The 106,625-nt window shown below is 39.6% G+C and overlaps 5 protein-coding genes and 1 long non-coding RNA gene across 7 annotated transcripts; 1 reads left to right on the forward strand and 5 right to left on the reverse strand.

Moving 5' to 3' along the window:
• Window positions 1-1,928: 1,928 nt before the first annotated feature.
• LOC120721319 (AN1-type zinc finger protein 3-like) lies at window positions 1,929-19,451 on the reverse strand. 2 transcript variants are annotated; one of them, XM_040011568.1, is made up of 6 exons: window positions 19,080-19,448; window positions 14,339-14,379; window positions 14,072-14,245; window positions 9,562-9,627; window positions 7,300-7,500; window positions 1,929-4,762 (listed from the first exon to the last, which is right to left on the reverse strand). In XM_040011568.1, exons 1-6 carry the CDS (start codon window positions 19,160-19,162, stop codon window positions 4,608-4,610), a joined length of 720 nt encoding a protein of 239 aa, XP_039867502.1. In that variant the 5' UTR covers window positions 19,163-19,448; the 3' UTR covers window positions 1,929-4,607. The 2 variants fall into 2 exon arrangements, with proteins under 2 accessions (XP_039867502.1, XP_039867503.1); XM_040011569.1 differs by lacking the exon at window positions 9,562-9,627 and having other exon boundaries at window positions 19,080-19,451.
• Window positions 19,452-35,718: 16,267 nt separating this feature from the next.
• On the reverse strand, window positions 35,719-53,847 carry LOC120721602 (b(0,+)-type amino acid transporter 1-like). The gene is made up of 9 exons (XM_040012042.1): window positions 52,867-53,847; window positions 46,671-46,818; window positions 45,386-45,637; window positions 41,000-41,125; window positions 40,787-40,886; window positions 37,300-37,344; window positions 37,079-37,202; window positions 36,388-36,491; window positions 35,719-36,135 (listed from the first exon to the last, which is right to left on the reverse strand). Exons 1-9 carry the CDS (start codon window positions 52,969-52,971, stop codon window positions 35,871-35,873), a joined length of 1,269 nt encoding a protein of 422 aa, XP_039867976.1. The 5' UTR covers window positions 52,972-53,847; the 3' UTR covers window positions 35,719-35,870.
• Window positions 53,848-56,395: 2,548 nt separating this feature from the next.
• LOC120721458 (b(0,+)-type amino acid transporter 1-like) lies at window positions 56,396-83,854 on the reverse strand. Its single transcript, XM_040011811.1, has 13 exons — window positions 82,983-83,854; window positions 81,852-81,970; window positions 76,924-77,071; window positions 75,665-75,907; window positions 72,155-72,280; window positions 71,942-72,041; window positions 59,710-59,754; window positions 59,490-59,613; window positions 58,649-58,752; window positions 58,301-58,397; window positions 57,902-58,051; window positions 57,294-57,468; window positions 56,396-57,152 (listed from the first exon to the last, which is right to left on the reverse strand). Exons 2-13 carry the CDS (start codon window positions 81,954-81,956, stop codon window positions 57,091-57,093), a joined length of 1,479 nt encoding a protein of 492 aa, XP_039867745.1. The 5' UTR covers window positions 81,957-81,970; window positions 82,983-83,854; the 3' UTR covers window positions 56,396-57,090.
• Window positions 83,855-86,804: 2,950 nt separating this feature from the next.
• Window positions 86,805-90,120, reverse strand: LOC120721459. Its single transcript, XR_005693169.1, has 3 exons — window positions 89,868-90,120; window positions 89,064-89,066; window positions 86,805-86,817 (listed from the first exon to the last, which is right to left on the reverse strand). It is a non-coding gene; the product is annotated as an uncharacterized LOC120721459 (long non-coding RNA).
• Window positions 90,121-94,913: 4,793 nt separating this feature from the next.
• Window positions 94,914-98,741, forward strand: nudt19 (nudix (nucleoside diphosphate linked moiety X)-type motif 19). Its single transcript, XM_040011883.1, has 3 exons — window positions 94,914-95,795; window positions 97,521-97,728; window positions 97,826-98,741. The coding sequence occupies exons 1-3, from the start codon at window positions 95,040-95,042 to the stop codon at window positions 98,041-98,043; spliced, it is 1,182 nt and encodes a 393-aa protein (XP_039867817.1). The 5' UTR covers window positions 94,914-95,039; the 3' UTR covers window positions 98,044-98,741.
• Window positions 98,742-101,620: 2,879 nt separating this feature from the next.
• LOC120721512 (regulator of G-protein signaling 9-binding protein) lies at window positions 101,621-105,214 on the reverse strand. The gene has a single exon (XM_040011884.1). The coding sequence runs from the start codon at window positions 104,555-104,557 to the stop codon at window positions 103,817-103,819; it is 741 nt and encodes a 246-aa protein (XP_039867818.1). The 5' UTR covers window positions 104,558-105,214; the 3' UTR covers window positions 101,621-103,816.
• Window positions 105,215-106,625: the final 1,411 nt, after the last annotated feature.

Consider the following 106,625-nt stretch of genomic DNA (forward strand, 5'->3'; position numbering starts at 1 on the left):
TATCGCCTTTGGGCTTTTGGAGCCTTGACCTGACTTTTAAAAAATAATTGGGGAAAAAAGCACTATGCTGCTAAAAAGAAATCGATATTTGCAAAATTTTGCCTAAATATATATTTTACCTGGTTAATGTGTGTGGCGGGGCGTGGTCTGCAGCGCCGCTGCAGGGGAGGCGGACGCACCTGAGCGGCACCCGCAATCACGCCTCGCCGCCTTAAAGTCTGTGCTCTCTCTGCTGTTGTGTTGTCGGTCTGTGAGCTGAAAAGCTACAGCCAGCTGTATGCGTACAGCAACCGTGTGTGAAAAGTGGTCTGAAATGACCCGCTGCTGCCGTGGTATGTTTACAATGGGACTTCTGCTCCTGAACCTCTGCACACAGCGTCTGCAAATCGGGGCTGTACAAAGTCACTTTCATCTTTACGCAGGACTGTAAGCTGTCGTCTGTGAGGCGTGAGCGGTGTTTGTTTTTAACATAGTTCACGGTGGAGAACAGCTGCTGACATAATGTGGATCCGAAGATCCATAATTGGCCTACCTGGGGTTGAAAGTCTCATAAATGCACGGCATTTAGGCTTCTGTCAGTGTGACACGTATTTTGAGCGATGAAAAAATTATAAAATATAATTTTATTGTTATATTTCAATATTACAATAATCTTCCAATTTAGAAGTACAAGTTAAAAAAGAACTAACATAAATAAAATACACTTCAGCTAATTACTTCTAATTGATTTCCCCAAACCACGCAGAGCCGCAGTACAAGGACTGAAGAGCCGCATGCGGCTCCGGAGCCGGAGGTTGCCGACCCCTGGGCTAGACCAATGACTGTAGAAAGTCATGAAAAGCGGCCAGTATCCAAAGAAAACCATCAAAAAGCCTTCAGAAAGCCTGCGCAACTATTGCATAGGAGCACTTTAGAAATTAAATTAAATTATTATTAAATTAAAATATCTTGGACATATGGATTTTTTTTTAAAAACTTGTTTTAAAAAGTATATGAAGTATATAATTTCCCTCCTCAAAGATCTGACACGAGGTGTCCGCTTGTATCATTTATTTGAATTATAAATAAGGAATCCTCTGTCTTTAAGTGGCTGTAATGCATCAGATGTAATTACAGACATGCTTTCACACCAATGAGTGCTCATCAAATGTAATCAGACTAATAAGTGACTTTACAATTATATTGAATAACCAGCTCTGCCTGGAAAACAGCTTCATCGGACATTAAATTCATTATCCTTTATTGCATTTACTGTATATCTGAGATTATTCTTTCAGTAAACTCTTGTTCAAACTGGTGCCTGCTCTTTAAAGCAGGAAGAAACACGTCAGCGCTTTCCTAACTTGTGAGTGCTTCTGAGACACAGGGAGAAAGTGATATCAGTCGAAACATGAAGACACAGGGAGAGGCGTGGAGAGCAAGCATTTAACAAGGCAATAGTCAATACAAGGATGGTGTATATAACAGTTGGAAGCCAATGGAGGTGGAAAGAACTGCAGGCTTCCTTGTTTGGTGAGCTGTAAGGAGATTACTTACCACCGGCCACAACATCTTATCCTCTAAATCCCTCTCTAACACCAGGCAGCCTGCAGCGAATACAGATCTTATGCTCCTTGTTGCCACCCAATCCAGGAACTTTTTCTATCTAGGGTGCAGGATATAATCAGCACAATATAAAACAAGAAGAAAAGTATAGACCCTGCCAAACTTTAATAAAAAATAAAAATACATAAATATATAACAAGGCTTTGGGGGGCTTAAAAGATTACAAATCAAAACAATGTACTTGAGCCAAATCCAAAATAATGACAAGTAGCAAAATAACTATTAACTTAAGGCTCTTGCAATACAGAACTGAATGTAAAATTAACATGTTGCAATGCTAAAGATGAGGTAAACTGCAAGTGATTTATAAAGTTTTTAAGCAGTTTTTTTTTTTTTTAAAGTTTCACTTACAGAGAAGAAACTCCTCACACCTACTTCACATTAGGTGCCATCTCACATAGTTTTGACTCCCTTTGAGTGAGAGCAGGATAAGAGATTACACTAAGGCTGGCAGATGACCAACTTGAACATCTGAAGATTTGTTTTGATCATAGCGGCATGTTTTCTTTTTCTTAAACTACATTAATTAGTTCAGCCAACCCACAAGACTCACCGCTGCCGTCAGAGGCCTCTTTAGCTAAAATTCTCCATTAGCCACACACAAACGAATGTGTGTAAATCTATAGCAGCTCTCTGTCAGCAGTAAACAGATATTTATAGTATAAAAACTAGCAGCAGTATATTTTCTTGGGACACATTGGCCTCCTTAATACCAACAGAGCATTGTCTAAATGCCACAGCGGTGCTGCTGACCATGTCCGTTCCTTGTTTTCCTCTGCTGGTTGTTTCCAGCAGGATAAAAACACCAAAGCTCAAATAATTTCAAACTGGTTTCTTTAACATGACAGTTCATTGTATTCGAATGGCCTCAACAGTCATCAGATCTCAATCCAATAGAGCACTGTAGGGATGCGGTGTAACCAGAGATTTGCATCTTGTATGCAGAGTGAACAAATCTGCAGCAACAGCGTGATGCCATCATGTCAAAATGGAACAAAGTCTCTGAGGAATGTTTCCAGCATCTTGTTGAATTTATGGCACAAAGCATTAAGGTAGTTCTGAAGGCAAAAAGGCAAGACGTACCTGATATATAACACTCCTAAGCCAGTAAAGACACCAAAGATTGATTTATTTTTGTCTAATCCAGTTTATTCTTCAATAAAACAAAAAAAGGGTGAAGAGGAGAAGCAAACGGTAAAGCAAAAGAAAAATTATAGAATTTTACACAAGTGACCTTCTCACTTGATATCTTAACAACCAAAAGAAAATTCAGCTCTAAACTTCAGTGTAAGTTTGAAATGCAAAATGTTAACAAGGTTAAATAAGTTTTTATTTAGGATACCAAATATTCATTCATTACGCATTCTGTTTCCATTTTTTCTACACTCCATCTGGAAAACCTTTGGAAGGTAATTATTTACTGATTTTAACTTTCAGCACACTGACTCCAGCCCTATGCCCTCCATCTACAGCGCAACAAGAAAGAGGGATAACGAATTAAACGAGAGAAAATAGAGCAATCAATACAGGGAAAGATGAGAAAACCAAAGAGAAGCACAGGAAGAGGAGAATGCATGTGATCTCATCATGCTAGCTAGAAATCGCAACTTATAGTAAGGGATATTAAAGTACTGGTAAAAAGGAATCAAATACGCCCATACAAAATCTTGCTTCAAAGCTGGGAACAAAGATAACTAAAAAACATGATGAGACCCAGACTGCCATCAGGAACTGCTACTGCAGCTTCAGATCAAATTATGTATACAGCAACGTTAGATTTTACCTGTTTGTGCTCAATGTGACCAACAGCTGAGCGCATAAAATATCACCAGAGTCAAACTGTGTATGATAGCAAAAGTACAGTAATGTGTAACAATGCAGACATTCCAGGTCCAAGTCCAAATCATAAGAACGCTTTATCCCTCACATCCTGTAAATTTTGTCGTGCTGAAGTTTGTACACATCCTGAAAAAGATTATGGATGTGAAGAGGAAATGTCTTTATGTGGAAGGTTTGCACATAATAAAGAGATAAGAGAGACAAAAAGAGGAAGACAAAATCTTCAAGTCTTCCTCAGTCACATCCTGACACTGAAGACAGGTCTCAGTTATTCAAGGACAAACGGTTTACAGTTCCCACCACCACTGTGTGCGTGTCTGAGTCCAAGACAGCCTGCAAGTTCTGAATATATGGACTTAGACTTCCAACAGTTTTATCATCCACAGTGGCAGAAACAGCCTCACAGAATCCTAAATGAATGGAAAAAAATTGTGTTGTGTAGAATAGGAGAGAAGGATGGAAGTTGATGGGAGGAGGGAAGACTGAGCTTCAGTATCCTGAGGTGGATGATTTTAACAGGTGTTTGTGTTTCTAGAGGTTAAGGGTTATGGGTGATCGATGGCCAGGGGGGGTAAGACACTGAATTAAACTGAGGCTCGCTTGCTCGTTTGTTTCACAAAGTCCGTGCTTGGCGCAGAGTACAAAGCAGCTCTGGTCTGATTTTGAGGTAAAGAGCACAGTCTATAAACAGCGCCAAAGCCAAGGAGTACATGAAAGATAACCTTTTCTTTCTCCTCCTCCTCCTCCTCAGTTTCTTCCTTTCCTTTTCTGAGGTAAAGAGTAAAGTCTGGCTTCCAAGAAATACACTTGTATAAAGCATTGCATTTCTTGTCTTATTCATGTCATCTTACTTCATTCATTTTTATGAAGTCGAGAGTTTGCAACAAAAGGGAACAAACTGTATATTTCCTTTGCTCTTTATTGTTTTGTCTTTCCTTGGTTTGTTTTTTTCCAAAAGGCAGCAGGGATATAATCAAGCCAACAAAAGCAGAAAACAACCAAGATAGGCGATAGTGGAATTCAAAAAGAGCAAGCATAGTTTTAAGAGAAAAAAGGTGGAGGTTTGTATCTCCACTCTCACAAAAAAAAGCAAAAATCTCGAGGAAAAAAAAAAGACAAGAAAATAATATCCCTGTTAAAGATTCTTCTGAGGGAACGACTATTCAAGAGCACTCTTCCCCGATGCGCTGGCATGAGCGGCCCACCTTGCGGTCTAGCTTAACCATTTTGAGGACGGCGTCCTGACGTCCACGGCCCATGTGGTCAAACAGACACTCGTGCTGCTCTGGAAGCCGATGGAGCATACAGAAGACATAACCTAAAGGACGGGTTTGGGGTTGTGGATAAAAGAGACAAGGAGGGATTAATTTGTTGCCTTAAGTAAATGCACAAATATTGCAGTTGTAACTGTACACACTGCAGTTAATACATGCACTAAAGAAAAAAGATATGGCTACATAAAGCACACCTAAAACAATTTAACTAGAAATAAAATCAAAAGAGTAGCATTACTTTTAGATGCCAGTAAAGGTCGATAATCATTTAGTCTTTAGATATACTTTTTAAATGGTCAAGGGCAGATAACATGTACTACTTGCCACAGTGCCCGTGTGTCAAAGAAGACATTCTACTTGATCGCTTCCTCTTTCAATGCTATTCCGTTTTTCAGTAGATAGCGTTTCCTCCCTCTAACTACTGTAGCACTTTCAACAAAAAGCCCTGCCAATGGTGGAGGCTCGTTAAGCTCAGGGAAGCTCGTTAGCTTTCATCATCTTAAATTCATTCATTAATACACATAATAACGCTACTGGCATTTAATAAGTAGTGATTAAAGGCCCAGTTTAACATCTGGTTTCTAGGCAATTAAAACCTATACAATTACAGCACACGCGAGTGGATTAGAAGGGAGGAAAGTTGTGTCACGTTGGACAGAATATTCCCCCTATTAGAAACTTAGAAACCACAAATCAAAAATTTTGTCCTCTGCTCACTGCTGGTATTTTCTAACAAAATGGTGAACTGAGTTCTTCTGTAAAATTAATGAACTGGGAAGAGACGTTGTGACTTGAGAATGTATTTTGTGATGCAAAAAACAATCTGTGAGTATACTGTAAGTTTCAAAGATTTTACAGCTAAAATCCAACATGTCTAAAATATTTATTTTACGTAGAGGCAAAAATGAATAAAGGATGAGGAAGAGCTGATGTGTGCACACACGCTGTAAAGGAAACCCTTAAACATATCCAGTTATATGCCTGGAAAATGTCAGACTGCAAGTATAATAACAGCTTGTGTGTCTGGACCTGTCAATCCCTACTTCTGTACACCAAAAACAGACCTGGCTGCACTGCCTCTTTACCAAGGCCCAAACTGTCTCTTGCACCTGCAGCATACCACCCTTGGTTAGAAACATAGCAGATGAAGACCTTCACCTCTGGGGTTCTTCTCTGGATAACATCTATGCCTTGGTCTTGGGTGCTTCCTCCTAATCTAACCTCTAAATCTAATTGCCAGTGAGTGAGTCACCAGTTATTGTATGGCAGACATTAATTAATAGGCTAATTATTTACAAAGTGTTTTTTCATTGTCCCTGTTGCTTTACAACATGTAGCAGGCTAGCAAGGTCAAACAAACTGCAGCCACTGTGTGATTAAACCGTGCTGTATGCCCAGATTAATAATTACTTAAACCAAAGCTTACTGTCATGTTTTGAAGTAAGGTCAGAAGGCCAACAAGAAATCAAGTTTTAAGGTTGTAGTACTCCCTGTTCTCATCGTCTGTTGATCGTCTTTCTGACTTTAGAAGAATTTTACATTTTAGCCACACATAAATAATTGAGAGAGATTTTCCATTTTCCCCATTATGGGAAAAATCACAGAAGTCATGTTTAGAAATTAGCAGGACCACTGTTATTAGGTTAAAAGGAAATGCTTTGGTTCCTTCATCTGTTAGGTCTCCACATTAAAAGATATGATATAATTAGCTGTTCAATTCCAGTGCCTTCACTCTGTGTTATATTAATACCTAGTACGATAAATAGCAACTGTGTAAAAGCAGAAAACTACTGAGACTAACAGCATCGGATCAGATTCACTACTTGAGCTATTTTTTCACCCCCAATACAATCTGAAAAGCATTCATCCTTTCAGCTCATTATCAGACCTTCTTGGCTTACACTGTGGAACATTCTGCAGAACCATTAGCAAAGTAATCTGCAATTACTGCAACAGTCAGAAATCACTATAATTGCCACCATTTTCCCCTTTCAGTCTGTAAAAAGCATGTTTTCATAGTAAGCACTGGACTATTAAGGATGGATAGCCCGTGTATTAAGCAGCACCTGGTGGAAAAAAAGGGCAAGTCAATTTTCAATTTAGAAATTATTGCATTGGTTTAAGCAGATTGGTCTTTAAGTAGTGAAGAGCTCTGACTTTTCAAGTACTTTAATTTGTATGCAAACAAGTTGATTAGCAAGCCAAGTATTGGTTTGAACTACATTAGTGTTTGTGGTAATTGGCTTATGTTTTATGTGCAATGTGAAACATTGAGGCTTTCCTGTAATGGTCCCTCAAGGCTTGCAAAAGCAGTGATATATATATATTTTTTTTCAACACACAAAGAAATGTCCAGGTAACGGTGCTGTGCTGGACACATAATTCACAAAACTATTACAAAGCTAACCGAAGTGTACTTATGTATGTATCTGCATATTAACATAAGGTAATAACATGGTCTAAGGTGATATCTTTATGAAGTTAACAGTATTATGCATGTACTTAATGATAATGCCCCTTTGCGTAAGTGTTCATGTGATGCGTATGTTAATACTGTACATATGAAATTGTGTCATCATACCACAGCGACAGGAACCCAGCTCTTGCTGTACCAGCTCCAGTTTGGTTTGGCAGCGATGGCAACGCTTACGGCTCCGCTGTTTAGAGCCACTGCGAGACGAGGATGAAGACGATGATGATGATGATGAAGACTCCTCACCCTCTGGGATCCCACCTACTCTCGCTCGTTTCTCAGGTGAAACATCACTTTCTGAATCTGAGGCTTAGAAGAGAGAGAAAAATAAGTTAAAAAAAACAAAACATTTGGCTACAACTGTTTTGCTTAATTGTTGATTTTGTTGTTGTTTTTAGATCAGGCATTGCCAGTTAGAGCCCTGCAACAAAGGAACTGAACTTAAACTCAGCTTTTCATTTTTCTTTCAAACCCACTTTTACATTTTCATTCTTAATTTATTTGTTTATTTTACTTGTCATGTTACTAAGACTGTTGTTGTTGCTTTAGTGTGTATTTTGTAGCCATGTTTTAAATGGTGCTAAACAAATAAAATTTATACATCTAAGAAAAATAGTTCCTAGAGATTCTCTTAACGCAATGAAACACTGAAAGTCTGGAGCTACATTAAGCTGACTTTCAGCAAAATGAATAGCAATATTGTAATAGCTTAAGAGTATTTTGCATCTTTATTCTGCTTCTATTGAGTTAAATCAGACTAGACTGTGATTACATTACATGTAAAAATTCATTCAATGAAAATTTGTACTGCAGACACAAAAATGCAAAGTGTAACAAATTTAAAATGGTTTGAAATAATAAATCTAAAGCAACTGAAGCCAAAATCCTTCTTTACTTTTTATTACCATGGAATAAATAATACAAAACCTGAGGAACCTAAGAAAAACTCCAATACACCATTGTCAGAATTGGTCTATTCTGTAACTGGGATTGCACAGACGATGGCAAACTGGAACTAAACTCTTCTTTGTGTTAAATTAAAAAAAAAAAAAAAAAAAAAAAGGAAGAGCGAGATTGATAGTTCTCCTGCATTAAATTATGTGCAGCCCAGCACCTGAGACAGCAAGAGAATGTAGCAAGGTTTCACTGGTTGGCTAGAATTTCAACTCAGCTTTTCTCATCAATCCTGCAGACTTTTTCACTGGCCTGGCCGAAATGCAGATCAGCGCTCAATAAATCTCTGAGAACTAGGCCAAGCTGAACAGTTAGATCCCCTCCTAGTCTGCTCCATCGATCCCTTTGTGTGTATGTGTGTCTGCACATGTGCAATTGCATGTTGTGGAAAAAAAATTCATTCTTGCCTGCTTTTTGTTATCCTAGAAGATCTCGGCACCCAATTTAGCAAGCTGTAACATCAAATTTAAATGTAAGTGAACAACTATAAGTTAAAGGAGGAAAATATGTGAAGGCAGGGCATTTGCACTGTAAACTGATGAGCGGTTGGTTGACTTAATGTGGTTTTAATTCAAGATTAAATATTGTACAAAAAGGTAAAGTCAAAGTGTATCCAGTGTCTAAAATGAAATACAGATGGCCCCCAATTTAGAGAGATTGTAAAAAGTGAAATGTCAACTCAACCAACAGTAAAAGGTTTAAATGACGCTGTGTGAGTATGTGTATTACTAGACATGATCCCGCTTTTTTAGACAAGGGATCAGCATGTTCACACACCTTTACTGAGCCTATCCTACTCTGTACTAGACATTGTCGTGTGTGAGTGTGCCCGCATGAGTTTAGCAAGTTGTGCCACCTAAGGGTGAAAGAACAATAAAAGCAATCTGCAATAGGAAATAGTCTGGCTGTTTTATAGACCTCATTCAGTAGTTTCCCATTAGTGCTAATGATAATGCTGTCCTTCACAGATGCACATGTGGTGTGCCACTGTGACCCATTTCCTCTTCATTAATCAAAATCTATGTTTTTAATCTATAGAATCAAATGAAGATGCTGCTAACCATGAAGCTACAATTCTCTTTCTATGTGACTTTTGCCATTTAAATCTCCATACTGCATGTCGATGTTATCATTCCGCGCAACAACTACATGTGGATATACTGCATATTCATGGTGTTCATTCACTCTAGTACAGCATGATTGGCTTTACATTTGCCTTGGCACATTCTGCTGCATCAGTAATATCCTGCTGTCCGCTACTTGTCCTGGAAGAACCATTAACCCAGCCATGTTGGATCAGTTATATGCTATTGACGCTAATGGGTCCTCCAATTTGAACTTTCTAAGTGCACATGACTAAAACATACAAACAAAATGCAACAGTGTATATTGTAGTAGTATAGAACTGAGGTATACCTGACTCAAATGTACGTTTTGTCGGAGTGGAGAATGAACCCAAGACTGTGTCGTTGCTGGATGCTCCTGAGGCAGAAAATAGTTTAAAAAAAAAAAAGAAAAGAAAAAAAAGAAGGGAAAGAGATTAAAATGAGTAAAAGAACCAAAGAAGAAGGAAAAGAAGATTAGTTTCTTACTTTAATGTGATTTTTCAACTGAAAAAATTATTTAGCAATTTAAAAAAAAAAAAAATGTAAAAAGAAAAAATCTGCAATTGAAGATCAAAATTACTAATTGTATAAATATCTCAAGCCCTTTAGACATGTAAATGAATGTTTAAACTGTATTAGATTGACAGACTAGGTGATGTGTTACAGGAACACTGTTAGGCCCAGAGTTTAAAACCCTAAGAGGCTGAGGACAAAAGCTGTCGAGGAATCTGCTGGTGGTTGCCCAGATACTCGGGTACCATCTTCAATATGGAAGCAGGATGAAAAGACTGTGACTGAGGCGTGCGAAATCCTTTATTATGCAATGAGGGTTTTTTTTCCTCCTTGCAGCAACTATGATAGATATCTGTGAAGGAAAGGCCGCAGTGTGCATGTGTACAGGCTGGAGCCAGCCAAGAGGCAGTGTGGCTGTGGGTGGTAAAAAGATAAAGAGTTGCACCAAATATGTGTTATATGATCCACCTGTTCCTTATATAGTTTTAAAGGAGTTTGTAAAAAGTGTGTAACACTAGGAATGCAACCGAGTCAAATATCTTGACTTTTTCAAGAATGGTGACATTAAACACTTTCCTAGCTAGTAATGTGGTATTATTTACTCAGTCTAAGCAATATGATTCTATGATTACATCCAAATGATTTTCTGCTGTGGAGCCAAATATTTGAGCATCAGTTTCAGGCATTAAATTGAAATACATTCAGTCACTATATATATATATATATATATATATATATACACACACACACACACACACACACTAAAAGAATAACAAACACCCAGCTCGCCCCTGCGGGCGGTTTATCCTTCAAGCTCGGGTCCTCTACCAGAGGCCTGGGAGCTTCAGGGTCCTGCACAGTATCTTAGCTGTTCCCAGGACTGCGCTCTTCTGGACAGAGATCTCCAATATTGTTCCCGGGATCTGCTGGAGCCACTCGCCTAGCTTGAGAGTCACCGCACCTAGTGCTCCGATTACCACGGGGACCACAGTCACCTTCACCCTCCACATCCTCTCGAGCTCTTCTCTAAGCCCTTGGTATTTCTCCAGCTTCTCGTATTCCTTCTTTCTGATATTGCTGTCATTCGGAACCGCTACATCGATCACTACGGCAGTCTTCTTCTGTTTGTCTACCACCACTATGTCCGGTTGGTTAGCCACCACCATTTTGTCCGTCTGTATCTGGAAGTCCCACAGGATCTTAGCTCTGTCATTCTCCACCACCCTTTGGGGCGTCTCCCATTTTGACCTCGGAACTTCCAGGCCATATTCGGCACAGATGTTTCTGTATACTATGCCGGCCACTTGGTTATGGCGTTCCATATATGCCCTGCCTGCTAGCATCTTGCACCCTGCTGTTATGTGCTGGATTGTCTCAGGGGCATCTTTACACAGCCTGCACCTGGGGTTTTGCCTGGTGTGATAGACCCCAGCCTCTATGGATCTTGTACTCAGAGCTTGTTCTTGTGCTGCCATAATTAGTGTCTCTGTGCTGTCCTTCCATGATGGTTCCTCGTCTACCTCCTCTTTCTTGGGTTTCTGCTGCCTGAGGTATTCACTGAGCACTCTGTCAGTTGGGGCCATCTTCCCAATGTATTCTTGGATGTTCGTTGTCTCATCCTGGACTGTGGTGCTGACACTCACCAGTCCTTCCGCTTAGCGTACAGCCTCAGGGTGCTGGACTTGGGGTGAAACCCTCCATGTATGGTAAGGAGCTTTCTTGTCTTTATGTCAGTGGCTTCTATCTCCTCCTTTGGCCAACGTATTATACCAGCTGGGTACCTGATCACGGGCAGGGCGTAGGTGTTGATAGCCTGGATCTTGTTCTTACCGTTCAGCTGACTCCTTAGGACTTGCCTGACCCTCTGCAGGTACTTTGTGGTTGCAGCTTTCCTAGCTGCCTCTTCATGGTTCCCATTCGCCTGCGGGATCCCCGGGTACTTGTAACTGTCCTCTATGTCTGCAATGTTGCCTTCTGGTAGTTCAATCCCCTCAGTTCTGACTACCTTCCCTCTCTTTGTTATCATCTGACTACACTTCTCCAGCCCGAATGACATCCCGATGTCACTGCTGTATATCCTGATAGTGTGGATCAGTGAGTCGATGTCTCGTTCACTCTTGGCATACAGCTTGATGTCATCCATGTACAGGAGGTGGCTGACAACTGCTCCGTTCCGTAGTCTGTATCCTTCTTGTAATCAATCCAGGCAGTGCACAGGTTGGTCAGCCTGGTCTTGCAGGCTCGGCTGACTGTTCTGTCTACCAGTAGCTGGTGTTTTGCGCCGCTGGTATTCTTGCCAATCCCTTTCTGTGCCCCGCTCATGTATTGACCCATGTGCCTGTTCATCTTAGCCGATATGATGCCTGACAGGAGCTTCCATGTAATACTGAGGCAGGTTATTGGTCGGTAGTTGGATGGGACCGGTCCCTTCTTGGGGTCCTTGGGGATCAGGACTGTCCGACCTTCGGTTAGCCATTCCAGATGTCTCTCGTCAACTAGCAGCTGGTTCATTTGTGCTGCCAGACCCTCGTGGAGTGCAGTCAGCTTTTTCAGCCAGTAGGCGTGAACCATGTCAGGGCCTGGTGCTGTCCAACTCTTCATACTAGAAACCCTTGCTTGGATTTCTGCCACCGTGATGGTTACTGGACCCTGTTCAGGGAGGTCACTGTGGTCTGCCCTCAGATCTACTAGCCACTGAGCATTGCTGTTATGGGTTGTGTCCGTCTCCCATATGCTCTTCCAGTATTGCTCCGTCTCCAGCCTTGGTGGTGCTGTTCTCTTATTGTTCCCTTGCCACTGAGAGTACACCTTTGCTGGTTCAGTGGAGAACAGCTGGTTTATTCTCCTGCCTTCTATCTCTCTGGTGTACCTCCTCAAGCGGCTGGCCAAGGCTGTGAGTCTTTGCTTGGCAGTTTCCAAGGCCTCAGGTATGGACAGCTTGCTGTATTTTTTATGCACCTTCTTTGTCGCATCTTTCTGCAACTCCGTTAGTTGGCTAACCTCCCTCCGTGCTACTTTGATCTTGCCCTCTAGCCTCCTTCTCCATGGAGGGTACTGCCCCTTGTGGCTGTTCAACTTGTAGCCAAGCATCTCAATGATCACTGCTGCCGTATTGTAGATCAGCTTGTTAGTCTCGGTAAGCGTGGCTGTAGGTATCATCCGTAGTGCTGCATTAACATCATCGAGCAGACCTTCTGGTACTTCCCGTAATCTTGGTAACCGGCTACGGGGGATCCAGGTTTCAAGCTTGGCCATGATCCTATCTTTCAGGTCAGTTCCTCTCGCACTCAACGATCCTTCTCCTGTCGCACTTGGGGCTTTGTACCCAATCTCGGGTGGGGGTGATGATATCTCCCCCCTGACCTGGCGTCCTGCCTCCCCCTTGCTGTAGCATTTATGTTGTACCTCATCAATCTCTAGCTGTGAGAGCAGTCCCTTCTTTTGAATGTTGGAACACTGAGCTACTAGTTGTTTCGCCTTCACTGTGGATGTTGGGTATTGAAGAATCCATAGGTCCCTCATCCTATTCATGTAACCCCTTCCGCCAGGGTTACTTGCGTAATAGCATTCCAACAACGCCCTGTTTTCGTCTCTTGCCCACCGATGCTTTCTTGTTCAAGTAGCCCACTTCTCGTCAGGGTGCCCTGGTTCCTCAACACCTGACGTGGACATTGTTGATCCGGGCGACGTCCGAGCCGGCATGCCTTCATATTTATCTGTCTCGCTCATGTCTGCGGTAGGCTCACTTAGCATAGGGGGTCTAGCCTTACAGTTTTCGTCTTTTATTATTTTAATAACATAAAGAAAGACCAGCTTAGTGTGGCATTTTTTATACCATTTCTGCACATCGTTTTGTAGCCACTTTATTTTTCTGTTATGAATTGGCCTCCACAAATAACCTTGTCACTGTATAGCAATGACTGATGCCCTGGCAATTGTAGGTGTCCTCTTAAAACCTTCACTTCTGAATAGATGCCCTTTCCTATCATTCTATCTGTGCCATGAGGACAAATATAGCCAGGACAGGGATACTGCAGCTGCTGCTTGAGCTGGCAGAATCTACTAACAGTGTTCCACAGAAAAATGCTCTCATCTAAAAGCTCTGGTTTTGACAACTCAATTTTATAAAGGCACACATTAACTCACTTCTAAATTTGAAATCTACGAATCATACATTGTTTCCATGTGTAGGGCGCACATTACAAATTACACACATTATATTACAAAGCCTTGAAGTTCATAATATTTTAAAGTGTAAATGTTCTCTACCCACAGATCCAAAGGAAAAAACTTGCTGATTGTCTTACCGTCCTGAACAGGTAGAGATGTCACTCCTATCTCTCCGGGCAAAGGGTCGTCTGATATGAGGGACTGACTAATGCTGTTGTTTGTTTCATTACAGAACATGTCTGCTTGACTGGTGTTAGAGTTTGAAGAAGCCTTTGGAGCACAGTCGTCGTTTGGCTGTTTCTTTTGAGTGTCTATGGAAACATGGACATGAGGACATTTTCTTTGTTTGGAGGTTTTAAGACAGAAAAATCAGTCAACAAACTCCCACTAAAACAATAACTTACCTGCAAAACATTTTGAGCAGAGATTCATGGTTTTGCTTGACCTGAGGAAAAGGAATGCGACGCAATTGTGTTAATAGAGCAGTCTGAGTGTTAAAAACAGTTTTGCAGTAAAAGGTATAAGATAAAACAGACAAGAGGCTAAGATAAAAGTGAGAGTGAGCGGTGAAATGTATCTTTTTGGCTATATTTTTGCTCATGTACACTTACAAAAACTTACAAAGACTATTTTTATTTATTTTTTTCTTGATTAAATCAATTTTAAACACATTTCATACAACTATCCAGTTTTCAAAACTCAAGAAAACAAACCTGTCACACATAGTGTCTGTACAATGTAAAATAAACTGATTTGTTGCAGTACAAACTAAAGTATGGATTATTGCTACAAATACAGGGCGTATCAAAAAGAATCTTCTGACTTCAAAGTACTTTAATTCTGCAGACATTCACCAGTAACGATCGAAACACGTACTGTTAGAGAGAGGGGCTTTCTGAGTTTCATCTGGTTCCCAGTATATATCATAACAGAATTATCTTTGAGTTTGATCAGTTTGATTGTACAGACATAAGTGCGTCGGGGGGGGGGGGGGGGGGGGGGGGGGGGGACGACGACGACATATTGAGCAGCTGTGAATACAAAACATAGGTTTTGTATGTAAAACTTTATAGTCAGCCATGTATTTTAAAATGTACCACAAACTTTTATGTTCATTACCTAAAGAAATTGGATAATTCTTTTTGACACACACTGGACATGCCAGTCCTCCCATGTATTTACCAGAACAATCTGAACAGTCAATATAAGTACAGATTTACATTATGTTTCTGTGTTTTGGATTTAGATTCTTTCTGTCTCACTTTGATCACAAGGTTCTTAAAACTACTTTAAGATGAGCTGAACAAAAGTCAACTAGTTCCCTCTGATTGTTATGAAATTCCCCATAGTATGTTAATGGGGATACAGACTCAAAGCTAGTGGTTAGCAGTAAGGGTTAAAGTATCAGTGTGGTAGTTAGAGTTCTCTCAACATACTTTTCCTTCCTGAAGGCAGATAAAGACTTTTGATATAAGTTATTTATTGTCATGGAGCCTTGCTGATTTCAGTGGCACAGCTCTTTCACAACAGATGGCTCTGGGTTTAGTCTGAGAAAGGCTCCTCTCATTTCCTCTCCAGCCTTCGTCCTTACTGTCTGTGCACTGAGCGTGACGGTCGCTGCTATCAGTCACATTCTATTTATTTTGGGCGCTCCATTGCACACCTTTGTCCTCATTTCTAAATGTGGGGTCAGCTGCAGTCAACCTGAGGGCTTTCTGTCAGTCTCCTGGTGTGTAGTCTCAGGTATAAAAGGGAAAGGATGAAGCAAGAAGTTAGGAAAGAGGAGAAACCTCATCATTACATGCAGGCAGGGAGGAAGCCAATGCTGGGTAAACATCAAGTCATATCCTCTTATCAACCTTACAATCAGAGGTAATCAAACTACAGATTCATTAAGGAAATTAAAAGGGTGAGGAAGGGTGAGAAAAACTATGCAGGAGAAAAAACAGCTCCATGGCTGTTAAGCTGACTGAAGCCTGAACAGAGTGCACACAACATGTCTATTTCATAGTTGGCCTACTGCTGTTACTAATGAGAATATCTGATTGGAACAGACAGGAAGACAGGCTCCACTACCTCTGTGATTCAGCCTGAGTGACACAAAGGAGTGAGATATTGGAAGGGTGATAAATGTTTTGAAGAAATTAGTTTTTAACAATTTTTCTTGACATGAGCAGGTAAATGAAAGACAACATAAATACAGCTAGAACTCAGGTGACAGAAAGCAATCAAAGCATAGTATCACCAGTGCATGTGGCTCAATTACTTTTAAGATGATGGTATACATTTACTGGGGGTAAAAAGTAACGGCAAAGGACTGAACTGTTTTAGTTTTATGTTACTGGGGAAGCAGACATACCATGCAGTTCTTCATGTGTGCTAGAAATACCTATTTTATTTTATTTTTGGCGATGTGTTTCTCAAAAGAAACTGTAAGGGTGGCACATTATCAAACAAACACCCAATTTTGAATTCAAACGGTAATCTTTAATACACTAAAATTGAAGGTCATACTTTGGAAAGAATAGCTCTTAGATTGCCTAAAGGATTTTTAATGTTTTGCTCAATGCTAATTTCCATAATTATGCTTTTTTTTCCCCCCCTCCCCATCCTCTTACACACACAGAAAAATGCCTGGAGAGAACACTGACCTGAACAGTTTTAAGAAAACTAGCTTATTGACATTTCATAAAAGACAACTTAGCATTACCCTTACAACTTACACAGCTGAGCAGTCAACTGGAACATAGACGGATAAGCAGATCAGGTGGCTGCTTGCGAGTAGATCTCACAAATAGAAGAAAGTTAAATAGGAAGGGACATTTGATGCTAAACTATAGAGTTTGGATGCATCATTGCTGACTTTTGTAACATCCTATTATAGTACCGAACAGCTTGTTCTCTGCTTTGGCTTTCTTTCTGAAAATGACACAATCTACAAACTACTGCGAGGCACACAATCAGTGCTTGTATTGATCCAAAATGTTTTGGTGTGGATAGCAATACAGAACAAGTTATTAAACTAAGTGACTGGGTAATTACTTGACTAATCCAGTCATTTTGCATAGCCTTGTCAACAGCGATCGCCATTTTCAGCATTATACATCTTTTCTGCTAGTATGAAATCTTTTAAATGGGCTGGTGCTATCATGATTTTGCCATTCAGTACAAATAAAATGTTTTATATCCATGTGGGTACATGATGATATAAAATATGGATTCAATAAGTGAATTATTGTTTATGTCCAAGGCAACTTAAAAACTGCTTTCCCAAAACTGTTAAAATAAATGTGGCCAAGAAATGGTTGAAGTTCACTCTGTCATAGCAGCCACATTAAAATATGTTTTCTCACAGCCTAACTGCAAAATTTAGAAAATCATTCATTAGTAAAATAATCAGAAGACACAAAATAAATGTGCCCTTTTTTGCACCTACTCACATACGGACTACAAGTGGAGGTCACGGAAATGGGTGAAGTGCTGACGACAACATGCTATGTTACCATAAATGTACTAAAAGCTTAAGTTAGTGTTGACTTATTCCTTGTCAGTTTAATTAAATACCTCGTACCTGACCTTCTAAAATTTGTCTGAGAAAAAAAATATATATATAAAAACTGAACTTTTTAGAAAGAGCAAGTGTCTGATACTAATTGTGACAGTATTCACTTTCATTTTCCCAATATGAACTTTTGGAATACTCATATTTATGTATAACAGCCAAATATTTTCAGAAGCAGTGCAAGACGTTTTCAATCAATTTATGCATCCTTACAGCCCAGCAAACAGTTATTTCTGGCCAAGATATGTGCCTGTGTCCTTGGTACCATTACAACGGATACCACCACTGGTAGCAGATAAGTTGTTGGAGGATGGCATAAAAAATGAGTCTAAATAAATAATACTCGCTATCCAAGTAACAGAACTTATGCAGTCCACACTCATAATTGTTGATACTTATTAACTTGTTTTTAAAGCAAATCTGTGGTCTACTTAAAACATTTAAAAAAAAATTACAGACATTTGATGTACTAAAAAAATAAAAATATTGAGCCATCATGCTTAGTTTGGTACTGTAACAAACCCATTTAAACGCTTCTCCCAAGGCCAAGGCGGTATGGATATGATTATTTGCGTGCCAACTCCACAGATATTTAAATGCTTCATAAACTCTAGTCAGGTAGAAAAAACTGATGCCTTTGGTCATGGAAAACACATTCTCTGATGAGAGCTGGTGACTGACATTGCAGTGTCAAGTCAAGTCAAGATTTGTATTGTACGTCATTTCCATACTAATCCAAAGGTTAATGAATAAAGTGGCATTTTTGTAAAATATACACAAACGGAATGAGATACTTGTGAGTTCCAATAGTCTCATTTCACTTTGTGAGAACTAATTTTGGGGTCCTCTCTTGTCTGGCTAAGTGCTACATTTCTCTGATTTTTTACCACTGAGCTGAAAACTTAAGACTACAAGTGTTTATAAATGCCTATCATAAATACGTCCACCAAAGTACAATATTTTGCATCCATTTTTTCCTAAAATACAACAATGTGGGCTACTTTTGTGGGCTAAAATTCGACATTTGAAGAACTAGCCAAAGAGTGATAACACTAATACATTTTTCAACCGGTCCATATTACAAAACCTAATTTGGGCTCATATGTGTTGCAGAGTTAACATATGCCTCAACACACATGAATCAAATTGTACACAGCAGGATTATTGCACAGTGCCAGTTTGTCTGTGCCACCCCGGCACATTCAGTTTAAAGTACCAGTTGCCCGTTTCTTTCTGCTAGAGTCTGGTTCATGGAGACACTTTGATGTCTCTAACTAACTGCTTCATGCATGAACTTAACACGTTAACTATCCAGTTGATTAACACTTTCACACATGTCGCGTAACCTGGAAGGCTTACCCCAGATTCCCTACCCTGCTTCCTTCCTTTACAGGAGAAGGTTACCGAGGCCAACTGGTGTTAGCTAGTAGCTAATGCTACAAAACAATGGGGAGGGGGTAATAAGGAGAAAAGCAGCTCATCCCTGTTTGAGCTGCTAATGCTAGTGGCTATCGACTCTGCTAGCTACTGGCAGAGAAAGAAAGCGTTAGAAAGCGAGACGTTTGACAGGTTATTCTGCTTACCCCCAGAACCCACAGGGGCAGCGAGGGGGTATAACGTTAACGTTACTCGGAGGCTTGCTGCCCTCGCTCCCCGTGTCGCCCATGTCTGTCTCCCGTGTCAAGCTGTCGGTATAGCAGGTGAATCCGTGGATGGAGTGAGGGCCTCGTATTTGCGTTTAGATCCCCTTGGCTTTGATAAGCATACAACCGTCACTCTGCCCAGATAATTCTTCCGAGTTTCAGTGTAGGGTGGACAATTTGACGACACAAGCGGCCACCTAGTCCGTCAAATTAAAGTAGTTGAAGTCGACGTTAAGACGCTGGGGCCGTCAAAGCCAGCAACGGACGGAACCACCGGGGATCCTGGGCCGATCAGCTGGAGTGAGGAACGAACCACTGGCAGAGAGGGGGAGGTGTGTGAGGAACACGAAGAACAAAAGTTAGATTGACGTGTTTGTACAAACTGTTAAGGGACACGGAATAACGACATAATAATTGTTAGCATTGTGTATACAGAAATGACATTTGAACTAGGTAAATGACTCATTTAAAATAATTCATTTTTTCAGATTCATTTTAGAAGCGTTATCATGGTATGATCCAGACAAAACCACAGTTAAAAAGCCCAGAGCTCTGAAAGTGTCTCTGAGAGTGTTTTGTTCACTTAAAAACAAAGTTATCCTCCCAGGATGTATCTTAGAAATGTAAAATGATGTGATAGGCTGTGACAGACCCTTTTCACTGGACATATTTTGACGCGTCTCGGTAGCAGTTAAAAAAACAAAACGAAACAAAACAAAGCCCCCAAAAAACATGTAAAAACAAAATTAAAACTGTAGTATGCATAGTTATTATAAAGGAATATTTAAAACGCAAACAAAAACATCTGAATTTAAAAATCTAGATAGATAAAAAGATAGATAAGGCTTTATTTTTAAGATGTTAAAAATAGCACAAAATGTAAGGAAAACGATAATAATAATAAATAACTTAACTTCCCATAAGAGGTAAAAAGAAGCATGCGGTTATTTAATCCCACCCTTCGCCACTTTTTAGTAAATAATAATCTCTATTATTAATTAATCTTCCTTATTTAGTAAATAATAATTATCTCTTTAACTTCCGGTTTGTGTCCTGTCCTATCATCAATCCTTATTTACATTTTGCTACATATATTTGGTTTTGTAACCCTGTAACACATCAAGGGATATAGTTATATTAACAGATTTACATATATACAGGGAGTGCAGAATTATTAGGCAAATGAGTATTTTGTCCACATCATCCTCTTCATGCATGTTGTCTTACCCCAAGCTGTATAGGCTCGAAAGCCTACTACCAATTAAGCATATTAGGTGATGTGCATCCCTGTAATGAGAAGGGGTGTGGTCTAATGACATCAACACCCTATATCAGGTGTGCATAATTATTAGGCAACTTCCTTTCCTTTGGCAAAATGGGTCAAAAGAAGGACTTGACAGGCTCAGAAAAGTCCAAAATAGTGAGATATCTTGCAGAGGGATGCAGCAGTCTCAAAATTGCAAAGCTTCTGAAGCGTGGTCATCGAACAATCAAGCATTTCATTCAAAATAGTCAACAGGATCGCAAGAAGCGTGTGGAAAAACCAAGGCGCAAATAACTGCCCATGAACTGAGAAAAGTCAAGCGTGCAGCTGCCAAGATGCCACTTGCCACCAGTTTGGCCATATTTCAGAGCTGCAACATCACTGGAGTGCCCAAAAGCACAAGGTGTGCAATACTCAGAGACATGGCCACGGTAAGAAAGGCTGAAAGACGACCACCACTGAACAAGACACACAAGCTGAAACGTCAAGACTGGGCCAAGAAATATCTCAAGACTGATTTTTCTAAGGTTTTATGGACTGATGAAATGAGAGTGAGTCTTGATGGGCCAGATGGATGGGCCCGTGGCTGGATTGGTAAAGGGCAGAGAGCTCCAGTTCGACTCAGACGCCAGCAAGGTGGAGTACTGGTTTGGGCTGGTATCATCAAAGATGAGCTTGTGGGGCCTTTTCGGGTTGAGGATGGAGTCAAGCTCAACTCCCAGTCCTACTGCCAGTTTCTGGAAGACACCTTCTTCAAGCAGTGGTACAGGAAGAAGTCTGCATCCTTCAAGAAAAACATGATTTCCATGCAGGACAATGCTCCATCACACACGTCCAAGTACTCCACAGCGTGGCTGGCAAGAAAGGGTATAAAAGAAGAAAAACTAATGACATGGCCACCTTGTTCACCTGATCTGAACCCCATTGAGAACCTGTGGTCCATCATCAAATGTGAGATTTACAAGGAGCGAAAACAGTACACCTCTCTGAACAGTGTCTGGGAGGCTGTGGTTGCTGCTGCACGCAATGTTGATGGTGAACAGATCAAAACACTGACAGAATCGGTTGATCTGATATCCTCGTGTTGGTGTTGTTCCCAGATCATCATACTAAATGTTGTTCCAGGATCAACATTGCAAGTGACCAATCAGAATGTTGTGACGTCATACCTTTGCGACTTCGGGAAAAACCGGCGTAAAACAAAAAACTGTACTTAAGCTGCGTGAAACCGCCTCTGTCCGCCGATCAACGGACCCTAACCCTAACCATAACCGTAACCCTTTAATAAACAGTAAGCAGAATTGATATTGTCCTTGCAACATTGGAATTTCATAAATGCACGAATGGCTTGGCGCGCAAAGGAATAAGGTCACAACAATGTGATTGGTCACTTGCAATGTTGAACCTGGAACAACATTTTCATGATGGTCTGGGAACAACACCAACACGAGGATATCAGATCATCCGACAGAATCCATGGATGGCAGGCTTTTGAGTGTCCTTGCAAAGAAAGGTGGCTATATTGGTCGCTGATTTGTTTTTGAATGTCAGAAATGTATATTTGTGAATGTGGAGATGTTATATTGGTTTCACTGGTAAAAATAAATAATTGAAATGGGTATATATTTGTTTTTTGTTAAGTTGCCTAATAATTATGCACAGTAATAGTCACCTGCACACACAGATATCCCCCTAAAATAGCTAAAACTAAAAACTACTTCCAAAAACATTCAGCTTTGATATTAATGAGTTTTTTGGGTTCATTGAGAACATGGTTGTTGTTCAATAATAAAATTATTCCTCAAAAATACAACTTGCCTAATAATTCTGCACTCCCTGTATGTACACATTGCTTCCACAGCTTCACTCCATACACAAAAGTACAAAAAGTTCATCAGATTAGTAAACTTTAATCTTTTTCATTTCAAGAATAGTTGATTTGCGTGATTTCTGTCAGAAGTATTATCACTTCATATAGGCTAAAAGTAAGTCAGTGCTTCATGTGTACTTTAAACATGTGAGAAAAAAAGTCAGTTCCCGATCAAAAATGTTGAGTCATTGGTTCCATTTTGTAAAGCATGAAAATAGAAGATGATGCTGAATTCCTTAAAGGTTGGTTTTTAGGGCCATGGTAATGTACATGCTGGCTTAAAGTCATTCTTATACTCATATTGAGTACAAGGCAGGAACTGTTAGTATTAATAGTAACCACTGTTACTATTACAACAAGTTTTGGGACATATTGCTCGAAAAATGCAATAAATGGCTACTACACCTAATTATTGTCATTTAACATGATATGTTTTCATCATAAATCAAAAGTATGCAGTGAGTCAAATTCAAGGTTTATAATTTCAAATGGTGGACAAAAATGCATGTCTCCCTGCAGGATTAATATTACAAATTATGTATTTAATGTTTTTCATTCTTTGTAGCATTACCTGAACATTAAGCTTACTTCTTAGCCAACTTTTGTTAAATCAATCTTGCAATTCAGTGGCTTAATACAAATAAATGGTGGTGATTAGTTTGACCATCCTCATGAACAGACTTCCTTGTATAACACATTTCAGAACCACATTCATCAAAAAATATTTTCCCTGGCTGAAACCTTTTTTTTTTATTAATCACACCTGTGTTTTATCTCTTTTTGGCAAGACACGGCACCTGTTGTTGTTTTTTATGCTGATGTTAGCTCATTAGCATGTGCACTTTATTTTTTCCCTTCAAGTTAATCTTAACTAAGCTTTCTTTCTTTCTTTTTTTTCCTTTTCTTTTTTTTTTGCTGACTTGAAGTATTATTACAGACTTTGCTGGGAATTGAGTTGTTTTATGTACTTGTGACTTGATGGTGCCAAGAAGTAGCATTACTGAATTCTGTTTCTCACCTTAAAGTGACTTTCAGAAAAACACAACACTTTACGTTAGAGCCGGGAGGCTTGAATTCCCCTCAGCAAGACCTGCCAAGAAGTAGCTACTCTCTGCAGGGAAGGACAAGTGGGCCTTGGGTGGAATGAAGATAGATAGATGATAGTTCATTAGCTTGGTAGGCACAGGGAGGTTGATGCCGCAGAGAATTGCAGAATCTCGTTTTTCAGTGTTGCTTAGAGCATTTATTCCAGTAGAGAATCTAACAATAGCTAGCACAGATTAGTTGTTTTTTGTAGTTTTGTCTCACCCAAAGCTAAATAGTTTTGACTGGCATTTTACTATCTTAAGATACTGTATTTCTGATGGGATGCTTTATTTCAAATAAACAGGTAATAGTTCAGTGCTGCAAACATGGCCATGACAAGCCCCAGTTTTGGCCTCACAGTGAAAAAGCAGTTGTTGCTTCTCTCCAAAGCCTCAGTCCAGCCTCAGGCTTGGCTGTCCTCTAGAGATTTGGTGTACACCACTTCAAAGAACGATCCCCTCTCCTCACATGCCATATATCCTCTCTCCCCTCCCCTGCAATAAACACAAGAACTTAAGGAATTAATTAGACACTAAATCAAGCATGGGTTAGAAAATTCAGCTCACTTAAAATATCCATAACAGTGATGTCACATGCAAACCCTTGTACCCCTTGTTATGGATTATCTTTGATATGCATGTAGATCCAGTAAGATAACATGCATTTGCAGTCTCTTGACCCCTCTTTAATTCACTGAGGGATATGGATTGTGTATTTTGCAGGCTTTGCTCCTCACATAACATGATTGCCCTGTAAAAATGCAATGAGGAACGTCCTTGATACAGCTTGGCTCCTTGAAGGGCTGTTCGTTAAAGAAAGTTCTAGTCACAAAGTAAGTTTTAAAATGTATTTTCACTTCAAAGAAGCAGAAGTCAGGATAATCTGTGAATCTTCACAGAGTTCGATCAGAGGTGAAGGTTCATTAATTTTGCAGTACATCTAATTTTTGGAATGTGAGTGTGAATGATTGTCTGTCACTCTCTGTGTTAGCCCTGTGACAGACGGGCAACCTGTCCAGGATATACCCTGCATCTCACCAATGACAGCTGGGACAGGCTCCAGCACCCTCATGACCCTGAACTGGATAAGTAGTTAAGAAAACAGATGTGTTGGGGGTAAACCAGTATAATCTAATATCTCAAATTTCATACCCCTTGTGTAACCAATGTAATATCTTTGTTTATAGGTATAGTAACAAATCACTGCCTTAACAATATGCTGATTAACCAGCTGGACTTGCATTAGCCCATGTGTCGATAAAGGGAGTTGATTCATGACTTCTATTATGAGAGACAGGCCCTCTACAAGATGGATTGTATGGGAAATCTATGTGAATACATTTGTACATAAATGAGTCTTTGTTATCTTTTAATGACATCCCCAGATAGGCAGGCTGGCTGTTACTGACTGGAGACAAGCAGCCTGTTAAGCTTGTAGTGTGAGGGGTGTATCAAAAAACACAATTACAGTTTAGTCAACAGCATTATTGATTTGCGTAAGCACTGTGCACCATCTTGAGTTTGAACACTGGTTCTTTTATGGGATGTCTGTCTGTGATATTTACAGTTGCAAAGTTTTGGGGAAGTTTTATAATTGTGCAATGACATAAACACTACTAACTAAAGATCTGTAGTGAAAAAGAGCTGGCGCACTCTTCCTATTATTTCAATGTGAGTCTGTCACATCATTCCTTGCGGTGAACTTTCTGCAAAACACTTGGTAATGCAGTGTAATATATTGCACTTGCTGTGTGCTGACTGAAGTCGGTCAAATGACACTGAGTGCAAATGCCTTTTTAGCAATGTGCAGTTTTCAGCTGCACAAACGCTCATTGACAGATGAGGAAAAACACCTTTGACAACAAGCTGAGAGATCAGAACTTGGCTGTGAAGCAGCAGTGACTGTAGGCAGTGTTTAGAAGTATACACAGCGAGGATAAACATCAGAGAGGACCCTGCCAGGCAGCCAGTAAAAACAATGCGCACTACCTATCAGAGTCCCCCACCCCACAATTGTTTTTCTTATTATGTGTCTTTTCCCCTCTTTCACTTACTGTCTTTCTTTAGTTAAATATCTCTTCCTCTTTCCTTTTCTGTCTCTGACACACATTTATTATGCCTGCACACACTCGCATACACACACACACACACACACACACACACACACACACACACACACACACACACACACATACACACACACACACACTAAAAGTCCAGCCTCCCACTGTGTGCAGAATGTGTAGTGAAGCCACCCGTGTATCAGGCGGGGAATCCAGCATAGGCAGCCTTCCTACTATCTCATCTGTTGATCAAAGAGCTGCTAAACAGACAGAAACTACAGTGGGTGCAAAAGGAGAGCATGCACAGCAATACAATTAGCAAGCAGCTTTCCACTTTTTTTTTTTCTTTTTACATGTTGAATTCCACTCCCTACCCCAGACACTTTCAGAAGCAAACACAGCTATGTGCATACAAATGTGGAAAATATAAACATGCAAATATGTCTGTTTATTCCAAATATTTTTTAACGCATACATATTCAAAGTATAATCAACTGTGGTTTCACCTTTGAGTGACTGCTCATGATAGCATCAGCCACTGATCTTTAAGTTGCTCAATTAAAGTGAGTGAAGAGCCTCAGCAGAGCAACGACTGGAGAGGAAGAGGAAGATCAAAGGAAATATAATAAAAAAATCATTGCTAAAAAAACGGGGAGAGAAAAGGGACGTGTGAGAAAGTGCACAGAGAGAGATCATGATAGGAATAGGAGCTAAGAAATCTCAGAAGAGGAGAGCACAGTGGAAAAAACAGTTAGGCTATCCATCTTACCCATCTTATCCACTGTCGTCTTCTTATATTGATGGAAGAACAATAGCTTGCATGCAAAAACAGATAAGACATAGCAGTATGAAAAAAATAAGTTGAGAGGCAATTGTCTCTCTGCTGGCACCACATTTCTATCCCCAAACTCACAATCGTTTCTCCACTAAGTGATTTTTTTTTATTTTTTTTTTTTATCGTTTGACCCTGTTGAGCTGTCAGAGAAAGCAGAGGTCAGTTTATGTCATTAACAGCTGATTAACAGCAGCACTCCCATCTACAGCAGAAACCGTATGAAGCACGAAGCAAATAAAAAATATGCATTTATGAGATAAGAATGATGAACATGTGAAAGGCAACTCAAAATGCCAAGTGGTGCAGAGTGAAAACAATGCTGAGTGCCAGAGAGTTTAAATAATTACAAAACAGATATTTCAATTTAAATTTAGTTCTGACTTTTTTTTAGGACTACTTACATACAGTTGGACTAAAAAATTAGTCAAACCACACCCTGTTGTGCTTTCAGGGGTATTTTGCTGCTTACGTTTGGGTCTGCTTGCTCCTTACAGAAAGGGTCACTTAAAATCAATATAAAGTTGCTGATCACCTTTATCATGGGGTTAAAGATTTATAGCCTGATGGGAATGCAAGGTTCCCATCTATAGGTCAGAAGAGGTATGAAAATTAATCATATGCTAAGCACTTATGGGAGATTTTGGACTGACAGCACTGTCTAACAGCATCATTACAGGGAGTGCAGAATTATTAGGCAAATGAGTATTTTGTCCACATCATCCTCTTCATGCATGTTGTCTTACTCCAAGCTGTATAGGCTCGAAAGCCTACTACCAATTAAGCATATTAGGTGATCTGCATCCCTGTAATGAGAAGGGGTGTGGTCTAATGACATCAACACCCTATATCAGGTGTGCATAATTATTAGGCAACTTCCTTTCCTTTGGCAAAATGGGTCAAAAGAAGGACTTGACAGGCTCAGAAAAGTCCAAAACAGTGAGATATCTTGCAGAGGGATGCAGCAGTCTCAAAATTGCAAAGCTTCTGAAGCGTGATCATCGAACAATCAAGCGTTTCATTCAAAATAGTCAACAGGGTCGCAAGAAGCGTGTGGAAAAACCAAGGCGCCAAATAACTGCCCATGAACTGAGAAAAGTCAAGCGTGCAGCTGCCAAGATGCCACTTGCCACCAGTTTGGCCATATTTCAGAGCTGCAACATCACTGGAGTGCCCAAAAGCACAAGGTGTGCAATACTCAGAGACATGGCCAAGGTAAGAAAGGCTGAAAGACGACCACCACTGAACAAGACACACAAGCTGAAACATCAAGACTGGGCCAAGAAATATCTCAAGACTGGTTTTTCTAAGGTTTTATGGACTGATGAAATGAGAGTGAGTCTTGATGGGCCAGATGGATGGGCCCGTGGCTGGATTGGTAAAGGGCAGAGAGCTCCAGTTCGACTCAGACGCCAGCAAGGGAGGTGGAGTACTGGTTTGGGCTGGTATCATCAAAGATGAGCTTGTGGGGCCTTTTCGGGTTGAGGATGGAGTCAAGCTCAACTCCCAGTCCTACTGCCAGTTTCTGGAAGACACCTTCTTCAAGCAGTGGTACAGGAAGAAGTCTGCATCCTTCAAGAAAAACATGATTTTCATGCAGGACAATGCTCCATCACACGCGTCCAAGTACTCCACAGCGTGGCTGGCAAGAAAGGGTATAAAAGAAGAAAAACTAATGACATGGCCTCCTTGTTCACCTGATCTGAACCCCATTGAGAACCTGTGGTCCATCATCAAATGTGAGATTTACAAGGAGGGAAAACAGTACACCTCTCTGAACAGTGTCTGGGAGGCTGTGGTTGCTGCTGCACGCAATGTTGATGGTGAACAGATCAAAACACTGACAGAATCCATGGATGGCAGGCTTTTGAGTGTCCTTGCAAAGAAAGGTGGCTATATTGGTCGCTGATTTGTTTTTGTTTTGTTTTTGAATGTCAGAAATGTATATTTGTGAATGTGGAGATGTTATATTGGTTTCACTGGTAAAAAATAAATGATTGAAATGGGTATATATTTGTTTTTTGTTAAGTTGCTTAATAATTATGCACAGTAATAGTCACCTGCACACACAGATATCCCCCTAAAATAGCTAAAACTAAAAACAAACTAAAAACTACTTCCAAAAACATTCAGCTTTGATATTAATGAGTTTTTTGGGTTCATTGAGAACATGGTTGTTGTTCAATAATAAAATTATTCCTCAAAAATACAACTTGCCTAATAATTCTGCACTCCCTGTAAAACAACAAATGTGGGAAAACCCTACAGAAGATCTGTGCTCCTGACAATCATGCCAAGATATATTAAAGCTGTTCTGGGGGCATCTTTTTTTAAGGCTCATTAGCAATGTGAAATATATTTTACTTTTGGACCCTTGTTACAGTACCTGACATTCAAACTACAGCCTCAATGTAAAAGATATAAAACAAACACTTGATCATTTCAGTAGACTGTAAGAGTCTCACGTGATTGGTAACATAATGTATGGCTGCTAAAATTATCAAACTTAATTACTGATATTACTGTATCTGACATGACTGAGTTGATTCACTGGATGTAATAATCTTAGGTACTTGTGCTGTTAAACTGCAAAATTAAGAAATGACACTTGTAAGAAATCGGCAGCAGGATGGGAAAAAAAAAAGAAAGACATCCATGATGACAAGTGAAAGGCTATTAAGCAAAGCTATTAAAAGGACATTTGTAAGAGAATAATCATTTGAAACCTAATAATTAAAATGAATATCTTGTTCTTAAAACTATGTTCTTAACATTAAAACACAGTCCCAGAAAATTTCTGGGAGCAGTGCCAGGTGGGGATAAGTCACAAATCTACAGGGATGTGTTCAAATGTAAATAGAAATATGTAAAAAGGTCGACATGTGCATGTTGTGGTTTGGGTTCCCTTCACTGCTTCTGTTTATTCAAGTGTGCCCTCCAATGGAGGAAAACAGGTCATGTTGACATAATAGACTCCTATGCTTGCAGTTTAAGTGATACTTGGTTCTATTTCAGTGCTTCTCTGGCTTCTGTGTTTGGACTCTTCAGCAAAGTTAAATTTCACCATGACTTTTCTCTGCCCTTAGGTGCCCAAATAAGTGAGCTGAGTGCATTTTCTAGAGGCGCTTCAGAGTTAAACTTGGACATTACCTCGGATCTAACCATTAAGCCACATTCAACATCACAAAATACTCTGTGAACATAGTGAATAAGTCAAGCCAGATATTATGAATGTCAGATAAACGGTGGGCTAGCTCAGAAAATTTAAACTCAAAACTTTTTAATATTAAAATAAGCAACCAAATACTTTTCTCCCCAAATTCATAAAGTATTATTTCTGATAATCCAAAAGCCTTCAGAACAAGCACAGACTTCATTTGTAGCATATGTTCATTAGCAACACATTATAATGTATTTTTTCGAAAGGTCGCTGGATGATTGCGAGGTTCTAATCCAAATGCTAATTCAGTAACTGATTGGAAAAGCACAGTAATGTGATGATAATGATATGCAGATGAGTTCTCATCAGAGCTGTCTATCCATTAATGAGATGATATTTGAGTGCAATGTGTGTGTGTGTGTGCTGGCAGTTGAATGTCTATGCACCAGACTTGTGTATATAAGGGTGCACATTCAATTTCATCAGACTTTTTGGCATATTAATGTTCAATCAATCTATCACAGGACTAATGCAAAGTTTGATTAAGACATGCCATAGTCGGCAATTAACAGACTGAAGAAACTGCACTTGAATATATCACTACAAGTTTGCAGGACCAGAGAAACCCTTTTTTTTTTATCTGCACAGAGTTTGAGCTATCCCATTTTTTCCATGAGTACAAGAAAAAATATGTCGCTCAATGTGATTGTTCAAAAGGTACAAAGAGTTGTACAGTGATCAGGTGCCCTACTTTAGGTGGAACTACAGCTTTTTTTTATCCCCACAATGGAACCAAAACACCACATTCCAGTGTGCTGAAGTTTTAATTTGTTTGCCTGCTATATGTACATCTAAAGTAGTGGGTGAAAAGTAAAAATTTAAAAAATGTTGTACCTGTTTTGTGTCTTATAACCCTTCTACTCCCCAACATTTTAATGCAGGATTATTTTTTTACTTAATTAAAAAAAAAAAAAAAAATCTAAAAGTCAATACACCGATAGAATTTAAGGTTTTCAGCTATTTTACTTATCTCCCCTTATGAATACAATCTTGGGTCTCTCTACTATGTTTTAAATGTCTAATATATTGGCACTTCCTTCAAAGAGACTAAAATTGTTTTTTGATAAATATCAACCGGTCAAAAGGTTTATAACACTCCAATTTGTTACAGGTTTTTACTGACGGTTATGCAGTTTAATGTCTCATTGCACTCTGAAATGAAAGCATACTACAAATAAGCAATTGGAGTTAAAAAAGAAAACATGAAATCAATTTATAGACCAAAATGTATTCGAAATTTTGGACTCATCAAAATAGCTAGCTTTCACTCTTCTGTCCGGTTCATCCCAAACCAGCTCGATGGGGTTTATGTCTGGAGACTGTTTTTGGCCACTCCATGTTTTCAAGTTTACTATCTTGTTCTTATTTCCTGATATAGTTCTGGCATAGCTGCGACTTATGTTTTGGGTCGTTATCTTACTGCAGGATGAACCCCTGACCAACTAGGTGCATATCAGAGAGTACTCCATGGCGCTGCAGAATGCTGTAGTAGCCGTTTGGTTCAGGGTGCCTCTCACTCTGGATCCAGCAAAACAGCCACAAACCATCACACTTCCTTCTCTGTGTTTGACAGTTGACCACACACTATGTAACCATCTTTTCGCCTACTCGACAGCATATAAAGATCCTGAGTGATGAACCAAAGATTTCAAGTTTTGACTCATCAGTCCATAATACCTTCTTCCAGTCTTCAGTAGTCCGATGGCAGCGTTTCATGACCGAGGCAAGCCTCTTTGTCTTATTCTGTCGTCTTAGCAATGGCTTTCTTGCTGCAATTTGTCCTGTCAAACCTGTAGCTTGAAGTCTTCTCTTCACAGTTGAAACTAAGATTTGCTTACTATGACCACTATTAAGCTGTATTTGAAGCTGTTGTCCTGTGAGCCACCTATCACGTAAGCTGTTAACTCTCAGAAACTTGTCCTTTGATTCAGTTATTTCTTTGGGTCTGTCGGACGTCTTCCTGTCAGAGTGTACCCCAGATTCTGATTTTGCCTTTTGATGGTGAAGGAAACTGTACTCACTGACACTTTGACTTTCTTTGCAATGTGTCTGAAGGAAAGATGTTCATTTTTACATGTTATGGAAGAGAGACAATTAACAATGTCTCTTTCCATTGTTAATTGCCCTTTTCTTGCCATTTTTGTAGCTACTCACTACCTGCACTGCAGTACAATACTGTTCAACTGATGCTCACGAGGGTATGGTACCACAGTGTGTTCACTGCTTTTATGCAGACAGAGGGGGTTGTAGGTAATCTAGAAAAGTTGGAACATCTGTAGGAATTAGTAGCACCAGCTTTCAAGGCTTGATCAACCTCCACTGCTGGAGAACAGCTTTAAATTGTTAACCCATTTTGTGTTCCCTGAAAAAGGCCTTTTTGTATAATTCTGAAATGTACATTATTATTCAGTTTTGGGTAGCCTTAACCTTTTTTTTAGAATTACAATAAATAACTGAAAAAATTGGGGAGTTCTAAAACTTTTAACCAGCAGTGTATATCTTTGTAGTCCTTTTATAATAGAAGAAAAGGGTACATTTTGCTTTTTTGTTTCTGTTGGGGTTTTTTCTCCCCTACAATCCCAACTCTGAAAAAAGTTAGATTTCAAGACAAAAATGGCTAATTTTGAATTTCCTGGCAACACATCTCAAAAAAGCTGGGAGAGATATACCATTGCATGGTAGCCCTTCATCTTTTAAAAACAGTCTGTAAATGAGGAGAACTGGACTTTGGGAGAGGACTGTTGTCCCATTCTCATCTGTATCTTGTCTTTTAGCTGATCAACAGTCTTGGGTCTTCTTTGTCATATTTTTCCATTTCATGACGTGCCAATTATTCTAAAAATACAAAATGTCAATTAATTGTGCTTTTGTCTGCTGGACATACGACAATGTCAAAGCAGTAAACCACAATTTGTATGCATTTGATCTCTTTAGAAGGCTTGTATTCATGACTTTACACTGAGAAGTAAACTGCTTAATGTGTCTAGCCACCTTGCCATCATGATAAATGATGCTTTGTTTTGTCAGTTGCACATATACAACAGAACCACAAATCAAATCTTTGTGTTATTTGAGGGAGTGTAGTATGGATGTCTCTTGATGTCACTTGACCCATTCTTTAATGGCGTCGAATCCCTAAACACCGCTCAAACATTAGCACCATTTCAAGCTCACTAACACTACATAAAGGCAGAACTTATTCTGAATTCAGATTGGTCAGCTTTACTTTCTCTGCCCATTACCCAAATGAAAAATGTTGTTTCTTTCACTCTGGGACCCCATGCCCATTAAAGAGTGATGAAACACAACGTAACTGCTCGTCTCTGCTTAGTTCAAATTTTCATCCCCTGAATTGAGGAAGAAAATATATGATGGAATAAGCCTGTTAAGTTCTATTTAATGGCGATGTGCACTGAATCATAATCTTATCTATTTCCAGTAGAGCCATGTGTTTTGTCAACATTTATTTCTCTTTATGTGGAACCTGTTGAGTTGATTCTGCAGGATAACATCCTGCTGTAACATGTGCATTTAAACAGAGCCAAATACAGCGGGCTACACAACCAGCATGCTGATCCTACAGTCAGTTCCAACCCGTTTTGGCAGAAGTTAGTTATCAGCTTCCCTGCAAATGTCTACCGTCCAGAGCCAATTCAGATTTACTGGCCCTTCTGGGAGGAAAAAAAACTAAAATTTTACACCAAAAAACAGGACAATGTTGGCCAGTAGAGGGCAACAAAGACCAAACTAAGTTTCTGCATGCGGCTGTTCTTTCAAGTAATTCATACCTCATTAGTAAGAAACGCCTTTAACTTAGATGTCCACATCCTTTTATCTCTAATCACTACTTTTTTTTTTATCAATTATTAAAATATCATTAACAAGGACATGTACCATTCCTCACTCTTTTCACTATTAATCCAACTGTGCAGCTGATTATACTCCCAATATTTCAAACACACAAAATTAGTGGAATTATTCAGTATACATAATGCATATGATGGGTATTAGTGTGATGACACAGACCCTCTCTATAGTTTTCGTTATATAAACATATTGGTGCTGTACTGACATCTGGTGGACAATTAAGTGGAGACAGGCCAGTCACTCTGCAGTCTGCTAATGATTGACAATGAATGTTAGGATACTTGATTTTGTAATTCATTGGCATAAAGTGATAGTTCTTAGTGTTGTTACTGGCATTCTCATCCATGTAATAATTCACAAGGTGCTTGTTTGACTGCTTTCCCTTGAAATAGCCATAACCTTTCATCTATCAATTCCTGGAATCAAAGTTTTGTTATTTTTGGCTTTCCTCAACATTATTTTCACGTCCTGGAAAACAATTCCTTATCAGTTGGCTCTGCATAGATACTGATCTATGTACTGATCAGTGTCTGCGTACACAAAATAAAATACCTCTTTTGAGAGACATTTGGACTTTGGAGGAGGGAATCATTTGGTTTAGCCATCAAATCTGCAACAACTGTCTGATGTGATCATGTCAATATGGACTGGAATGTTTACAGCACCTTGTTGAATCTATTCCATGAAGAGGTCTTAATGCCAAAGTGGGCCCAACCCAGTACAAGCATGTTTTACCTAGCATATTTTTCCTATCAAAATACATTTATTAATTTATGCACATGGACCTGAAAGAAAGAAACACTTTTTCATGACCATCTGATGTGTCAAAAGTGGAAATCTTCGCTTCAACGCTCAGGATCGTTGTACGCCGTCAAGTAGGCGTAAACACATCCAAGTAAAAGTACTTCTATTAATTAAAGGCGACTATATCTTAGAATCACTGTTTGCTATCCATCAACTGCAATTATGAAAAAGACCATATCAGAGCATATTTAAGCAGTTAGTTAAAGTAGCAAACAGATGAAAAAGACCAGAACGGTTATTTGCTGTAATCACAAACATTTTATTTTTATGTGTATTTCATGACCAATAAGATTAATAATTTCATAAACCATCATGTAAACACAATAGCCTCATTACAGTATAACTCAGGGGAGAAGCATTGTTAAAAATTAATGTACAAACGTTTACAAATCTTTGATGTTTGGGAACAACAAGAAAAGTTACACATATGCAAGGTCTTCATGTGCTTCTGTCTGTTACAACACAGTTAAAATGTTTACAATTCCCTTTGCTCAGGTGCTGATTCAAACCGATTCACTGAGAATCCCAATAGAATCCCAACATGAAGTGACCTTTGACCAAATAAAAAACATTTTGCAGTGTGGCTAAATAAAACAGTTGCTTGTACAGTGATTGTTCATCTCAGCATTGAGCAATCACTCTGAGCAATAGATAGATACTCGTATCGATATTGAACCGTTCAATACAGTGCTTTCGGTTCGGTACGCATATGTATCGAACAATACAAATATTTTTAATTTATTTTATCAACTTTTCTTCTGACGATGCTGTCTGTGTTGAGCGCTCAGTGGATCTGCGTTCGACTACTCCGCCTAGGCTGCACTGTCGAGCGCAGATCCACTGAGCGCAGAAAAAGCTAGCAAGACAGAAGCTAAGCTCGTTGCAACATGGTTTATTGAACCTCCCCACCCTCATTCAGATCTGGCCTTTGAAACTATTTTGGTCTTCATGTGAAGTATGACCCTGAAGGTAAGCGCGTCATGGACAAAAGTAAAACAGTATGTCGGATGTGCCACGCAATGCTCAATTACATGGGTGGGAACTACTGCGTTAGCGCAGTTTCCTCGTTAACGTGTTGACGCCGTCCAGCCCCACGCACGGGGCGATCCACGGTAGCTTGTTAACGGAGATTTGCCGTGTTGTGGCGTTAACGTCATTTCAGATTAAAACTGACAGCACTAGTGGGAACACAATGAATATGACTGCACATTTACGCCGACATCATCCTAGTGCAAAGACAAGTGGAAGCAGACAAAAACAACAAGCACGCATGCTACAAACTTTACCCGAGTCATTTAGACAGCCGTTAGCACATGATTCTCCTTATGGGGACCTGATATGTTTAATATGCTGCTGAGAATATAGCCCAGAAGAAGCGTATAGTATAGCTTTTATTTTGGAAAGAGCCATTTCTCTGTAATAAACTCTCTTTTCCAAAGATGAGTGATTCCTCAATCAGATAGATTAATTTTTTTATTACTTTGTTGTTTCAGCAACATTAAATTTAAAAACTGTACCTTTGAGTTAAAATATATATTTATAATTTTAATAAATGACAAATTAAAAAAGCATGAACATTTTTTTGTATCGAAAAAATATCAGACCGTGACACCAAAGTATCGAACCGAACCGTGTGAGAGTCATTCCATATAAACACAATTTCTGAGCCCTGAACCAACAAATTTAAATTATTTCATTTTATCCTGCTTTTGCAGAGAAGTGAGCTCTAAAATGTGGCTCTAACCCTTTGAGCACACTTCCTGTTTCCAAAACTAGACAGAGCATTTTTCATTACCCTGTAGACACCATATAACGTTTTAAACAATAGATGGCTGATCATCTGAGGCCAAATTAGAATGCATACAAAATGAGTCATTAAATGCGTAAGACTCACATTGAATATAAGAGCAGGAGCAGGAGTGTAGCGTTTCACATTAATGTAGGATAAGATTTTCACCATGTGTCCTTCTCTGCCAGATACATAGACCAATCTGTAGAGCAAAAAACATTAGGTTTACATTATTAATTTTTTTCTTTTTGCTATAAATTTGTTGCATTTTTTTATTTGCTTTTATTTGCGTTCCATCCCCTTCAGGATTCTAACTTTCATTTTCAGATGTTGTTTCATTTTTACACATACATAAATATGCACTTCAAACCGCTCTAAAGCTACTGACAGAAATAATCTAGATTATGCCAAACTATCAGCATGACATGCAATATGTAATAGATGTCTCTTTTACCTGCCAGCAGTGAAGCAGCTTCCATTGGCAGAACCAAATGTTGAGAAGACAACAAAGAGAGGAACAATCCAAGATGCTGGGTAAAGGACTCTGTCTCCGAAAGTCTAAAAAAATACAAACTAATGTTTCAGAAAATACAAGGTGTGAAAACAAGGGGCTATTATGCTCATTTACAACTGTCATAAATAAATAAAATTTAGGCATACTACATGTGGATTAATAACTAGGTCTTTTGGGGATGTTCTCATTTATGTCTGTTAAAATTTGATATCAGTAATAAGTTATTACAGACTGAATTTAAATGTAAAAATTAACGTCTCTCAGCTATTTTAACTTTCAATGATTGACAAAAGATATTTGTATTTGCTACTTGTTTTTACAGTAATTCAAGATATGAAGCTTGATTTTGACACTTTAATATCAATATTATTTATCACTATGTCTAATTTTCTATCTCCCACCAAAAAAGTAATACAATCTCTTCCTTTTATTACAGACAGTGTTGTAATAAAGTTCCTTGGTTGTTTGCATCCATCCAACTGTCAAATACTTGAAACATCATACCTAAAAACTAATATTACTAGCTAGATAAAAATGATTATCAGATTTGCAGTCACTAAGTAAACATTTGTTAAAGTATAGGTGAGTGAATCCCAGTAGCAAGATGCTTATTGACCAGTGTTATCCTTACCACAGCAACCGCTGGAGACAAAAGCAGTTCAGTTGTGGTCATAACAGTGAAGTAAGCAACATTGACCAAAACATAGCACACAGTAACCAAAGGAATCCCAATAACAATCGCCAGTGGCAAGTCCCTGAAATTAATCAACAAAAGAAAAATTTATTTTAAAAAAATTCAACGCCTTGTGAGTTATTGCTTAACACTAGAGTTTCTTTAAGGCATGTTTTTACCTAACTGGGTTTTTTAGCTCTTCTGTGATGAAATTTAGTTGGCTCCTGTAAAAGTAATGAAATGGAAAATATATGATACATATTTCTCAGTAGAGCACTGGACTCAAATGTATATGCACATACTCAGTAACCCAGTTAAGTCCAGTTTTCCTGGCCTAATAAACAGGAAAAGAGTTAGCCTCTTCAGCATCTTCGGTAGCAGTAACTTATTCTTTTATGTCTTTTATGTTTTATTTGCCCTTTAAATACAACCTCAGATGAATGACACTAAATCATGTTTTCCATGGAAATTAAAAGGTTTAATACCAACTGGCAGGGCTGGACTGGGACAAAAAATCGGCCCGGGCATTTTGACTAGAGACCGGCCCACCAGGTATTATAGGAAAAACCATAAAGCCTTTGAATGAAAACAAACGCTGTTGTGACAGTGATGTACACTGTCTTGTTGGTATATGTATGATTTCTATACGTTGTACATCAGATAAAAACTTTGGTTGTAAGATTCAGATAATTATTTAATAAAAGCTAGATATTTTAAATGAGAATAAGAAAGAAAAGTATTTTATTTGTGCCCCCCTTTCCCTGTTAATGCCCTACCTGGCCCCCCTGGCAAAGCTTTGCTAGACCCGCCCCTGCACAGTTACCAGCTGTCAGCTATTTAGAAAAGGATCCTGGTGTTATTTGTCTCTCAGAAACAGTTCTTAACTTCCCTTCAATCATTCATGTCACCTAAAAGGTAAACCTGTTTCTCCATCACCTGTTCAGCTCTGATGATTCAGTAAGGACATCTCCTGGTTTCATCTTCATGTTTCCCTCTCACCAGATAACCAAACCGACATCATGACCAGCAGCTTTTACAGCTGTGGCTCCAGCAAACATCAGCTGATACTAGAAATTAATATTAAATAAATTCTAACAACAGCTGATCAAGCTTAAACGTGCTGCTGTTGTTTAGTGTGACAACCGCTGGTTTCCTCTTTCTGGCACATAGTGGGCGATAAACAAGCAAGAGAGAAAAGCTGATCAGCTGATCATTGATCAGTTTCAGGATTGAATGAGAGAAGAAGAGACAGCTGACAGCGTAAAGACAGAGAAAAACTCCAGCTTTGTGTCTTTTTCCATCCTAGCTGAAGTACGGGACAAACTGTGTTCCTTTTCACCTCAATACGAAACGCGTAATATTTTCTCTGAATGCGGGACGATTCCGTTTTTTAGGGGATGGTTGGCAACTCTACTAACGAACCTCATGAGTAAAATAAAGTTCACTATCAGTAACATCACAGCACCCACCCAGCTGTAGAAACTCCGTCATGCTAGCCAGTACGCAGTACGAGTTATTGTAACTGACGGTAAAAACTCAGCACAACGAAAATAAACTACACCTAAACTTGGTTTATATCTGATCCAGATAGACTGCAGGTCATAACTTCTTACCTGAAGTTCAGTTCACCTGACACTCGGACGGGCGGGTCTCTGCTCCTCCTGCCTCCACTTTCCCTCATCCACCTGGCCTTTTGTGGCAGCTCCACCATAGCCACCACCAAACAACTGAGTTATTTTTACACATCTGCCAGCATCTGGCCAATCCACCACCTTTCATTGTTTATACTGTTATAAAAAAAATTTAAAAAAATCATCGGCCCATAAAAACGAAAAATCACCATCGGCCCACCGGGCAAATGCCCGATATGCCCGATGGCCAGTCCAGCTATGCCAACTGGTGCTGCTAATAAACTACACTGCAGTGATCACTGGCAGTTTTGGCAGTTTTCTAGTCTGGATCATTCAGGTGTGTGTTAAGACAGAGGCAAGGGGGAAAGATAGTAAAGATAATAATAATAATAATAATAATGGATTGGATTTATATAGCGCTTTTCTAGGCACCCAAAGCGCTTTACAATACCACTATTCATTCACTCTCACATTCATACACTGGTGGAGGCAAGCTACAGTTGTAGCCACAGCTGCCCTGGGGCAGACTGACAGAAGCGAGGCTGCCATATCGCGCCATCGGCCCCTCTGGCCAACACCAGATAGAAGTTAGTAAAGATACTGGAGAAACAACTTTACTATTCGTCAATCTCAGAAGAGTTGTAAGGCATGTATACATTTTAAAGCAAGCAATTTGAACTTCATGAATCTATAGTGCCAAGTGCCAATATTCCCAGGATTACAGAAGTTGCCAAAAACCGAAGAGTTACATTTCAGACTCTACAGGCCTTAGTTACCATGTTCAATGTTAAAGTTAATGACAGTACAAATAAAAAAATACTGAACAAGTATGGTTTTGCTTGGAAGGGTTGCCAGAAAAATGTCTCAGTTCTCTAATAAAATATGGTAGCAAGATTTGCAAATACATCTGAAAAAACACAAGATTTCTGGAAGTATATTCTTTTCAAAGATGAGACCAAAGTGGAGAATATTTGGCAAAACAAAAGAAATTATATCAGCACAAACACCTCACACCAACTGCCAAGCAAGGTGGTAGAGCGGTAATGATTTGTGCTCGTTTTGCAGTCACAGGACCTGGGCACCTTGCAGTCATTGAGTTGACCATTAACTCCTCTATATACCAAAGTATTCTAGAATCAAATATGAGACCATTTATCCAACAACTAAAATTGGCTAAATTGGATCATGCAAGAGAGCAGTGATCCCAGCAAAGCTACAAGAGAATGAGTGAAAAATACAAATAAAAAATATAGGTATATCTGTCACTCAGTCAAAATTCAGCCCTTTCTAGCTGAAAAGCTGTGGTAGGAGTCGTGCATAAACAAATGCCCAAAACCTCACTGAACTGAACAGTATTGCAAAAGCAGTGGGCCAGAAATCCTCCATAATGATGAAGGAAACTGAGAGTCATAGAAGAAATGACTAAGTTAATTTATTGCTGCCAAAAGGGGTTTTACAAACTACTGAATCGTGGAGTGTATTCCAGTTTTCATACACTGCTCCTGCATTTGGACATAGCTATTTCATCATGAGGTTGTAATTTAATGGTTCTAGATCTAGTAAGATCTAGATGATTTTTTGCTCATCTCCTGTTATGTAAAACCTTAGAAAGAGGGTACACTTTTTCACATGCTTGTACTAGCAATGTAATGCAGAAATGCATAACTAAAAACAACACACTCAACCAGTACATCATCTGTAATTGTATAGAAAGCTAAAATAGTTTCACAGGTTCATCATCAAGGCCCACGTTTCTACCTGGGCCTTGATGGTTATGGTATCTGCTTACTAAAAATATTTTAGTGTAATTTGTTGAATACTGCCTGATCTGGATACATCAGTAAGGTTATTTGAGATAAAATGCAAGCAGTTTGAAGTATGTCATTTTTGAAAACAAAGATGTAAAACAGTTTTGTTCTTTTCTTTTCTGAATGCTGAGGATGGTTACAGTGCCCCTTATTTGAACTCAGAAGAGCAGTACTCATCATATTATCACATATAGCCTGAGAAAGTATGAAAGCAAGTAAATAATTACCATCCATCATAAGCCCAAAGCCCATTATAAAATGCAAGTCCAATTGCTCCAAAAGATGTTGCAGTGCCATCAAAAGCATTTGAAAAATTCTCTGTTTTTCCTAGACACAAATACATAATATACAATAATGTTAGTGGTTAAACATTGGTTAACATTTATTAACACAAACATTTAAAGACAGAGTTGTATGTAAAGATCTATAAGAAGACTGACCTTGTGCCAACAGAACGATTCCTGCTCCAACTATGACAAGAATGATTACAAGTTTGGCTGCAGTAAAGAAGTTCTGCACATAACTTGCCAGTTTGACACTTAAACAGTTGATGGATGTGATGATCACTGCAAAAAAACAGAAACTGTAATCATATATTTTCCCACCTATACATTTATAATTAAACACATTTTTCGAAGAAGACTTGGTATTAGGGGTTAGTTTATCTGATCATTCTAAATTGCCCAAAGGTGTGAATGTGAGTGCGAATGCACGTGGAGCAAGCAGCGGCAACTGTAGAGACTTCAGGACCAGACTGAGTATTGACATAGGTGTTGGAGAGGTTGTTGAGGTTCACTTTGTCGCTGCCCAATCATCCACTGGCGGTGACGATATACTGGATGGGAGAGGGTGATGACCCTCGGGTCTTCCTGGAGGCCTTCCAAGCCACGCTGGAGGCATAACAGTGGCCTCCTGCAGAGTGAGCATTGTGGCTACTGCCGCCGCTCTCTGGAAAGGCTCAAATGAGCCTGCTGCTGGCCTCACGATAGAGCTTCAACGACATCTGCTGGGCCATCATGGATAACTTGGGCCTCTCCCCGGAAGACCATCATGAACGGTTTCGGGACAGTCAGATGACGGCAGTGGACCAACTGTTCATGTGGTCCTGGAAACTGAATGACACAGCAGTGAGGTGGCTGCAGCCCAGGCCGTCAGAGGGAAACCACCATGAACTGGTGGTTCTGCAGCAGTTCGTTGAAGGGCTGCCCAGGGAAATGGCACGATGGGTCTGCTCCCATCGGTCAGCAAGCTTGGAAGCTGCGGTCACACTTGCGGAGGACCACCTGGCTGCGCAGACCAAGGGAGCAGAGAGCCACAGCCAGCCAGCTACCAGACCACAGCTCATGCAAGCACTGAGACAGAGGCTCCCCGACCCCTCCCCAGTGGAGCGGTCGCTGATGCTTCACGCAACAAACCAGTTTTTACCTGGTCTGCTTGCCCAGGCCCTGGAGTGCTGGAAGGAGTGCGCCCGGGATCTGAAACGGGAGTGTCTGTTGAGGTGTTTCGCATACCCGGGGCTCCAAACCCCTCCCCTGGTCAAAGAGGGACATACAGCATTCCAGTAAGGTGTCAAGGGGGTATACGCTAGGTTTTGGTGGACATGGATAGTACACAGACCCTGGTCCACTAAACCCTGGTGGCGAATCCAATGTAAAGATCTATAAGAAGACTGACCTTGTGCCAACAGAACGATTCCTGCTCCAACTATGACAAGAATGATTACAAGTTTGGCTGCAGTAAAGAAGTTTTGCACATAACTTGCCAGTTTGACACTTAAACAGTTGATGGATGTGATGGTCACTGCAAAATAACAGAAATGTAATCATATAATTTCCTGCCTATACATTTAACATTAAATGGATTTTTCAAAGAAGACTTGGTATTAGGGGTTAGTTTAACTCATAATTCTAAATTGCCCACAGGTGTGAATGTGAGTGTGAATGCACGTGGAGCAAGCTGTCTTTTTGTGTTAGCCTTGTGACAGACTGGCGATCTGGCCAGGTCGCCAGTCTCGCCCTATGGTAGCTGGCATAGGCTCCAGCCCCCACATGGCACTGACAAGGATAAGCAGAAGAGAATGGATGGATGGACACAAACCGCACAGCTGGTTTAACTGCTGGCACAGATGGTGGCAGCTGAAATGGCTGCGATGCATGTGGAGCAAGCAGCAGAGCAAAGAGAGCAGCTGTGGAGACTTCAGGACCGAGCATCAGACACAGATGTTGGGGAGGTGGGTGAGGGTCACTTTGCCACCGCCCCCTCGTCCACTGGCGGTGATGATATACTGGATGGGGGAGGGTGACGACCCTTGGGTCTTTCTGGAGGCATTCAGAGCCACAGGCATAACAGTGGCAGAGTGGCTCAGATGGCGGCTCTGAGCCTGCCGCTGGCCTCACGACGAAGCTTCAAGGGCATCTGCCGGGCCGTCATGGATAACTTGGGCCTCTACCCGGAAGACCATCACCAGCGGTTCCGGGACAGTCAAATGATGGCAGAGGACCAGCTGTTCATGTGGGCCTGGAAGCTGCATGACACAGCAGTGAGGTGTCTGCAGCCCGGCCATCAGAGGGAGAGGCGTGGCAATGATGGTTCTGGAGCAGTTCATGGACGACCTGGAAATGGCACGTTGGGTCCGCTGCCATCAGTCAGCAAGCTTGGAAGCCACGGTCACCCTTGCAGAGGACCACCTGGCTGCACGGACTGAGGCAGCAGAGATCCACAGCCAGCCAGGAGACCACAGCTCATGCAAGCACTGAGATAGAGGCTCTCTGGCCCCTCCTTAGGGAAGCAGCCACTGGTGCTTTGGGCCACAAACCATTTTTCACCTGGTCCGCTTGCCCAGGCCCTGGAAGGAGCAGACAATGTATCCAAGCCACGGTGGGTGGCACAGGAGTGCTGGAAGTGCAGGCGGCTGGGATCTGAGTGTCTGTTGAGGTGTTTCACATACCTGGGGCTCCAAACACCTGCCCTGGTCCAGGAGGGATGTACAGCATTCCAGTAAGTTGTCAAGGGGGTACATGCCAGGCTTTGGTGGACACGGATAACACACAAACCCTGATCCACCAAACCCTGGTGGCGAATCCCCTCTGCCTTTAATAATGCCCAATGGCAAATGGGCTATTAATGAAGGCAGAGTAGATGGAGGTGAACTGTGTTCCTAGGGATCTTCACAAGTATCCCATTATACCTCTGCACATAAAGTTCAAAAGAAAAATGCATACAGTGAAGGCTGCAGATAACTCACGCCTATCCCCTATTTCTGGGAACAATTTGCTAGGGATGTGATACGAATGGCTATCCGGTGGATGGTCTACTCTGGGTATTACCTCCTGGAATGCTTATCTGTTTCAGGTCATCTCCTGAGTCGGGATCATGAAAGTGATACTGACTGATCAGGGCACATCATTCATGTCTCTCACACACTTAAGAAGTTGTAGGAATTGTTGGGAATTAAATCTGTTCAGGCCTACGTCTACCACCCTCAAACTGATGGGTTGGTGGAGTAACTGAATAAGACTTTAAATTCCATGATTTGCAAGTTCATTCACAAGGATGAATGCAATTGGGATCACTGGTTAGACCCTTTGTTATTTGCAGTGAGGAAGGCTCCCCAGGGCTCCACAGGACTTTCAGCCTTTGAGCTACTGCTCGGCAGAAAGCCACGGGGGGATGTTGCACCTGATTAAAGAAAACTGAAAGAAAGGTCCAAGCCAAAAATGAGATTCAATGCATCCTGGACCTGAGAGCAAAGCTGCACACTTTGAGGAGGTTATCTGGGGAAAATTTGCTCCAGATCCGGTAACGTCAACACTGTTGACTCAGGCAGTTTTCACCGAGAGACAAAGTGCTTGCATTACTTCCTTCTTTAAGCTGAACGTTACTCACCAAGTGACAAGGACCCTTTGTGGTCACACTACAAGTGGAGGACGTTAACTATGAGGTGGTGCGCTTGGGGAGGAGCCACACAAATATGTCACCTCCACATTGTGAAAGCATGAAGAGAGGTGGAAAGCGCTTCTCTGGTGAGCCTGGTTAAGAAAAGGCTCAGCATGTGCGGAGCATGTGCAATGGGTGGCTGGGATCCTGGAGTCCCTGAGGCAGCTGGGTTCAGATCCAACCTGAAGAAGTGTGCAGTTGAACAGAGGGAGGTCCAGTATTTGGGGTACCACTTTGGGGGCGGACAGGTGCACCCAAAGATGGAGAAACAGCATCCATCACAGCCTGCCCGTGTACTACCACAAGTTCATGCCCGGAAGGGTGAACCAGATCTGGTCCAGTGGATGGAGTGGTGTCAGGCGGCATTTGTGTAGGTGAAGAAGCCCTTCTTTGGGGAGGTCCCCACACCTTACTTTTCCCTCCCTTTTTGTCCTGCAAATGGACACCTCGATTGGAGGGCTGGCCATTTTGTCCCTGCAGGTAAGGGGGGTAAAGTGACCGATCTTGTACATCAGCCAGAAGCTGACAGAGCGAGGAAGAGCTGGTGACAGGAGAGTGGAGTCAGCTGGAAACCTGACTCCTTTTACCCCGAAACACTGTGGAAGCGCAACAAACAAAAGAAACACATAGCAAGAATACTGTGTGGTCTGAGTCATGTGTAGGCGTCACAGTTGGCTTTAATTATTTTAATTTCAATAAAAGTTGTTGTTTTTTTACATCTGCAAATTGGGGAATGACATTGTTCTGGAAACCTTACAAATAAGGCACACATTAGCTTGAAATGGCTAATATGGCCTGAAAACCGTGGTTTCCATTGTAAAGTATAGTCATGTATGAACTTCTAAAGTGACTCTGTTCTTGTGTATAGTTTATTGCTGTCAAGCATGAACTTACATACTGTATAGCCGCTGCTGCTAGACACTTGGTGACAATTAGAGGTGGAGAGCAGCCAGGGTAGAAAGGAGTAGAGGCATATTCTGCAAAGCTCAGTGTGATGATAGCAAAGGATGAAGGCTTTAACACCATAATAGTTGTCCAGGAGTAAAGGTAGGCAACAATAGAGCCAAAAGCCTCCATGAAATAGGGGTACTCGCCGCCTGATTTGGTGATCATGGTTCCAAGTTCAGCATAACACAGTGCTCCTATGCAGCCACACACAAAATCACAAAAACACAGAAAGGAAAGTTGTAAAACAACATATAAGAAGGGACTTTCAAAATTTTGTATGAGTTCATGCATTCAAAGCAGTGGTAAGAAACCTTGCATGTCTGTGACACTCATATATGCTTGGCACACTCAATCGCTGTCATTATATCTCCCTTGCTTCTTATGCTCTCATTTTCAATCCTCTTCACCTCTTATTTTAGTTTTAATAAGATCAAAAGAAATGGTTTCAAATTTGTTTATTTCTAAATTTTTGCATTACATTGCAGGTGCTTGTGCTTCCAGAAATATATATGATATATATATAGATATAGATATATATCTATATAGATATAGATATATAGATGCACACACACACACACACACACACACACACACACACACACACACACTTCACCAGTGTGCCACCCAATTTCTGGGCTTTCAAGTTAGGTTGACCAGAAAGTATATCTTCAGATCCATATAATTAGATTCAGGAATTCCAGATTAGATGGAACCCATTTTATATAAAACTCTGTCAAACCACAATAATCAAAATCTAAATACAACATAACTGAAATACAAACTAAAGCCATACTAAATAGCATCTGCTAGTATAAATAGTACAAAACAAAAATTTAACTGACTTAGATCAGACATCTTTTGTTATTTTTCCCCATTTAATTGTTTTCTCACATCAAACAGTTCACAGTGTCTGAGTGATAAAACAATGATGTTCTTTACACTTTTCGGGAACATCTCCTTTGTATCTGTGAGCTTAATTAATCTAAAGACTAATGTGCACTAAAAATCCTCACAATAATGATTTTGACTTCAACAGCCAGTAAAAACATCTTCCACAATGAAAAATTATATTCCTGGCAGAAAACAAAAGGTGATACTGTGTGAGCTTGTTCCTATTTTGACCATCGTTATTTGCCTACATGACTTGAAAAGAATATTAGATTCCTGATATAGCAACAGAATTGGGTGCTGAATACAATGAAATATGAGTTAAAATGTTGGTCTCACCAAGAGTAGATAACACGCCGCAAGCAGTCCAGATTAGGAGGCAAGGTCCTACAGCTCCCGAGTACAGCAAAACAGACTTTGGGGAAATGAAAATGCCTGAGCCAATCATAGTCCCCACAATGAGACAAATGCCACTCAGCAGACCAACCTAAGCAAGCACATGGAAAATAAAAAATATTAATGTGTTTTTTCAGTTATTTAATGCCAGTAACTGTTTTCAGGAAACTATCATTCCCATGTGTTCTATAACATCATGAGTATTTTAGCAACACCGGTTTAATGCGTTGCTGTGCTTCAGCTCTTGGGATCTGAAATAATAGTGGAAATAGTTGATGCACCATTTCCGTGTCATATTTTGATTTTAAGTTGGTTGACAGCAGCAGTTAAACTCAAGAACTGGTTGAATCAGACATCATTACGTTGCCACGCTGAGTGAGGCAGAGTAAGCTGCTAAAGACTAAATTAAAGATGAAGAAGTCCCTTATCATTAAAGGCAAAATTCTCACATCTCACAACATGTGAAAACAAACATCAATGCCACTTTTATAGGTAATTTCATTTTTAGTCACCATATCAGGCAAGAGATAAGGGTAAGAATGCACTAAATGGTAAATGGTCTGTATTTGTATAGCGCTTTACTAGTCCCTAAGGATCCCAAAGCGCTTTACACATCCAGTCATCCACCCATTCACACACTAAACTCGTACTTTGTCTAAATCACTGCAAAAGTGTTCCAGATCTTTCTGTGGATCTCATACAGCCTTACCCAGTCATGAAAAAAAAAACCCAGAGAGGCTTGTCATCTCTTTACCTGTTTAGAAATTTCCCAAGTATCCTTGAGAGGAGTAAAGAGCTGGTTTAATGTTCCTCAACCAGAGTGAAACCACATTTTTCATTCTGAATCTGAGGTCCAACAAAGGGGCAGACTCTTCTCTTTGTACCCTTGCATGCATCTTGTAAGGGAGGATACAGAATATGGTCCCGTCTTCATAAAAAGGATGACCACCACTTTAGTTTGCACATTCAAAGACACCACCTTGACCACAATGTTTCAGAGGCATGTCAGCACACACCCTGATATCCCTTTGTTGGTGTTGATCTGATATCATCATAATAATTTTGGCCAAGGATCAACACAACAACCAATAACCTCTGAGTTTTCAGTTAGTATTTTCCAAGAATTTGGCTAATCCTATTACATTTTCACAAGTAAACCAGCATGAGTAATGTAAACTGGCTAAAGGCAAACCTAACTTGATAGTATATTTATTATATTGTATTGATTAATAAAGAAATACAGAAAAGACACATCCTGGGGTTATTGAATCCAGGTCACTGACCAGTGTCCGTGGCACCAAAGAGATAATTAACTAGTTAACTAGTAATTAAAAATTACACACTCTTTCAATTCTAATTGTTTTTTTTATCAAAACATAATAGAAAAATGGTTTCACAAAACATTAAATTATACTTTTTCATTTATTTAACAAAAATTAAGCCAAAATTCAAAAAGCAGTATGTAAAAAAACAATAATAGAAAACTAAGTATACCTCATTCAGTGAGAATTGAGTACCAGCCAATTGCCAATAATCAAATACACTTTTACACAATTAACTGATCATCAGCAAGTATGACCACTTCTAAGAGCAGAAACATTGTCAAGTTGTGGGTCTGAAGCATTCAAGTGTCTGATAACACAATGCTGTAAAGGAAAGACATTAGTAAAAATGTTAAAGAAGCAATTATTACTGCCAATAAATCTGAGGTTTCAAGACACTTCCCAATGTTTTCAACAGTGACTTGAAAAAGTAATCAGTAACGTAATCCCATTACTTTACTGATTACTTATTTTCAAAAGTAATTAATTACTTAGTTACTTTTTTTTTTAAAAACATGATTTACAACCTGAATAGGTAATAAAGCAATAGACCTTTCAGCCCAATTCTACTTTCTCTGCATAATCCATCATACAAAATGTAATCAAGTAGAAAAGTCTCTTTTTAAACTTGTTTTATTAGTTTTAATCTTTTAACTTTATCCATCAAGCAAAAATTAAATTATATGCAACATTCTCTGAGTGGAAGAAATTTGTTTGACATTTAAACCTATTTTCTGCGCATTCCAGCACATAAAATAAAATATTTTTTGTGTTTACACTCAGTCTTTCGAATAAATGCAAGTGAAACAGCAGAAAATAAATTAAATCAAAGACTCAGCGGTCCTGTTGCTCTATTTTCACCTGTATAGCAGGCTGATGTTTGCCCTGGTGCAGGTGTGCCGCAGCGGTCAGTGGAAGAATCCGCGAGTTTGTCTGTGAATTTCCCATTCCCTGGTAGTATTTGCTGGTGCTTGCTAGGAAGTTTAGGGGTTTTCTTCCCACGCAGTGAGCAGCGGACGCTAATGTTTTTGTCACTTTTTACGGAATGAAACTCAAAGTAAGGTCAGTACTTCCACGCTTTAAACGCTGCACGCTCATACTCTCTCCCACACTGATATATTATCCATGGTTGATCTGCACACAGCTGTTGCCACGAATGTCGCACTCGCTTACGTCATTGTCATCAGACACGGTTTTAATAACGCAGTAACGCAGCGTGCTTACGGGAAAGTAACAGTAATCTACTTACCTTTTTTACAATAGTAATCCCTTACTTTACTCGTTACTACAAAAAGTAATCGGATTACAGTCAGGGCTGGACTGGGACAAAAAATCGGCCCCGGTATTTTGACTAGAGACCGGCCCACCAGGTATTATAGGAAAAACCATAAAGCCTTTGAATGAAAACAAACGCTGTTGTCACAGTGTGTACACTGTCTTGTTGGTATATATGTATCAATCTAATAAACTTAAACCTACACCATCCTCCCTATTCTGGTATTCTAAACAGTACCAAAAAGTAGACTGCTTGGTCGAGTTAACCTCCTGAACTATCTACAACACATGGTGAAAACCTGAAATTAAGACAGAGAAGACTAGAGGTGAGACATGATCATTACTGATGACAGATTTAGATATATTTTCATAAACCATTCATTTGCCACATCAATAAACAGCATGGCAGGGCAAAATATTTTTTCTAACATGGCAACCTTTAAAAAGTGAAAGGAGACAGAAAGACAGGTGAGAAAGAATAAAACTTAATTGACTTTTTGATGGCATTTTACACACAGTACTGGTACATTATCTAGAAAATGTGGGAATATACTGGCATCATATACAGTACTTAGCTACTTCTGAAGAAAATTTGATGGGACCCTAAAAAAATTAGTATGTACAATAATGGATTTCTATACATTTTACATCAGATGAAAATGTTTGTTGTAAGATTCAGATAATTATTTGTTAAAAGAAAGAAAAGTATTTCCTTGTGCCCTCCTTTCCCTTTTAATGCCCTACCCTGCCCCCTGGCAAAACTTTGCTAGACCCGCCCCTGCACAGTTACCAGCTGTTGGCTACTTAGAAAAGGATCCTGATGTTATTTGTCTCTCAGAAACAGTTCATAACTTCCCTTCAACTCATTCATGTCACCTAAAAGGTAAACCTGTTTCTCCATCACCTGTTCAGCTCTGATGATCCAGTAAGGACATCTCCTGGTTTCATCTTCATGTTTCCCTCTCATCACATATCCAAACCGACATCATGACCAGCAGCTTTACAGCTGTGGCTCCAGCAAACATCAGCTGATACTAGAAATTAATATTAAATAAATTCTAACAACAGCTGATCAAGCCTAAACGTGCTGCTGTTGTTTAGCGCGACATCCACTGGTTTCCTCTTTCTGGTGCAAAGTGGGCGATAAACAAACAAGAGAGAAAAGCCGATCAGCTGATCATTGATCAGTTTTATGATTGAAGTAGAAACAGGAGAGGGAGAGAATGAGAGAAGAAGAGGCAGCTGTGCAACTCCAGCTTTGTGTCTTTTTCATTGTAGCTGAAGTCCGGGACAAACTGCGTTCCTTTTCACCTCAACACGAAACGCGCAATATTTTCTCTGAATACGAGACGATTCCGTTTTTTACGGGACGGTTGGAAACTCTAATAACTAACCTTACAAATAAAATAAGATAAAACAAGTTCAACATCAATAACATCAAAGCACCCGCCCAGCAGTATAGAAACTCCGTCATGCTAGCTAGTACGCAGTATGAGTTATTGTAACTGACTGTAATAAGTCAGCATAACGAAAATAAACTACACCTAAACTTGGTTTATATCTGACCCAGATAGACTGCAGGTCATAACTTCTTACCTGAAGTTCAGTTCACCGCCTCGGGTCTCTGCTCCTCCTGCCTTTCCGTCATCCACCTGCCAGCGTGTTGCATCTGCAGGCCTCCACCACTTGCTAATGTTAATGAATCTGTGGAAGCTCTGCAATAGCCACCACCAAACAACAAACAATTGAGTTATTTTTACACACCTCCCAGCATCTGGCCAATCCACCACCTTTCAGTGTTTATATCGTTACGGGGAAAAAAAACAAAAAAACAAAACATCGGCCCATAAAAAACGAAAAATCACCATCGGCCCACCGGGAAAATGCCCGGTATGCCCGATGGCCAGTCCAGCTATGATTACAGTAAAGTGTTACTTGTAACACGTTACTGCCCATCTCTGGTTGTCAAGAGTGAATATTCCAGAAAATTTACCCTAAGATCAGGCTGTTTGGTGCTCGGAAAAAAGACCCCCCAAAAGACAAGAGCTGCGTCTTCCATAGGCCTTCGCTAACATGTTAAATGTTGCGGGTCATGACAGTGCAATTTGAAAAAGACTATACAAACATGGTTTGTGTAGAAGGGTTGGAAGGAAAAAGCATTTTGTATCTAAAAAGAACATGGCAGCACAGCTGAAGTTTGAAAAGTTGCATGGGTTGCCAGGTGAAATTGTTGGATAAAAATGTCCTTTAGGCACACCATATCAACACAAACAACTTTTGACAAATATTTAGCACACTAGTGGAAGGGTAATGGTTTGGGTGACTCAGCCACAGGACTTAGGCACCTTGTAGTCATTTAGTCAACCGCTAACTCCTGTATACAAAAGTATTCTAGAGTCAGATTTATCTGTCCAACAGCTAGCTTGGCCAAAAGTGAGTCATGAGCCAGGAGAATGACCCCAAACACATCAGCAAATCTGTAACAAAGTGGCTGAAAAAAGAAACTAATCAAGGTGCTGAAGTTCCCTGTCTAAGTCTTGAACCTAATTGAAAAGCTGCCTAAACAAATACCTACAAACTTTAGAGCACTGAAGCAATATTGTAAAGAAAATTAGGTGGAAAAATCCTCCACAATAATGTGAGAGACCAATGAGATAATGATTACTTCAAGTTATGGCAAATAAAAGTGGTTCTACAAGATACTGAATCATTGGGTGTACTTAGTTTGTCCACAAACTGCTTCTGCATTTTGGCTCAGTTTTTGGTAAATAAATAATGAAACATTATAATATGCTATGTGTTGTTGTTCATTTAATGTTTATTTAAATCATTTTAGTACCTGGTAAGGACTGGATATTTTTTTTTTACTGTCTTGAATTAGGATTGATGGAGGGTTACTTTTACCATGACTGTAAATGCCGATATAATAAAAGAAGACACGCAGCAAAATTAAGTGTGCCTGTGTGTGTGTGTGTGTGGGGGGGGGGAATATGCGTGTATTCACATCGTTTATGTTAATGAGAGTGTGGGGAGTGAGTTGGAGGGTGGGGTGGCCTGCTTTTAACCATGTAAAGCCCTTTGTGCTACATTTTTTTTTGTATGAAAAGTGCTTTATAAATAAAGATTGATTGATTGAAGAAGCAATATTAATGGATTGGATTTATATAGCGCTTTTCAAGGCACCCAAAGCGCTTTACAATACCACTATTCATTCACTCTCACATTCATACACTGGTGGAGACAAGCTACAGTTGTAGCCACAGCTGCCCTGGGGAAGAATGACAGAAGCGAGGCTGCCATATCGCGCCCTCGGCCCCTCTGGCCAACACCAGTAGGCAAGTAGGGTAAAGTGTCTTGCCTAGGGACACAACGACCAGGACAGAGAGCCCAGGGATCGAACCGGCGACCTTCCGGTTACAGATGCGATTCCCAACCCCCTGAGCCACGGTCGCCCACATTACATAAAAACAAGTCTATAAAATGTGTTTAAAGAAGAGACCAAAGTAACTGATTTTCCAAGCCTTATCTTGGTTCATACTTACATCTTTTTGAAGGGCAACGGCCTTCACCACCTCCTTGTTGTCTTTGGTAAGGTCAGTGGAGCCATTCTGTGACTCCTTTCTCTTCCTTATTCCACTTTCATCCATAGCAACACACTGGTCTATGAGGTATCATAAGTGTTGACACACATTACAGACCACTTGCATTAACTTTTACAGGAAACACATCTTTGTTGTCCCTATAAAAGGTTATCATGACATGATAACGTTTAGAGGGAAAACTATGCTCTTCCATGGGCAGTAAATGTTCCCTTTCATCAAGATACACAGTGACTCTCAGAAACAAGAGCTCACTAAAAATCCACTCAAAGCCAAATCAAAACTAAGTTTGTTCACACATTGATTCCCATAATCTTACAGATTTAATTACATTACCAGGAACAGATATGGCTCAATTGTACAAATTTTGATTTTAAAGAGTTTCACTACAGTATTAACCTCATGCAGTGATATGTTAGACTAATCATCAATAGAGCAGCTCAATAACAGCCTTAAAGAGATCACTGAAATATCTTTAGAAGGGTTTTGGGTTGATTTTAAGTTTATTATAAGGTGATTCAGCATGTAAGCATTGTTTGTGTGGAGCTTTTAAACAAATATAATAGCAATTTTTAACAAATGTCCCTTAGAGCTGTATTAACTGTAATCCTTAACATTCATTAACTATTTGAGAGTCAAAGGGTTAATTTTAGTGATTTTTTGTGATTTGTAAAATACAATTTAAAAGTAGAACATTTGGATTTGGTGCTCTTTAGTGCAGTAATGATCAGCTCATATGCTTCATATGCTTTTTAACTGGGAAAAACTGTGAACATATTAGTATTCTAAACATAGACCCCAACTTAAAGTCATACTAGGAGAACTGGTACAAACTGGCAGTAAGTCAAACATTAGAAAAAGAGTGGGAAGAGCTCAAATGTCTCTTTCTCTGACACTCGGTGATAATATTTAAATACAAATTATAATATTAATACTTAACATATATCAAATAACAAATGACTTGTTTAAGAAAGAATTGCTTGAATGTAATTACATTTAACAGTAGCTCTGAATCACCACTATCACATACTATGTAATACATGATTATAAAGAAATGCACATTTAAAAAACATGTTTTAACTTACTTAACTTACTTGAAGAAAATTAAAAACTCAATGTTGGACCTTGAATGCAGCTTTTTCAAACCCAGGTGCAGTGTTGTGAACACACAAATTATGTTAAGCTAAGCTCTACATGAGAAGGGGGGATGGGTTAAGGCGAAGTTCTAGCTTCATGAAATCTATTGAGCAGAAGCTTTAAAAAGGGACTGCTTTGAATTACACAGCAGATTTTCATAACTCATGATATTGTGCAATAGCAAAATTTTAAACATATGCAGCTCCCCAACTTTGTAAAACAGTAACTGAGAGTAAGAATATAGTGAGAGTCTGACAGTGATACTATAACCATAAAAAAGAAAATCACATGATAAGCTTTATTTACGGAATGTAGTGGCAGGCCGCCGGGCAGGCAAACAGTTGATGCCACACACTGTGGAACCACCCTTTCGCCTACTTGACGGCGTACAAAGATCCTGAGCGATGAAGCGAAGATTTCCAGTAGTCCAAACGTTTTGTGGTGTTAAAACCTTTGACTGGTATAGGCCTTCAAGTGTCTGTTGGTTGTTAAAGTGTCTTTACCAGGAGAAGGGTTTGTCATGATGACCTTAGAGTCTCTTCAACTTGCTGCGTTGCATAACTTTGCAGCACTCTTCACACACTGAAATTAAAATGGAACTCTAATGGAACCAGCAAGTATCTCTCTGACCTGCCTTAGAAACTTTTTAAATGAACTGAAATTGCCAGCCATAAGACGCTACCAGTTACCTGAAATAGAAATGTCAAAATTTGTGACAAACACATCCAATTAAAAGTACTTCTATTAAATGAAAGGTGAGTATATCTTAGAATCACTGTTTGCTATCCATCAACTGTAATTATGAAGAAGACCATATCAGAGCATATTTAAGCAGTTAAAGTAGCAAACAGATGAAAGAGACCAGAACGGTTATTTGCTGTAATCACAAACGTTTTATTTTTTTGTGTATTTCATGACCAATAAGATTAATAATTTCCTTAACCATCATGTAAACACAATACAGCCTCATTACAGTATAACTTAGGGGGGGGAAGCATTGTTAAAAATGAATACACAAACATCTACAAATCTTTGATGTTTGGGAACAACAAGAAAAGTTACACATCTGCAAGTCTTCATGTGCTTCAGTCTTTACAACACAATTAAAATGTTTACAATTCCCTTTGCTCAAGTGCTGATTCAAAATCCCAATAGGTTTACATGAAGTGATCTTTGACCAAATAAAAAACATTTTGCAGTGTGGCTAAATAAAACAGTTGCTCAATACAGTGATTGCTAAACGAATGGATGGATGGATGGATGGATATATATATATATATATATATATAAGGGGTGCAACGATACACAAAATTCACGGTTCGATATTTTTTCGATACAAAAAAATGTTCATGCTTTTTTAATTTGTCATTTATTAAAATTATAAATATATATTTTAACTCAAAGGTACAGTTTTTAAATTTAATGTTGCTGAAACAACAAAGTAATAAAAAAATAAATCTATCTGATCGAGAAATCACTCATCTTTGGAAAAGAGAGTTTATTACAGAGAAATGGCTCTTTCCAAAATAAAAGCTATACTATACGCTTCTTCTGGGGTATACTCTCAGCAGCATATTAAACATATCAGGTCCCCATAAGGAGAATCATGTGCTAACGGCTGTCTAAATCAGCGGTCCCCAACCTTTTTTGCGCCACGGACCGGTTTATGCCCAACAATATTTTCACAGACCGGCCTTTAAGGTGTCGCAGATAAATACAACAAAATAAAACTAGTACCGGTACCGAAAAAAGAAGATTTATTCATAACACACGTGAAAAGACCCAATAAAACCGAGTTAACGATAAAAACGATAACAAAAAAACCCGCTGAAAACCGATAAAAACCCTGAAAACCATACATTTCACACCTGAGCCTCAACTCTCGCGGCCCGGTACCAAACGATTTACGGACTGGTACCGGTCCGAGGCCCGGGGGTTGGGCACCGCTGGTCTAAATGACTCAGGTAAAGTTTGTAGCATGCGTGCTTGTTGTTTTTGTCTGCTTCCACTTGTCTTTGCACTAGGATGATGTCGGCGTAAATGTGCAGTCATATTCGTTGTGTTCCCACTAGTGCTGTCAGCGTTAATCCCGTTAAAATGACGTTAACGGCATAACGAGGCAAATCTCTGTTAACGAGTTACCGCGGATTGCTCCGTGCGTCGGGCTGGATGGCGTCAACACGTTAACGAGCTAACTGCGCTAACGCACTAGTTCCCACCAATGTAATTGAGCATTGCATGGCACATCTGACATATTGTTTTACTTTTGTCCATGACGCGCTTACCTTCAGGGTCATACCTCACATGAAAACCAAAACAGTTTCAAACACCAGATCTGAATGAGGGTGGAGGAGGTTCAATTTCGGGTAGCGTTGAGGCAGTAGCCATGTTGCAACGCGCTTAGCTTCTGTCTCACTAGCTTGCGCTGCGCTCAGTGGATCTGCGCTAGACAGTACAGCCTAGGCAGAGAAGTCGAGCGCAGATCCACTGAGCGCTCAACACAGACAGCATAGTCAAAAGAAAAGTTGATAAAAGAAATAAAAAAATTTGTATTGCTCGATACATATGCGTACCGAACCGAAAGCACTGTATCAAACAGTTCAATAACGATACATGGATTGTTGCACCCCGAATATGTATGTATATATATATATATATATATATATATATATATATATATATACACAGTATATATAAGTGTGTGTGTGTACGTGTGTGTGTATAGTTCACAAGTATATAATTTTTAAAAGTAAAAACAGATGAAAGCGTACCCTTTCATCTGTTTTTAGTTTATATTTCATATACTTCTGGAATATCCTGCAGATACTCCCACTGTATCTTGCAGTCATTCTATATAAATACAATTTCTGAGCCCTGAACCAACAAATTTAAATTATTTCATTTCATCCTACTTTTGCAGAGAAGTGAGCTCTAAAATGTGGCTCTAACCCTTTGAGCACACTTCCTGTTTCCAAAACTAGACAGAGCATTTTTCATTACCCCGTAGACACCAAAACGTGTTATCCCTTCTCATTCAGTTTTTTCAGGAGGAGCTACATCCATTAGCAGCTGGAGATGCATAGTGATGGGCCCTATGAGGAAACAGAAGTTAGAGGTCAAATCAACACAAGCACTTAAGTAATCATCATTTCATATCAATATTTGATCATATAATTCTACATACTTCTCAACATATATATTTTAAATTTTTACAGTCAAAAATATAAACTCACTCATGATTTTGCGCCCCCAGTTCACTTTTCGGTAGACAAATGGGTAGTAAAGGATAAGACCACTGAAGATGAAGATGGTACAGTAAAGGTATTCCAGCTCTGGCTTATCAATGATGGGTGCCAAGACCAGGTAGCAGGACACCAGGACCATGATGCCTGCTAAGACCACCGGTATCTTCAAGGGAACAGAGAAGTACATAGGAAGTATTTGATTGTCTAATATTTGATGTAACACTTAAAAATAATAATTTTTACTACTACATTTTGAGACAAAAGCTAAACTGATGGGCTGGCTGACTAACAAATAAAACATAAATTACTGTTGACTTCATAGACGAGTCAAAACAGATAGAAATGTTTTCTAAAAAACTGATAAAATTTTCTAAAATCAAGTATATATTTGACTTTCTATTCTCACACAACTAGTCACAACTATTCTGTTAACTAATAACTAGGTATTGTTAAAATAAATAAAATAAATCCTCATCTCAAGGCTTGATTGTGGTCATTTTTTGTATGATGTGGTTTGTCAATCCAAATTAACAAGGCATCAAAATGAATAAAATGATCTTTTGTGCCAAACAACATAAAAGATAAACTAGGCTCACCTTAACTGGTCTGTCCAGGTCCTTTCTAGTGAAGCGCATGACTATGAGAGCCAGTGCTGCCAGCCCATAGAAAAACCACTGAGCAAAGCTGAAGTAGTTAATGAGGGTGTTGATATCTGCTGGAATAATGTAGAAAATAGCCAAAACACCCTAAAACAGAGAAAAATTAAACAGTGAAATGCCATGTAGTGAAACAACACAGTGTATTGTTTATCTGAGAATCCATGTAAAATTTATAGGACTTGAAATGACACTGGTTTTTGAGCTCATTTAAAACTTTTACAATCTGTAATCAACACACCGTGAAAGGACATATAACGTTTTAAACAATAGATGGCTGATCATCTGAGGCCAAATTAGAATGCATACAAAATGAGTCATTAAATGCGTAAGACTCACATTGAATATAAGAGCAGGAGCAGGAGTGTAGCGTTTCACATTAATGTAGGATAAGATTTTCACCATGTGTCCTTCTCTGCCAGATACATAGACCAATCTGTAGAGCAAAAAACATTAGGTTTACATTATTAATTTTTTTTCTTTTTGCTATAAATTTGTTGCATTTTTTTATTTGCTTTTATTTGCGTTCCATCCCCTTCAGGATTCTAACTTTCATTTTCAGATGTTTTCATTTTTACACATACATAAATATGCACTTCAAACCGCTCTAAAGCTACTGACAGAAATAATCTAGATTATGCCAAACTATCAGCATGACATGCAATATGTAATAGATGTCTCTTTTACCTGCCAGCAGTGAAGCAGCTTCCATTGGCAGAACCAAATGTTGAGAAGACAACAAAGAGAGGAACAATCCAAGATGCTGGGTAAAGGACTCTGTCTCCGAAAGTCTAAAAAAATACAAACTAATGTTTCAGAAAATACAAGGTGTGAAAACAAGGGGCTGTTATGCTCATTTACAACTGTCATAAATAAATAAAATTTAGGCATACTACATGTGGATTAATAACTAGGTCTTTTGGGGATATTTGTATTTGCTACTTGTTTTTACAGTTATTCAAGATATGAAGCTTTATTTTGACACTTTAATATCAATATTATATATCACTATGTCTAATTTTCTATCTCCCACCAAAAAAGTAATACAATCTCTTCCTTTTATCACAGACAGTGTTGTAATAAAGCTCCTTGGTTGTTTGCATCCATCCTTTACATTACAGTTGTCTTGACCCTGCAGTCAGCTATTGTTGCAGAAAGCTTGTTTTGTACTCAGAGAAAACTTAGCTGTTTCCATTTTACAAAGCGTGTCCATCTCACATTAATGGTGACTTAGGCTGGGCAAGCTGAGAAGTCAGCAGCTTTTTCAGGATCAACACAAAAATAAACCATCTTTGATTTTGTCTTCACTTTTCTCGAAACCAAACTTTTTTTCTTAAATTCTGAAACACATCATCCTTTCTATCCAGTTACTGTAACTGTCAAATACTTGAAACATCATACCTAAAAACTAATATTACTAGCTAGATAAAAATGGTTATCAGATTTGCAGTCACTAAGTAAACATTTGTTAAAGTATAGGTGAGTGAATCCCAGTAGCAAGATGCTTATTGACCAGTGTTATCCTTACCACAGCAACCGCTGGAGACAAAAGCAGTTCAGTTGTGGTCATAACAGTGAAGTAAGCAACATTGACCAAAACATAGCACACAGTAACCAAAGGAATCCCAATAACAATCGCCAGTGGCAAGTCCCTGAAATTAATCAACAAAAGAAAATTTATTTTAAAAAAATTCAACGCCTTGTGAGTTATTGCTTAATACTAGAGTTTCTTTAAGGCATGTTTTTACCTGAATGGGTTTTTTAGCTCTTCTGTGATGAAATTTAGTTGGTTCCTGTAAAAGTAATGAAATGGAAAATATATGATACATATTTCTCAGTAGAGCACTGGACTCAAATGTATATGCACATACTCAGTAACCCAGTTAAGTCCAGTTTTTCTGGCCTAATAAACAGGAAAAGAGTTAGTCTCTTCAGCATCTTCGGTAGCAGTAACTTATTCTTTTATGTCTTTTATGTTTTATTTGCCCTTTAAATACAACCTCAGATGAATGACACTAAATCATGTTTTCCATGGAAATTAAAAGGTTTAATACCAACTGGTGCTGCTAATAAACTACACTGCAGTGATCACTGGCAGTTTTGGCAGTTTTCTAGTCTGGATCATTCAGGTGTGTGTTAAGACAGAGGCAAGGGGGAACAGTGTTGGGGAGCAACGGAATACATGTGCCGCCGTTACATATTTAAAATACAAAATATGAGTAACTGTATTCCATTACAGTTACCGTTTAAAAAGGTGGTATTCAGAATACAGTTACTTTGCTAAAATAAAGGGATTACACGACGGTCTTTTCCTGTTTCATATGTTAGGCCAGACCTTCCCAAAGTGTGGGGCCCGCCCCCTAGGGGGGGGCGCAGAGCCATTGCAGGGGGGGCGCGGAATGAAAAGGGGGGGACAAAACGCTTGGACACTGCTAACACGGAGCGCCCACAGAAACGCAAAGCAAGAGATGAAGCAAGCATCGCTGAATGTTTCCAAACCAACTTCATTCTAAGCCAAAGACTAGAAAATATGGTGAAGCATTTCTTCCCTTTGGTTTCACCTGCACAAGTACCAAGGTAGGTCTCCCCTGCAGAATTGCTTTTCCCTGTGTAGGGAGCAGCTGGGCTGTTCAAATCACAGACAAACAGTATCCCACAGTTGTTTATGTTTTTAAACCCATTTTGCACAGAGAGGCATTTTTTGAGAAATGTATTGATATCAATGTTGAATATTATTACACATGAAAAAAAAAAAAACTACACGTAAAATAATCACACCATGACGCTTCTGCCTTTCTAAATGGAGGGACATTAACTGCGTGTGTATATGTAAGCGTGTAAAACCTGAAGATAGACAGATTAACAGTATTTTGTCTCTATCTGCCATTCTGCAATTCATCTCATGTAAACAATAATGTGCACACAGCGTGACGTGAAAAAGGCACATACCTTTGACGTTGCCTGACGAACTCTGTATTCCTCGTCCACACGTAAACGCAAAAAAGGAGTTTAAAAAAATCTCTGTTTTCGGTGATTCGAAACGCCGTTTACGTGTGGACGAAACAGCTGCGTTTTCAAAAATACCCGTGTAGGTGTGGACATAGCGTAAAAGAGTTAGGTAGTAATAAAATAAACTACTGTCATTTATTGCAGATTACTTGTATTTGCTTAATTGTTTACTAAATGTTTGATGTGTGAAATAAACCACAATGGAACAAAATATGGGTGTGTGTGGTTGGAGGATGTGTTTGTGCAAGTGGGTGCGCGTGTGCACGGGCGAGAAGGGGGGGGGGGCGAACATTTTTCTTGTAAAACAAGGGGGGCCCAGCAAAAAAAGTTTGGGAACCACTGTGTTAGGCTATGCCCTCTCAATTTTCTGTAATTCCACGCCAGTGGAAACCCAAACAAAACATGCATTAAGAGGCTCTAGTGCCTGAGTCTCAATCTCGAGTCTCATAATGATGTGAAGAAATATTTTTTATGATTCAATATGAAGGCAATAGGCAGAGTGTTACATGCTTAGCCCTAAAGAATGTAGCTTCATGGGCAGTGTAGTCCGTGCTGCAGGGAGAATGGACTGCCATACCCGTTATGTATGGCGTTATTTTTGTGCCACTATTCTGAGCGCACGTAAAAAAAAAATCTTTGAGTGCACGTAAAACAAATTTACAGGTGCAAGTGTCGCATTTTGAGGAGAAATTTATTTTGAACGAAGAAAAGCTAAATTTGAGTGAACAAAATTCATTGCTGCGTGCAAAAAATGTATTTCAGTGTTTGCTATTATCCACAATAGCAGCCCCTCTTGCCATAGCTGGACTGGCCATCGGGCATACCGGGCATTTTTTATTTTTTTTTGTAAAGGTATAAACAATAAAAGATGCTGGTCAATGTGTAAAAATAACTCAGTTGTTTGGTGGTGGCTATGGCGGAGCTTCCACAGAGGCCAGCGGGTGGATGAGGGAAAGGTGAGGCAGGAGGAGAGACCCTAGGCGGCCGCAGGTCCGAGTGTCAGGTGAACTGAACTTCAGGCAAGAAGTTATGACCTGCAGTCTATCTGGGTCAGATATAAACCAAGTTTAGGTGTAGTTTATTTTCGTTGTGCTGACTTTTTACAGTCAGTTACAATAACTGGTACTGCGTACTAGCTAGCATGACGGAGTTTCTATACAGCTGGGTGGGTGCTGTGATGTTACTGATAGTGAACTTTATTTTATTCATAAGGTTAGTTAGTAGAGTTGCCAGCCATCCCATAAAAAACAGAATCGTCTCTTATTCAGAGAAAATATTACGCGTTTCGTATTGAGCTGAGAAGGAACACAGTTTGTCCCGTACTTCAGCTAGAATGGAAAAAGACACAAAGCTGGAGTTATTCTGTGTCTTTACGCTGTCAGCTGCCTCTTCTTCTCTCATTCTCCCCCCTCCCTCTCCTGTTGCTACTTCAATCATGAAACTGATCAATGATCAGCTGATCGGTTTTTGTCTCTTGTTGGCTTATCGCCCACTTTGCGCCAGAAAGAGGAAACCAGTGGATGTCGCGCTAAACAACAGCAGCACGTTTAAGCTTGATCAGCTGTTGTTAGAATTTATGTAATATTAATTTCTAGTATCAGCTGATGTTTGCTGGAGCCACAGCTGTAAAAGCTGCTGGTCATGATATCGGTTTGGATATGTGGTGAGAGGGAAACAAGAAGATGAAACCAGGAGATGTCCTTACTGAATCATCAGAGCTGAACAGGTGATGGAGAAACAGGTTTACCTTTTAGGCGACATGAATGAGTTGAAGGGAAGCTATGAACTGTTTCCGAGAGACAAATAACATCAGGATCCTTTTCTAAGTAGCTGACAGCTGGTAACTGTGCAGGGGCGGGTCTAGCAAAGTTTTGCCAGGGGGCAGGGTAGGGCAATAACAGGGAAAGGGGATACAAAGAAATACTTTTCTGTCACGATCCTGGGTCTTTTGACCCAGCGTTTTGAGTTTTAGTTTATGTTTAAGCCCTTCAGGTTTTCTAAGTTCATTTTTTATCATGCCTAGGTTGTTCTAGTTCTTTGTTATTAGATTCCCCTTGTGTCTTCCACCCCTGTTAAGTCTCCCTTGCCCTTCATGTGTTTCATGTCTGTGTCTTACGTTGTCAAGTTCAGGTTGTCATGTTCAGGTTGTCATGTCTGCGTCTTATGTTTCCTGTTTTATTTTGAAAGTCCAGTTTTCATGTCATTGTGTTTGAATTTACATTTCCTGTGCATCATTATGTTCATCCTTGTCAGCTGTTTCCTCATGTGTCTCGACTTCCCCTGATCACCTCATGTGTGTATTTAAGTCCTCTGTTTTCTATGTTTCGTTGTCAGGTTGTCTGTTTGCATCCCCATAGTGTTTCGTCATAGTTTACTCAGTGTTCATAGTTTGTCATCGCATTTTCACTGAGTTTCTTAGTCCTTTAGTTTTCTGAGTGTTCACAGTTTTCTTAGTTTTCATAGCTTCATGCTTTTTCATGTGCCAACATCCAAATAAAGGATCGTCTTCTGTTCAGCCAGCAACTCCGCCTTTCAGTGTCTGCTTCTTGGTCCTGTAAACTAAACTTATCGGCGCACCCCACCGTGACAGAACGACCTGACCATGTCAGACCCAGCGACACATAGTGGAGACGTAATCCGAGCACTGGAGTCGTTATGCTGCCAGTGGAGGCAAAGCTCTAGAGAGGAGGAGAGGGAGGAGTTACTTCTGCGTCAAGGTTTTTCCTTGGTTATGGGAAGCGCTACCCCCTCTGATCTCGGACTACCTCTGCACCATCCTCCAACCCCGTCCACGGCAGCATCAGCGGCCCGGTGTGCGGGCTGCATCACCACAGCCCCGCGGCCGTGCAGCCTCCCCTCCGCCTGCTGTAAGCATGCGAGTCGGCACGCTGAAGTTCGCCACGGCGCCACACTCTTCTGCGCCGGCGCCACCCCTCAGCTCGCCGGTTTCCACTTCGCTATCACAGCTCAGTCGTTCACCCTCGCCGCCTCGACCGGACTACCCGTCTCCCGCTTCTTATCTGGCACGGATGTGGTCGGAAGACGAGGAGCCGGTCAGAAATTCAAGTTTCGTCCACGACCGCTTCAAAAAGGAACCGGCGTTCACGTCGCCGTCGCTCATTGCTACGGCATGTCTCGCCCTCCACTGAGCAACACGAGGATGCTGTGGAGGTCATGGATTTCGACCTCGAGGAGCGGCAGCGCGCTGCATGCGCTCAACTGGAGGAAGAGCTCCTGTGGAAGCCGTGGCTCACTCCTAACTATGAAGAGATCTTCCGGGGAACTCGCCTGGCTCTCGGGGGTCCCCTGAGCTTTCAGGAACTCTCACCTACCACTCCATCAGCACCCAGTTCCCCAGCCTCTGCGATGCCGCCTGGCGCGCATGAGGCACCGCTGTCTGGTTCATCGGAAACTACAATCAAGAAGAAACGGCGTTCGCGTCCCCGTCGCGCTGCGCGACGACCGGAGGTGAGTGAATGCAGTCTTTCATCACCAACCTCCATTGAAACATTGGAAGATGAACTAGATTCAGAATTACAGATTCAAGGGTCAAAGTTAAAAGAGACACATAGTGTGAAGATGGCTGACTCTAGTACTGTGAATGGTGTGGTCTGTTCGTCTGGCTTCCACGAACAAGGAGTAAGACCCACACAGACTGTAAATTCCAGCACTGGAGAGTTTCAGCCTGTGTTCTTGTCACCGCCACCCGAACAGGAGTTTGACTGTCCAGCCTCTGAGCCGACCGGGGAGTCCCCTGTTTCGTGTTTTACTGTTAGCAAAAATAAAGACACTGTTTCAGAATTAGCCAGTGCTAACTGTAGGCTGAGTAATGCACTGCTAACCGAGCCACAGCCTAGAGATTTTGTCCCAAAGATAATCATGGACAAACCTAGTAATCTTGCAGGGACCTCTGACGCTACACTTAGATTGAAAGAGACCTCCACAGACCTTAATGCTAATTGTGTGGGGAGAGGGGTGGAGGTGTTTTCTCCTGTGTCATTTAATGTGCCTGGGGTCCCATCAAAGACTGAGTTACCTGTGGCTAATGTAACACTGATGTGTTTCAAATACTCAAAGATCAAAAGGTACTTCACCCAAATTTGATGCAAAAGAGCTCAATGATTTGGACCAGTAGGTTCGGCTACGTACAGGAGAGGCAAACTGAATGAGACTCAGGCAACTGTGAGTTTTGAAAAATGCCGGCTTTGTATTTTTCTTTTCACCCAGAAAAGAAAATCAAAGAAAATATGACAACCATACAAAACATTACAAATAAAAGTGTTTCTTTTTGGTACCAGTATTTTCCTCAGTGACAACCCTGTGGCACAATCACGGTAATCATTTTAAAAAAAGAAACCTTACCTGGGTGCACCCTTCTAGATGTACAAAGTTCACGTTCAAAATGAACCACAATCTCAATTACCAAGATCCAAATGACAACATTTGTTTGTATCTTCATAGGCTTTGTTAACAAATTGCAACAATTATTAAGCTGGAGAAATAGATCCAACCGCCCACACCCACTTCCCTTCCTGTTTGTGGGATGTATAGAGTCCGTAAAAAGTCCTTAAAATAAACCGTCCGTAAGTCCAGGGGGATGTGTGTGAAGAAGGGGAACAACACGTTCAAAGTGGCGTGGTGTGTTTCTGTTTTGTTGCAGCTGGCCTACCACACTCTGCTGTGCAGCACAGAACAAAGTCAGTTGGTCCTTCAATGGGGTTGGCTCGCCATCGATTATAGGATCCGTTGCAATGCATCAAAAGGAAGATACAAAGGGAAACAAAAAAAAAAACCTGACCTGTCAACGACAGTGTCATAGGACATATTAAGTTCCTTATATAATCACAGTTCACAGTCCTATCACCTACAATGTATTATTTGCAACGTTACCCATGTTACAAATTGAAAATAAACAGTAAAACACACAATCTGTGCATTTTCTTCAAATGCTGTTTTTTCAGTAAATTGAATAAAGTTTTCCACAAAATATTTTTTTAAACAATTATCCAATAAACACTGGAACATTTTTCTTGCAAAGAACTCATGAAAAGCACAGATAAACAATGACCTATTAAAATACTTTGCTCACCGATCTCAGAAAAGAAAGGCGGAGCAGCGCGAGATGGAGCAGGAATGATGAAATGGCGTCGTCTCTAACTCCCGACCTTCGTCGACCAAACAATGTAAAAGGAACCAGCTAGTTACTTGTCTTAGCAGTACACATACAATAAAACAATCTTTCATAAACAGCGAGTGCTAACTCTCCCGTTTATATTACTTTTTTTCCCATACCTCGTTTCAGTAAATCGCCGTGTCTTTTTCCTCGCTAGCGTGCTCATGGAGAGTTCGCGAGAGAGAGAGAGAGGAGGAAAAGCCTGTGCTCTCTCAGACGGAGATGGCAGGCAGGGCCCTGCACCACGTTTCAGCAGCTCATTGGCTTAGAGCAACTCACGCCTACACCAGAGCAGTTAACTCTTTAACTGCTGCACCTATGGCTTATTCACTATAAACAGAGTGTACTGCTAAGATTAATGGTCCTTTTTTTCATTTTGGTATATTTTATCCAAGCCATCCTTAAATATGGGTTACACTAACACCTCCCTTCCTGAGTCTGCTCTGCTCACCAACGAGCTACTTAAAGTAGGCCCCTGTGCTTTCATAGCAAGTAAGGATATTTTAGAGGAGGAGGGTCATGACGTAAAGTATAAAAGGACTGAGTGTGAGATGATGTGTGATCATGTTTTGCCTGCTGCTCCTATTTTCAATTAACTTAAAACTGAAAATGCTGATCATGAACTCACGTTGAAACTTAAAGATGACAACATGGATTCAAATCAGGGTAACATGAACTGTGAAATGTCCCAACCTGAATTCTGTTTTCCTCACAATCGTGAGCAGGGTGTTTTTGGACTGTTTACCTCCAGCACTGCCACCTCCAATCAGAAGATTGAGGCTGAGACCAGGGGATACAATTCTACTGTTAATGAACATGTGGTGTCCCCTCACGGAGTTAACCTGACACAATTCTCCTGTGTTTCTGTGAGCACATTATTAGACAAGGTTTTGAGTTCCAAGGATAATGTTACCACCAGCACACAGCCTAAAATGTCACCTGTCTCAGCTAAGGGTGCTAGCACAGCATTATCTGTAATGTAATTACAGATAATTAATCAACAAAACTGTTTTTTAAATATCTTGCTGCATTTTGTATAAGTTCATACTCAAGTTTAAAACAACAACTACACTAAAGCTATTCTGTTATACCTGTATGCAAAAAAAAATATTTCATAGTTCAGCAATACTGATCAATCTAATAAACTTAAACCTACACCATCCTCCCTATTCTGGTATTTTAAAGAGTACTTAGCATAAATATTAAGCAACCTAACTAATAGGGTTCCAACTCCCAGCAACAACAAAAATAAATAAATAAAAAATAGGGAACCACCCCTCACGCTCCACCTCATGATGCTTAATCGACGTAATCAACCTTAATTTGATGCAGTGTGAAAAAAAATGCACAGAAATCAATTATTTTTCAAGAAATATTAAATAGATTCAACATCTTTCTTCAACAAAATTGCAGACTGCACAGATGGTACCTTCCCAAAGGAAAAAGTACTATAGCTTACTAGGGTATATTAGACTTAATAGTCACTATATACAGTAATTGACTTCTATTCATTTTACATCAAATTAAAACTTTGGGTGTCAGATAATTATTTATTAAAAGCTAGACATTTTAAATGAGAATAAGAAAGAAAAGTGTGTCTTTGTGCCCCCTTTTCCCTGTTAATGCCTATCGGCCCCCCTGGCTAAACTTTGCTAGATCCGCCCCTGCACAGTTACCAGCCGTCAGCTACGTAGAAAAGATCCTCGAGTAGAAAGTAATATTAAATAAATTCTAACAACAGCTGATCAAGCTTAAACGTGCTGCTGTTGTTCAGCCGCTGGTTTCCTCTTTCTGGTGCAAAGTGGGCCAAAAGCAAACAAGAGACACGGACTTGCGACAGAACAGCCGATCAGCTGATCATTAATCAGTTTCACGATTGAAGTAGCAGCAAGAAGAGGCAGTCGCTCCATATATCGTTTGTTAAGCTTAACGCAGGAATGCTTTACAAACATTCAGAGATGGACTTACACACTTGCTTTACTTCTCTCGGGATAACTTTGTCGGAGATGAAATGCCGGGTTGCTAGCGAAGCTCCAAATGCTATCCAGACCACCTACAGGTCCCACATGCCACAGCCGCTCTATCACGTGATGCATACTGCTCCGACGTGCTAACGTTCTGAGGTGAGTTACGGTGTGTTGCAAGTTTTGTGAGGTGCTTTCGTGATATTTAATGGATCGGATTACATTTTTTATTTTTCTCCGATATCCGATCCAGTAATTTAGGTCAGTATCGGACCGATACCGATACGTAATATCGGATCGGTCCATCTCTAATCTGTACCCATTTCTCCATACACTCTACATAACACCCTTGAGTTACAGTCCACCTCAAGCGTGGTTCCAAGTCAATGTACCACTTGCCACTATCATGCTGGTCAGTTCTCATCAACCAGATTCATACCTGAATATTTCATGTTTGCCCAGGAGCTTATCCATGAAGGTTTAAGTCATGTTTTTGTGGGTAATACTGTAATCCTTGTTTTCCCTGTGGCTGACCCAGCTTATCTGGGCCATAAAGATAAGTCATTGATTGAGACTGAAAGGAGGAATGTAGAAACAGGGCTTTCTGTTTTAGAGCCTATTATGACAGCCAACATGAGTCTTGAAGTGAATGAGCTGGTCCCTGCCTCAGGACATCTAACACCTGTTTGCTTCTGGACTGATAACTGTAAGATGACATGTGAACGCAGCCAGCATCTCTCTTCGTCAGCTGGGGGGCCCGAGGAGCCCATCCAGCCTCATGCCGCGTCAGCTGGGGGGCCCGAGGAGCCCATCCAGCCTCATGCCACGTCAGCTGGAGGGCCCGAGGAGCCCGTCCAGCCACCACCTGCGGCTGCCTCGCCTGGTCAAGCTTCAGCCTCAGCTTCTGCTTCGCCTGGTCCAGCTTCAGCCTCAGCTTCTGCTTCGCCTGGTCCATAAAAATGAAAAATCACCATCGGCCCACTGGGCAAATGCCCCAATGGCCAGTCCAGCTATGCGGTCAGCTAGTGGGTAACAGGCATCTCCGAAAACATTAGAGCACTAATGCAAATATGTGATGTCTTGATAAATCAAGCAGATATTTCAAGTTTACACAGCACTATTCTTGCCTGAAAATATCGTAAAAGTTTATTTTGTGACCCAGAAAGAGTAATATTTCAAACTCCGCCACTCTGTGTTCCTCTGCCACTGCCTCGTTTGAGTTTTGGACGAAATGGATTCTGGGATATTGCATTTCGTCATTTTGAGCTGATTGGAGACCAAAACAGACTTGCATCCAAGACTGTGATTGGCTGGTTTTGTGGCACAAATATAATGGTGTACAGAAAGAGTTGAACGCGCACGGGCAGAAATGTTGAAAGAGCAAGCAACACATTGTGAACAAGCGCAAATGCAAAAACTGAGCAAGAGGGGCTGCTATTGTGTGTGTGTATGGATAATAGCAAACACTGAAATAAATTTTTTTGCACGCAGCAATGAATTTTGTTCACTCAAATTTAGCTTTTCTTCACTCAAAATAAATTTCTCCTCAAAATGCGACACTTGCACCTGCAAAGTTTTTTTTACGTGCGCTCAGAATACTGGCACAAAAATAACGCCATAGTTATGTGTCTGTGAGCGCCAGGGAGGGAGAAAAAGTAGAGTGGAAAAGTACGAGCTGTCACCTAGCAGAAGTGAGAGATGGAAGCATGTAAATATAATAATAACCACTGCAGCCAAAAAGAGTGCCTGACAAGCCCAGTTGTAAGTAAGCTATTAAGACTCGACTGTACACTGTGTTCGTGTTTTCCTCCAAACCAATAAGTTCCTTAGGAGCAGCCTTTCAACACCTCTCTCTGTCTCTCGCTAGCAAAGTTGACAACAAAGTAAAGCTAGTTTTCAGCTACGAGCCCGTATTAGCCAGAGGTCCCTTTACTATGGTCTGGAGCCGCAGACCTGTTTTATATATGCGCGGAATAGTTTTATATACGAGATGACTGTAAAAAGTGCAGCTATACCTAATGTCCACCTACTGTTACTCATTTTATATTAAGATTTAAAAATCTAGTTGCTATTGGTATGGCGAGTAACCTTCAGTAATAAATCACACAGCAATAGTACATTCATGTAGTTGTAAAAAAGCATAGGTAATATATTAAGTAGTCCAAAGTATTCAGAATACGTTACTCTCATTGAGTAACATAACGGAATATGTTACAAAGTACATTTTGGGGCATGTATTCAGTAATCTGTAGTGGAATACATTTTAAAAGTAATCTTCCCAACACTGAGGAGGTAAGATAGTAAAGATAGAAGTTAGTAAAGATACTGGAGAAACAACTTTACTATTTGTAAATCTCAGAGTTATAAGCCATGTATACATTTTAAAGCAAGCAAGCAATTTGAAATTCATGAATCTATAGTAGGAAACATTCAAGACAAGTGCCAATATTCCCAGGATTACAGAAGTTGCCAAAAACCGAAGAGTTACATTTCAGACTCTACAGGCCTTAGTTACCATGTTCAATGTTAAAGTTGATGACAGTACAAATAGAAAAATACTGAACAAGTATGGCTTTGCTTGGAAGGTTGCCAGAAAAATGTCTCAGTTCTCTAATAAAATATGGTAGCAAGATTTGCAAATACATCTGAAAAAACACAAGATTCCTGGAAGTATATTCTTTTCAAAGATGAGACCAAAGTGGAGAATATTTGGCAAAACAAAAGAAATTATATCAGCACAAACACCTCACACCAACTGCCAAGCAAGGTGGTAGAGCGGTAATGATTTGTGCTCGTTTTGCAGTCACAGAACCTGGGCACCTTGCAGTCATTGAGTTGACCATTAACTCCTCTATATACCAAAGTATTCTAGAATCAAATATGAGACCATTTATCCAACAATTAAAATTGGCCAAATTGGATCATGCAAGAGAGCAGTGACCCTAACCACACCAGCAAAGCTACAAGAGAATGAGTGAAAAATACAAATAAAAAATCTAGGTATATCAGTCACTCAGTCAAAATTCAGCCCTTTCTAACTGAAAAGCTGTGGTAGGAGTCGTGCATAAACAAATACCCAAAACCTCACTGAACTGAACAGTATTGCAAAAGCAGTGGGCCAGAAATCCTCCATAATGATGAAGGAAACTGAGAGTCATAGAAGAAATGACTAAGTTAATTTATTGCTGCCAAAAGGGGTTTTACAAACTACTGAATCGTGGAGTGTATTCCAGTTTTCATACACCGCTCCTGCATTTTGATATAACATATAATATGTCATGTGTGTGTGTGTGTGGGGGGGGGGGGGGGGGGGGGGGGGTCATTTGAGGTTGTAATTTAATGGTTCTAGATCTAGTAAGATCTAGATGATTTTTTGGTCATCCCCTGTTATGTAAAACCTTAGAAAGAGGGTACACTTTTTCACATGCTTGTACTAGCAATGTAATGCAGAAATGCATAACTAAAAACAACACACTCAACCAGTACATCATCTGTAATTGTATAGAAAGCTAAAATAGTTAGTTTCACAGGTTCATCATCAAGGCCCACGTTTCTACCTGGGCCTTGATGGTTATGGTATCTGCTTACTAAAAATATTTTAGTGTAATTTGTTGAATACTGCCCGATCTGGATACATCAGTAAGGTTATTTGAGATAAAATGCAAGCAGTTTGAAGTATGTCATTTTTGAAAACAAAGATGTAAAACAGTTTTGTTCTTTTCTTTTCTGAATGCTGAGGATGGTTACAGTGCCCCTTATTTGAATTCAGAAGAGCAATACTCATCATATTATCACATATAGCCTGAGAAAGTATGAAACCAAGTAAATAATTACCATCCATCATAAGCCCAAAGCCCATTATAAAATGCAAGTCCAATTGCTCCAAAAGATGTTGCAGTGCCATCAAAAGCATTTGAAAAATTCTCCGTTTTTCCTAGACACAAATACATAATATACAATAATGTTAGTGGTTAAACATTGGTTAACATTTATTAACACAAACATTTAAAGACAGAGTTTTATGTAAAGATCTATAAGAAGACTGACCTTGTGCCAACAGAACGATTCCTGCTCCAACTATGACAAGAATGATTACAAGTTTGGCTGCAGTAAAGAAGTTCTGCACATAACTTGCCAGTTTGACACTTAAACAGTTGATGGATGTGATGATCACTGCAAAAAAACAGAAAATGTAATCATATATTTTCCCACCTATACATTTATAATTAAACACATTTTTCGAAGAAGACTTGGTATTAGGGGTTAGTTTATCTGATCATTCTAAATTGCCCAAAGGTGTGAATGTGAGTGCGAATGTACGTGGAGCAAGCAGCGGCAACTGTAGAGACTTCAGGACCAGACTGAGTATTGACACAGGTGTTGGAGAGGTTGTTGAGGTTCACTTTGTCGCTGCCCAATCATCCACTGGCGGTGACGATATACTGGATGGGAGAGGGTGATGACCCTCGGGTCTTCCTGGAGGCCTTCCAAGCCACGCTGGAGGCATTACAGTGGCCTCCTGCAGAGTGAGCATTGTGGCTACTGCCGCCGCTCTCTGGAAAGGCTCAAATGAGCCTGCTGCTGGCCTCACGATAGAGCTTCAACGACATCTGCTGGGCCATCATGGATAACTTGGGCCTCTCCCCGGAAGACCATCATGAACGGTTTCGGGACAGTCAGATGACGGCAGTGGACCAACTGTTCATGTGGTCCTGGAAACTGAATGACACAGCAGTGAGGTGGCTGCAGCCCAGGCCGTCAGAGGGAAACCACCATGAACTGGTGGTTCTGCAGCAGTTCGTTGAAGGGCTGCCCAGGGAAATGGCACGATGGGTCTGCTCCCATCGGTCAGCAAGCTTGGAAGCTGCGGTCACACTTGCGGAGGACCACCTGGCTGCGCAGACCAAGGGAGCAGAGAGCCACAGCCAGCCAGCTACCAGACCACAGCTCATGCAAGCACTGAGACAGAGGCTCCCCGACCCCTCCCCAGTGGAGCGGTCGCTGATGCTTCACGCAACAAACCATTTTTTACCTGGTCTGCTTGCCCAGGCCCTGGAGTGCTGGAAGGAGTGCGCCCGGGATCTGAAACGGGAGTGTCTGTTGAGGTGTTTCGCATACCCGGGGCTCCAAACCCCTCCCCTGGTCAAAGAGGGACATACAGCATTCCAGTAAGGTGTCAAGGGGGTATACGCTAGGTTTTGGTGGACATGGATAGTACACAGACCCTGGTCCACTAAACCCTGGTGGCGAATCCACTCTGCCTTCAATAATGCTCCATGGCGAATGGGCTATTAGTGAAGGCGGAGTGGATGAGGTGAACTGTGATCATGGGGATCTTCGCAAGTTTCCCATTGTACCGCTGCATATAAAGTTTAAAGGAAAAATGCATACAGTTAAGGCTGCAGATAACTCACGCTTATCCCCTATTTCTGGGAACAATTTGCCAGGGATGCAATACGAATGGCTATCCGGTGGATGGTCTACTCTGGGTATTACCTCCTGGAATGCTTATCTGTTTCAGGTCATCTCCTGAGTCGGGATCATGAAAGTGATTACTGACTGATCAGGGCACATCATTCATGTCTCACACACTTAAGGAGTTGTAGGAATTGTTGGGCATTAAATCTGTTCAGACCTGCGTCTACCACCCTCAAACTGACGGGTTGGTGGAGTAACTGAATAAGACTTTAAGTTCATTCACGAGGATGAATGCAATTGGGGTGATTGGTTAGACCCTTTGTTATTTGCAGTGAGGAAGGCTCCCCAGGGCTCCACAGGACTTTCAGCCTTTGAGCTACTCCTCGGCAGAAAGCCACGGGGGATGTTGCACCTGATTAAAGAAAACTGATAGAAAGGTCCAAGCCAAAAATGAGATTCAATGCATCCTGGACCTGAGAGCAAAGCTGCACACTTTGAGGAGGTTATCAGGGGAAAATATACTCCAGATCCAGGAACGTCAACACCGCTGACTCAGGCAATTTTCACCAGGAGACAAAGTGCTTGTATTACTTCCTTCTTTAAGCTTAACGTTACTCACCAAGTGACAAGGACACGATGATTACGGGACATTAACTGTGAGGTGGTGCGGTCGGGGAAGAGCCACACAAATATGTCATCTCAACATTGTGAAAGCATGAAGAGAGGTGGAAACCGACTTTCTGGTGAGCCTGGTTAAGAAAAGGCTCAGATGTTGTTTGCAGATGTGTTTGCCCCCTGTCCGGCTGTATGAACCTCTCATAGAGCACCATTATGAAACTTAGCCTGGTGTGACGGTGCGTTCACAGCCATACAGGTTACCTGAACATAAAACACACCTGAACATAAAAATGGGGATAATAGAAGAGTCACACACTACGTGGTGTAGCCCCATAGTTCTTGTGGTGAAAAAAGATGGGTCTGTATTGTACTGCAAAGTGAGTGAAGTGTCATGATGTGATGCCTACCCCATGCCCCAGGACAACGAGGCTCTGGACCAGTCAGGCACAGCTGAATTTTTCATGCCACTGGATTTAACCAAGGGCTACTGGCAAATTCCCTTGTCTGCAGAGTCCAAGAAAAAAATGGCCTTCTCCACTCCGTAAGGGTTGTACCAATTCGTAACACTTCCGTTTGACTTGTTCAGTGCCACAGCCACCTTCCAGTGCCTCATAGACCAGGTGCTGCGTCTACCCGCTTCATATCCTGCTGCCTACCTGGAAGATGTTATCATCCATAGTCATACTTGTGCATGTGCAATGGGTGGCTGGGATCCTGGAGTCCCTGAGGCAGCTGGGCTCACATCCAACCTGAAGAAGTGTGCAGTTGAACAGAGGGAGGTCCAGTATTTGGGGTACCACTTTGGGGGCGGACAGGTGCACCCAAAGATGGAGAAAACAGCATCCATCACAGCCTGTCCATTTCCCAAGACCAAGAAGGAGGTGAGGCGGTTCTTGGGGCTGGTCGTGTACTACCACAGGTTCATGCCCGGAAGGGTGAACCAGATCTGGTCCAGTGGATGGAGTGGTGTCAGGCGGCATTTGTGTAGGTGAAGAAGCTCTTCTGTGGGGAGGTCCCCACACCTAACTTTTTTCCTCCCTTTTTATCCTGCAAACAGACACCTCGAATGGAGGGCTGGCCGTTTTGTCCCTGCAGGTAAGGGGGGTAAAGTGACCGATCTTGTTCATCAGCCAGAAGCTGACAGAGTGAGAAGGAGCTGGTGACAGGAGAGTGGAGTCAGCTGGAAAGTGTTTACCCCGAAACATTGTGGAAGCGCAACAAACAAAAGAAACACATAGCAAGAATACTGTGTGGTCTGAGTTGTGTGTAGACATCACAGTTGGCTTTAATTATTTTAATTTCAATAAAAGTATTTTTTTTACATCTGCAAATTGGAGAGTGACATCGTTCTGGACACCTTACAAAGTAAGGCACACATTAGCTTGAAATGGCTAATGTGGCCTGAAAACCGATTGTCTTCACAATCACTTTGTGGTTTCCATTGTAAAGTATAGTCATGTATGAGCTTCTAAAGTGACTCTGTTCTTGTGTATAGTTTATTGCTGTTAAGCATGAACTTACATATAGCCGCTGCTGCTAGACACTTGGTGACAATTAGAGGTGGAGAGCAGCCAGGGTAGAAAGGAGTAGAGGCATATTCTGCAAAGCTCAGTGTGATGATAGCAAAGGATGAAGGCTTTAACACCATAATAGTTGTCCAGGAGTAAAGGTAGGCAACAATAGAGCCAAAAGCCTCCATGAAATAGGGGTACTCGCCGCCTGATTTGGTGATCATGGTTCCAAGTTCAGCATAACACAGTGCTCCTATGCAGCCACACACAAAATCACAAAAACACAGAAAGGAAAGTTGTAAAACAACATATAAGAAGGGACTTTCAAAATTTTGTATGAGTTCATGCATTCAAAGCAGTGGTAAGAAACCTTGCATGTCTGTGACACTCATATATGCTTGGCACACTCAATCGCTGTCATTATATCTCCCTTGCTTCTTATGCTCTCATTTTCAATCCTCTTCACCTCTTATTTTAGTTTTAATAAGATCAAAAGAAATGGTTTCAAATTTGTTTATTTCTAAATTTTTGCATTACATTGCAGGTGCTTGTGCTTCCAGAAATATATATGATATATATATAGATATAGATATATATCTATATAGATATAGATATAGAGATATAGATATAGATATATAGATGCACACACACACACTTCACCAGTGTGCCACCCAATTTCTGGGCTTTCAAGTTAGGTTGACCAGAAAGTATATCTTCAGATCCATATAATTAGATTCAGGAATTCCAGATTAGATGGAACCCATTTTATATAAAACTCTGTCAAACCACAATAATCAAAATCTAAATACAACATAACTGAAATACAAACTAAAGCCATACTAAATAGCATCTGCTAGTATAAATAGTACAAAACAAAAATTTAACTGACTTAGATCAGACATCTTTTGTTATTTTTCCCCATTTAATTGTTTTCTCACATCAAACAGTTCACAGTGTCTGAGTGATAAAACAATGATGTTCTTTACACTTTTCGGGAACATCTCCTTTGTATCTGTGAGCTTAATTAATCTAAAGACTAATGTGCACTAAAAATCCTCACAATAATAATTTTGACTTCAACAGCCAGTAAAAACATCTTCCACAATGAAAAATTATATTCCTGGCAGAAAACAAAAGTGTGTGTGAGCTTGTTCCTATTTTGACCATCGTTATTTGCCTACATGACTTGAAAAGAATATTAGATTCCTGATATAGCAACAGAATTGGGTGCTGAATACAATGAAATATGAGTTAAAATGTTGGTCTCACCAAGAGTAGATAACACACCGCAAGCAGTCCAGATTAGGAGGCAAGGTCCTACAGCTCCCGAGTACAGCAAAACAGACTTTGGGGAAATGAAAATGCCTGAGCCAATCATAGTCCCCACAATGAGACAAATGCCACTCAGCAGACCAACCTAAGCAAGCACATGGAAAATAAAAAATATTAATGTGTTTTTTCAGTTATTTAATGCCAGTAACTGTTTTCAGGAAACTATCATTCCCATGTGTTCTATAACATCATAAGTATTTTAGCAACACCGGTTTAATGCGTTGCTGTGCTTCAGCTCTTGGGATCTGAAATAATAGTGGAAATAGTTGATGCACCATTTCCGTGTCATATTTTGATTTTAAGTTGGTTGACAGCAGCAGTTAACAAACTCAAGAACTGGTTGAATCAGATATCATTACGTTGCCACGCTGAGTGAGGCAGAGTAAGCTGCTAAAGACTAAATTAAAGATGAAGAAGTCCCTTATCATTAAAGACAAAATTCTCACAACATGTGAAAACAAACAGCAATACCACTTTTATAGGTAATTTAATTTTTTAGTCACTATAGATAGATCAGGCAAGAGATAAGGGTAATACACTAAACTTGTACTTTGTCTAAATCACTGCAAAAGTGTTCCAGATCTTTCTGTGGATCTCATACAGCCTTACCCAGTAATGAAAAAAAAACAGAGAGGCTTGTCATCTCTATACTTATTTAGAAATTTCCCAAGTATCCTTGAGAGGAGCAAAGAGCTGGTTTAATGTTCCTCAACCAGAGTGAAACCACATTTTTCATTCTGAATCTGAGGTCCAACAAAGGGGCAGACTCTTCTCTTTGTACCCTTGCATGCATCTTGTAAGGGAGGATACAGAGTATGGTCCCGTCTTCATAAAAAGGATGACCACCACTTTAGTTTGCACATTCAAAGACACCACCTTGACCACAATGTTTCAGAGGCATGTCAGCACACACCCTGATATCCCTTTGTTGGTGTTGATCTGATATCATCATAATAATTTTGGCCAAGGATCAACACAACAACCAATAACCTCTGAGTTTTCAGTTAGTATTTTCCAAGAATTTGGCTAATCCTATTACATTTTCACAAGTAAACCAGCATGAGTAATGTAAACTGGCTAAAGGCAAACCTAACTTGATAGTATATTTATTATATTGTATTGATTAATAAAGAAAAACGACACATCCTGGGGTTATTGAATCCAGGTCACTGACCAGTGTCCGTGGGACCAAAGAGATAGTTAACTAGTTCAGCTTACATTCCACTAACAGTAAGAACACAGGAGGAATGTCACACAATCAATATGAAAAAATAAAATAAAAATTACACACTCTTTCAATTCTAATTGTTTTTTTTATCAAAACATAATAGGAAAAAAATGGTTTCACAAAACATTAAATTATACTTTTTCATTTATTTAACAAAAATTAAGCCAAAATTCAAAAAGCAGTATATAAAAAAAAAAAAAATAGAAAACTAAGTATACCTCATTCAGTGAGAATTGAGTACCAGCCAACTGCCAATGATCAAATACACTTGATTAACTGATCATCAGCAAGTATGACCACTTCTAAGAGCAGAAACATTGTCAAGTTGTGGGTCTGAAGCATTCAAGTGTCTGATAACACAATGCTGTAAAGGAAAGACATTAGTAAACATGTTAAAGAAGCAATTATTACTGCCAATAAAGCTGAGGTTTCAAGACACTTCCCAATGTTGTCAAGAGTGAATATTCCAGAAAATTCACCCTAAGGTGAAAAAAGACCCCCCAAAAAACAAGAGCTGCGTCTCAGAATCCACAGGCCTCTGCTAGCATGTTAAATGTTGCAGATCATGACAGTGCGATTTGAAAAAGACTATACAAACATGGTTTGTGTAGAAGGGTTAGAAGGACAAAGTGTCATGGTCCTGGGTCGTGTGACCCAGTGTTGAGTTTTATGTATCTTTTGTATTCATTTATGCTTTAGCTTAGTTCGTCTAGTTAATTTCTTGGGTGCTGTTTAGCCCTTTGTTTCTTAGTTGTTTATGTCATCTATGCGTCATGTCTGCGTGGTTATGTTTAGTTCATGTCATGTCTAATCTCCATGTTTCCTGTTTTACTTTGAAAGTCTGTATTCAATGTCAGTGTATTTAGTTTCACTTCTCCTGTCCTGTCTTTAGGTTCATGTGTGTCAGCTGTGCTCCCATGTGTGGCCACTTCCCCTGATCATCCCTCATGTGTATTTAGTCTCTGTGTTTCATGCAGTCTGTGTAGCGTTGTCTGTGTTCCCACCCTCCATGTCCTCACGACCAGTCTTTACAGTCATCGTTATGGTTTTCTTAGTCTTCATAGCTTATCAGTATCTGCTTCCAGTTTAGTTTAAGTTCAGTTTAGTCACGGTATTTCTGCTTTGAAACCTACTCTCTTGTGTTCGCACCTGGGTCCACCACACACACCACCGCACGGTCTGTTTCCTCAGATCGTGACACAAAGCCTTTTGTATCTAAAAAGAACATGACAACACAGCTGAAGTTTGAAAAGTTGCATGGGTTGCCAGGTGAAATTGTTAGGGAACAATGTCCTTCAGGCACACCATATCAACACAAACAACTTTTGACAAATATTTAGCACACTAGTGGAAGGGTAATGGTTTAGGTGACTCAGCCACAGGACTTAGGCACCTTGTAGTCATTTAGTCAACCGCTAACTCCTGTATACAAAAGTATTCTAGAGTCAGATTTATCTGTCCAACAGCTAGCTTGGCCAAAAGTGAGTCATGAACCAGGAGAATGACCCCAAACACATCAGCAAATCTGTAACAAAGTGGCTGAAAAAAGAAACTAATCAAGGTGCTGAAGTTCTCTGTCTAAGTCTTGAACCTAATTGAAAAGCTGCCTAAACAAATACCTACAAACTTTAGAGCACTGAAGCAATATTGTAAAGAAAATTAGGTGGAAAAATCCTCCACAATAATGTGAGAGACCAATGAGATAATGATTACTTCAAGTTATGGCAAATAAAAGTGGTTCTACAAGATACTGAATCATTGGGTGTACTTAGTTTGTCCGCAAACTGCTTCTGCATTTTGGCTCAGTTTTTGGTAAATAAATAATGAAACATTATAATATGCTATGTGTTGTTGTTCATTTAATGTTTATTTAAATCATTTTAGTACCTGGTAAGTACTGGATTTTTTTTTTTACTGTCTTGACAAGGCTCGCAAAATTTCAGAATCTCTAGTAGCCCTTCGGGCAGGCATTCTTCAGTTTTTGGTAGCCCTAAATAAATTTAAGTAGCCCGAATAAAAAAGAAAGCAATTTTTTTATGTTTTGTTTCCGTTACAATATTATACTTTATGTATAATATTGTAACGGAAACAAAAATTAATCAAATAAATTGTTAAAATACAAATCACAACAACTGTATAAAAACCATCAACTCAAATACTTGGTTCAAATTGAACAGAAATTTCTATGAACTTGTAAGAACTGTGTAGAACATGAATCAGTCTGTGTCAGATCAAATGAAACTCACAACACGCCTGGCAGAACATCATGTTATTTAGCTTGTCATACTCCAGCCACAGAAATTCTTTTGTCCATGAAACCAAAAAAGCTGAGCTTTCTTTTTGCCTCATAGTCTGATTTGTCATAACTTTTCCGTTTTGTGGTAGGCTTTTCTTTGGCTGCCCCTTCTTCACCCTGACCTGTCTTATTTGGATGAGCAGAACTAAAATACCAGCGTAAATCCTGCTGCTTTTACACACGTACTTACATAACGGTCAGCGATTCTTTGCGCACTCAACCTCTCACATGTTTAAGCTTGCTGCGAGAGATTTCACTTGTCGCATAGTAAGCTGAGTGATAAGACGATGTCAGAGGAATTGGTGTGCAATTAATCGTCACTCACCAATCAGTGTTGCTGCTCTCTACACACCGTTCGCGCAATTGCAAAATGAAAGTGAAAGCAAAAAAAAGAGCGCAAAAAAAAAGAGCGCAAATTCAAACGCGATTTCAATATGTCACATATTGACAGTGGCTCATCGATGCCAATGACATAATTACTCAGCTACATTGGCGAAAGAATGCAAAAGCATAGACATATATTTTCCTTCTTATGATAGCCCGACGGGCAGGGCTGAGTTAGATTTTGGTAGCCCGACTGGAAAAATCGCTAGCCCCGGGACGTCGGGCTAGCGATTTTGCGAGCCCTGCTTGAATTAGGATTGATGGAGGGTTACTTTTACCATGACTGTAAATGCCGATATAATAAAAGAAGAAAGAATTAAGAAGCAATAAAAAAGCAATATCACATAAAAACAAGTCTATAAAATGTGTTTAAAGAAGAGACCGAAGTAACTGATTTTCCAAGCCTTATCTCTTCAGGTAGGTCATTCTAAAGCCTAGGGTGTGGTCACTTTTAGATTTATGCTTCAAATGTGAGACAGCCTCCCAGAAGGGCCCTACCTGAGGATATAAGGATGCAAACATTGGGTAAAATCTTAAAAATCTATTAAAATAAACAGCGATCTGGTGGGGCTTGATATAAAGATATAAAGCCAGTGACTTTTCTTTATGCCAGAAAGAGAATTACAGAAGTCTGCAGGAAAATATGTGTGAATGAATTTTTCCAGGATGAGAGCAACGACTATCATAATAATCCTATTTTAACCTGGGAAAACCTTTCAGTTCCCATAAGTTTATTTTAGGTCTTATGGAGCTTATTAGGGGTCTGGATTGCACTGCTGAGTGGATGATTATGGAGTTAATCTGTAGAGACGCTTGCTGTGGTACTGCCTGGTACTCAGTTCCAAGGCTCTATTATTGTAAAAAGGTAAGGATGATCCTTTAGTGTGAAAATTTAGTGAGACTTGTTCTCAGGAACCTGCATGTATATAAAAGTCAAGCACACTGGTTCATACTTACATCTTTTTGAAGGGCAACGGCCTTCACCACCTCCTTGTTGTCTTTGGTAAGGTCAGTGGAGCCATTCTGTGACTCCTTTCTCTTCCTTATTCCACTTTCATCCATAGCAACACACTGGTCTATGAGGTAACATAAGTGTTGACACACATTACAGACCACTTGCATTAACTTTTACAGGAAACACATCTTTGTTGTCCCTATAAAAGGTTATCATGACATGATAACGTTTAGAGGGAAAACTATGCTCTTCCATGGGCAGTAAATGTTCCCTTTCATCAAGATACACAGTGACTCTCAGAAACAAGAGCTCACTAAAAATCCACTCAAAGCCAAATCAAAACTAAGTTTGTTCACACATTGATTCCCATAATCTTACAGATTTAATTACATTACCAGGAACAGATATGGCTCAATTGTACAAATTTTGATTTTAAAGAGTTTCACTACAGTATTAACCTCATGCAGTGATATGTTAGACTAATCATCAATAGAGCAGCTCAATAACAGCCTTAAAGAGATCACTGAAATATCTTTAGAAGGGTTTTGGGTTGATTTTAAGTTTATTATAAGGTGATTCAGCATGTAAGCATTGTTTGTGTGGAGCTTTTAAACAAATATAATAGCAATTTTTAACAAATGTCCCTTAGAGCTGTATTAACTGTAATCCTTAACATTCATTAACTATTTGAGAGTCAAAGGGTTAATTTTAGTGATTTTTTGTGATTTGTAAAATACAATTTAAAAGTAGAACATTTGGATTTGGTGCTCTTTGGTGCAGTAATGATCAGCTCATATGCTTTTTAACTGGGAAAAACTGTGAATATATTACTATTGTAAACATAGACTCCAACTTAAAGTCATACTAGGAGAACTGGTACAGACTGGCAGTAAGTCAAACATTATAAAAAAGAATGGGGAGAGCTGAAATGTCTCTTACTCTGAAACTCGGTGATAATATTTAAATACAAATTGTAGTATTAATACTTTACATATATCAAATAGCAAAAGACTTGTTTAGGAAAGAATTGCTTGAATGTAATTACATTTAACAGTAGCTCTGCATCACCACTATCACATACTATGTAATACATGATTATAAAGAAATGCACATTTAAAAAACATGTTACTTACTTAACTTACTTGAAGAAAACAAAAACCTCAATGTTGGTCCATGAACCTTGAATGCAGCTTTTCCAAACCCAGGTGCAGTGTTGTGAACACACAAATTATGTTAAGCTAAGTTCAGTGAAGTAGAGCAGAAATGTCTGATGAAAATTTGGGGGGGGGGAAACAAAAAACTTCATGGGACTGAGTAACTCCTCTGGTGGGAGGTTCCCAAATGTGATTGGACAGCTCTACATGAGAAGGGGGATGGGTTAAGGCAAAGTTCTAGCTTCATGAAATCTATTGAGCAGAAGCTTTAAAAAGGTACTGCTTTGAATTACACAGCAGATTTTCTTAACTCATAATATTGTGCAATAGCAAAATTTTATACATATGCAGCTCCCCAACTTTGTAAAACAGTAACTGAGAGTAAGAATAGAGTGAGAGTCTGACAGCAATACTATAACCATAAAAAAAGAAAATCACATGATAAGCTTTATTTCATTTAATTTATACCCTTTTATTTCTTGAGGGAGATCACTTAATCTGTTACTCAGTGAGCACTCCAAGAATCCCAGTAAGAAACTAAAAGTGACACAACCAAAACACCTATTACGTTTTTTTCTGTTTTGTTTTTTGATACTCTGAAAGAATTCCTTCCTTCTGAGTTTACCTAGCCTGACTTCCTTCACAATGCCTCTTTGATAAGGATATGTGACACCCCTGCAGTTGTGTGCTTGAACATTTGTGAGTTTGTGTGCTCATGTTTGACATTCCCTTTCCACTATACATGTTCTTTTACCTCTGAAAGAACATGTATTTTAGGCTGTAAAGTTAGCTCTGACTAGGTCACCTTTAAATATACCTTCAGATATTATTATACAAATCTTTGCTTCATTATGACATCCACAGATTCTATTACAGACATTAATATTCAATGAAATGAGTGAATCAAGCTAAAAATGAGAAAGCTTTGTATATTGTTAGAGTGAATTGTTAAATGTTTGTCATTTTTATGTTTACCATTTGTACAGTGTTTTAACTCTGATGAAAGAAATTCCACTGTCCTTCCCCCGAGATTCTCGAGGTTCTAGGTGGGGGGCTGCAGTCTTTTATCACAGACACATCCTTGTGCTTTTGATGTAAGCTTCCTGCGTTTACGACCCTTTGGTCAGCAGGAGGTCTGACACACACACACACACGCACACACACACACACACACTCTTACTTAGATACAGAAGTTCACACATATACATACAATGCCTTGTCTTGGAATCAAGGGGGCGTGGCTTTGTTCTGACGTGTTTTGTGTGAACTGTCTCTCAATAAAAGGCAGCAGGTGGAGGTCAGATCTAGAGGTCATTTTCGTGGTGGACACAGACAAGGCCTCCCTTGTGCAAATAATCGATCGATCGACTGTCTTGTTTTCTTCATGATGAATAAGTCTCTAGAATTACCGGGGCTTGTGGAAACACAGACCCAACATATATAGGATCATATTATGTGTTATGTGAATAATCTTGTATGATCTGTGATGTAAATGCAAGTGCAAATTCAAACAAATGCTTTAACAAAAGTGAACATTGCAGAATTGTTGTGCCTTGTGATAAGGGCAGACAATGACCTGTTTAATTATGTCATTTCATACACATCTGTTTTAAGAGATGATGGACTATGACTCTTAGGGGATTTGCAATAATGATAACTGTGGTTCAGATAAGACATGATAAGATAAAATAATCCTTTATTAGCTCCACAGGATGGGGGGAAGGGTTCAGTCTTAAAGCGGCACAGAGATAGACGCATAGAGTCAAATAAAAAAAATACTAGTATCTGTAAAAAAATAAAATGTGGTTGTAGTTGTTGTGGTGGTTGTTGTGGAGGTTGTGGTGGTGGTTTCCATCTCCCTTGAACTTTTACCACATGCTGACTCATTACATAAATGAATGGGGAAATTCACGTGTTTACGTCAGGCATTCAGTTTTACTGGAATTGTGTCATCTCCATGACAAATGTAGATGCGTGATTCATGACTAAACATCACTTTAATCCAATCATCTGCACTCCATGACTGTTTCTTTAGCCCATTACAAGCTTGTTTTCTCTTGTTTAGGTGTTAGTACTGGTTTTGTTTGGCTTTTTTGTATGTAAATCCATTTAGCCCATATCTTACAGTTCTCTCACAAATTTGACTACAATTTTTGCCCATTCATTTTTCATTTTCCTGTTGTGCTTGTTTTTCTATTTTCAAAGCATATTTCCGTGTCTTACACATTTTCCCATGTCCACCTGTATAGTTTCGCCTTAATACCTTTTCCGCTTTGATTGAATTTGCTTCAAATTGTAGATACAGCTAACTGACTAACATCTCCATGTTGAATTTCCTTCTTGAAGGACTTTTATATTTAATTTGAATATTTAAACTGACAGATCTCTTGTTGGAGGAATACTTCCTTACAGCAGCTTGTTAAAATTTGCAAACAATCTTTTTTTAATTTTTATTTTGAGTGGTTTGATTTGTGCAGGCATTGATGCAAATTCAAAGATGACTCCATATTAAATGTTTTTATTTTTTTTGTTTTTTTCTGTATGTGATCTAGATTAAAATGCTTTATCAAGTATTGTTGGGTCTGTTTCCACATGCCCCGCTAGTTTAGAGTCAAAAACCAGCTCTTGGAGCTCACACTCCTCACCTGTCCCATAGCCCAAATCCTTCAAAGAGCAGCTTCCCTCGCAGCTATTTATTGACAAACTGTTACAATACACATCACAGCAAAAGCACCTCCCCTCGTAAGACCCCTCTTGGTTACAAAGACAAGGCACTATGTGTGTATGTGTAGGCACGTGTATGTATGTGCAAGAACGTGTGTGTGTGTCTATGTGTGTCCATGTGTGTGTGTTTGAGTGAGTGTGTGAGAATGTGTGTGCACACGTGTGTATGTGACCTCCTGCTCACCAAAAGGGTCATAAAAGCAGGAAGCTACAACACAAGAAACAGATCTTCCAGATAGAATGTATCTGCAGTAAAACCTCCCCCAGCACAGAGTGGCTGGAGAGGTGGTCAGAAACAAAGGAATGGCTTTGATCCTACAGTTTGAACCAAGACTTACAAATTTAAGAAACACAATGACAACATTCAACAATTAGACTTAACAAGTATTAAATCCACTAACCTCAGCCAAGGAAGAGTTATGGAGGACTTTTGTCTTTCACCAACAGCATTACTGATTGGACTACAGGCAGCCATTTCAGCCTTGTTACGCATAAGCCTCACTTTGTTCACACTGTGGGTGTGTTTATGGGTGTCATCAACATCACACATAAATAATAAATTATACTGATGGAGATCACTTAATCTGTTACTCAGTGATAATGATAAGCTACATTAAGGCATTATAATCCTAAAATTCCAATTAAACACCTAAAAACCAATCAAATATACCCACACATGCTCTCATCTCTAGTCATTAGAATCTTGAAGTTTTCATTTGACCTCTGTCCACATGTATTTTATTAGTTGTATCTTGGCCTGTCGATCCGTCAGTGAAATGGAATGATTTTATGTCATTTTTGAGATTAAGTTTAAAATGATAATAAGGTGAAAAACCAAACTAACTTCAGATCTGGTTAGAATTATATTTGGTTTTGAGTGAGTTAAGAATGTGTATATTTGTACAGATTGGGATCCATTATGTGTCTCAACAACTTTAGAAGTTAACACAGGATCAATTATTTATACAAGTTCACACTTTACTGGGTCTTACCGGGAATGCTACTATGTGCTTCTTTGTGATTTTTGCAGCAGCTAAACAACACATTGAAACAATGCTGGTCTGAACCAGAGATGGGCAGTAACGCGTTACTTGTAATGCATTACTGTAATCTGATTACTTTTTTCAAGTAACGAGTAAAGTAAGGGATTACTATTGCAAAATCGGTAATTAGATTACCGTTACTTTCCCGTAGGAACGCTGCGTTACTGCGTTACTAAAACCGTGATTTTTTTGCGAGAATGTCTCATGACAGTGACGTAAGCGAGTGCGCCTTTGGTGACAACAGCTGTGTGCAGATCAACAATGGATCATATATCGATTGTGGGAGAGAGTATGAGCGTGCAGCGTTTAAAGCGTGCAAGTACTGACCTTATTTTAAGTTTGATTCCATAAAATGTGACAAAAACATTAGCGTCCGTCGTGCGTGGGAAGAAAACTTTTTACAGCGAAAAAAACCCCTAAACTTCCAAGCTAGCACCGAGTGCGCAACGACGTAATGGGAAATTCACAGAGAAACTCGCGGATTCTTCAACTGACCGCGCTGACGGCACACCTGCACCAGGGTAAACCTCCGCCTACCGCAGTCCTGTTTTACAGGTGAAAATAGAGCAACAGGACCGCTGAGTCTTTGACTTTATTTATTTTCTGCTGTGTTTTACTTGCATCTATTTGAAAGACTGAGTGTAAACACAAAAGATGTTTTATTTTATGTGCTGAAATGTGCAGAAAATAGGTTTAAATGTTAAACAAATTTCTTCCAGTCAGAGAATGTTGCATATAATTAAATTTTTGCTTGATGCATAAAGTTAAAAGATTAAAACTGATAAAACAAGTTAAAAAAAAGAGACTTTTCCATTTGATTACATTTTGTATGATGGATTATGCAAAAAAAGTAGAATTGGGCTGAAATGATCTATCGCTTTATCACCTCTTCAGGTTGTAAATCGTGTTTTTAAAAAGTAACTAAGTAACTAAGTAAACAATTACTTTTGAAAATAAGTAATCAGTAAAGTAACGGGGTTACTTTTTGGGGGAAGTAATCAGTAATTAGTTACTGATTACTTTTTTCAAGTAACTTGACCAACACTGGTCTGAACATTCTGTCCTCCAGGAGATGTTTAACTCTAACACCATCAATGTGTCACAAGAAAAAAAACAACAAAGGTGAGGAGGATTACTGCAACAATTACAAAGGAATATACCCTCTAGTGATTGATGAAAAAGTGTTTAGTGTTAAACTAGAATTCCTAGACACTTTTGCTGTCTTCATTGTTCCTGCTACTCGTATGTAACTTTGAAATTGGCAGGATATTAAAAAGGCCTATAATGTTCAAGCTGCTTGAGTTGAGTTGGCTCCACTTGTATGTTCCTCAGCTTGATGCAACCTTTCCTGAAAAATATGATTAACCACATTTTTGGGAAATCTCAGTTCAAAATCCCTGCCAAATCTGTTGAAAAAAAGAAATTACATAAATAGAACCTGTCTAACAAACTAGTAATTTAAAAGATATCAAAAAGCAGCACATCATGCACTGTAAAATCTAATTAGTTCCCAGAACTAAAAAAAATTGAGGAAACTCGTTGCCTCAAAAAAATTGAGTAAAGCTTAGCTAAAAATGACTAAATTAGGACAACTTATTTATTTTGAGTACTCTGTACAGGCTCATTTGTTCCCAGAACTCAAGAAAATTGGATCAAGTTTACGTAAGATGACCAAGTTAGGGCAACTTACTCATTTTGAGTACACTGTACAGCCTTGTTAGTTCCCAGAACTCAAAAAAATTGAGGAAACTCGTTGCCTCAAAAAAACTAAGTAAAGCTTACTTAAGATGACTGTTAGGACAACTTATTCATTGCAAGTCTGCAGTATTAAGAATAACTTGATATTTCTGACTGTACAATACTAATTGTTTACCTACTGACAAAAATTTCAAGTTCAACTAAATGAAAAAACAATTTGTGGTAACCTGAATATGATTAAAAATAATTAACAAAACTTTTTGTAATGATGTTAAAATCAGCCCAACTTTTATTTTCAAACACAACAAAGTATAACAGCCAACATACTGGACACTGTTCTGCTGAACAACACTGTTATATTACTGTTATAATCTCACAATGAAACAAAGTCTCAGATGTAATTATTCTGAAAATAAGTTTAGGCCTACCACAAGTCTGTTTTGTACTTACATTACTTATATAATCAAAATAAAATATTTGTTGTTCTGTCACAAGTGCAGTCTCTGATTTAAACAACACATTTGTTTTTCATTCCAACACATGAGCTGGAATGTTGTAATGTTTTAAGGATGCTTGTTTCCAGTCCAGGCATTACTGCCTGAATGACTATCATGGATCGATGTGATCCAAATGTAGGTGCAGAAGAAAGTCTTTAACTTCCCTTAAGTACAGTGGCAGTGGATGTGGGTTGGAGATGCAATGAGCTTGAACCTGCAGGCGACCATCTTCACTGACCACACCATCTGTGACGGAGGACTCATCTCTCCTGGTGTCCTGCAAGCAAACAATCATATTTTTTGGAACATGAACTTAATTGCTTTCTTAAAACATTTTTTTCTGCATTTGGTATAAAACAGACTCCAATTTACACAATCTCAGGCTCCCTCCCCACCGGAGAGGTGACATTCAATGTCCCAATTGTCAGTCTGGATAGCCCTGACCCCCACCCGACACACAATAATGTCATAAAAGCATCATTTTGAAAGGGCTATGCAAACATGGCCAATAACTTTCATTCTAATGATGTGCAAAATGATTTGGGAACAAAACAAATTTTGCTGTTAGAAAACTTGCAGACTTCACTATATACAGTGTAGACCCTCTAAACTAAGTTTGGGGGATGTGATCTTTCAAGAAATGCAGACCAAACTGTTGTTGTTTGTTTACTTACACAGCATGTCTTGTAGAATTAACTGGAGTCAACAGCAACAGCATAGTGCAGTCATATCTCAAGTCTAATAACAGAAGACAGGAAAAGATCAGTAAAGAAACAACTTCCCCAAACCAAAGCACAAATAAAACAATAAGTAAAACAGGCTGATCTAAAGTATGATTAAAGTTCAGCCTGATTAATATAAATGTCACTGACAGTTGCTAATATATTGGAAAACCAAAATACTTACCACTGAGTTGATGTCTTTCTGTCCAACTACAGGAGTGCTGGTCCCCAGCCTCAAAGACAGTAAGAAGCAAGCAGAGGGAGAAAAAACAGAACATTTTTCAGAAACTGATTTGATCCTTAATGGCTGTGCAATCATTGTAACATAGAGTTTGCTTATGTTGTTAAATAAAGGCTAGATTTGACATTAATAGATGCCACAGATGTTCAAAAGCTGCCACAAAGCATGAAAAAAAATGGACGTCTCCGAAAACGTTTTGCAAATATGTGATGTCTTGATAAATCAAGCAGATATTTGAACTTTACACAGCTACATTCTCGCCTGAAAATATCTTAAAAATTTATTTTGTGACCCAGAAAAAGTAATAAGTTTTTTAGCCGCGCTCCTCCGCCATTGCCATGCTTACAAGTACGCACAGGCTCCGACAACCGGCTGACAAATGCATCCTGCTTTTCCCCAGACTACCCTTTCTGGGTCACAAAATAACCTTTTAAGATATTTTCAGGCGAGAATGTAGCTGTGTAATGCTGAAATATCTACTTCATTTATCAAAATATCACATATTTGCAAAAGTGCTTCCACGTTTTCGGAGAGCTCTGTTATCCACCAGCAGCTGACCGGGAGGTCAAGGCTCGATAGAGTCCGGGAGCACAGCTAACTCCTGGCTATTCTTTTCAACCCCCCTGCACTCTTTTGCTACTCAGGTTAAACATGATATATATAGTTAGTTAGTTAGTTAGTTATGGCTATGGATTGAAAATACCCCCACCCCTAACGGCTGCACCTCACAAAGAATTTTGTCTGGGCTCTTATCTCACTTTTTTTTATTTCAAACAATCAACAGAAAATTTCACCGACATAGTTTTATGTAAGGTTTTTAAGGCTGTTGTGTTAATTTTTAAGTAACATGAGCCCAGCTGCAGCAGCAACGCTAGGCTAACACTAACTAGATAGCAAGATTATAAACCTGGTGCTAAACTAAGAGAAGCCACAAAATCAGTTTGAATAAGAGTAAACATTTACTCACCAAGTCAGTGTATCAGGTAAAGATTCACAGCAATGACAATAATCTCTTGAGCTGACGCTTCTCCAGGTTTGCTCAACATATTCCATAACAAATGCTGGCACCATGAACATGCGGACTGATCCGAGAGGGAGGAGGACGGTAGTCATGTGGCATTTTCAAAACACATTTTTCATCCTTCCGCCCTGAGAAGCAAAACTTCCAGCTTATTTAGTTTTTCTAAGTTTAGACAACTCAAATAAATTGAGTTTATCAGCATTTTTGCATAAAAAGTACTGGTAACTTATTTAAATCGAGTTCTAATAACAAATTGATAAAAATTGAGTTCAGCCTATTTAATATTTTTAATTAAACACATTTTACAGTGTGCCATGATCTAAAGAAACCCAAGAACAACTGAGATTTGCATTGTGGGCTACTTTTTGTGAAAACTTTTGAATTTATCAGTGAGAGAATAAAAATCCTCATCTCAATCATGTTTAATATCTAAGCAATAATATCTTCAATAAAAGGACTGAATAAATTCCTTGAGGAAGATTGCTGAAACTATCAGAATGGAAGTGAGGGAATTAATCAAGAGGGAAAAACTAGAGAGACAACTATGTTTGCATCTGCAAAAAAAAAAAAAAAAGACCACATAAAAGAGTGGGCACCCAGAGGGAATGTAACCAGGATTTTATTTTAACTTCAGACACTGGCTTCCTCTAGTTCTTGCAGCTTTTGGAGTACCTACGGAATACAAAGGAAATGTTTAAAACGCTTTAAGGAGAATTTGAACCTTTGCCGCAGACACAGTTATAATCTGCTAACACAAAAACACACTGGCGTATGAACTCAGTAACCCTGAGACCCAGAACTTATGACCACGTTTCAGACAAATACAAGGGGGAGGGGGTTTAGGATCTGACTGAGTGAGTTTTCACCAACAAAATTTAGAACAGTTTGTGAGAAAGTAAGAGTATTTACTGCAGTGAGAACTTTCAGTTTGACAGATTGGCAGACACTTTCATTCACTGAAACTCCAGAAACAGTCCCTTACTCTCATAAGCCTTTACTGAAATACTTGGAAAATCAAAGTTTTAACTCTAGAGTGTTATTGGCTTTTTCATTTTTATGTTGCAAACCCAGGACAGGAAAGTTACCAATATATGATTCATGGGTAGAGCTATGTTGAAAACAAATATTTACAGATATATATATAGTTTAAAAAACATTGAAGCTACACAATTCAATAAAAGCTTAATAATTACTAAATAAGTAAAATGGAATAAAACTGCTGTATTAAAGCCTTAAAAAAAAGCAGATTTAGGGCATTACATGTAACATTACATATTGGTTTTTGTTGTTTTTTTAATTGACATTTTAGAATCACTATACAATGCCATCAACTTCAGCTATCTTTCAGTACATATATTTTTTTCTTTTTTTCTATATTCAAACAACTGAAATATCCATACAATAAAAATGAAAGAAGAAGAAGAAAAGAAAAAGAAGCAAAACAGAAAACAACAAACAACATAAATAAAAAATACATAAGGAAAAAGAAAAAGGAAAGAAAATAAATAAATAAATATAGGGAGTGTGTTTTTGTTTCCCTTAATATAACTAATATTTCCTCTAGTCTTCTAGTAGTTAACAAAGTCAAAATTATAAGCAAAAACTGGCCTGCGTTTTCTAATATAGTCCATCCATTTCTTCCATTGTGATACAAACAGGTCCCTCTTGTAGTTCACATCTGCTGTCATTTTCTCCATTCTGTAAATGTCCAATGTGATGTTCATCCACATGTTCATAGTTGGACTCTCTGAAGAAAGCCATTTTTTTGTGATGGCTTTTTTGCCTGCTGCCAGTAAAATATTAAACAAATATTTATCGTTCTGGCATAAGTCCAAATAATAGAGTTTTACTTTCCAAAGGTAAATATCTTCCAAATGTCTCTTGTATTGCCGCATGTATTCCCTTCCAATAAGTTTTAATAACATGACAGTCCCAGAAAATATGATAATGATTTGCATTTGTATTTCCACAATTTCTCCAGCAAACGGGAGGGTTACCTTCATAGTGAGATTTTTGGTGAGGTGTAATAAAATATCTTATCAGGCATTTCCACCCAAATTCCCTCCAGCTCTGTGAGCTGCTACATTTCCATTGATATGCCCATATTGTTGTCCATTCTTCCTCCTTTATCTCTATTCCTCCCTCCATTTCCCATTTTGTTTTGATATACAAGGTTGAGTGTAATTTCATATTTGTTAATCCTTTATAGAGGTCACCTATAATACCTCTATTTTTATTTGAACTATATGCCCTTTTAAATACGTCTAACAGCTGTTTACTTAATTCAGCCTTAGCTTTTATCGTTTTATTGACAAAATGCCTCATCTGTAGATATCTATAAAAATCCTGTGTTTCTAATGAATATTTATCTTTCATTTTATCAAAACTAATTAGTCTCGCTTCCTCCATTACCATACATAAAGCTGTTAATCCTTTATATGTCCAATCTTTGAATCTGGTGTCCAATTTATTTGGAGCAAAATGTGTGTCATATACACACCACTTAAGAACTGCTATATCCTCTTCTAGTTTATATTCTTTTATTACTGTTTCCCAAATTTTAAAAGTCAACTTGACCCTGAATCCTCCCTTAGTTATGCTGCAATAGATGTAGGCTGCCGGGGGATTCCCATGATGCATTGAGTTTTTCCTTTCCAGTCACCTTTCTCACTCACTATGTATTAATAGACCTCTCTGCATTGAATCATATCTGTTATTAACCTCTGTCTCTCTTCCACAGCATGTCTTTATCCTGTCTTCCTTCTCTCACCCCAACCGGTCGCAGCAGATGGCCCCGCCCCTCCCTGAGCCTGGTTCTGCCGGAGGTTTCTTCCTGTTAAAAGGGAGTTTTTCCTTCCCACTGTCGCCAAAGTGCTTGCTCATAGGGGGTCATATGATTGTTGGGTTTTTCTCTGTATCTATGAAGCGCCTTGAGGTGACTTTTGTTGTGATTTGGCGCTATATAAATAAAATTGAATTGAATTGAATCCATGGATTTTCAATAGTTTTTATTAAATCTTGCAGGCTGCTGTCTGCTATAATAGCTTGTATGGGGATGGAAGTCAGACCCTCCTCAATGGCTTTCCATTGAGCATTGTATGAAGGATTACACCAGCATATCATAGGCCTTAATTGTGCTGCCCAATAATATTCCCTAAGAGAAGGTAAGCCCCACCCCCCTTTTCCTTTGTTAAGTTGTAAGGTTTTAAATCTAATTCGGGGTCTTTTTCCTTGCCATATGTATCTTGACAAAATTTTATCCCATTCATTAAACTGTTTCTGGTTAATTTCTATTGGTAATGTTTGAAATAAATATAATAATTTAGGAAGAATATTAATTTTAATTGAGTCTATTCTCGAATATAAACTTAAATATGGAATTAGATTCCATCTCGCTATATCTTCCTTAATTTTCTTTTGTATTGGTAAATAATTTCGTTCTAATAATTCTGTAAGATCCTTAGGTATTATGACTCCTAGATATTTAAAGTACTCTGTTTGCCATGCTAATTGATACTTATTTTTAATTTCTTCTGATGGAATATAATTGTACTTAAGCAATTGTGTTTTACTCATATTAACCCTATATCCAGATAGTTGACCAAAGTATTCAAATGATTGCATTAGTAATTTGATGAATTTGATTTGAACATTACATATTGTAATTACATATTTGCTTCTATTTAAAATCATGTTACATTTTGCAATTTAGCTGCCTTTAATTAAAAGACTTTTTTTTAGTTTTACAGCAAAGTAACCACGACACATCATTATAACTGAGATAGATAGATAGATAGATAGATAGATAGATAGATAGATAGATAGATAGATAGATAGATAGATAGATAGATAGATAGATAGATAGATAGATAGATAGATGCTGAAGAACTGTTATAAATTGTATTTAAGGATCGTGTTATTGTTGATCTTCCAGCCTGTAGATGGCGATAACGGCTTCTGTCCCCAGTTCCCCGAATCATGTGACTTCCACCAAAACAAAGCTACCAGCCAGCTGACGGTGAAAGTACAGAGGTCAGAGGCTGAAACTTTTTAGACTTTTTAGACTGAATGAAACCGCTGCTGTTTTAGGATGAACACGACACTGAAGCACTGGAAAGAGGCGGCCACTCTGATTTTAGCCGCAGGACGCGGGCGTGGTTTCACCCCGAGAGCACCGCTGACAGGGGAAAGCGACTCTGGACAGTCACATCTGCCCCACAGGTCCCCCTTTGATTACGACGTTTTGCTGCTTAAAAGAAGCGGTAAAAGCGGATTCATGCCCAATGCTTATGTGTTTCCTGGGGGAGTGGTGGACGCATCGGATTTTTCCAGTGAGTGGCTGGACATTTTCAGGTCTTTCACTAACTCCCCGACTTTCGGGTTCAGAAGTGTCAAACAGCCTCTGGAGACCAGACCTCCGATCTTTGCTACAGACCGACTGAAACTAGGCTCTCCCATCCCGGGAGAAGTCGCCCTCCGGATCTGCGCGTTGAGGGAAACATTTGAGGAATCTGGCGTACTTCTGGTTGCTCCCAAAATAGAGGAGAAAAAAATGTTAAAAAGCATAAAGGACTTTGGTTACATTGAGCGCTACGGGGTGAATGATCTGTGCAGCAGTGAGCTCACCAAGTGGAGGGCTCTGGTTAACCAGAACCCCTCCAACTTTATCAGGATGTGTAGAGAGCTGCAAGTGTTGCCTAACATCTGGGCTTTACATGAGTGGAGCAACTGGCTGACTCCAGCAGGCCGATATGGGACGACGAGATTTGACACAGCTTTCTTCATCTGCTGCTTGCAGGAGATTCCGCATACGCTACAAGATGATAAGGAAATTGAGCGTTTTCAGGTGATTACATATACCCAGCCAGATTAATGTATATTCTTTATAGACGCATGAAACGCACATGTGACCATCAAAACCTGCTTACCAATTCATTAAAAAAAGGGGTCAGTCATATAATCCAACAGTATCCCAACTAAAATCTGGGATCTAGTAGAGCGACTGACTCCTGAGCTACAGCCACTGAGGGGTGGCTCCTTTCTGATTTTTCTATCTCTTGGTATGGCCATATTATTTAGCAAAGATATAGTATAGCCATACTCAGCACAGATGTCCCTGTATACTATGCCAGGCACTTGGTTATAGGGTTCCATGTATCCCCTGCCTGCTAGCATCTTGCACGCTGCTGTTATGTGGTCATCTCAGGAGCATCTTTGCACAACTTGCACCGAGGGTCTTGCCTGGTGTGGTAGGACACAGCCTCTATCGACCTTTTGCTTATAGCTTGTTCCTATGCTGCCATGATAGAGAAGTGAGAGAAGCAAATAAAAATAAAGAAAACGAGAGATGTCAATTTATTCTTATTAGACAGACCTGCAGATCTTTTTGTCCACAGCCCATGCAATGCCAGGGGACAAAGTAAAGCAAAGAAATGCTCCAAATGTAACAGGAAATGAATTCGGAGAACAAAATTAAGACCTTTCAGTAATCACTGCTAAATACTTTATTGATCCCAGAAAGGAAATGATTGTGTTATAGCAGTGGGATAAGGAATAAAAACAGCACAGTCTGCAGTAAATAAACAACCAAATGAATGTATAAGTGCCACAGGTGCACAGTAAGGGAATTATACTGTTAAATAGTGCAAAAATTTACATAGACTACAATGATAACAAACAAAGAGTAAAACTGAAGCGAATGCAAGAGAATAGTGTAAATTGCATTTACAAAAAAATAAATAAAAGTAAACATGAAAGGGTATAATACAAAAATGTGTGTTTTAGATCTTATTCCTGACAGGTATGTTCACCTGTGACAGAACAAAACCTTATTGTACAGTTTTATAGAGAAATATAGGATTGATTTCCACAATCATTCTTTATGGCAGTGTGTTTGAATCAGTCTGAAGGAGCTCTGCTGCCTCAGTAGTGCGGAGTGGAGTGGGTGAGATTGTCTGTGGTGGAGAGCAGTTTGTTCAGTGACCTCCTGTCCCTCACTAACGGAAACACCTCCAAATTCTTGATAGTGATGCTTACCGCCTTGTGAATCAGTTTCTTGACAATCATGATTTCTGTTTTACGACACAGAGTTTGTTTTTTGTTTTTTTTAAAGAAGCATAGTTGGAAGATGTCATAGACCTAAGAAGTGGTTCGATACTTGCTCCTTTTTAAATTTTCCCAGTGCAGTCAACTTGCCTCTTAAATAATGTTCCTCATAAAAAAAAAAGTGTGATCTCAGAAAATCACACTGTGAGGCTAGCATCTTCTCTGACCTCCCAAGATAAGAACTGATATCACCTGACACTGAACTTCTTTATACAATTCCTCTACTAATCATTAAAATCTTCCAGGTGCCACTGATTACACAAGGATAAGTCAGCGTGAGTAATTCAAAAATGGGGTTTTGCAGCTGAAATTACACAGAAAATGTGGCTACACATTAGTTTAAGTGGGTAAATAACACTAGCTCTTTCGGGTGTCTTTGTACCAGCTGATTGATATTATTTACCAAATCAAAGGTAAGATCACAGTGTTGCAGTTCTAAAACACTTACCCCATCTGTGTGTTTCAGTGGTCCACACCCTCAGAGATCTTGCAGAGCTACCAGGCACAGGAGTTGTGGATTGCGCCTCCACAGTTCTATGAACTCAGCCGCCTGTGCCGCTTCCCTCTGCTAAATGATCTCCACAGCTTCGCCAGCCAGCGTGCCACAGCGGGCTGCGAGCAGTGGATGCCCGTTGTTGTATCAAATGATGAACATCATATATCGCTGCTGCCAGGTGCAGATTTTATCATTATCATTTAATAATTTACACCTATCTATGTTTAATCTTTCATCTTTCATCTCTCTCTCTCTTGGACTGCTTACTCATCCAGGTGATAAACTTTATCCAGTGGACAGCCCAAGAGACTCTGAAGCTGCAAAAAACACAGCCCCTCAATCAAAGGATCATCAGGATGCTTCCCCGCTCCACCGTATTGTCATATCAGATCCATACACTTTAAGGGTACAGATCACCATCACTCCAAAATACAACCACGTCCTCCCTGTTGCACATTCAGCAGTGTCACATGACTCAAAAAGTCAGCTTTGACAACCCTGTGATCCTTGTCCTCCTGTGCCTATGAAATAAAAAGTCACAAAACCAGGCAAATTTACAGTCATATTTTTATATCGGTCTCAGTCATGTTGCTCTCATCACTGTATATTTTATTATGTTAATTTAAATTAGAAATTTTGCAGCGCTTTGAGAGTTAATGTGTTTCAGAATGGCTTGTTTTGGGTAGAAATTCCTAGTACATGAAGCTGGAAGAGAAGAAGAAGACAAACATGGACAGAAGAGAAAGAACATTCAGTCTTCAGCTCAGGCCAAACTTTGCAGGACCTGCCAGACAGCTCATTTAAATAATGGCAGTAATCGTGTCTGTTTTTTACAATGTGTAGTTAGTTTTTACGTCAGGACAAAAAGCAACTTCAAAAATTGTATATGCAGTTTAAAGATTAGACAACTTTTTATTTGCACGGACCTGCCTGCACAGACACAGATGCATTAAGAGGTCAGATTTTTGTTCCAATAAAAATGTATATATAGTTATTGCAATCCAAAGACATGTTCTTCATGACTATACAGAGGACCAGAGTATCCTCAAACTTTGTCGCAGTTGTAGTGAAAGCTGAAGGCTGTGTTTGATCAGTTGTGCTTATTACTGGAAATATAGGTTGATTACAGCAATGCTGTTAATGAAATTTGTTAAATCTGATTAATTTAAACATAAAGGCTGCTGAAAAACACGAGTGTCTTCTTGTGTGTGTTCATGGTTGTCCTTGTGTGGAGGATGCATAAGTAGAAGTTTTCCAGAACAGTGTCCTTCAGGACAAATTGAAGCCTTGTGAGAAATACTTTGTGTAAAATGGGCCACGCAGGATTTTTGCCAATATAAATGAATTTATTATTGAGCATATTTGATCATTATTCATATTAACCTTTCAATAACGCTGCTTTAACCTGCCTTTTTGTGCTATATCTTATGATTATTTGTGATGGACATAAGTAATGAGCCAAATGGTTTGTTCTATTAAAGTTAAGGCTCTCAATTCAGTTCAATCATCACAGTATAACACAAAGTCAGGTAAGTTTCAGGCATATTGTAGGGAACATAGACTGCTGTAAATCAGTTTCATCCATTTTGGTGCAAATCAACGTGATAACACATGCAGTGCTTCCTCTCCTTTGCTGTGATTTTTCAGTAGCATTCTTGTCAATACTGGCAGCATGAAACAGTACCTGAAGCACATTCCTTTTGCACAGGTAGCCCAGCTCCTCCAAGATGGCATACCTGTTTATACTGTCTAAAAAATGTTTCCTGTATCTCCAAACTATCACCGTCAAAAGTGTGGAAGAGCATCAATCCAGCAGCAGGATTAGTATCTGCTTCTTTGTATGAGAAAGAAACACTACCAGAGCTCTGGAAGTGTTTGTTCTGCTCTTTCAAATAGACTTCAAAAGGGCTACTCGTGCATGTTTTTCTTATCAAACAGCCAGACACAGGCTCCATGAGGGTGGTGTGAGGTAGTTTGTTAAACCATCTGAGAAAACAGTTCATATTAACCAGGATTTGAAGTAAAAGTCTGGATATGATTTGTCATGAAATCCAAGACGTAACAAATTTTGTTTCTTGTGGAACATGAGCATCCAAAGATTTTTTTCTTTTAGCTTTCAGTGTTCACTTAACTGTATATTTCACATAACAACAAGCTTTGTACAGATACAAAATTAATTTGAGATAAAAGAGGCCAATGGTTGAATTCACCCCGAGAGTTCCAGTACATTATGCACCAGTCACCTTTTTAGAAAAGGTGCAATTCAGAGGTACACTTTCACTAATTCACACTCAAAATTTAAAATGTAAATAAAGTATATTACAACTTTATTTATGATGTTCTTTCTTCTGTAGTAAGAAAGAACCGAAAAACCACCTGTTTTTCGGGCTGGAAAACTGGTGGTGGCTCAACATACCCATAGCCTTGTCTCACACATTTCTCCAGTACAGTATTTTAAGACAGGATTCTTTTTTCATAACTGTTTTTGGTATCGGCTCTCAAAAACACAAAGTGCACTTTAAATGTGACAGACCACCGTCTGCTGGACTGCTGAGATGACTAGAACAAGTGGGATGAGGCTGAACCAGCACAAGAGATAGATCCAAATATGCTGTCATAATGTCACCTGTGTTCATCAGAAAAAGTACTTTAATGTCACTCTGATCTGATGAAAACATTTCTCCCAGAAAAAAAAAATGAAGAGACACACTGAAGCGAGTCAGCAGCCCTCAGTCTGGTTTTCATCTTTCTGACATATTTTACCTGTCAGCTTGATAAAAGATGCAGAGCTTCTGTCCCCTTTTGCCCTCCCCTGTCCTCACACCTCATCTCTTACTGCTTCAGAGTGCCGTGTGTGTAGGATGGTGGTGGCAGAAAGCGGGTGAGTTGAAATAACGCTGCTGAACCTTCTGTGCTGTTTGCAGAGTATGTTAAGGGTTTCTATGGCAACTCACAGCCTTGAAAACCCACCATCTAAGTCCAGATGAAGTGATGATGCAGTGGTCTGTGTCTGCCAAGTGTGTAGCTCACCTCTTTGTGAACCAGTCTGCTTAGTGTGCTTGTTTCCAAGCGAGCGAATTAAGCAAATACATGGTTTTGTTGTGCATAAGTTAAAATAAAATACCTCCAAACAGCTGTTGAGAAACCTGATTTACTCACCTGTAAAGGTGAGTGATGGAGCACTCTAAATATTTGATGCTGTGGCTATTTTCAGGAACATCTTGCATAACTGAAATTTTTTAAAAAGCAATTTAAAAGACGCATGAAACAGTCTCTGAGTTGCATGTTGCATAAATGCTCCTCTTCCTCTGGAAGTGAGTGGAACAAATTTTAAAGGGCAGCATTTGAGGATGCTTCATTTCATTCTCTACTTAAATCTCCTCCCTCTCATCCTCATGTTTAATTAATTGCTTTTATATTTTTAGATTTCCGGATGACAATGTAAATCTGTCATAAGTTTCGAGAGATTCAAGGTCCATGACTCACTGTTAGAAGAGCATAGTGCCTCTGTGAAATGACAGCAACGATAAACAAGATGTCAGAAAGCCTACTGTGAATCAGATGTGAGTAGAGCATGCCACTGATTTTCACACATCAAAGTCTTGCCAAAGAATGCTTTCAGCTTTTTTGTTAGAAGATTAAATATCTTGCATTTTATCCACTTTGTTTACTCTATTATACTAGTTTCGTTTTTAAATGTTTCTCCACAGAATTTCTGTATTGAGAGGTGGAGAAGAGAGAGAGATTCATTTCCTGGAAACAGGAAATGAATCTGAAACTTGAATACCTTTACAATGTTTTACATATAGTTCATATATATATATACACACATATATATATATGTAAAGGAAGGAGCCTCTGCTTCGAACAGGAATGAGGATGTACGGTACTGTAATTGCATTTAAACATGTGAGATAACTATATTCAGCCTAAGACTCAATTGACTTCAAATGCCATGGGTCCACTTACCATATACAATTAGTACAAGAGGACCTCCTTAATAGTGAAGAAGCTGATCATTAGGGTCCTTTCAGGGCTCATGTGATGTGCAGCTTTTCAGGTGCCAGCATTTAAACAGTCTTTTCATTAGAATTTGCATCAAACTTTTATTTTACTGATACAAGTGTAAATATTTATCTTGAATTATTATTTTTAGTTAAATTGGCTCTTTTGTCAATCTAAATGGACCTCCTGCTGATTTGACTGGTGACCAGCGTCATTAATTCCATGACTGTTTGTTGTTTCACTTATGAAATGAATGAGAGTTTAGTGAACATAAGTTAACCAACTTGCAATGAAGATGAGGAAACTCACAGGATGAACACGGTGGCCTGTTGGGGAAAGAAACTCAGACACCTACTTACATGAATTGGCATGTTTTTTTAAATGAATAATAATGATAACACACAAACACTCTGACACAAAAATGCAATGAGTTTGTGCATAAATCTGGTTTTCTATTTCACTTACATAGACATTATGGCTATGTAAGAAATGAAGTTTTGTGATACCGTCTTCCTGGATATTTTAGCCTGGAGGTATCAAAGTACAAGTTACTGTGATTTCAAACCCAGATTATGACAAAGTTTCAATGACCATTATTATTTTTAGACCAACATGTTTCATCCTTGAAAATTTTACCCACATATACATTTCTGAAAATATCTACATGCATGCTTATACCAACAATTTTGCTATCTTTATTTTTTAAGTGCACTTTTGTCTTTTTGACTTTTTACATTTTTTGTCAAACTTTTGTGGAGTTAAAAAAAGTGGAAGATGTTTTCAATCCTTTGCATAATTCTATTTTATGAATTTTAGGGTGGTTTGACAAGCATTAGATGCATTATCTCTCTATATGTTAAGGTTTTTGTTTTTAGCCCAATGTACTAAAGCATGTGACTTGAAAATATTTCTGGAGCAGCACTCGTTTCTGTTCTGCAAATTAATAACTAACTTGCATTTATATTCATGTTGGGCTAAAGAAAACTGTCTTAGTGTGCATCTACCCTTAACTAACAACCACTTGGGTGGAAACTTTGACTCTGACTGCTTCCAGTTCAACTGGATGCCAGTCCAGGAATACCCTTAAAGGCTCTTAGATGTAAAACTATTAGGGATTTAAGCATAGTCTACTTTCCATTTAAATGAAGTACTATTTTAAACCTAAGGTGGTTAAGTGGTTAATTCCCTTCTTAAAACATCTCTATGTGTGTTAGATGTATAGATCTCTAGCTTAGGTTTGCAGTGATTACAAACTAGGCCTGGACTGGTACACAACTTACCACACCTTCAGACAAAGTGACCTTACAAGCATGCCTGGTCATGTTTGTAAAGCACCTATCAAACTGCAAGCACATTTTCAAGTGTGTTTCGAAGTTTTATTATAATAAATATACTTGATCATATGTACATTTTCGGAAACAGCAGTATATACAAACCTTCTATTCATGTTGCAATGTACATTCAACACTGTGCAAGAAAACCCTGAAAAGGAACATGAGCAGGCTTACAGTGAATGGGTGCGTTATTAAAAGACTGTGAACATCTCTTCGGTCCCAAGGCTCTCATCAAGCACATTGTGATTTGATGCAGTAAAGTAAGATGCAGGCCTATTGCAATCTGGCTATACAGATTATTATGACGCATTAAAACGGTGCTGAAAGGAGTGTAGAAGAGTGCAGATTTGATAACATCCGACCAGTGTGGTTTGACGAGCAGAGATTAACTGTGCTGGCTTCCACTATAGTTTCAATAAGATAACCGTTTTTTAGATGCCCCCCTGTTTGTTTGAGCAGATTTAACTTTTCTGGATGCAAAGCATCAATCCACAGAACATCATGAGAATAGTTAACCGTAGGCTACATTTCTGCTTGAGCTTTTCCACTAATCCACTTGGATTACGTGTTGTTTATATCATCCTGATGGCTAGACTCTGTCACGTAATTTTATGACCTTTTTTCCCACCCTCTTCCAAAAATAAATGGTCCACTGGCCCTCCCCCCAAACATACTTTTTCTACCTCACTCCCATTATTTTCACACTTTGACTATATTGTTCTAGTACATTTTAGCTTATCTAGTGCAATTTCTCGTCTCTGCCAAATACATTCACAAATCAAGGAAAGCTTAATAACTTTTCTGTGTCCACATTATTTTTCAAGCCCAAAAAGCCGCTCTTTCTCTTTCTTATGGGCCTGCAGAGTCTTACCGCTCCCTGGGCAGCTTCACAGGATGTCCATCAGGGTGGGCTTTTGGTTAGACAGTTCACATATTGACGACCAAATAGCCTAGAACCAAGGCGACTATAACGATGACAAAGAATCCAATCACAGCGCAGATTGACGCAAAACCAGTCTCCCTGCTCCCTCCGCCACCTTCTTCTTCTTTGGGCTCTTCTTCGCAGATCGAGATGACACCCACTGAGGAATTCCCTACACTCATGTTGGACTTGAGCTCAGCGCCTGCCTCCTGCTTCGCCTCCACGGCCCACGGCGCCACCTGCACCTTCATCTCCATTTCTTCCATCATCTGGCTCACCTGGGTGATCTCGGCCTGTAGGTCTCTGAGGTCTGCCGTGTCGATATTGCTGTCCGCCTCGTACTTCATATTCTGCACGCTCATGGCCCGGGCCGCCACCGTGGTGGTGCTGCCGGTCATCCCTGTCTGGATGAGGTGTCTTGTGGGCACCTTGAGGGGGAAATCCTGTGCTATCTCTAAGGACCTTTTCATGTCCACCTCAAGAAGCTCCATGCAACTAGAGAACAGCACCCACAGGCGCTCGTACTCGGCCCGATCCTCTTTGCTGATGGTCTTATCTTTGAGCAAAGAAGTCAGTTTAGTCCTGTTGGCCACCGCCAGCTCCTGGGCCTTTTTGCGGGTCTTCTTCAGCTCCTCTCGCAGGTTTTGCGAGTCCGAAGTGCTCCCAAGAGCGATGACCAAATGCCTGTAGCAGGCGGTCACTTTGTTCAAAGCGTCCAGCATTGTTTTGCATTCCTCTTTCCCCATGACTGATAAAAAAAATCTATATCCTTCTTAGAAAATATGAAATGATTTAAAAGGGGGAGCTGCAAACAGCGCGCTTATTCGAACAATGCTTTAGCCACTGACCTCGGTTTAGTTTCCACGGGAGCTCACCAGCCGCTCTCCAAATCCACTCAACGCGCTGGTGAGAGAAAATTCCTCTCTATCCATGCTCCTTCCTGTGCAAGCAGATACAGAGAGTGGCTTAGAAATTAATGCCCCCGTAGCCTGAAAGGCTTTAGATTACCTTTGTGTTTTCCCACACGAGATCATACGGCTCCGCAGCCCGTCTCCTGCAGGACGGATGCGAACGTGAAACAATCCAACCACCCTTTTATGAAATTGCGATCCCGATTCAGCCACAGGTGTCACAACATCCGCCTAACCGTTTGCGTAGAGAGCTCGGCGCCTTTTCTCTTCAGCAGCTTAAAATAAATGTTCAAAGAAAATGCGCTGCCGGACAAGTTAGGTTCGCCATTCAGCGTCCGCGAGGAGCAAAGCGAGCCATTGTTGTTTTGGTTTGTTTTATCTGCATGAGGAGCTGTCCACTTCAGCACCCGATCGATGATTTTTAAATACCAGTAAGCGCCTTCTGTAGTCACATGTGCACGCACAACAGTGCTATTCAGCGACAGGCAGAGGCAGGGAAGCAAAACAGCTTCACTCCCATTGGTTTTTTTTCCACACAGGCGTTTGGTTTACATTCTTCATGCTATTGGCTGCTCTGTCCGTGATGTGGGCAGAACTGCGATGTCTATCAGCAGGGAAGTCAAATCACAAACACCTTAACTCTCTGACAATACCATGGTCATCAGGGTTCCTGCTTACAGTCGGCTGCACGAGGAAAAATAAAGACCGGTGAACCCAGAGAGGAATGTAAAATAAATAAATAAAAAATACGATTGTTATTTATATCATTTTTTACTTAAGTTAAACAATCTATACTTTTAGTATGAATTGTTTAAATGAATGGTTATTTTCTTCCTCTTGGAACTATCCTCAGTCTGTTTCAGTGTTGCCTATTACTTCATCTTCACTGCTGGAGGTTAGGCTAAAGAGCTTTCACTGGTACTCTCTCTCGTTCCCACAGTTCCCTTTCAATGGCCATAAAATAATCAAACTCTGATGCCCTGCAGTATATATATGTGGCTTGTAGACTTCCTGTGTTAACAGAGGCTATATTGCCATCAACATAAAAATGCACTGTAGTTTCAACTAAGCTGCAATAGGTAGCAGCACACCGATAAATCTACCCTAATCTGTAATGTATGCCTGCCATCACTATGTTAGGAACTCTCCAACTTCTTGGTAAAGCCAATAACTAATAATAATAACTAATCCCATGGCAACAACTCACTGCATTTAGACATGTAGACATGGCAAGGATGAATTGCTGTGGTTCAAACTAAGCACCAGAATGGAGAATGAAGGGTATTTAAGTGGTTTTAAATGTGGCATGATTTGTAGTGTCAGACAGGTTCCACTGAGTATTTCAGAAACTGCTGATCTACTGAGATTTTCCCCACATAATCATCTCTAGGGTTTACAGAGAATGACCCAAAAAAGAGAAATTATCCAACCAGTGACAGTTCTGTGGGTGAAAATGCATTCTTGTTACCAGAGGTCAGAGGTGAATGACCAGACTAGTACAGGCTGATGGGAAGACAACAATAACTTAAATAACCACTTGTTACCACCAAGGTTTGCAGAAGAGCATCTTTGATTGCACAACATATTGAACCTTGAAACAGATAGGCTACAGCAGCAGACAGAGCACACTGGGAGCTATTCATGTTAGCTAAGGACAAGGAAGCAAGGTTAGGTTAATTTAGGTTCATTTGTGTGGGCTCATCAAAACAGGAAAACAGAAAACTGGAAAAACATTGGCTGGTCTGACGATTTGATTTCTGCTGCAACACTCAGAGATAGAGTCAGAACTTAGGAATAAATAACACGAAAGCATGGATCCATCCTGCCTTGTGTCAGTGATTCAGGCTCTTGATGGTGGTGTAATGGTGTGTGAGATATTTTTGGCACACTTTGGGCTGTTTCG

Source organism: Simochromis diagramma, unplaced genomic scaffold (genome assembly GCF_900408965.1).
Source record: "Simochromis diagramma unplaced genomic scaffold, fSimDia1.1 OVJJ01000603.1, whole genome shotgun sequence".
Taxonomy (NCBI): Eukaryota; Metazoa; Chordata; class Actinopteri; order Cichliformes; family Cichlidae; genus Simochromis; species Simochromis diagramma.

Coding starts and splice junctions, on each gene's coding strand:
- LOC120721319 (XM_040011568.1), bottom strand. CDS start 19,162: ATGGGCGACACGGGGAGCGAGGGCAGCAAGCCTCCGAGTAACGTTAAC. Junction 14,380..19,079: donor TGCCCCTGTGGGTTCTGGGG/GTAAGCAGAATA, acceptor CCTTTTCCTCAG/GTCAAGCAAAACCATGAATC. Junction 7,501..9,561: donor AAAACGTACATTTGAGTCAG/GTATACCTCAGT, acceptor CTCTCTTCTAAG/CCTCAGATTCAGAAAGTGAT.
- LOC120721602 (XM_040012042.1), bottom strand. CDS start 52,971: ATGGATGAAAGTGGAATAAGGAAGAGAAAGGAGTCACAGAATGGCTCC. Junction 45,638..46,670: donor CGGCGTGTTATCTACTCTTG/GTGAGACCAACA, acceptor GTGGCTGCATAG/GAGCACTGTGTTATGCTGAA. Junction 40,887..40,999: donor AATCGTTCTGTTGGCACAAG/GTCAGTCTTCTT, acceptor ATTTGTGTCTAG/GAAAAACAGAGAATTTTTCA.
- LOC120721458 (XM_040011811.1), bottom strand. CDS start 81,956: ATGGATGAAAGTGGAATAAGGAAGAGAAAGGAGTCACAGAATGGCTCC. Junction 58,398..58,648: donor AGCTGCTTCACTGCTGGCAG/GTAAAAGAGACA, acceptor TTTGCTCTACAG/ATTGGTCTATGTATCTGGCA. Junction 58,052..58,300: donor CTCCTGCTCTTATATTCAAT/GTGAGTCTTACG, acceptor TCTCTGTTTTAG/GGTGTTTTGGCTATTTTCTA.
- nudt19 (XM_040011883.1), top strand. CDS start 95,040: ATGAACACGACACTGAAGCACTGGAAAGAGGCGGCCACTCTGATTTTA. Junction 95,796..97,520: donor AGGAAATTGAGCGTTTTCAG/GTGATTACATAT, acceptor TGTGTGTTTCAG/TGGTCCACACCCTCAGAGAT. Junction 97,729..97,825: donor TCATATATCGCTGCTGCCAG/GTGCAGATTTTA, acceptor TTACTCATCCAG/GTGATAAACTTTATCCAGTG.
- LOC120721512 (XM_040011884.1), bottom strand. CDS start 104,557: ATGGGGAAAGAGGAATGCAAAACAATGCTGGACGCTTTGAACAAAGTG.